The sequence below is a fragment of the Neolamprologus multifasciatus genome, chromosome 23, assembly GCF_963576455.1.
Source record: "Neolamprologus multifasciatus chromosome 23, fNeoMul1.2, whole genome shotgun sequence".
In the NCBI taxonomy this organism is placed as follows: domain Eukaryota; kingdom Metazoa; phylum Chordata; class Actinopteri; order Cichliformes; family Cichlidae; genus Neolamprologus; species Neolamprologus multifasciatus.
This window is the reverse complement of record NC_140460.1, coordinates 32,576,782-32,720,960: the sequence shown is the minus strand read 5'-3', so window position 1 is coordinate 32,720,960 and position 144,179 is coordinate 32,576,782. Positions and strand designations below refer to the sequence as shown.

At 39.9% G+C, this 144,179-nt stretch overlaps 5 protein-coding genes across 10 annotated transcripts; 2 read left to right on the top strand and 3 right to left on the bottom strand.

Annotated features, from left to right (window-relative positions):
- Positions 1 to 52,437: 52,437 nt before the first annotated feature.
- cfap221 (cilia and flagella associated protein 221) lies at positions 52,438 to 82,124 on the bottom strand. Of its 4 annotated transcripts, XM_085150850.1 has the most exons (25): positions 81,987 to 82,124; positions 81,497 to 81,697; positions 81,256 to 81,356; positions 79,801 to 79,887; positions 79,582 to 79,677; positions 79,111 to 79,211; positions 78,812 to 78,915; positions 72,843 to 73,002; positions 70,951 to 71,080; positions 70,398 to 70,518; positions 70,144 to 70,255; positions 69,972 to 70,059; positions 67,502 to 67,591; positions 66,592 to 66,687; positions 64,381 to 64,468; positions 64,051 to 64,142; positions 63,559 to 63,639; positions 62,250 to 62,357; positions 61,991 to 62,161; positions 61,829 to 61,914; positions 61,682 to 61,760; positions 60,793 to 60,893; positions 58,206 to 58,301; positions 57,985 to 58,092; positions 52,438 to 56,750 (listed from the first exon to the last, which is right to left on the bottom strand). In XM_085150850.1, the coding sequence occupies exons 2-25, from the start codon at positions 81,624 to 81,626 to the stop codon at positions 56,609 to 56,611; spliced, it is 2,568 nt and encodes an 855-aa protein (XP_085006976.1). In that variant the 5' UTR covers positions 81,627 to 81,697; positions 81,987 to 82,124; the 3' UTR covers positions 52,438 to 56,608. The 4 variants fall into 4 exon arrangements, with proteins under 4 accessions (XP_085006976.1, XP_085006977.1, XP_085006978.1 ...); XM_085150851.1 differs by lacking the exon at positions 67,502 to 67,591; XM_085150852.1 differs by lacking the exon at positions 52,438 to 56,750 and having other exon boundaries at positions 57,981 to 58,092.
- A 249-nt stretch (positions 82,125 to 82,373) lies between these two features.
- Positions 82,374 to 92,623, top strand: LOC146492033 (secretin receptor-like). Of its 2 annotated transcripts, XM_085150857.1 has the most exons (13): positions 82,378 to 82,674; positions 82,766 to 82,865; positions 83,169 to 83,279; positions 83,830 to 83,936; positions 85,303 to 85,412; positions 85,508 to 85,640; positions 85,998 to 86,151; positions 86,239 to 86,299; positions 86,389 to 86,458; positions 88,757 to 88,848; positions 91,401 to 91,539; positions 91,623 to 91,664; positions 91,747 to 92,621. In XM_085150857.1, the coding sequence occupies exons 1-13, from the start codon at positions 82,606 to 82,608 to the stop codon at positions 91,930 to 91,932; spliced, it is 1,374 nt and encodes a 457-aa protein (XP_085006983.1). In that variant the 5' UTR covers positions 82,378 to 82,605; the 3' UTR covers positions 91,933 to 92,621. The 2 variants fall into 2 exon arrangements, with proteins under 2 accessions (XP_085006982.1, XP_085006983.1); XM_085150856.1 differs by having other exon boundaries at positions 82,374 to 82,674; positions 85,998 to 86,299; positions 91,747 to 92,623.
- An 818-nt stretch (positions 92,624 to 93,441) lies between these two features.
- Positions 93,442 to 97,985, bottom strand: LOC146492032 (acyl-CoA-binding protein-like). Its single transcript, XM_085150859.1, has 4 exons — positions 97,876 to 97,985; positions 97,458 to 97,575; positions 93,995 to 94,057; positions 93,442 to 93,896 (listed from the first exon to the last, which is right to left on the bottom strand). The coding sequence occupies exons 1-4, from the start codon at positions 97,879 to 97,881 to the stop codon at positions 93,823 to 93,825; spliced, it is 261 nt and encodes an 86-aa protein (XP_085006985.1). The 5' UTR covers positions 97,882 to 97,985; the 3' UTR covers positions 93,442 to 93,822.
- Positions 97,986 to 98,602: 617 nt separating this feature from the next.
- LOC146492031 (metalloreductase STEAP3-like) lies at positions 98,603 to 109,821 on the bottom strand. Of its 2 annotated transcripts, none has more exons than XM_085150854.1 (6): positions 109,728 to 109,821; positions 108,371 to 108,598; positions 105,910 to 106,176; positions 105,268 to 105,795; positions 104,257 to 104,421; positions 98,603 to 101,339 (listed from the first exon to the last, which is right to left on the bottom strand). In XM_085150854.1, the coding sequence occupies exons 2-6, from the start codon at positions 108,590 to 108,592 to the stop codon at positions 101,052 to 101,054; spliced, it is 1,470 nt and encodes a 489-aa protein (XP_085006980.1). In that variant the 5' UTR covers positions 108,593 to 108,598; positions 109,728 to 109,821; the 3' UTR covers positions 98,603 to 101,051. The 2 variants fall into 2 exon arrangements, with proteins under 2 accessions (XP_085006980.1, XP_085006981.1); XM_085150855.1 differs by having other exon boundaries at positions 98,604 to 101,339; positions 108,371 to 108,632; positions 109,728 to 109,814.
- Positions 109,822 to 121,272: 11,451 nt separating this feature from the next.
- Positions 121,273 to 125,221, top strand: LOC146492030 (complement C1q-like protein 2). The gene is made up of 2 exons (XM_085150858.1): positions 121,273 to 122,330; positions 122,904 to 125,221. Exons 1-2 carry the CDS (start codon positions 121,731 to 121,733, stop codon positions 123,081 to 123,083), a joined length of 780 nt encoding a protein of 259 aa, XP_085006984.1. The 5' UTR covers positions 121,273 to 121,730; the 3' UTR covers positions 123,084 to 125,221.
- Positions 125,222 to 144,179: the final 18,958 nt, after the last annotated feature.

Genomic DNA, 144,179 nt, shown 5'->3' with positions numbered 1-144,179 from the left:
GGGAGCACACTCAACCCTCATCCCCAGAAAACAGAAGTTAACCCCAGGCAAGGCAGCGTGATGCATCCCGAGACAACAGGACTGGGATATCTACACAACTGTGTGAGTCAATTACCTTCAAAAAGTTTATCAATTCACTTGAACCAAAATTACGAACACCCGGTGCTGCAAGAGTTAATAGTCTCATTGGGGCCAAGATATACATTTTATAGTTGCCTGGTATCAATGGTTGTTCATCTGCCTTTATTTATTTATTTAAAGAACCCATAGGTGGGAATGTGAGTTGTTTGTGCATGTTAGCCCTGCAACAGACAGGCGACCTGTCCAGGGTGCAGGGTATGGTAGCTGGAATAGCAACATACCCAAGGATAAGCAGAAGAGAATGACTGATATGATGAAACTGGGATTTTGTTACACTTAATTATTGCAAACACAACTAAAACTATAACTGAAACTAATCAAAACTAAACTGAAACTAAGGATTTTCAAAAAAATAAAAACTAAACTAAACTAGCAAACAATTGGTAAAAACTAATTAAAATGATATAAAATTGAAAATCTGAAGTCAAAACTAAATAAAAATAAAAACTAATGAAAATTGCAAAACTATTAAAACCCTGGTCTCAACTACATTCTCCCAATGTTTTTCAGGGTTCATGTGTGAAAAAAGCTTCCACAGAGATACCTATATTGTGGGTGGGATGCAGAGAGAAAAGTGGGGTTAAAGCGAGAAGCCGGGCAAACCGGAGGGAGCTAGAGCTAACAGAAATAGAGCAGATGAGAGTGGAAAGAATGGTCCAAGCGGGAGATAAGGGAGGAGGAGGAAGAGTGGGAGGGAGGCAGGGTGGGTGAGAGATGGAGAGAGAAGGAAGGACAGAATGAGAGATAAGGACTGGCAGTTAACAGGGGGCTGATGTGGATAGCTTGGGGAAAAGGATGTCTAAACACAGCAGCTCCCCTGCTTCGGGGAATTATTTCCAAAAAACCTCATCTATCCTTCAAAAGGTAGCAATGGGAGAGAAAAAAATGGGGGTACAAAAAAGTGACAGTTTCTTTTTTCAAAATACATTCAGCAAGCAATAAACGACTTTCAGGCACGGTTTTTTTCCCCACTTCATGCAATTTCAGATCCAGTCACTGAAAGATAAAAGATACTATCCTTGTAGCTGTTTGTCACAGAAGTTGACAGATTAATGCACTCGAGCCATCTTGATTACCTCTTTAACCCAGCGGGAACCCATTTGTGAAGACCTGACATGAAAAAGGTTTCTGTGCTTGTAATTATTGGGAATTTGCACATAAAGTAGCCTAAACCAAAAGGAAAAAAGGTGAAAACAGAAGAAGATATTTCAAGAATTAAAAAAACAAACAAACAAAAAAACAAACATACAAAAGAGCCTTGATAATTAATGGAAAATAATCAAATCTTGCGCTTTACTGGGGTGGAAAAATGTGAAAAATCAGAATTAGAGAAAAACAATAGGGAATAAATAAGATCAGAGGGTCGAAGCACTCAGAAGGAAAAGAGGTGCTTTTCCCTTAGATGTCTTATAATTGCTTTTTAAATTCAATTTGACTCATTGCCTGTGGGACCTGCAAAGGTAGAGCACTACTGTGTCTTGATCTTTTTACTGTTTTCTGGTGTGGGACTGATTGGTGAACTCGTGGAACAAGCATAAAAGTTTTCTATACTTTTTAGGGTAGCTTGAACATTTAAAGAAACAAAGAGCTCATTTCAACTTTACACTTCTTCTTCTAGTTTCCCCCTTTAGGGGGCACCACAGTGGTTCTTTTGCCTCGATCTCATCCTATCCTTAGCATTCTTCTCTGTCACACCGACCCTCCTGCCTGGAGGGTAGTTTTATTTACACAGTGCCAAATCACAACAACAGTCACCACAAGGTACCTTACAACCCTACAATAATACATAAAGATTAAAACCCAACAATCATATGACCCCCTATGAGTAAGTGATAGTGGGAAGGGAAAACTCCCTTTATATCCACTATCCACTACATCCACTATCCCTCTACTGCACATGTCCAAACCTCCTCAGCCGTTCCTTGCCAACTCTGTCTCCAACCTGCATCAGCTGAACCTGAGCTGATGTCGTTATTTCTAATCTTGTCTATCCTGGTCACTGCCAGTGAAAATCTTAATATCTTCAACTATCCAGTTCCATATCTGACTCGTGTCTTCTTGTCAGTTCCACCATCTCTGAACCATACATCACAGCAGGTCTCACTACCATATTGTAAATCTTCCCTTTCACTCTTGCTTAGGGATGGGTATCGTTTCGGTTTTATCCGATACCGGTGCCAAACCAGTACTTTTGAAACGGTGCCGGTGCTTAAACGGTGCTCAAACCGGTGCTTAAAGAATGGAGAACACAAAATTGGTTCAAAAACCTCTCATGTTTAGCTGTTTTTTTGTAAAAAGATAACAATGTTAGCCTTTTCTGCAGCTATGGGGCACATATGGTATCACTCTTGGCTGGAAGCAGTGCTTAAACAATGGAAAAAACACAAACTTTGTCCAAAAACCTCTCATGTTTAACCGTTTTCCACTTTTTCTTTGGTCATTTTAGCTTTTTTGGCCAGGGTGAAGGGAGTATCTGCCATCAAACAAGAAGACAGCCGCATGTAACTACGACGGTGTTTGCTAGTTCACCTTACATGCATTAATGTAATAACGTGGTTAGCCTACTCAACGTAAATTACACACGAACAACATGAAGCTACTCACGCAGAGAAGAACGGCTGCTGCTGCCATCATCATCCGTCATCATTTCTGCTACACTAGCAGGGCTCCGGGTCCGATAACAGGCACCACACCCGCAGTAGATGTGCACGGTGTGAGGTCTCGCAGCAAGCTATCAAATACAGCGCATTTGTTTCATCGGATTTGAGGTGTTACCTCCTTTGACAGTGTCACAGTATCAGCTTAAAGCACTTGTTGCAGGTTGCTGAGTTTGCATATTTTGCTGTGAAGTACAGCCAGACTTTTGACCGCTTCGCCTTGGGCATTTTTAATCTGTAGCTCTGCTCTAAAAGAACGTACGTACCTGGACCCACCTACTATCCTCGGAAACGTAAAATGATTGGCTAGAATCTAAAGTGTATCACAGCTCAGGAAAAAAAAGCATAGAAATGTGCGCTGCTTTTCGGTCTGGTTACCACCGTTTATGTCAGAACCAGTGCCATCATGGCACCGGACACCGGTACCCATCCCTACTCTTGCTGCTATCATTCAGTCTTAAATCACCCCTGATACTCATCTCCACCCTGCTTGTACTCTCTTCTTCACCTCTCTTCTCTATTGTCCATTGTTTTGGATGGTTGACCCCATGTATTTAAACTGTACTACTTCTACATCTACTCCCTGTAGCATCACCATTACATCTGTCTCCCTCTTATTCACAGACATCTATTCTGTCTTGCTTCTACAGATTTTCATTCCTCTTCCCCACAGAGTATACATCCACCTCTCCAGGCTCCTTGAACCCATCTGTCACTCCTACCACACAGCTCACCACTGTCTCGCTGTCCACACGCATATACTGCACAGCCCTCACTGCCATTTCCTCATGCAGTACAACAGTTTCTTCCTTTGGAGAGTATCATATGCTTTCTCTAGATCCACAAAACACAGTTAAACTCATTCTAACCTTCTCTGTACTTCTCCATCAACACTCTCATGGCTCTCTAGCCTTAATCACCCTAAGCTGCTGCACATCCTTTCCATTTCAACCTTTGCCTAGCTAATCAATCAACCTTCTCCATTTATCCAGACTTGGGACAGCAACTAGGAGTGCACTGACTTGTACACTAACTTGTAGCCCTCCAGTGACTGGGTTCACTAATGTCAATACACTGTGTTAATATGTCTCTGTTCTTATGTTTTTTTAAATCTTTAATAGAAAATATTTTTTAAAAATTAGAAAAGAGGCACGAAATTTTAAACCCCGGGGGAGCCCATGGGGCGGACAAGAGAAACACCCTTCATAGCTCGTCCTCCAGAAGACACTTCCCTGCTGATCCAAGCAGAGTGGGGTAGAGCATGAAAAAAATAAATAAATAACTTCCCACAACAAATGTTAGGGAAATAGAAAAATAAAAAATATATATGCAAACAAACATAGAGAGAGAGAGAGAGAGAGAGAGAGAGAGTATTGTTTTATGGTAAAAGTATAAATGTTGGTTGGGCTATATTAGGAGCAAAATTGGTGTTGGTTTCACTGGCGAACCCTTAAAAGTACTTTAAAAGATAAGCCTCTGTTAGCTCGCTAGCACTAGCATTGGTCCATACCAATGTAATGACAGTTATGAGCGTACCATCAAAGGTACTAAATTGCCATTACAGACTCACATGCTGTTCTCTCTCGCTTTCAGACATGTCTGGGCTTATGGGGTTGTGTGTGCTAGGGAATAATAAAGCATGGCTATATCAATGAGTACACTTTTATATCATGTAAAAGTTATATTGGTATTATCACAACAACAAGATATAGTGCAGGCCCTGTGTGAAGCACCCACTGAAAAGATCAAGGCATGAAAGTGTGGGCTAGTGAGGCACTGCTATAGCTTACCTGTTTCGGCGGGCAAACATTGTGCCAAAAGGCAGACCATCCCACTGTTTTCTGTTGTCCTCTCAACTATGAAGCCTAAAAGATCATTAAGATATGGCTCACTATTACTGCACTATTAATAGCGCCGTAATATTTAACCAGAAAAGTAAATTTAGTAAGTCAATTTATTTCTAAAATAAATACCCCATCAAGCTGTGGCAACATCTACGCATTTCACAGTCATGTCAATCTCTATTATTCCAAAACTGACAGTTATGTCAGCTTTAAGACTGGTCAGATCTGTCTTAGTCAGGACACTCTTTGTAGTTGTATCCACAAGCAAACACCCAGTCCACTGATTAAACCAGCTGACAGAAGTACCCAGTTAAGACTCGAGTTAAGAGAACAGCAGTTTAGACAGGAGTATTTATCATGCAGAGGTGCAATCAGGCTTAGTGTCTAAGTCGCACTGATACAAAAAAGAAGATAATTAGTGGGAAAGCCTGTTGTGTGTGTTTACACATGTGTCTGTCTGCTGGTTGTGGGCTTGTCAGACTGAAAGACAGTGTGTGTCAACAGCACAGCACACCATATCACCAGTGTGTCATTATTCCTTTGCAAGCATTGTCTGCCTGTTCGGTTATCTTCCCTTTGAGTGGAATCGCCTCTGCATCCATCTGCAGTTTCACAAATCACGCATTTTACATTTGGATGGAGAGAGGGATTACAACAGCAGCTGGATTAGCGGTGGAAAAAAGCATGAGTCAAGCCCCGACAGGAAACAGGCACATGTATTGTGGCTGTGCAGCTCTGTGCTGTGCAATCTGGTGAATTGAAACCGACGTTTGAGAAATTGGAACCTCTGCCTGCTCCGAGGACTGATGCCGAAAGTTGACACTTTTACTGCAGATGTTTCTACCTGTGTGAGAAATAACTTAACACCACGCAGGAACAAAATGAACTAGAAAACAACGGGAGCTCACAAGCACCAAACAGTGCCCTTAAAATCATTAAAGGGCTATTCCAGCAACTGAAAACCATGCTCCCATTGAGATACAGCAAAGGCTAAGACTGCCATAATTATTCACAAATCAAGGATAATGCGATTCCAATGAGGCAATGCACTACCTAAGTTTTTGTTACACCCAAGGTGGATGCAGGAGAATATTATCAGTGTTTCAAGGTTACATAAGATCCTACAAAGCTGAAAAACCTGGAGAAAATGTGTATGGCTTCCAGCTCACTGGGGCACTGCTGTGGCAGGGGAAAAGCTTTATAATACAGGAGATATTTTGTTCAGACTTTAAACTTTGAAAACTACAGAGCAACAGAAACATTACACAGTTATTGGGTTGGATAATACTGTGAATGACATGTAAACTTACAGTTATGTAAATTTTTTAAAAATTGTGTGACGGGGATATCTACAACCACAAATCTGGATTAATCTGAGTTACCCGTCTGCCGCTCCAGTTCTTTCTTTCTTTCTTTCTTACCTCTGAGAGAGGTACCATTGTAAATTGGCTATGATGTACAATAACAAAGGGCATGACTGTTGTTATATTGCAAAATTTTTGTTTCTATTTTGGATCTTTTGGCTCAAATGTTCCCAAAATGCAATCAATACAGAGAGTATACTAATTTAACCATTAACCCTAATCCTATGTTCTTTTCATGTTCTCTTAAACCCCTTAAAATATATGTAAAACTATTTTATTGCCATAATCTCCCATCTTGTGGTAGTTTGAAGGAAACCTAATATTCTTCTTTCCATCTCCATAGATTTATTCTTGGACTTTTAACCTGACTCACAGCTAATAATAATCCCTAATTAACTATTCTTGGGCTTGCTGCAGCGCCCAGAGGCATGCACTACAAAGCAGGATTTCAACTTATTCAGATAACGTTGGGTTGACCAAGTGTACATCGCTATAGTAACTTATGCTGTTAGCCTAACCCGCCCCAGAGCATGTTAGGTTCCGGATTAGAGATCCAGAGATATGGTCTAAGGAGAAAGAAAAGCGTCTGGACTTCTTTAAGTTGCTTGAAGACGTTTCACCTCCCATCCGAGAAGCTTCTTCAGTTCCAAGGGTCAAATGGTGGAAAGTCCCAGATTTAAACCCAGTAGGAGTTTTCCCCCTGATGATCCTCTACCTAATCACATGAGCCAAGGTGTGAAAATGGGTGTGGATCACAATCAGACAGGGTTTTGGGTGAGCTCATTGTGAAACCTGGCCCCGCCCTATCATGTGATTTCCTGAGGTCAGATGGCCCAGGGTGTGAGTGGGCGTTAAGGCGTCTGGGAAGGGATCTCAAAACTGGATTATAGATGGCAGACAGTTGGTGTCGTAAACCACTGCCTCTGTTCAAAGATGGTCGCTCACAGTGGACATAAATGGCTTCTTTCACTCCTCTTTCAAACCATCTGTCCTAAGTCCAAAATGTGAACATTGGCATCCTCGAAAGAGTGTCCTTTATCCTTAAGATGCAGATGGACAGCTGAGTTTTCTCCCGTGGAGGTGGCTCTTCTATGTTGTGCCATGCGCTTGTGAAGTGGCTGTTTGGTCTCTCCAATGTAGAGGTCTGGGCATTCCTCGCTGCACTGTACAGCATACACCACATTGTTAAGTTTGTGTTTTGGAGTTTTGTCTTTCGGGTGAACCAGTTTCTGTCTGAGTGTGTTGCTGGGTCTGAAATGCACTGGGATGTCATGCTTGGAGAAAACCCTCCTGAGTTTCTCTGATACACCGGCTACATAGGGGATGGCAATGTTGTTGCGTCTGTCTTTCTTATTCTCCCTCGCTGGTGTCTGATCTTCTTTTCTGTGCCTCTTTGCTGACTTTATAAACGCCCAATTAGGATAACCACATGTTTTGAGTGCTTCCTTTACATGTGTGTGTTCCTTCTTTTTCCCTTCAGGCTTAGAGGAAACATGTTCTGCCCGGTGGTGTAGGGTCCTAATTACTCCAAGTTTGTGTTCCAGAGGGTGATGGGAGTCAAACAGGAGGTACTGGTCCGTGTGTGTGGGCTTCCGGTAAACTTCAATGTTGAGGTTGCCATTCTCTTCAATGTGCACGGCGCAGTCCAGGAAAGGCAAACAGTTATCCTTTGTGTCTTCCCTGGTGAACTTGATGTTTTTATCCACAGCGTTAATGTGAGCAGTGAAGGATTCCACTTCTTTTGATTTTGACCCAGGTGTCGTCTACATATCTGTACCAGTGGCTGGGTACTCTTCCTTTGAAAGAGCCAAGAGCCTTCCTTTCCACTTCCTCCATGTAAAGGTTGGCTACAATAGGTGACACGGGGGAGCCCATGGCACAGCCATGTTTTTGTCTGTAGAAACCCTCGTTGTATTTGAAATATGTAGTGGTGAGGCAGAGGTCTAACAGTGTGCAAATCTGATCGGGTGTGAAGTTGGTCCTGTCTTCCAAGGAGCTGTCTTCTTGTAGTCGTTTTCTGACAGTCTCCACGGCCTCCGTGGTGGGTATGCAAGTGAAGAGAGAGACTACATCAAAGGACACCATGGTTTCATCTGGATCCAGGGTAAGTTTCTGGACATTGTCGGTGAAGTCGGTGGAGTTCTTGATGTGATGTGGGGTGTTCCCCACAAGAGGTGCTAGGATGGTAGCAAGGTGTTTCGAAATGTTGTAAGTGGCTGAGTTTATGCTACTGACAATAGGTCTGAGTGGGACACCTTTTTTGTGGATCTTAGGAAGTCCATAAATGCAGGGTATGGCATCCCCTGGGTAAAGGCGGTGATATGTAAGGTGGTCAATGATTTTGTCCTTTTCAAGGTCTTGAAGGCAAGCTATGAAACTGTTGCCTACTGACCAATCACATTTCTGAAAATTAGCATCACCATTCAGGAAAGATCCTTCAGAACGGAGTTTGCCAACAGCATTCACATTTCCCTGATGATCAATAAGACATTTTTTAGAGGCAACCTTATAATTTTTTTTCCTGTTGGTTGCCAAAATTTCGCAGCAGTTTTACTCTTTCATAAGATTAATATATGATCTTAAAAAATGGCACCTACTTGTACTTATTGACTTTACATCCAATTTACATGGTGACTAATTTTAAATCATTTTTTATATTTAACTTACTTTATTTAAAAAAAAATTGATTAGAATACTCACTTAAAATCCATCAGATGTGTGTAATCCTTTCATATTTTTCTAAATCAGCTACACTGATCTTTGTGATTGGTCAGATGTTTTCAGCTCCACCCCTTTGATGACTCAATTATACCTACATCAGAAACCTTGGATTAACTTTGTGAGCTGATAACCGGCTTCATAGTACTAGACTTGTACACAAGGCATCAAAGAGGCAGTATAAGCATTACCTATACATACACGAACCACAGCCTAACATGCATATCCACCACTATGACAGAAAATCCTCCTGATAGTGTTTTAAGGGTGGATCTTTTCTTAAATCTGTATAAAAATTGATGCTGGCGAGCAATCAGAATGTGAAAAAGTAATCTATTAACAGATGGATGCACATTTGCCACATTTATGGCTGGCATCTGCTACTATATATGTTGTATATATAGTGGATGATGAAATTTTACTTCAGCAGCCACTCACACCAAAACCTGAGGCAGTTTTAAACCGCTTTTCATTCACGTTTCCTTCACTCCTCTCGTATCTGTTAACCTGTCATGTTTTAGCAGTTCCTTCTGTCCTCTCTGCATTCTTGTTGTTTTCATTGTATTCTCCTGGTAGTCCGGCTTAATTCGATCATGCTTGACAAGTGTAAAGGAAATCATTTCAGGGGGGAACGACATGACGCTGGAGCTGCAGACATAAAAAGTGGGGATTGTACATCTTTATTTTGAGCAATTGAGAAAAAAAGGTTTCCCTACTGCCCATCTTCCCCCTTTTTTTCTTTTTTTAAGGCCGAATTAGAAGAGTGGTGAGCTGCGTGATGTTGCTCCCTCATGTAAACTAGTTTAAATAAATCATGTCCCTTCTGAAAGGCTCTGAGCTATTTCCCAGGCTTCAGCTGGGCCCAGAAAAGAAGGCTTTCTAATTCTCTTTCTTGCCCCGTCTGTCTGTCTTTCTCCCGATATATGGATCTATCAAAGGCATTTATCTGCCTCCACATCAAGTCATTATTGCTGTTCAATGCCTCACAGCAGAGACAAAAGTATGGGATAATTCCTCCGCCCCCTCCTTACTTTTCTGTCTCTTTTGCCCATCTCTGTTTACTCTCCCAGCGGAGGGAAAGAAAAAAAGAGAAGGTAATCCTTCAGCAGAGCACCAGCAAACAAGCTGCCCAAAACATCACAGAAACCAAGCTGATAGAGTGGCCTGCGAAATAAAGTCAAAGGCAGCTTATTAGCCGAGGCTGACTAGAGGACAGTTTTTATGTTGCTTTTGAAAGTTTCATAACAGACACTCAAGTCTGCTGTGTTAAAAGATGTTGTAGAACTAGTTAAAACACGCCAGCTTTCAGACCACAGATCCACAAATGATTGCCTAAGTTGCGTGTCTATAACTGGAACTCTGTAAAAGGTTTACAGCAGCAGAGTACAAGTTAAAAGAACAGTTTGACATTTTGGGAAACACGCAAATTTGCTTTTTTTCTTGGCAGCAGTTAGACGAGATGAGAACAGCAGTCTGTTGTTCAATAAAAAAGCTAAAGCCAGCAGGTGGTTAGCTTAGCTGAGCATTTATGAATCTCAGCTCTGACAGCTCTCTCAAAGTCCATAGCTGAAAACAGCACCCTCAGCACAGACTCTTTGTTTTTTCCGCTATACAGCACTGTCATTTCAAAATGGTTCAGCTTTTGGATAAACCAATCAAAATAACAGCAAGGCGGGATTTATGATATTCACGCTGTGAATGATGCTGGTAGAGAAACTGTGGATAGAGCCAACTAAGGAGAGGTGTTCCACCTCCTGTTATTCCAGCTGCATGCAAACTGGATGCAATACAGCCAGGGGTGCAACAGAGGGCAATCCAGAGTGTCAGAAAGCTAAAGAGGTGCAAATTTATTTATTTATTTTACAAATAGCAGCACGGTGGCACAGTGGTTAGCACTGTTGCTGCACAGCAAGAAGGTCCTGAGTCAGGCCAGGGTCTTTCTGTGTGGAGTTTGCATGTTCTCCCCATGTTTGCGTGGGTTCCCTCTGGGTACTCCGGCTTCCTCCCACCGTCCAAAGACATGCAGTTTGTGGGGATAGGTTAATTGATTAATCCAAATTGTCCATAGGTGTGAATGAGTGTGAATGAGAGCGTGAATGGTTGTCTGTCTATGTGTGACTGGCGACCTGTCCAGGGTGTACCCTGCCTCTCGCCCTATGACAGCTGGGATAGGCTCCAGCGCCCCCCACGACCCTGAAAAGGATAAGCGGAAGCGAATGGATGGATGGGTATTTTGCAAATACAGTAACGATAATAAAATAAATATCAAGTCTTGTTAAATGAAAAAATAACAAAACCCAAAATCATAGTTAGCCTTAGATGCTAATGCATGCTGAATAATCAGTTAACTATTACGACTGAACGCTCTCCCCTGATGGCGCTCATTACCAAACAGTAACTGTATGTTAGAAGCAGAGTTAAACAACAGAATCTTCCATGTGTGCTGTGGTGGTAGAAGGTGACTAATTATTGTTTACTGGATTATCGTAGAGTCTTTATTGTACAATATGAAGAGCCTTGTGGCAACTGCTGTAGTGATGTGACACTTTATAATTTAATATGAATTGAATTGACTGCTGTGAATAATTTGTAAGAAAAAATGGTTGTTACATAAATTTAAACATAACATTGCTCCTTTATAACAGGTGGGTTCACCACATTTGGTACATTTGTGGTACACATGTACCAAATGTTCTGTTTATCCGGACTTGGAACTGACACTAGTTTAGGTCTCCTGAGGCTGGGTTTGTGTCTCCTCCTGGTCTCAAACTAAAGATCTTTAGTGTATAAGGTGACTGTGTTAACCAACATACCATAGATGTCAAAGTAAAGCTGAGTGACCTTAAATTATTTTAACACATGTACATCCCAGACTTTTAGATGCCTCGCTAAATAAGAAGAACTCCTTCCCTCTGTCTGAAAAGAATGATAGCATTGTTTGCATATTGGATTTTTTTGTACTGATACTCCTGTGCCCGACTCTTACTGCCTTACCTATCAATCGGTGGGGGTTGAGCTTTTGCAGAAGCAGCACATTTTTGCTATCGAAAGGTGTTGTAAATATCAGTTCTGGTGACATTCCTAATGTGTTTACACACCCTAAAGAAGCCGGGTAGAAAACACAGGCTGCCTCTGTCCAGAATTACCAAGAATTACCTGTGTGCTTATCCTAACAGAACTGAACTTTGACAACTTAAGGCCTATATTAGGAAATGTCCATCTAAAGAGGTTTCCAAATGTAGTCAATAGCAGCTGAATGGCCAGAACTAATTTGAGCTTTCCTACTAAGTCTTCCAAAACTAATAATGAATATTCCAGGATATCTTCTGGGTTGCTTTTAGTTTAGTAAAATAATTACTTACTAGAAACTCTGAAAGTGCACATGTCCTACTTTAATTGCTAATAGTGCTCTACATTAATAGGTGTGAAGCCAAATACTAAGTGGCTTCCACTTGTGGATAATGGCAGTGTGGTAGTGGTATGGGTTATAGTCCCACCTGGTTGGTCAATCAGTCAATTCTATTTCATCAAGTAAAGTCAACTCTGCCTGACATAACTGTAATGAATGCTGGTTGGAGGGGCTCCCTGTGGGGTTTTTTGTCTTCTCAGTGCTGCTGATTATTGATCAAGTTATTGAAATATGCCACTATAAAAGCTCTTAAAGTCTACAAAATCTATAAATGTAAAATCTATAATTCATCATTAATGTTACAATACATATAATATATTGTTTTAAGATATTTAGGATATTTTACATATTTATGTCATTCAAAATATCACATCTAACAAAATTGTTGTAAATTTGTAACAGTACTGATCTGGTAAATTTACTACTATGCTGTAAAGACCTTCCTTCATTAAAATATTAAACCATGTGCTTAGTGCTATGTGTGTCTGTGCTGATGTTGTTCAACAGGATTAGGTGATGACAGTTAATGCAAGACCTGCTTGTATGAATATATAAACATAATGAAAATTCGTAAATGTGTTATGTAATCACAATAAAGAAAAAGGAAGTTGTATTTTCACGATAAATTATTGTTTTATTAACCATAACAAAGACTTGTGGGTGGTGTGGGGTTTGCTAGTATTATTTAATATTTAAAATATATAAATATACTTAAAATGATGCATTGAGAACATTGTTTTTAACACAAAATTGACCAATCAAATTTTGGTGGTGGCCAGGGCCTCCACAAGCCCCCTTTAGATCCAACCTTGTAACAACCTCATCTTCCCATTCAAATGGTAACCTCCGGCACGCAAAGACCCAACAGAGAAGCTTCAAAATAAGGCCTGACGACCAAGTAGAAGACTGAAACAATGTTAGGAGTGTGTCAGAGCAAATTATATAACTTAAAATGATAATAACTTTTGACTAATAGACAGAGGTTTCATTGTCATGTAGATATTGCCATCTAATATGGGCTGGTTTTAACAGTAACCCTGACTACAATTGATCCCATGTGTTACTACAGAAAGTCAGGAAGTGCATAAAAGAGGCTCATTTTAGGAAGCAATGGAGGAGTACAGTAGATTATATTCAGGGAGCTGATGGGTTTCTAATGTCCGATGCCCTGTCTTCACACACACACAGAGCACCAATCTAGGCTGTTCTTGCTGTGGACTCCAATTTTGTGTCTCTATCAACCGTCTTGAAAGAATGTCGGGTACAATGTGTAGTGTATCAGCAAGTACACTATGTTCCTGATCTGGAAGAATAGCAAAGAGACCTTACTATACTCTGTCAGTGTACACATAAATGTATGTGTATGTGTGTCCAAGACTATAAAAAGAATAAATGAAATAGGGGACTATCAATAGCGCTGAAACTGCCAGAACACGAGCAGAAAACAGTCTTCCCTTTGTTGTGTTTGCGATTAAGAAGTAAAGTTAGGACAGCAGCCATGTACATGCACACACATGTGGATGTATTTTTGGATTTAATGAGGCAGTGTGATTGTGAGTGTCATCAGGAGTGAGTGAGGTTAGAAGAGCAGGTGTTAATTGCTTATTTTCTGAAGGGTTGAGCCGAAGAGTGTGATTTTTGCCAAGCACCGCCTGTCTTACTTGAGTGCAACATGCTTTAATTGCTCATTCTTTTTGGCAGGAGCAAACATGCAAATCCAAACAAAAAGCCATTTGGAAACCTTTGTAATGTGGTGCTATGACTGGGAGGACTCCATGTTTTTGTCATATGCTGCTTTGGTACTTGGGGAAAAGTAAAGGCCAATTAATTTAGTTTGCAGTGTGCGTCCGCTCGGCTTAGCCTGTCTTTGTATTTTTCCAGAACTGACCGAGAATATTTAAAAAGACGCCGCTTTGAATTTTATAGAGTCTGAGTTCTGTTTCTTATTTACTCATTTTTAGCTAAGAATGCTTAAGATACGAATCTTGTCAAGTAGTAACAGAACACTGACATTTAAGGGTTAATGTTTCTGGTGAAACTGTTTCCAATATTTAATATAAATTTAGCAGCTGTTGTGTTGCATGGCCATGTTCTTAGTACCATACAACACATGAGGCAGAGGCTGCAGAGGCAAAATGTAAAAGATTCAATGAGCCAGTGTCAAAACTTCAAATACGTTCAAATAAATAAGTCGGGACAGTGTGTAACTGTGAATAAAGACAGAATGCAGTGATTTACAAATCTCTACAAGGCCATGCTGTTGTAATATATGCAGTGTTTAGCATGGTCTTGCTTAAATATGTAAGGCTGAAAAAGATCATCTGGAGCGTATGTTGCTCTAAAACCTGTGTAAACCTTTTAGCACTAATGGTCCCTTTTAACATGTGAAAGCTGCCAATTCCAGCTTTGCACTTTGCCTCAGTCCATGTTTAAAAGTTTTGAGTTTTATGTTCATGTATAGCTTCTGTTTTGCGTGATTGAAGTTTAACCACTATTTGCGGATGGCGTGGCAAACTGGTATCATGCCTGTTTTTAAAGCAGTGCCACCGGAGGGCGGGAAGTTTGCCCTTGTCCGTTGCGCACAGAGATTCCTTCACATTTATTAATATTTTGATGTGACTGCAGATGATAAAAATACTCAGACTTTCATGTTAAGGAACATTATTCTAAAATTGTTCCATAATTTATAGCCACCTTTTTTGTTTATTTTGTTGCTGGGTTTTATTTTGCAGGTAGCACCTTGGTAGCATTGGTAGATTGGTAGCAGCAAAGCACAATGCTTCATAGCGGCGTGGTTGGATTTAGGTATTGAGTATTGCACATGGAGAGCTGTACAGACTCCAGTTTGTGCATGTGTGGTGTTTTTCACATGGGTACATTCACTGCTGTTGTATAATGTAGAGTCTGACAGCAGCTGGAAGGAAAGACCTTTGAAATTTCTCTTTTGCACACTGAAGGATTTCATTTTGCTATTTCATGAAAATAAAATGGTAAAAAGTCTCAGTATAAACATGTGATATGTTTGATTTGTTCTCCGTTGTGAAGAAAACATGAGTTTATGACATCTGCAAGTCATCACAGTCTGCTTTTATTTATTTTCCACAGCATCCCAACATTTTCTGAATTTTCTGTTGGATTACTTCACAGTCTGACAAAGACTGAGGGAATATTCAGAAGGAAGGGAAGGATCATAATCAGACAGCAGTATGTGCATGTATAGGAGCTGCTGTTGCATCATCCAGACTCATATCCCAATTAACTCACATACCTGAGAATAAAACATAGAAGTCACCAGCTTTTATGATACTGCACAATGCTAAGCAAACAGCATGTACAGACTGATTCCTGGCACCATAACTAAGAGTTAGGTAAAACCAGAGGGAGCACAGGAGGCAGTGAGAAGGTAAAAACATTAAAAGGATGAGAGAAAACGTGATGTAATAACAAAGATTGCTTTCATATCACTCATTTTGATTTGAGCTACTGTTAATAAAACCCCCACTAATGTGCAGCTTTCACGTTTGCAATAAAAGCTTTTCATTTCACTGATGTCTATCTCTACGCACTGATATAAAACAATAATGACAGAGGCTATATCTAGTTCATAAAAGCTTCTGCGGTGAGTGTTAAAAGCTCTCTGCGACTGGACTGGTTTGTTTTTGTTATTTGTTTCCCCCCCTAGGATGGTACTCGAGTTTACAGGAAGTGATGCATTTTACATTTACAGGTTTTCAGAAATAAATAAAGAAGAGAATTAAATGGAAGGGCAACATCAATAGACAAAAAGTGGCCATTTGTTTCAGGTTCACATGAATTTTTATCTTTTACCTCTTTGCGTTCATTTCTCCATGTTTGTATACTATTTTACAGAGGTCTGAGCTCCAACAATGGCCCTACAACGATCGTGTTTCCCCACCTTAACCATCTGTGGAGTCATGTGCCCGCGGGCTGAAGTGCTGAGTAAATAACGGCTGAATAAAAGAGGCTGCCGAGCTGCCGATGATGTGCTTGCCCGCTTCATGCTAGGATTGCATCATGAAAAACATCAGCTGTTGCATTCCACTCGCCCACCACATTCCGCCAGCCGCCACGAGCTGCTGATCTGTAGCCGGAGAACAACACTGAAAAGACAGATTGCAGCCATCACTTACGCACAGAGCCTCGCTTCTGCAGAAACGAATCCCTCTAAAGTTGACGCTGCGCAGACAGCACTGGACTGTGCAACCCTGAAAGTGTGCCAAAGTATAAAAAAAGCATAGATGTCCAAAAGGAGAGTAAATAAACCTCCTTGTTGGCAACCAGGAAATAATCTTCCCAAATAAACCACTCTATTAAAGAGCAATTGAATGGACATGGACGACATTTACAATCACAATAAATGTTCTCTTCTTGGGCAACAAAAGTAATGGGGTACATATAAAGTGCCAAGCATGCTATAAACACAAAGGCTTGCTTTTAAGTCCACTTAAAGATACAGTAAGTGAGTAGGTGCCACTGAATGCTCTAAACAATAATGTGTTATTGAAAATACAAGGCAGTAAACAGCGGGGGACTCGATTTGTCATCTCCAGAACATCTGTGTGGAAATAAATATAGTGTTCGCAGACAGTGCTGTGTGAGAAAACACTAACCCCGGCAATGACATGGTGCCAGTGCACAGACCAGTCGCTCTGCTTTTTCTTTTTCTTTCTCTCTCCCCGAGAACGATGGACACGTATTGTCAGTTCTTGTCAAAAAATAGCACGAGGCCTGTTTCACTCCGGCCACCAGAGAGCCAAGGAGTGGGATGCCATTTCTCAGCTCATTACAGAGCTACAGTCTGCCTTATTGGTGTCACAAAGCAACACCTTGGGAGAGCTCACACCAAAATACCATCCTCCTCTCCGAGTACATGCATTCATTTCAATGTTATATTTATCCAGAAAGTTTGGTAGTTACTTTTCTGTTGCAACAGAAATTCGGCAGAATGCCGGTGACCTCGACGACCGTGATCACGGCTTTCATGGACGCGGTTGTCGAGATAAAACCGAGGGTCGCTCACTCCGTGATGGTGGTAGAGCCGTTTCAATGGATTCATCAGATAAAAGGCAGCACTTGTGCGTTCAGTATTTATGTTTGTATTCAGAGGAGGAAAACCAATTATGTCTGCTCGCTTCTAACTAGCTGCACCAGAGTTCAGGGTTCAGCTCAATTATGTGAGTGTTATTAACTAGTGAGTTACAGTACTGGGCAAAAGTGTCGAGCCTCCCCTCATTTCTTTGTATTTTGCTTGGAAAATGGGAAATTTACCAATCAGGCATAACACTCTGACCACTGACAGGTGAAGTGAATAACACTGATTATCTCTTCATCATGGCACCTGTTAGTGGATGGGATGCATTAAGGAGCAAGTGAACATTTTGTTCTCAAAGCTGACATTTTAGAAGCAGGAAACATGGGCAAATGTAAGGACTAAGACAGCATTTTGATGGCTAGATGACTGAGCATCAGAGCATCTTCAAAACTGCAGCTGCTGTGGGGTGTTCCTGGTGAGCAAGGATGTGCGCTTTTCCAAGGAAGGAAAACTGGTGAACCAGTGACAGGGTCATGGATGGCTAAGGGTCACTGATCGATGTGGGGACCAAAGGCTGGCCTGTGTATTCCAATCAAGCAAACAGGCTAGAATACACAGAGCATTATAGTTTGTTGCGTATGTGGCTCCCTATCTGCAGACCAGCCACAAGGCCCATGCTGACCCCCATCCACCATTGGATGGGGGTCAGGTGTTCCATTATCTGAGGAACACCTGACACCAGGATGCACTATTGGAAGATATCAAGCCAGTGGGGGCAGTGTAATACTTTGGGCAATGCTCCACTGGGAAACCTTGAGTCTTGACATCTATGTGGATGTTGCAGAACAATTCTGAGGTGTTGACATGACCTTCAATTCCTCTCAATCGATTCAAGCATCTATAAGAAGTCCAATCCATGGAGGCCCCACCTCACAACTTACAGGACTTAAAGGATTGGTAAGCTCCTGGTGCAGATACCACCGCATACCTTTAGGAGCTTAGTGGAGTTTTAGACTCTGCAGCAAAAGGAGGACCAAGATAATATTGGGCAGGTGATCATAATGTTATGCCTGATCGGTGTAGGCGTAGCAATTAATTGAAATTTGCAAACACACATAGAAATACAATATGAAAGGCAAACGCAGAGTTTTTACAATTCTAACTTGAGAAATGACTTGAAAGTCAAGATTTGGTTCTCCAACACAGTCTGAACTGTCTTTGGACAGGCTCTTCTTTGGATGTTTGCTGCCTTTTGTACTGATCTCTGTCAAGGTGATCCCACACTGCTTCAGGGTTGGGGCCCAATCCATGACTGTGTGTTTTTCTGTCCTGGTATGCTTTTACTGTATTGGCAGGAAAGCATACTTGTAGATGAATTTAATGAAACTAAAGGGCTACATGTATTTCTTAGGTCATGTGTTAAGTCTTTGCTAGACTTCTTCCTATTTCTTAATGGCACAGCTCTTAGATGCTTTTCATCTGCTTCTTCTTTTGTCTTCCGCTTGTCCATTTTCCATAATTTTTTTAAGGTCACACTGTTTTCAGGTGATAGGACTGTTCAAATCATGTACTGTTTTAATAGACTCAACTAAAGAAATTGGAAGATATTGTGTTTTGCAGCAGGCCGCTAGTAAAAAAAAAACAAAAAACAAGCGCCTAAAGCTGCAATTAATTATTGGTTCTTTGCCAATTTGTCTGTTATGTACAGACACAACTTTGGTTCATCCCTTGAGTTAGATACTCTTTTGTATCACTGAATGCTGCATAGGTCAATCTTAAGTGGTTGAGCAAACAAAAAAGAAAAAAAAAATCTTAAAATGGTCAGATGAAAGCAGCAACAGTCAGGGTATCTCCATCACCACCACCCCGGTATTCTGCCCCACCCATATAATGAGGCAAGACCACTCCACCCTCCCCCACAATGGAAAGAAGAAAATGTGTTAAATATTGCCTACTTTCATGTCTTTCCACAAATGCTCAGATCTCAGATTTTCCAATTTGTTAAACACAACCTATCATCCTCATTTTCCAGCTCCTCAGTTGTATTTTTGTCCATAAGTGGAGGGGTTTCCAGCATTTTAGGTTTTTTTTCTTTGTTTCTCTCCACTGAGACTGGTCCATAATGAAATTTGCAGCGAGTTCAAAAGCAGAGGTGTGTGCTCACGCAGAGCTCTCCGACATCAAAAATCAACTTTTAAGTATTTTTCTATTTTCAGGCTATTTCTCTCTCATATCCCATCTATTACATAACATTTGTAAGGTCTGTCAAAATGCAGTCATTAATGTGGCTCAGGCTGATCTCAGTGTCTAAAGCTCGCTGCACCCTGATGTTAGTTACATGTTGCTGGTGTGTTTATGCCCACAGCTAGCTGTGTGTGACACTTTCTTTTGATTTTGATATTAATGTAAATAGTTCATATTTGATACCTTTATGAGCAGATGGTAAATAATGGTCTCTGGTCTGCTGTACGTCTGTTATACACTGATTCCATGTTAAATGGCAAAATTGCTTTTATTAGGGAACTTCTACCTAAAAAACCATATTTATATGGATTTGAAAAATCCCTGCAGCTGCTCAATTTAATATTTGTATACATGAATTCTTTGCCAGTATTTTTTTTACTGTTATTTTTTCAAGTCAAACCGAGAACATTGAGTTTATGGCAATTAATTTTGCAGCCAGCATGTGACATACACCCACAGTCTCTAAGGTCTCAGTGGGTCTCTGAAAAGCATGACAAGCACTGGCACCATAAAGGTGCACTGGGTTTGTGCAGTCTCCCGTTTGTTTAACATGCGCAGAGTTGTGAATGAATGTAGTTAGAATACAGTTGAATGAGTCATTTTAACATTAACAACATGCTGTGATCTGCGGATAGAGCATGAGATACGGGGGTGAGAGGTATCATATGAGCAGCGTGTGGTAGGCAATGTGTATTTTTGCTGTCGATGTTGGCTCGATCTAAGCCATGCATTTTATATGGTGTCAGTGTGTACTGTGTGTATCTATGTGTATGACTCATAGGCTGTATATTGAAACATTTCTCTGTAGTCATCGATTGCTTTTCGACTCTAGATTTTGAAGCTAGCAGCTAAAAGGTAAGGCTAGCAAGTTTGGTAATAACATCATATTCACACACTGTAAACTATATGACTATACTAGACACAGAAAAACTGAGGGATAAACTTAGCGGATGTACCAACCAACAGAACACATTACACAAGTTAGCTAGTGTGTGCACAGCAAGTGTGTGCAGGTTTTAAGCTAACATTATGTCAGGTAATGTTAGCCTTGAATGTCTGAAGAATCACACTTCCCCTCTAATAAATACTTTGATTACATTCTCACGTTGGATGAGAGTTTAATTCACTAAGGGTCTGACAATGTTAGACCCACTTCAGAAAAAGTTTCTCTAACTCCAGTTAACAAAGGCTAACAGCAGCAAAAAAACATCAGCGCTTACCGACAGTATTGGTATCATTATCGCTGTCATCCAACATAAGTGATCGCGATCGTGAACTGACTCATTGATCGGCATCGGATGTCTTACACTAAGTTTTACAGGCTCTTTCAGAGTAAATAACTGTGGACTGGGATTTCCTTCACTCACCAGATAAAGAGCATTTGAGATGACTTGGGGGTGAAAACATATGTGTGTGTGTGTGTGTGTGTGTGTATATATATATATATATATATATGTGTGTGTATCTATCTATCTATCTATATATATATATAATATATATATATATATATATATATATATATATATATAATATATATATATATATATATATATATATATATATGATTTCTTTTTTTATTCCTGAAAAACACTTTAGTAGAAGCACATTGGCCAGCTGTGGCTGTTGTGTGGTATAGAGGGTTAAAGTCATCTTTATACGCCGAGACCAAAAAAGTGATTTGGGCCTCTGGGGATAGGCTGCACCCACCACACAGAACAATTATGTGGTGAGTTCATTTTTTAACCTTTCCAATATGATTCAACCTTGTGGCAGCTTCAACTGAATGGAGGCACTTGTAGCCATCGACTAGGTCTTTCCTCCAGAGCTATAGCAACATCTAGGGGGTTCTGTGGGGCTATATATAAATGTACGATATATTGGTTATGCATGTTTTCCTACATAATTTGTCAATTTAAAGATGTTAAATATCTCATTAAAATATAATATTTTTATAAAGCAGAATAACAAATACTGTAGCTGGGAAGTGGCTCAGAAGAAAGGCAGATTTATCCCACCTCTGCTGTTATTTACTGGTAAAGCTGACACATAAAGACTGTACCTGCAGGGGCTTTCCTCTCTACCATAACACCCACTTGTTCATCTGATAGCAAGCATACACAAAACACAAACACCATCTAAATCAGCAGCTATGCACTTGCTGTTATTTAAATAAGATTTATAAAATAAATAGGCTGATGATAAGAACATCAACACTGACCACTGACCACTTAATATTCATGGGCAAAGCACCGGTACTTTATCACCGAATAACAGCAGGCTAATGTGCACAGTGGGCATTTAGGGCTACTATGCAGTGAACCTAATGCTACTATGCTAAAAGCATTACTTTAAAAACAAAATTATATTGTGTATATTCAGATATTATTGTCTGGCTCTCCTGGGCACTCATCAGATGTGCAGTAGGTGAAGTTGTCCTTTGGAGACTGTGATGATTTGATACAGTAGGTTTTTATATTTGTGGTGGGTTCACTTAGAAGTCTAATGTATTCCTCTGCTATGTGGTCCAGTTTATTTCAGTATGTTTTTAGGAAAAATGGGAAAGGTGTCCCAAGCAGCAGGTCTGAGAGAGGGTGGGACTTAGACAGCACTTTCATATTTCATCTGTCAACAAAGCAAAATAGAAATAAATGGGTAGGTTGCACTACAGCCATTTTTTTCTGTTGTGTCACATTGTTAACACATACACATATACAGTATCCTTGCAAAAGAAAGTTAGCAAGTCTCTTAGTTCAGGCCTGCAAACTGCTCCAATACCAACCTGAACATTGTCAACCTAATTGTGCCAGATTTTGGACTAATTCGCCAAATTGTTGAGGAACTATTTCACAAAAATCGCCTTCATTCATGTGGTAGCTTTGCAGGTAAAGTGAGGGATTGCCAAAATTAGGTTGCATTCTCTTTGGGTAATAACTGTCTGGGAAAGAAATTATATGTCCGTCCATTTAACTAGAAAACTATGCTGATACAACAAAAGGTTAGTAGGACAAATTTTCCCCAGAAATTTACTCCAGCTTCTCCCAGAGAGGAGGGGGGTGGTCGCAGATGCCAAAAGGCCATCTGGAAGATCCAGCAGCATGTCCAAGATCAGTGTGCAGAGAGCAAAGGGAGGTCCAGTCCAGTGCAGTGCAGCATATACACTGTTGCAGCTGCTCCCCAATATGAGTTGGACCGAAGACAGCTGAACTACTGCCGACTTAGAGGTGTTGATCCACATCGCTTTCAGCCAGCAAAGTGCTCCAGCCCACATCAGCAAAATACAGTTCACTGAAGCAAAAAGGACGGTGTCATCGGCAAAGAGCACCTGTATGTCACAGATTTGAACCCACTCCACATCCTACCAGCACCTCAGAATCAAATGCTGCAAAAAGAAAACACAACCCCCCCCCCCCTCCCCCCACAAAGTGACTCTGTTGACTGCTCTTGCCTGCACGCCAAGGATACACAATGCTCACTTGGAGCATAGAAGGACAAAATGGCTTGCACCAGCAATGCTGGCAGTCTATACTCCCACAGGATGTGTCAGGCTGTACTGTCAAAACCTTTTCCAGATACACAAAAGCACATGTAGACATAGCAACAACTCAGTGAGCCCTATCATTTAAGCAGGACAGAATCTATGAAGGTGTAAGGCAAATATAAAAAAGAATTACCTCCAACTGTTTTCTTTTTGTTGTTCTCCCAGTACGGCACTGATCAAGTAAAATGTATCTGGCAGAGGATCGCTTCCTGTTTGCTCTACGAGAGAGATGGAAAACAAAAATCAACTGGTGATATATCACAGCAGCAACTGCACACATATCATTTTAACTGGCCCCTCCATGACTCTTAAGCATACAGAGGTGGCAACATAGGCTGTGAAGTTAGATTTTTATTATGTGGAAGAAGGTGTGCACGTGTGCGCGCGTGTGTGTGTGTGTGTGAGAGAGAGAGAGGAAAGCAGGGAAAATCAATATTTCATCTTATCAGGTGTTTATCTGAAGGTCCGTGCAGTAAATATCATGATGGATTGTTAGAGATGTGCTGGAACAGTGCGCATAACACTAACAGGTCAAGGAGTTTCTCACACACAGAAGAGCGAAAAAGGAGGATCATCAAATAATCTGTTCTTTCCTTTCCTCTGAGAGATATGGAGCAAATACACAACCACAATTAATAATAGTATGGTGCTAGTTAACCTCAAGTCTTCTCCGATTAGCAGCTGTATCCTTCATCCCTTGTCTCTGTGCGTGTGTGTGTGCACATGTGCTGGGATCACACACAAAGGCAGCAGCATAACTGACAGTAATGATCATATATTACTACAAGCTGTTTATGCTTTTATAGCATGTGCATTACAGGTGAAAGGAACCCTCTGCATGCATTTACGTTCCAGATATGGAGAGTTGCCTCAGACTGCCGGGGAGGGTTAAAATTTATTCTAGCTGAGCCCAGTGTGTTCAGATCTCTCGCACATTCACACTTGGTCTACATGCATTTACAGTCCCCTACATGCAGCTCATGTATTTATATTTTAAATAACTCTTTGAAATACAACCTAACTTGCAAAATTCTAGTTCAGTATTTTTTCCCTTTTGGACAAATATTTAATTAAAATGTTTGTAGTTTCAGCCTTGTTAAATGTTTCAGAAGAACAGCTTTTTACTTGACCATAGTCTCTTGAAATGTTACACAGATGATGTTTTTTTCTTCGGAGAGGATCAGTTTGTATTTTATTTGAGTTTGTAACATTTTTGTGCTGTAATTTTGCAGGACTGCACTTGATTTAAGCTGTGAATTTTCTTGATATTAAAACAAGAAAAAAAGTTGGTGTCCGTTCTTCCTCCCTTTATACTAAGCCCACAAATCGCAACACACTTCTTCATGCTTAAAATTTCCGTGATATCCTGATTAAGAAAAGCATGCTTACTAGATTAAAAAGAATATGTGAAGATCCAGGAGTACAGAATGAAAGCAAAATAGAAATATTTGCTGAATTCAGATTGGCTTGGGTTTGCAGCAAATGAAGTTGACCTAAAACACTTGTAGGTTCTACAAAGTGACTCATCTTTACAGGAGACATTCAGAGACTGGCCTATGATAACTTTCAACAGGGAAAGACATTTAAGGGACAGGTTGGTTAAACCGTGTCAGCACTCTGAAATGATAAATACTATAAACTTACTTCTTAAAGGCTACTTCAAATGTGGTGCCTGTGTGTTTATTCCAACTTTTCTTGTTCCCTGTATCTACTATTTTTGTTGTTTGCTGGATTTCTCTGCATTGTATGTGCAACGCACTTTGTTTAGACCTAAATCTGAATTACACTTTCTTTATTTTTACTATCTCTCTGTCAGCTTCAGTTTTGTGTCCCTACGAATTTCGACCTTAACACTAAACAAACACACTGCTGGAGTTTTCACAATAACAACACATACCATCATGTCTGCAGGTGCATTGTTTGCTATATGTGCCATCTTAGTTAGCATGCAGCCTTTGTACAGACTCACAGAAATGTCACGAATACGATGTGAGGGTGGTAGAAGAAAAGTACTACTGCATGTAATTCCAGTTTCTAACCTAAAAGCATGAATGTCTCAACCAAATGGCATCCATCCAGTTTCTTTCACTTACCCAGTTCAGAGTCACAATCTTATCCCAGCTGCCATAAGATGAGAGGTGGGGTACACCCCCACACCCACTGAAAAAAACCTTTTGATTTTGAGGTAGTCTACCCAATAGTTATTGAGATATTCACATCCTGACCTAAGTGGCAGACACATGTAAATATCAGTAAGGTTTATTACGCTGACCAGGCCGAATCTACAGTAAATTTTGCCATCATCGCTTCAAAAATTTCAGCAACTTTAACACAAGAAGCAGAAAAAAATGATAAAAAAAACTAAAATTACACAGCCACTGTTCCACAGAACAACTACATAAAGTGATAATACACTAATAACATGTAATGTATATATGAAAATTACGATGAACCACACGACAACCAGTAAATCTTTATAAGCAGTCCCGCAATAGAGCATGGCTTGGGAGAACTTGTGACTTGATAACTGCTTGCCTCAAGCCCTGGGTTGGAAAAGAAAGGCTGGGCAGGTTGAGTAAAGGCATAACTGTCTGTGCAGTTTTAACAACGTCCAGTGAAAAGTCTGTGAAAAAGACAAAACACTGATGAAACGTAGTTCTAACTGAATAATATACAATTACACTGCATGTCTACGGCATGAGAACACAGAAGAGACAGAAAGTTGTTCAGGCATTTCCAGTTTTTGCAGGCAAGTGGTTAGTAATTGAGCACAGCTTCCAGTTATGATTGTGTGAAAGTGTGAAAATCCTGCCTGAAGTACTAAAGAGCACATCAACAACAACGTGTTGATGAGACGCTGATGATGTCTCTTCTCTGTCACTTCCATGCTTCTCCTGTGTTTTTCACATGTAGGTCTTTGGTGACAGAAAACTGGGAAGATTTTCCAAGAAATCTGAAAAGATTTACTTTGATTTTTTTACATGTTAAAAGAACCGGGAATATATTGAAGTTAAACACACAGAAGCACTGATACTGTATCTGACAGCGAAGCCTTTCGTAGAAAGCCAAGAAGTAATCTGTGTCTGAGATTAAAACTGTGCAATGGGCCTTAATCCTTCCTGGAGCGCACACATCCACGCTGATGAAGCCCGGCAGCATAAATCACACTTCCTGTACGCAGCTTGAAAATTGAAAGCATTCCACTTATTTAAAAGGTGGCTGTCATCCTGCAGCCACAGTCAGCAGAGCTTTTATCTGCAATCAGGAGTCCAAGCTGAGTAAAAACACAACTGGCAGCCATATTTAGCATACTGGTACAACGGTGAGCATGCTCAGTTACATTTTGCATATTTATCTCTTTAATTTCCACGACAGTCTGCATGCAGGACAAAATTCACTCTAAAATCTCGTTTCTCTGCCCCTTTTTCCATCTTTGAACAACAGGACATGGAGAACTTCACTCAGTCTGTCCTTTTCTACATTAAGTGCTGTGTTCATCAGAACCTGTGCGACAGTTCTCTGTACAGCACTGCCTCCGTCACAACCTCCGTCGGGTGCAGAGAGGCGTCCAAGCCCTCACCAGCTAGAAAGGCCGGAGTCCGGGGCTGGGCGCTCAGGTATGTACCAGCTCACTCCCGGTGGCTACTTGGCGGGGCCTGGCGCCTGTTGCTCGGTCAGGCCTCTTCCGGGGCGCGGGTGGCCCTCGGGGCCCTCGGGCCTCTGTGCCTGGGGCTCGGTTCACTCTGGCACAGCTGGCTGCCGGCAGAGCCGGCGGGCACGCCGGTGCAGCCCCCTCTAGCTTCTGCCCGGTGGCTACTGGGTGACCCCTCGTCTGGGGATCCTCAGCCCTTCCCATGAAGGTGGCACGGATGCCCCTCCGGTGGTCCTCCTTGGGCTCTTGCACCTGGGGCCTCTGGATGTCTGGGGTCTGGATCTCCTCCATGCCTGCTTCATGCCCTGGGGGACGGGGCTATGGCTCTCTACATCCTCTAGCAGACCATTACATGGGGAAACCATTTGAATACAAGCGCGCCGATCCACACAGGTGTGCACATGGGTGTTCACTGTTCGTAGACTTAAATCACACCTTTCTTGGCTGCTACTTCAAAGCACATTGTGCGCTGTCTGTCCTGCGTGCTGCACAACAACATTCAATATTTAGTATTTACTGCTGTTTACACTTAGCTAGATTAATGCGATGGTGTTGTGTTTAGTATGTTGCTTTGGTTTTTTTTTTGCTTGTTTTCTATTCTTTTTCTCTCAACAGGTGATCCCAGAGATATTTTTTTCCCCCTTTCTCACTGTCCCTCTCCCCTTCTGTTTTTCTTTTCCTTCCTCTTTCCTTCTCCCTTTCCTATCTCTCACTCATGTCTGTCCCGTCTGTAACAACTGAAAATAAAATACAATAAATAATAAAAACAAAGGTCGATCAAATGGACCAATACGGCAATGCCATGATGATCCATTTGGCAAAATAAATCCATTGGGTATCCTTGTTGGTCTTCAGACAACAATTCTGACGGCTAAAGAACCAAATGGGACAGGCAAAAAAAATAAAATAAAATAAAATAAATTTTAAAAAAAATAGAAAGGCCGGAGTCCTCCAACGCCTGACAGCAGCCTCAAACTCGCAGAGGAGTTCAACACCTATTTTGCTCAGTTTGAGACCACCCATGGTTGGGCTCATCTCTGATGGAGATGAGACAGCGTACAGGGCGGAGGTAGAGAAATTGTCCCGCTGGTTTTCAGAAAATAACCTGAAGCTGAACGTCATTAAAACAAAAGAACTCATAATGAACTTCAGCAGGCACAGACAGGTCCACTCCCCTTTCTTTATAAATGGATAACAGGTGGAATCTGACTCTATTCAGACCAAGTCTCTTTGCACTACTTCCAAGCATTTTGTTCTCTAATTTGTGCCTTTCTCTTATTTTTGTATACATTTCTGTTGTTTTGTATTTATTCCTGGTGTCTACTATTTATATTTTATCCCCACAATTTGTTGTAAATGTACAATGAGAATAAAGATCTATTCTATTCTATTCTGTTCTATTCTTTATTCCCTTCAACATGTTGTCTTTCTTGACCTTTTCACGACTTCTCTTGCTGCACCTTTAGCACGTGCGCCTCCAGTGAAATGCACCATTAAGTGTGTTGCTTCACAAGATTGAACTCCCCATCATCACCTGACTCCACAGATTAGACAATAGTGAAATTGAGTGCCAGGGTCTAATCAAGTTGTAGGCAGGGCTTGGCTCGTTTGTAGCTGAGTGACGTTCGCCTCGGGTCAGGGAGATGGAGCTCTTGAGTAACACCCACTGTATCATTAAATAGATCAGAAGAGCCCTGAGTGCAGAATGGGATTTAAAACAAAGCGGACGGGGAATAAATGTATGGTTACAACCTGGATATAAAAGCATAATTGCAAAAATATTTGTATCATTTTATGCAAAAATCCTAATTTCTATTGTACAGTGGTGAAAAAATCACCGTAAATTACATATAACCATGACTGACTTTGTCAAAGTACTTTAAAAAAAATCTGTTTGCATCTGAATGATTGCAGCCAGTACCTTCTGATGGGCTGTAAATCATTATTAGGGTGAGGTTACCAAATACCGCTGACTTTTACTTACCAAAACCATCAGTGTTACAGTCTATACCTCACCCACTGTTCTCCTTTTCCTGTTAGCCAATTATACTCTTGTCAGCCTCGTTAACAGTTTGGATTTTTATCACATATCTTCAGAATTCATTCTCACCACACTCAGCTGCAGTTTTGTGTCTAGGGTGCAGTCATTCAGGTGTTATACCTTCTCATCACTTTTGGCACAACGGGGAAAGATTTTCTCAAGCTTACTTTTGAAAAAACAAATGAAATATCTGAGTGTGTCAAGCTGAGTGTGATTCTTTATTTGGCATGATACAGTATACTCTCAGTAAGAACAGACCCTAAGCTGTTAATGTATTTTTAATGTCTAACTGCAATGGGTGAACAAAGCGTAATGGCAGCCTATCCAGTTATTGGGATTTCGTTTAAAGCTGCATATGTCTTATAGGGGCACTGCAAAAACACTGAGTTGCCAGTTTTTATGAATAATGTCCATCTCTGTTATGTTATTAATTCTTACTGAAAAAAAGAGGAATTTGCCTTTTTACTTCTGACACTATACGGTAAAGACCCTACAATAATAGAGAAAAAAAACCCAATTAAAATTACATAAAGATACATAAATGTAGTACTAGAAGAGGGGATAACAAATCAGGTCTTTAGAGGAAACAAAGAAATAACCATACTGTAAGTACTGTGTAATTTCTTGGTAATTTAGTGAAAAAACAAACAAACAATATTTCCCAATCTTACATCATAAGTACACTGTACTTTTTGGGATATGGACCATATTAACCCAAATTATGACACAAATTATACTGTAAGTAATTTTAACTAGTTTTAAGTAGTTTATAATTACCGGGGAATTTTGTGAATGAACAATATTTCCAACTCTTACTTCGTCTGTACTTCTGCACTTTTCTGGATACTGGCCGTATTATGGAGTCACTTGCTTTTTTATGTCTTTTTAAGGTGTCTGTTCAGGTGCAGATTTGTTACTGGTGAAATCTACACCTATAACTGATGCTATCTTATCTTGCAAGCTTGAACTATCACAGGACATAAGTGACTTGTGGTTTAGTGCATTCTTGCTGTCTGTTGATCCCACAGTGTAAACAGAGATGTTGTAAATATTGCTTGCAAAAGACTTAAACTCAACATGCTGCACGATTTACTACATACCTGTATGTAGTAAGTTAGCTTGGGTCAAGTTGGCAGCTACATATAATCTGTTTGTGATCATATCTGGGATAAAGCATTGACAATTGCACATTTGTTGCCATCTACATACATAGAAATTGACATTAATTACATCTAGAGTCCAGGCAGAACCTCAAAGAGTTGACACTGAAATTCTTCCACATACAATGACGTTGTTGCTATAGGATGGCATTTAACTGCAAAGTGACATAAATGCTTAGTAACTTTGGTTTTATATAGAAATATAAATAGAATACATCCATTTGAGTGGCAGCTGAGTCTAGTCTCCTACTGCAAAGAAATGCATTTTAGATGAGTTGCACCCACTGGTGCAGACTGACACATGGCATTTTCACATCTATAGTTTCTTTACTCTGGTTGCTCTGAGTTTGTAAAGCTTTTCCCCATCATTTGGTTTGTTTTCACACACAGAAAAATCCAAGTAAACCCTAAGTGAACCAAAATGCTTCACTACAAAGTAGTTTGTTTGGAACCGTAACGAAACCATCTCCTCCAAAAAAGGGGCTCGGTGCGGTTAGTTTGGTGCACACTGGAGTGTATTTGCTGTGTTTACACCTGCACAAACGAAGCGCACCAAGGGGGGAAATAAACCAGGGTTTAATTTACACACAGGTGTGATAACAGCCTTAGATGGATTGCAGCGTCTTGTTATCTGTGTGTATTTAAATTAAATTAGATGGCCTTCGTCTGCGAACCTTTGCCAAGCTGTCTGAGAGTGATTGCATTCACTCTGAGTCAGACCATGATTATTTGAAGACGGGTTGAGGGAGTTGTGTGGACATTTCAGTGTTTTTCTGTAACGCTACCAATCTCCGACTTGTAACCCCATGTAATGTTTGTGTCCTGTGTGTAAGGTCGGGGGGGGTCCCATTTCGCTGCAGGGCAACCTGTGTGTGACAAATAAAGCTTTCATTCATTCATTTGTACATTATGGAATAATCCTGTAGACCAGCGTTTCCCAACCTTTTGGAGCCACGGCACATATTTCACATTCGAAAAATCACACGGCCCACCCACCACCAAACAAAAATATCACAAAAAGCATATTGATAATTTGGCTCGGTTTGTCCCCAGTATACCTTTTTTGCTTTCTTCTGACCACTAATCATGCTAGGGCCTTCATCTGGGTCGTTTCACTGCATGTAGCTATAATAATAGCTATGCAACTATTATGTAATTTCTTATTTATCTTCTTCTGTTTTATTGGCAGTTGGCAACCCATTTAATTAAAGCAGGTAGTTGTACTGCCCCGTAGTGGAAGAGAATGCAATTGTTCTGCCCGTTACTCACGCCGATCGCTTAGAGTACCAATCAGGTGCAACCAGATAATCTTCCACAGCACACCTGATCATTTCTCACGGCACAGTGGTTGGGAAACAGTGATATAGACTAATAGGAAAATCGCATGATTTTAAAAAAATAAATAAATAAAAATAAAAATCTCCCATATGTGCTCTGCTTGCAGTGAATTAACTAGTTTGTATATTGTCACTTATCCCGTATGTTGATGACACCCAGCTGTACTCATCAGTCAATCTAAGTCAAACAACTAAGTCAACTGTTTTTGTGTCTTACAGATATACAAAAAAAGGCAACAACAGGCAGAATTATTGTTGTTGGATGCTATAGGCTATCTTTAGGTAATTAAACTATATCATTTGCATATTTTATAACTGTCTTGAATTGTTATAGACCTTTTCTAGGCTGGCAGAACATCAACATTCTATATTATCCATTTTAATTTAGTTTATTCATACTGACCTTCATATGATTGAATCTGCACTTATTTCATTCTCTCTGGCTAATGTCTTTGGTTTCTTCTCAGCTCTCTGAATTGAAGAATAATTGCTAAACACTTTGGTTTATTATATTGCTTTGTCCTTCATCCCGTCAGCTCATTATCGTTCTCAATTATTAAATATTTTTTAAATTGTTTTATGAAGATTTCTTGATTATTACTGATCATGGAAGCAAATATTTCTGCCAAGATGTAATGGATACTGAGCCAGAAAGGCTGTGATGTGACAGCATACTGTAAGTTAAATCCTGCAGCCCAGGAGAGGGAGGCTGCTAGCTAGACCTGATGGCCTGATGGTATCTTAACATGACAGCTCACAGGCATAATTGGCCTTGGTGATGAAATCAGTCGTGAGACTATTAGTTGTCTTTCACAGAGGATACCTCAGAGGCACAGTTTTTTTTCCCCACACATTAATGTCAAATTTGAGATATAATCAAAATGTTGCCTTGCTTATTCTAAGAAAGGGTCTAATACAGTATTTTATGGCACTTTTTAGAAACCCAATCCCCAAAAGCTGGATTTTTAGTGAATCTCATAAATCCACATTTTCACAATAGACCATAAAAGTCTTACAATTTTACACTGAAAAACATTAGTCTCATTTTTTCCCAATATTTGTTGTTGGGGTTTTTTGACAGTGCATGAAACTCTGCATAGCTTTACTTCTCTCAGGTGGCCTCTCAAAGATATTTTTATTTTATTATTATTATTTTTTAATTTTATTCATATTACTGACCTGCTGCCAATTAACTTCATTAGTTCCAAACTGTTCCTCCATATGTTTCTTTTAGTATCACTTACTTTTCTAGCCTTTTGGTGCCCCTGTCCTAACTTTTCTGAAACATGTCGCTGCCATGAAATGAGCTAATATTTTTCTCACAGTGATACATTTTCTTGTATCAAACATTTGATACCTTTTGTGAATACCGTGGGTTTACTGTACTCACTGTATTTTGTTTTTATTTTATATAGTCTCCCAACTTTATTGGAGTTAGGGTTGTAGGCGAACAATTACTTTAAAAAATGTAGTAAATAATTAAATTCTGTTGAATAATTCAGTACGTGACATATGGCAGCACAGTTATGTGCCAGAGTCTCATTTGCTGCTTTCAGTTTTAGATTTCCAAGTAAGTAAATTTTTAGTGATGTTGTGTGGGAGCACAGCCATACAAGACTAACACGTCTGTACAAATAAAACATTAAACCTCAAATTCTGACTATGTGCCCTCCTCTGGACCCACACAGCTCGCACACCTTTCATTTTGTGAAAGCAGACAGCCAAACAATTACACAGAAGGACATTACCAACAATTTGTGTTCTCATTAACTCTGATTTGTGGCAGTTTTGATTGCTGGAAGTGTTTTTTCATTACTGAGGTACATTAATTAAATTGGTTTGCATACGAAAAAATAGATTTAGGAAATGTGAGTTTATTAAAAAAAAAATTATTAAAAAAAAGTATTCTGGAGGTCATGCTGATTATTTGACACCAGAGAGCATGAGTCTCTAATGACTTCCCAACCAGTTTCTGCCTGATTAAAATCAAAACCCTGAAACTGTTCTCTCGCAGGTAGAATGTAGTTACAAAAAAGCCCCGAGGTTCTCTGAATGCACTGTGATCTCTGATTACGGCAGGATGCCTGGTGCATAGCAGGATCTGGATATTTGGCAGTGGTTAAACTAAATACTCGAAAAATGGAAAAGAGAGGAATGGAGCCAAACAGAAAAAAAAAATCCCTGAAATAATCATTTTAACAGCAGGCACGCAACCAAGATGCCTGAGCTGACAAAGGTTTATCTTTCACGTGATTTTAAGGTTCACTGGTCGCAGTGACAATACTCACTGCAGGAGACTGACCTCGTGTATTCGCGATGATCATCAGCGAATGGTACATGACATTAATAGCTGCCTGTTTTCAACAGGTTGGTGGAACATATTGCCATTACAATATTAATGAATGTATGCTACGCTGTGTAATCTTCATTGACATTCTGTGCATTTCTCACATTGTATATGTGTGCTTTAGTGGACCACATAAGTCATATTAGCAGTGGGAGATTAATTTAACCAAAAACAGAGAAAACAAAGAAAATGAAATGCTAATTTTGTCGGGGTCTCTGGGTCGTGGACTCGGGGCTTTGTGTTCTTCTAGAGTTTTTTGTGATTCATGTTAGTTTAAAAGATCTCTTGTGTTTTTCTGGCTCCTTGTATTAATGCGATGAGTGGATTTCCTAGAGCATTTATTATTTCCTTTTGTAGTTTGTTTTTTGGTCTTTTGGGTTTTGTATAATTGAATTATCATCATTTGTGGTCCATGTCTGTTTCCTAGTCATCTAGGGCTCTGTCTCTGTGGTTTTCTGTCTCTCTATTAATTGTGTCAAGTCAGTCTTGTCTCCTCTGTCAGTCAAGTCTTTGTGTTTGTTTACATGCATCAAGTGTGTATGTCTTGAGTCTTTCTATCTTTGTGATTATGTTTCCTGTCTTACTTTCATAGTCTCTCACCCCATTTTTTTTCACCAGTTTTGCTTCCCTTGGTTCATTAGTTGGATTCTGTTCAGCTGTGTTCTCCAGCTGTCTCCACTTTGCTCACTTTGTGCAGCCCAACTAAATCTATCTACGTCAGATGAACAACATCAGATCTGTTATGACTTTAAGAATTAAGAAAAAAAAATAGCAAAGACCTGGCACAGGATCTGCAAGATGCATCTGGACCTGACGTTTAACTCCTACTGAGTCCTCATTAGAAGTGGACCCAGAAGAAGGATGGTGGTCAAGAAGCCATTATCGACTATGTAAAATGAAAATGAGTGGCAGCAGGTCTTATGGAATGATGAATCCAAAGTTCCAAAAATTCCAAAGAATTTTTTTGTTTAAAGTCAGGTCAGTGCAACAGTGTCTACAGTGTAAAACACACTGAAGGCTCTGTCATGGTTTAAGACTGTATTTCAGCCGGTTGTGTTGAGGAGCTTGAAAAGATTAATGAAATTCTGAACACAGAATAGTACCATCAGATTTTGATCCACCAGGGAATGCCATCTGGAAAGTGTCTGGAAATAACATGATTTACAGCGTGACAATCATCACAAACACACAGCTGAACACTATCACTCATGGCCCCCCTAAAGCCCAGACCTACACATTATTGTTTGTGTGACTTCCAAGAAGCCTGGAGATCTATTTCTACTTAAAGGAATTACAAGAGATCTCATTCTGTGTTGAAGAATAAAATATTGACTTTCAAGCTCACTAGAATTGTGCAAAAAATACTGTGTTTTCCTGTATGTTTTCACATTTCAAATAAATGGCTGCACCTATTTTGCATTCCCTTAGCAAAATACAATGAAAGGGCTTGAAAGGCTTGATACTTTTGCAAAGCACTTTATTTTCCTGTGCTTGTTTGCCAAAGCTCTGTAAACTTGGATTGTTTTAACAGTGTCATAACTACATTGCTGTTATCATGATTTATTTTTCTCTTGTGAATTGGTCCACCAGAGCACAAGTCCATTAGTTTAGCAATAACAGCTTCTTTTTTTTTTTTTTACAGATTAGCACTTGGGAATAAATCAGTAGCTTTACAAAGATTCCCAAACATCACTGTGTGTGTATGTACAGTAGTAGGCAGCAGTCACTGCAATGGAAACCTGAGGTGCATTTTGTTGTTTTGATTGTTTTTGTTGTATAATTAATGATTCTAGAAAGTAAAAATCACAATGATTTACTGGTCATTAAAATGTGTTCAGAATTTACAAATTGATGATGATTTAGCTCATAAATCATGACACACTGCTCTCCCCTGCACAAGCTGCCTTTATAGGTTAAAATGTTGGCTTTGTTATCGGTATCAGCACTTTGGTATTTACTTCAATATCAAAATATGCAGTATCGCGACACACTTTTAGAAACAGAGAACAACTTTTAGGCAAAAAAAAAAGGGAAAAAATGAGAACAGCTCAGTCAAATAGCCTCAAACAACAGATGGGCTGACACGCAGATTTCATGACTTATTAGTGGGATGAAATGTCTCTCTTTATTTTACTTTGGTTGAAAATTTGATGAGAGTCATCTGCTTATGTCGAGAAACGTAATCAATCTTGTCAACATGGACTCTCTCAGCAGCTGCTAGGAGCAGCAACATCTGGCAGCAACAGCATACATTTGCACTGTTATACCACTGCTACATGCAGCGCTTCTACATATGTAAGTACTTGGAAGCAGCATTGTTCTCTGCCCAGTAGTGCAACAAGAGAACAGGACAAAATAGCAAACAACAGGACGACACAGATGATTAACTGAATCCTGAAAGGAGAGACTAAAATGCGGCTGGTCTCATGCAAATGCTGTTCAAATGTCTGAAACACAAACAGAGGTGAAATACGGAGGTGAGTGAATGTTACACTTAGTTAATTAAAAGGATTCTACGTGGTATCCCCCAGGCAGTGCTATTTAAGTAGTTATGAGTTGTGACCTACCGGGACAAACAGACCGAGACAGTTGCTTCATGTTCTATAATTGGAGGGCTGTCACAAAGTAAGTACAATTACTATTTTTTTCTCAAAGCTCAGAATCAGCTTGAAAAAAGCCAAGCTTAAACGACTGACTCCTCTGTTTTCTCTCATCTTCTCGTTTTGACTAGGTCTCCCTGAAAGCAAGCCTAGACTCAACAGAATGACCTCACCAAAGAGAAGAAAAAGGTTTCTCAAAAAAAAAGAAAAGAAAGAAAAGTGAAGTTCTCCCAGCAAGTGTTGTACTGCTGCAAACAAATACTCGCTGGGGACTGCACTGGCTGCAATGGGCTTTTCTAGCTCAGTAATTGGATAGATAGCTCGGAGCCCGTAAAGCTTACTTCACTGTGTTTGTGCTGTGGTTACTAAGCTAATTAGCGGTAAACAAGCAGCTGGTAACCACCTTTCTGATTCTCTCATGTTGGTCTGTGTCTTACATAAACAACAGCTTCCATTACAGCGCTCATGCATTGGTAACTGCTGTTGAAAGCGGCACTCCTCCCGAGGCTCTTCAGCAGGGCAATCTGAGTACTTAAGTGACGTGATTCTCTTGTGCATCATTCTGAGCATGTCTGACTATACGAGTTATATGGTGGAACATAGTACACAGACAACTTCTTTTACTGTTGTTGGCTTTTAATTCTATGAGCTTCAGCGATGTTAGGACCACTTAGCGTTTCTAATTATCTTACACCACAATGGAACTGAAAGCAGAGCTTTCACGCCAGTGTGATGAGAGACGGGTGTTCCCTTTTTTTCCCAGCCTCCTGGTCTATTGAAAGGATTAAACCATCCAGTGGTGCAGGGTTTGTCCCGAGAATGGCAGGTTCATGTCTCCAATTAAGCCGATTAAAAGTAGTTATCAAGGATGTTACAGAAACATGACAGTGAAATTGGTCCATTGAGGAATGTCCTGGAACTAATTAGTACTCATGCCTTCAGAAAAGCTGTCTTAAACTGTGATTATTTCTATTATTATTATGAATATTGTTTTTGTTTAACTTCTGGTAACATTTAATGATAACGGTCACTAATAAACTTTAATGTTACTGTTAAATGAATTGATATTCTTTACATTCTATTAACCATTAATTGTGTGATATCTGGTGCTTGAATGATATGGTATTGTCTCACAGCTGATATGAGAGATCAGCTGTGAGAACCAGGCTTCTCTAATGCGATGGGGGTAGTGGAGACAAGACAAAACCACATGCTGTAGTCATTATTAATAACTAATACAAAGTAAAAAGAGGTGAGTGAAGAAGAAATGCTGCATCATGGGAAACCCCCAGCAGCCTAGGTCTATTGCACCGTACCTAAGGGAGGGTTCAGGGTCACCTTATCGGCTCTAATTATATGCTTTATCAAAAAGGAAGCGGGTAACATTTTATATACTAAATAATATGTTTTTGTAAGAAGTACCAAATGTTGGCTTTTTGTATTAAAGACTTCACGGCAGATCAGCAAGGCCATTCTTATTCCCAGGAATCAGCTACTGCTGTTTAGTCAAAGCCAGCAGTATGCTCCCACAGTGATCCGTCATTAAAATGCCTGTGGAGAAGACACACTCCCACAGCCGTGCCTCCAGTCCAGCTTGTGTTGCAGAGCCAGGTTACAAAAATCAGGAGCTGAAGTCAAGGGCACTACTCCACGGTGGCAGTGATGTCATTGTTGGCACACATCAACACTTGCAAGGACTCTGATGATGATGATGAGCTTAAGCTGTCTGTCAGAGCTTGATGCACATCTTACAGCAGTAACATCTCACTCTGAATTTGTTGTATTTTAACCCAATCTGTCATCTTTTCCTAAAGCTAAAACTAAACAGTAAGTGATACAGGGCACCATCCAACGTTAACCATGTGTGTGATTCAGGGTTGCTGGGAGGGGCTGGAGCCTGTCCCAGCTATCACAAGGTGAAGATGCCAGCATATGTTTTAATACAGAAGTATGAGGCTGAGAGCCATTGATCCAAAACCTCAGTAAAATAGAATTTAAACTGGTTTCCATTGATATACTGCAAAAGAACTCAAGAAGTGACAGATATCTGGATATATTAAATTTTCTATCAGAGACTAAATAATCAAATATTAGTTGTTTTGGGTTTTGTTTTTGTTTTTCCTATTAGGGGATGTAATTTATAGCGTAGTGGTTTACATGTTTGACTAATAAGTAAAAGATTCCAGGTTTGAGCTTGGAAGGAGACATAGCCCAAGAGGGTTGTACCGGAAGACCATCTGGTGTAAACACCAGCTAAATCAACTATGTGGTGACCCCACTGTGAATAAAAGCCTTTCAACACCGGACGCATAAAACTCGTGCAAATACCAATCATGGAACAGTGGCCCTTATTTTTTCATACCAAGCTCAGGTTTTGCTATTTTTCAGACCCCAAGGAGCTAAGTTTGCTGTGCCAGAGACGTAAGAAGCGAAAAACAGCTTCTTCTTGACTCATATCTGCCCTGGATGAGATGCACTCATGAATTTGACTGGCCTTGTCAAATTGTGGACTTTGACAAGGCCAGTCACGAGGCTCTGCTCATCCAAGGGGAAATCCTCAGACTCTAACACCTAGGCATGTCCTGCCACATCCATTACTGTGGTGCCATCTACACTGACCCTGGAAACGTTCAGTGTTGCACAAATCTGTGGAAACAGGGACTGAACCTGTGACAGAGTGAGCTGGACCCCATTAGCCCCATTGATGAGTTAAACTGATAACCAACTGCTTTAATCCCCGATTCCTCCATTATGGTTTACAAGCATTTCCACCTTTTGCTCTCAAATGATTCAAAGTCAACACACATTTCAGTTCATTTCATTTCATTCTTGTATAATCTTTTCTATTTTTCTGCTTTATTGACTTTGTCTGATTCTTTGCACAATTAATTTTTTCCCATGTGAATTTACATGTTTGTTTTATTTCTTTTGATAGATTGTATCAGAACAGCTCCACGTTTTCATGATCAACACATTATAATACACAGGGATAATGAATCCCGATCCTTATACTGGTCAGCTAGATTTTTTTAAAGAAAAGAAAATACCCTGCAGGCTTTCATACTGACATCTTAGACAAGCTGCACAGCAGATCCCGTTTTCCTTTGACTGGCTGTTTACTGAAGTCTGAACAGAGAAGTTTCTGCTGACACCACGGTGCTTTGAAAGCTCTGCAAAGTGTCCACTTGCAAACTGGAGATAACCGAGACATTTTAAGTCAACTTTAACCATCTGGTAAAAAGCACTTTGTAAACTTTGCTTTCAAAAGTACTGCATAAACACAGTTTCTTACTGAAGTAGTTTATGCTAGAACTGTGGTATTCTCAGTTTTGAATGGCTGTATTTGCCAAGTGAAAGCAGTTAACGGTCTCAGGGGCATAACAGCCAGCTATATTTACAAAAACCGGCAATTTTGCAGGAGTGCAGATACATACTGTATGATGCACAGAGAACAAACAAGGCGCCGCTCCACAGCCCACAAGCAACGGGGATTTGGGTCTTGACCTCGACATGTTGTACAGCTTCAGCTTGAAGAGTACATTCAGCTAAAAATGGCTCGAAATTATGTCTTCGTTAAATGATTTTTGATAAATATTCACAACGGGGATCAAGGATGAGAGGCAGAATGTTAAATGTTCAGAAATATTAAATGAACTGAATAAAATGAACCACAAATTCTACTTCCTTGAATACTGTTGGACTTGCAGTGACCTCTGTTCGTTCTTGACATTTTTTCTTTTCCAGCGCGAGGTGAGGCCTGCACGTTCCTCCTCAAAAATTGGTTGTTTTCCAGCTTGTTTTGTCCCAAACATCAAAAAGAAACATTTATGTTTCCCTTCGCTGAAATGTCAGGGGGATTTATGAGGTCCCCGTTTTGTGTTGGTGGCCTATTTAATGCTACAGTGCACACCCCTCAGTATGTGAAATGAAAGCGTGTCTCTTTATGTAGCCGGTCATATTAAGTGCCTATCAAACTGACAAATATACCAAGTTTAAATTCTTGGCTTGACCAACTTTTGAAATGCACTTCCAGATATGGGTAAGATGTTAATTTCACACACTGAATTAGGCCCACTAAAGAAGAAGAATAGATAAAGTGATATAAATGTTTCAAGAAGTGGGGATGCAGACCTCACCTGTGTGACAGAAGTACTTCTGGGGACTGCAGCGCCACACAGTGGACATGACTGCCTACAATTACACCTTCATCAAGTTAGTATTTTCAAGCACAACTGTAAAGTTCTACAGTAAGAGGTAAGATTGTGCCCTAAATCTAGTAACTGGTTGTGCCACCCTTGGCAGCAACAACTTAAATCAAGCAACTGCGATGAGTCTTTCACATCGTGAAAGAATTGTTTTAATCCAGCAACACTGGAAGGTTTTCAAGCACGAACAGTCCGTTTAAGGCCATGGCAAAGCATCTCCATCTAATTTAATTCTGGACTTTTACAAGGCCAGTTACGACCCTTCTTTTTGTTTCATTTTTCCATCATTCAGGGGTGGACTTGCTTCTGTCTTTTGCCTCATTGTCCTGCTGCATAACCCTAGTGCTCTTGAGCAGAAAAACTGATGCTCAGACATTCTCCTTTAGGATTTTCTGGTAGAAGCAGAATTCATGGTTACATCAGTTATTGGAAGTCATCCATGACCTGAAGTGGCAAAGTAGCCCAGACCATCACACTACCACCACTGTGGTTGACTGTTGGTATAAAGCTGCATGCTACCTAATTTTACACCAGACTCAAACCTTCCAAAAAGTTCAGTCTATTGTGGAAGCCTGTTTTCCACCAATATAAAAAAATAAAAGTATCTATAACTTAAAATTTTTCAAGTTATTAACTTGAAATTTTGAGAAAACTAATTCGAAATTTTGAGTTAGCTCTGCCAATCAGTAATCTACGTGAAGGACGTCATTTTCTTGTTACCCGGAAGGATATAGTGCAGAGGAAAGCACACTCAATTGGCACTTTCGAGAGTGCATTTACTCATAGTAATGCCATGTGATTCAGCTAATAACAGAAGGATTTCATCATTTGTGAAGCCACGCTGAAAATACTCAGCAATTTGTGTATCCATGACTGGCTGTAATACTGGTAGCTTAGCTGTAGCATTTGTAGCTGAGGGCTTCAGCTTCCAGGTAACTAGGAAATGATGTAATTCACGCAAATTGGCAGCGCTAACTCGAAATTTTGAGAAAAGTAACACGAAATTTTGAGTTGATGAGTCAAAATTTCGAGTCATGGAAACTTTTTTTTTTTTTTTAGTGGTGGAAACGGGCTTCCATACTCTATAGACAGTTATTTTCCATAAAGTCTTCTTGATCAGCAAGAAGTTGGCAAACATGAGGTGAGACTTTGTTTCTTTTTGGCTAGCAATGAACTCAATGAACTCACAGACTCTGTCACTGGATATATTGGAAAGTGCATGGATGATATCATCACAAAAACCACTGTCCGCATATATCCAAATCAGAAACCCTGGGTAAATAAAGACGTTCGCGCCAAGCTAAAAGTGCGGACCTCTGCCTTTAACTCCGGGGATGCTGATGCTTATAAAGCAGCCAGGTATGACCTCCGAAAGTCCATAAAAAAGGCCAGAAAGGACTACAGGGACAAAATGGAGTCCAGCTACCACAGCTTTGACACCAGGCGACTGTGGAATGGACTGCGCTGCATCACTGACTACAAGAAGGTCAACACAGTCAGTGTTCAGCCCACTGCATCTCTCGCAGACGAGCTCAACAACTTCCATGCTCGTTTTGATGCAGACAACAGAGAGCAGATCCTCTACCCTCAGGAGGACAGTGAGGCTGCAACTTTAACTCTGAGAACAGAAGATGTGAGATGGACCTTTAAAAAGGTAAATCCTCACAAAGCTCCAGGACCAGACGGCATCCCAGGCCGGCTACTCAGAGTGTGTGCAGACGAGCTGGCAGAGGTGTTCACCAACATCTTCAACCTCTCCCTGAGGCAGTCAGTGGTCCCCACGGCCCTCAAAGCATCCACCATCATTCCCGTTCCCAAAAAAATCAGTGGTCTCCTGTCTGAATGACTACCGTCCTGTTGCACTGACATCCGTCATCATGAAGTGCCTGGAGCGGCTGGTCAAAGGTCACATCTGCTCCTCCCTCCCTGACACATTGGACCCTCTTCAGTTTGCCTATCGGACAAACAGAGCCACAGAGGATGCCATCGCCCTGGCAACGCACACCACCCTCACTCACATGGAAAAAGGGAATACATATGCAAGGATGCTCTTCATCGACTACAGCTCTGCATTTAACACCATCATCCCCTCGAAACTTGCCACGAAGCTCATCGACCTTGGGCTGGGAACACCAATCTGCAGATGGATTCTAAACTTCCTCACAAACAGGCCCCAGATGGTGAGAGTTGGTAAGCACACCTCCTCATCACTCATCTTAAACACAGGTACACCACAGGGTTGTGTGCTTAGCCCCCTTCTATATTCCCTGTTCACACACGACTGTGTTGCTAAACACGAGTCCAACACCATCATCAAGTTTGCTGATGACACAACCATCATAGGCCTCATCACAGGCAATGATGAGACGGCCTATAGAGAGGAGGTGATGGCGCTGTACGAGTGGTGTCTGGAAAATAACCTGACTCTCAACATCAGCAAAACTAGAGAGATGATAGTGGACTACCGGAAACGACCAGTCAGAGAACACCAGCCCATCCACATCAACGGTGTCAAGGTCGAAAGGGTCAGCAGCTTCAAGTTCCTTGGAGTCAACATCACCGAGGACTTCTCCTGGACCCTTCACACAGACACTGCTATCAGGAAAGCTCGCCAGCGGCTTTACTTCCTGAGGAGGCTGAGGAAGTTTAGCATGAACGGCAACATCACCTCAAATTTTTACAGGTGTGCAATTGAGAGCTTGCTGACGAGCTGCATCACAGTTTGGTACGGAAGCTGCTCTGCCAGCAGCCGTAAATCACTACAGAGGGTGGTGAAGGCAGCAGAGCACATCACTGGCACGAGGCTTCCTGCCATTCAGGACATTTACCTCCAGCGATGCCTCCGTAAAGCACACAGCATCATCAAGGACCACAGCCACCCAGCACATCAGCTGTTCTCCTTGTTACCATCTGGCAGACGTTACAGGAGTCTGTCTGCTCGGACTACAAGACTTAAAAACAGTTTTTACCACCAAGCCGTACGACACCTCAACCACAACACTTAAACACACACAACACAGCACTCAGAAGCTACCCTGCAGCTTCACAAGTACTCTGTTTAATCTGCACTGGTCACTTCACTTTATTGTCATTGATATTTATATTTAAAGTGCAATACTGTAATTTTCTGCTGCTCATTCCTGTGCAATATCCCATCTGCCCTCCCGTCATATTTCTTTTCAAGATTTTCTTATTTAATCACTAGTGTACATATATTTATATTTATAGATACATATATTTAGTCATCTTTTCTCTTTTACCATGTCTCTCTAATATTTAGCTCCTTACTATTTTTATATTTTTATATTTTATTTTATTATATTTTACTATATTTTCTGTACTGTATCATGCTGCTGAGTGACTGCTGCTCGTCAAACACATTTCATTGCAATGTTGACCCTGTGCTAACTTGCATATGACAAATAAAACTTGAAACTTGAACAATGGTTTTAATATTAGAACTCTCCCATGGATTACATTTTTACCCAGAGTGTTTTTTATTGTTGAATAATGAACTGACTGTAGCTCAGGTGGTTGGAGATTTGATCCCTGGCTGCTCCAGCCTGCATGCCAAATATCCTTGGGCAACATATTAATACCAAAATGCTTTCTGATGCACCCATAGGTGTGTCAATGTATGTGAATGTTGGATGGAACGCATCTAGAAAAAAGTGAATGAATGGGTGAATGAGGCAAGTTGTATAAAATGCTTTGAGTGTTTATGTAGGTATGTATAAAAGAGCCAGGCTTATACAAGTGAGGTCTGCAGGTCTTTAGATGTTATTCTGGGTTCTCATGTGACCTCCTGGATGAGTCGTTGATGCACTCTTGGAGTAATTTCGGTAGGCCTGCCACAAACTTTTTTCTCCATTTGTGAATAATGGCTCTCACTGCAGTTCACTGGAGTCATTAGAAATGGCTTTGTTGATCTTTCGAGGCTGATAAATGTCAGTGACTTTGTTTCTCAGCTCTTTCTTTAGATCTTGGGATGATGTGTTGAGATGAGTGTATTTAAGTGACTTCTTGATTCAGCAGGCCTGGAAGTAATCAAGCCTCGGTGTGAAACTTAACTCAGCTTTTTTTTCCCAAAAATTGTGGTTAATCACAGCAACTTCATAATTTCACAAGGAGAGGCTTTTTCACACAAAACCAGGTAACCTTGGACAGCTCTTTTCCCTTAAATTATTTATTTATTATTATTTATTAAAAATTATTATTGAAAGCATTTTGTATTTACTCAGGCTCTTCCAGTATTCAACATTGTTTGACTATCTGATACATGTAAGCATGACAAATATGCTCTGAATGCTTACAGAGCCCTGGACCAAGACTGAGAGGAGACACTGAATCAGAAGCTGCTGTACCCTGATTACACCAAAGCTACTTTCAGCTGCTTCCCTATTCACACGATTTTGCTGGATGCCCTTCGTGACACGCGGTGAGCCCATGGGAACAAATAAGGGAACAGTTGAAAGCACCCCCTGTTGGCAGGGATAGCTCAGTAGGTAGAGTGGTGGCCCCATGATTGGAAAGTCAGGGGTTCAATTCCCCTGAACAGCTACCCTGAGGTACCCCTGAGCAAGGTACCGTCCCTGCACACTGCTGCCCACTGCTTCACTGAGTGAATGGGTTAAATGCAGAGAGGAATTTCCCCATGGGGATCAATAAAGTACACTTTCTTTCTTTCTTTCTTGTAAAACTACAGCAGCGTCATTTTTCCTATATGTGGACGAGGCACAAGTAGTTCATGCACAAGTACACTGACCAAAAAACGAAAATGACACGAGCTTGTTAAAAATCATATACCCAAATTACTTTTAGTCTTTTTTTCTGAGAATCCGGAGAGATAATCCCTGTGTGATATCTGCTTTTTGCTCTTCCTATTTGGACACCTACCATTTGATCATATCTTCCTTCAAATGCCTTCTTCTTGCAAAGCCTAAAGAACTAGTGATGGGATTTCCGGCTCTTTTTAGAGATCCGGCTCTTTCGGCTCGGCTCACTAAAAAGAGCCGGCTCTTTCGGCTCCGAACCGGCTCTTCAGGTTGTTTTGTTGCTTTAATTATTTAATCATTAACAATAATATAAAATTATGCAGAAAAGGAATTACTAATGTTAAAAAAAGTGGTTGTTTATATATGGCCCCTAGAGACAAAGCACGTACAAACTGTAAAGCATATACAAACTCCAAAAAGCATGTACAAACTCCAAAACACATTTCTAGCATGAACTGAACTTCCAAAACAGAGCTACCCAGATCACTTAAATTACACAATTGAAAGCATATGTGTATTGTTTGTGTATTTATAGACAAGCACTCATATTTATTCAAATAATTTAAAAAAAAATTCATTTACCTGTTACTACCACACACCAAATCCGGTTGTTGATACTTCCTGGCTTGTGTAGCCACTAGGTAACAAAAGCTCAACACTGCGCCCTAGCATCCTGGAGCACTTCTGTTGTCTTTTGTACGTGATTCTGAGTTTGTACGTGCTTCGAGTTTTTACGTGTTTTGGAGTTTGTACATGCTTCGGGGTTTGTAAGTGCGTCTGAGTTTTTACGCGTTTTGGAGTTTGTACGTGCTTTGTCTCTAAGGTCCACCATAAATATACTTTATTTATTCACTCCACATAAAATGTAATAAATAAATCATATAATACAAAGAACAACTATTTACATTTCAAACTTTTAACTATTTAAATTTTCAGCTTTTTCCTTTTAAACAAATTTAACGTGAAACAACACAAAACACTGCAAACCACAACACAATTAAATATAAATTAAAATATTAAAACAAAAAGAAGATGCACATTCTCTGTCATATGGGCCTGCATGATTTCTGAATCCTTTATCATCTGCAACTGAAAATAGTGGATGATTACTATACCTTTCTAATGTGACGTTGTTGTCCCTCGCTCTCTTTCTCTCTGGCTCTGATCCTGTGCTACTGCGAGTGTAACTAACGCCCCTCCCCCCTCTGCCGGTACAGGCCGCGCGCGAGTTTAGCGGAAAAAAGGGCGAGAGAGAGGGTGAGAGAAAGAAAAAAAAACAAAAAACCTCACGGCTCCCAATAAGGAGCCGGCTCGCGTCGTTCACTTCAAAGAGTCGGCTCTAAGAGCCATTTCGTTCGCGAACGACCCATCACTATAAAGAACTCCCCCTCAAAATCCGAATTTCAGGTTCTCAGAATGAACTCCATCCATCAGCTTTCTAAATAATGCTTTTATTAAAGCTGCACTGGTCCACCCAAGCTTGCTTGTTTTAATTGAGTCCGTTTTTTCAGGGACCTGAATTAAACATTGGATGGACATCTAGAAGTATAACCAGAGGATCTATTCCATCTCTCTCTCTGGGATACGAGCAGCATTTTAATGTGCAAGCAGAGGAAAATATTCCCCTATCAGAGGTGAAGATTTGCTAATGTGACAAATCCATTGTGGATATGGAACTTACCGGCACTGACCTGTTTCAGCTCAAATTCAGCCAGCTAAAGCTCTGGGCCCATATTCACAAAGCTTCACAATACTAAGTCCTGATCCTAGTGACGAAACTCTAAAAAATTCCTTAGAATTTTCTAAGAATCTCCCATTAGAGATATGAATGATAAAGCATCTTAGAGTTTCTAAGGTAAAGAAATGTTAGGAGTGGGGAAGAGGTATTTTAAGAGGCTTAAGATTTTCTTTAGCAGAGGAGAAAATGGCCGTGTACTGCTGTATTGATATAATGATATTAAAGGAGAACCACAGTGTCTACTCATGTAAAAAAACATTCCACCTTAAAAGTATAGTATTGTGTAAAAGTCTTGAGCCTCCCTTAATTCTTTATATTTTAAAGGAAACTGGATAAATGTTTGTGGCGATGTATTGAAATGTGTAAACATACATGGAAATACAGTATCAGCATCTTCTTTTTTCATCCTCTCCCTTCAGGGGTCACCACAGAGGATCAGAGGTCCAGGATATTTGCTCTTCCTCTTCTGCACATGTCCAAATCATCTCAACCTGAGCTGTCCTCCGATATACTCATTTTCAATCCTCTTCATTCTGGTCACTTCCACTGAAAATGTTTGCATCCTCAGCTCTGTCACCTCCAGCTTGGTCTCCTGTCTTTTTGTCAGTGGCATCATTTTCAAACCATACATCATAGCAGATCTCACTTTTGTCTTGTAAACCTTTTCTTTCACTCTTGGTGCTATGTTTCTATCACATATCACCCCGATACTCATCTCCACCCTGTCTGTAGTCTCTTTTTCACCTCTCTTGTGCACTTTCTGTTGCTTTGGATAGTTGACCCAAGACATTTAAGTTCATCTATCTTCACCACCTCTACTCTTTGCATCTTCATCTTTCCACCTGTTGTACTTTGTCTTGTATCTACTAACTTTCATTCTGCTTCTCTCTAGAGCATACCTCCGTCTCTCTAGGCTCTGATCCGTACTCTCTCCACAGATCACAATGTCATCTCCAGACATCATAACAGGAAAGAACTCTCCACAGCATGTCTTTTATCCTGTCTTCCTTCTCTCACCCCAACCGGTCGCAGAAGATGGCCCCGCCCCTCCCTCAGCCTGGTTCTGCTGGAGGTTTCTTCCTGTTAAAAGGGAGTTTTTCCTTCCCACTGTCACCAAAGTGCTTGCTCATAGGGGGTCATATGATTGTTGGGTTTTTCTCTGTAAGTATTATTCTGGGGTCTACCTTACAATATAAATCGCCTTGAGGTGACTGCTGTTGTGATTTGGCGCTGTTTAAATAAAATTGAATTGAATATCACCATGGGTTAGGGTGATATGGGGTGTTTCTAATTTTAGAGATATTGTGCAAATACAAGAAAGCAGTCCTACATGTTTGTTTAATATGCACATAAAAGCACATTTCCTGGTCATAAATGATTCCAAGATTCCTCACAGTGTTACTCTAGGCTAAGGTAATGCCACTCAGAGTAAGTATATGGTTAGATACCATGTTTCTAAGATTTTTAGGGCCAAGTATAGTAATCACGGTGGGGACGGGCGTGGTCTGCAGTGACATGCAGTGAAGGCGGACGCACTTGCACAGCATCCTCAATCACGCCCGCCATGTTAAAACACAGGGAATCATTTACAATATTTCTCGACTGTCCCAAAACCCAGATTCCCTGCATGGCACCGCAGACCATGCCCCACCACACACGGTTTTATCTGAATCTAGAAGCAGGAAATCAGAGATCATTCTTTCAGTTTAACTAATTGGTGTGTGCCATAGATAGAGCTGGGCCTCAACTGCAATGAAGATTTATGCTATGCCTAAGGGAAGCATGTATAATGTAAATAGAACTGGTTTTACCTGGAAAGGGTTACCAGACAATCGGAGCCCTGATTGTTCCCTAGAGACCAGGCATCTTCAGGGACATCCATGCAGGCATCAGTTTGCTTGTCTGCATCTAACTGGCAGCCACTTCAATGATGCAACTAAAAGTTGAAAAAACGATCTCTTATCCAGTTGCAGTAACTTTAAAAGTTATGTGTAGCTGCTTTGAAAAGTGAGAAGTAATTGTTTAACAAACTGCAGACTGATAGCAGCGGAAACAGTGCAACCACACCACTCAGAGATGACTCAGAGAATCCAGCAGCAATTTTGCATTGCTTGAGGCTGTGTCAGGGGTTGCAGACCAGTGACATTTCAAAACACAACGTATTAACACTGCCAACACAAGTGAGTCAGTGATAAAGGTTATTTAGAGAAAATTCGCTCTTGTTAAGGTAGAGAATGTGCATTAATCAAAACTGAGCCACTGCAGAAGAAAGAAGTCATTTATTTTGCAGTGGAAGTTCTGATATTGTTGAGTAAGACAAAAGGGCTCATAAAGCTTCCGTACATTCGACAAAAAGTACATAAATGACATTTAAAGGAAAGGTAATTATGCCCACTGATGAGACAGCAGAACGTCATTCACATTTCTGTCATTTCCTTCAATAAATAATAATTTTAGATTAAGTGCGTCAAACGTGGAAAACACTGCTGCTCCGCATAGCTCACTTAAGAGATGATTCATAATTTTCGCAAGAATATGAATAAAAGCTGCTGGCTATAGAGAGATGACAGGTCTGGCATTTAAAAATAAATAAATAAATAAATGCTTTTTGCACCACAATGATAAGTGTGCAAGCAAGGAAGACTCCAATTTTAAAAATCACACAGCACTCTGGCTCAAAGTTACGATCCTGAGATTCTAGCTTTTTAGAATAAGAATAGAATAGAATAATCCTTCAATTGTCCCACAAAGGGAAATTTGGTTGTAACAGCAGCCAGAAAGACACATATTCAACAAACAGGACACAGGACACAGAACAGAAACATACACAATTTCTTCTTACATATTTACATTAAGGACAATGGTTACTATAAACAGAGTACTGTACAGTTATTAAATTAAATAAAATTAACTACAGTTAATTTCCCAGGCATGACAAAAATCACCCCAGGTTTGGAGAATGGAAAATGTGAGCAGCAATTTAAATTGAGCAACCAATCGATACAATGAAAGCACCCAATCTGTAGCACTTTTTTCTTTTTCAGATCGCATAGAACCAATTTTAACAAAAGTAGAAGTAGTTCAATCACAGTTTAAGGTCCCACTTTGGCTTTTCTTGATCTTCCATTTCTCTATACATTGACCCAGCAATAGCAGCAAATAATTATCAGGATGTCCAAAAAACTCACTGAAAAGCCTTCAGCTAATCCAAAATGCTGCAGCAAGAGTACTGACAGGGACTAGAAAGAGAGAGCATATTTCTCCTGTTTTGGCTTCCCTTCATTGGCTTCCTGTTAAATCCAGAATTGAATTCAAAATCCTGCTCCTCACATACAAGGTCTTAAATAATCAGGCCCCATCTTATCTTAATGACCTTGTAGTACCATATCACCCTATTAGAGCACTTCGCTCTCGCTCTGCAGGCCTACTTGTTGTTCCTAGAGTATTTAAAAGTAGAATGGGAGGGAGAGCCTTCAGTTTTCAGGCCCCTCTTCTGTGGAACCAGCTTCCAGTTTGGATTCGGGAGACAGACACTATCTCTACTTTTAAGATTAGGCTTAAAACTTTCCTTTTTGCTAAAGCATATAGTTAGGGCTGGACCAGGTGACCCTGAATCCTCCCTTAGTTATGCTGCAATAGACGTAGGCTGCCGGGGGATTCCCATGATGCATTGAGTTTTTCCTTTCCAGTCACTTTTCTCACTCACTATGTATTAACAGACCTCTCTGTATTGAATCATATCTGTTATTAACCTCTGTCTCTCTTCCACAGCATGTCTTTTATCCTGTCTTCCTTCTCTCACCCCAACCGGTCGCAGCAGATGGCCGCCCCTCCCTGAGCCTGGTTCTGCCGGAGGTTTCTTCCTGTTAAAAGGGAGTTTTTCCTTCCCACTGTCGCCAAAGTGCTTGCTCATAGGGGGTCATATGATTGTTGGGCTTTTCTCTGTATCTATGAAGCGCCTTGAGGCGACATTTGTTGTGATTTGGCGCTATATAAATAAAATTGAATTGAATTGAATTGAATAATTCCTTAACCCATCAATTTTAAAGGAGTCATCCAAATCTGGCTCCATTTTCTAGTCAAAAGTCATGAAGCTGGCTTTTTGGGAAAATAGATAGCATCTGTCGTCTAAAAAACTAAGATTGATCATCGTGGTTATTTCAGGCCCTAAATATTGGCTATAAAATGTACAATATTCACAATAAGCAATGGCTTCGATCTGTGGTTGGATATTCTTTTGGAATAAACTGCATTCTTTCTGCTTTTTATCTATTTTGTTTGAAAAATCAAACTTTATCTTTGTTACAGAACTTTGACAGAATTCAGCCTCTCTTTTGCTACATGTATGTCTATTGTTTGTTTTTGGTATTCGAATATGAAATCACTGAACCAAAAGATGAACCATTTGGTAACCATGGTTTTTAAAAAAGACATTATTTAAAAAAGAAAACAGCATCAAACAACACTGAGCCGGTAGAAAGAATGAATTGTCATTTGGAAAAAAAAGTGCAAATATGATCAAATGTCAGGCTCTCTATGTACCACTAAAGGTAAATGGAACTCTAGTTTTGCTCTGATGTAAAAGCAGCAATAACTGTATGACCACAAATTACCTGTTGTTAGTTTTTCCATTGGAAGCCTGCTTCAGAGGGCAACTCAGAGACATGCCGTGTTTTGCCAGCTTGGCTGTTCCTCCCACTTAAATGCACTCAATTTTGACAGAGGTAGAAGTACAACATCCCTTAATTTAGACAGACCTTTCAGTGACTTCACTCAGCAAATTGTTCAGGGCATCTTGCCACTGCCACTGCCATTAAAGCTCTCTGTCATCAAGGACAAGACATGGAGTGATATTAGCAGGAGCCTGAGTTTATGTTCAGAAATAGTCAGTGAAGATGTCGCAGCAAGTTGTTTATGTCAGAAAAACAGCTGACATAGCATTAACAAAATTTTGTTTCTAATTTGTTATCTCTGGCTCACAGTCTGTCAGACAAAGTGACCTGACCATCCTCCACATTTTTAGCACTGCCTTCTGCCTCCTGTTCTCTCTAGTTGAAGACACGGACATGAATGAAGTCATTTCCATTCAAAGTCAGAAACAATTATAAAATAAGCTTTAGTCTGCATTCAAATAGACTTCAGTTAGGGCTTTATATACAGCACTGTGTAAAAGTCTTGAGTCACCCCTCATTCCTTTCTATTGTACTTCCAAGGAGACGGACTTCCTTGTAATTTATTTTTAAAGTGGTCTTGAACAGTAGTTCTTCAGGGTTTCCGGACGCTTTTTCATTGGCTTCTTTTTCACTCATTTTCAGTCCTGTCGTTTGTACCTGGCGACTTTCAAATGTTTTTTTGTTTATTAAGCCACTTTCCTGACTACATATAACGGACAACTAAGCAAAGAAGCAGTTGTACGTGATATTTTCGGCACTTGCTAGCCAAACACAAAATTTGTTCCCTTTCTTTTTTTTTTTTTTTGCCTGTCCCATTTGGTTCTTTAGCCGTCAGAATTGTTGTCTGAAGACCAACAAGGATACCCAATGGATTTATTTTGCCAAATGGATCATCATGGTATTGCCGTATTGGTCCATTTGATCGACCTTTGTTTTTATTATTTATTTTATTTTATTTTCAGTTGTTACAGACGGGACAGACATGAGTGAGGGATAGGAAAGGAAGAAAGAAAGAGGAAGGAAAAGAAAAACAGAAGGGGAGAGGGACAGTGAGAAAGGGGGAAAAAAATATCTCTGGGATCACCTGTTGAGAGAAAAAGAATAGAAAACACGCAAAAAACAACAAAGCAACATACTAAACACAACACCATCGCATTAATCTAGCTAAGTGTAAACAGCAGTAAATACTAAATATTGAATGTTGTTGTGCAGCACGCAGGACAGACAGCGCACAATGTGCTTTGAAGTAGCAGCCAAGAAAGGTGTGATTTAAGTCTACGAACAGTGAACACCCGTGTGCACACCTGTGTGGATCGGTGCGCTTGTATTCAAATGGTTTCCCCATGTAATGGTCTGCTAGAGGATGTAGAGAGCCATAGCCCTGTCCCCCAGGGCATGAAGCAGGCATGGAGGAGATCCAGGCCCCAGACATCCAGAGGCCCCAGAGTGCGAGAGCCCAAGGAGGACCACCGGAGGGGCATCCGTGCCACCTTCATGGGAAGGGCTGAGGATCCCCAGACGAGGGGTCACCCAGTAGCCACCGGGCAGAAGCTAGAGGGGGCTGCACCGGCATGCTGCCGGCTCTGCCGGCAGCCAGCTGTGCCAGAGTGAACCGAGCCGCAGGCACAGAGGCCGGAGGCCCGAGGGCCCCCCGCGCCCCGGAAGAGGCCTGACCGAGCAACAGGCGCCAGGCCCCGCCAAGTAGCCACCAGGAGTGAGCTGGTACATACCTGAGCGCCCAGTCCTGGACACCAAGAACCACCAATGCACCGACCCCTGAGGGCATCAGTCACCGGCAGGGAGTGTGGTGAGGGGGGATAGGCCTCCACACTTTGGAGGGCCTGGGAGTTCCCAGAGAGGTGGAGTCTAAGACCCGACCTGACATATAGACACAAACAAACAGGCACACACAGACACAGACATGCATTCCCACCCTCATGCACACATATACAAACACTCAGCACTCACCCAACGTAGGGATAAACGTAAATGGACATGTACACACAATCACACTCCCCAAACATACTCTATACCCCGGGTCCAGGTACCCTCGCCCCCAGAGGGGGAAACGGCACCCAGTTCCCTTTCTTTTTAATCTGAAAAAAGTCCAAAGATAACTCAGTTTGACAGGCATAAAAAAGTACCCTCAAAGAAGTATTGACTAAAAACTTGCCATATCTCAGCATGGTGTTTTTGGATTTTGAGGATATTGGACAAATGGTGGACCTGACATAGGACACGAGAGATGCACTACTCACTGAAGTCTCAGAAGTAGTCTCAGCGGAAGGGTGGCTGTCAAGAATCCAATCTTAAGGGAGAGATTTAACTAAATATAAGAAAAATGACAAATGTTTGGTTCAGGTCATCATTAGTATGTATGAGTGTTCATGTAAGCAGTACAACAGTGAGTGCTGCAAAAACACAGTGGAGGCTCTGTCGTGGTTTGGGGCTGCGTTTCAGCCAATGATGTTCTTGGTAAAACTGATGGAATTATGATTGCAACAAAGGACCCAGCATACAATACCATCTGGAAAGTGCTTGATAATGATGTCATTTTTCAGCATGATAATGATGCAAATACATTGCCAGTGCAGTGAAAGCATAGCTGGATAGAAAAACACACAATGGAAGACTATGAGTCATGGACTGGCCTCCCCAGACCCCAACGTCAACACTGTTGAAGCAGTGTGTGATCATCATGATAGAGAACAGAACAAAAAGCAGAAACATCCAAAGAAAAGCTTTGAATGCCTTTCAGCTACTTAAAGAAATTCCAAGAAAGCTTGCCTATCTGAGTTTAGGCTGTGTTAGAATAAATAATAACAAATAGAATAAAGGTGGTCATACCAGACTTGTACAAACTATTTTTGCGTGTGTGGAGATTTGACCAGGTTGGACTAGATTAGAAATGAGAGGGACAGTTCATGTTGGGTGGTTAAAACAAAGTTAGGAAGGCAAGGCTGAGATGGCTTGGGCATGTGGGATAGTGAATACACTGAACAAAGGATGTTGAATATGGAGCTTCCAGGCAGGAGGGAAAGAGGAGGCTCTTGGTGGAGGTTCATGGATGTAGTAAAGGAGGAAGATGGAGGCCCTTACCTGCTGTGAGAGCAGCTGAAAGAAGAAGACTGTACTTCCGTGAGTTTGCACACATTTCAATAAACGACCCATGTCGTCTTTTCCAAGAAAAATACAAAGAAATGAGGTGTGACTCGAGATTCTTTTGCACACTACAGTATGAGGTAAAATAAATATTGCACAGCTCAGGTCCTCAAAGACATTCCAAGCAACACACTAGGACTGTTCAGCTTTTCACAGAAGCTGCTGGGGTTGCCCTGTCAAAGAATTTGAGGGAGAATGTTGTATCTCTGAGGAGCCACTACTCTGAGGCAAAAACCCAGCACAATTTCTCACCTAAGTGTTGGCAAATCACTCAGTGAAACGTGTCAGGTGAAAAGCCTCCACAAGAACAAGAGCAGCTACAAGTATGCACAAATGAAGGGGAATGTTCTAGAAACCAGAGAACAAGGCTGTTGCTGCAGGTTGTAAACTGTGATTGATGGAGTTACAGAGAGAGGGAGATTCTACCCCCGAAAGGACCTCTTGCTTTGATTCTGTCCTCTTTGGGAGATTGTAGGGGATGATCGGGTCATCGTGACCAGCGTGTCAGTGGGGTGAAGCTGTTTTCTTACAACAGGGTGCTGCACAAATTGAGCTTGCTGAAGCTAAAGAGTTCCCGTTTTCACTGTTGAGTCTTTGAGTGTTTTGTCCTATTTTTCAATTGGAATGGAGACACGAATAAAAGCACCTGTATTCACGGGGTGAAAGCTTTAGTGTAGCGTGAGCCATAAAAGGCGCCGTGGTAGATGTGTTTTCTGTGGAATTGGTAGATGCAGACTGCTGGGTGAAAGATTGATACAAACTGTAATATGTTGGTGTACTGCAACTCCTTCTTTCCTACTCGCAGACACACACATCATGATGCCTGTTACTATTATTATGCTGTCTATTACGTATTTCATTTGAGACAGCAATGACATGCATTTAATCTGTGGCTATAGGCTTCTTTTGAGGCAGACTGCTCATATCTCAGTTTAAGCTATAGAGTGAAATAGGACTATAATAACACGAGTGATAATAATTCACTTAATCTCTGAGTGGAATTCTCCTTTTTAAGCTGAGGCGAAATCAGGACCACGCTTCACTGTCACCTCAATGCATTCTGACAGTGAAGGATCATGGCTAAGGGCTTTAGTACACTGCACCCAACCCCATGTCAAAAAAATCTGACCCTTTTTTTTTGCATGTCTGTAAAACAAGTTCATATACTGCACTTCTACTGTATTTCTCTACAGCAGAGTCATTACAAGCGAGCATACTCACTGAAGGACAAATAAATGTGGAGACCCTTGTAACACTCATAGAGTTGGAGCTCCCTCTAGGGGTCGGAGAACACGTATGAACTGGACTCCAACCCAGTGAGTTCACAGCCAGTCAGCTGTTTTGGTAACTAATTACTGACCTAAGCATCTATTCTTTAAGAGCCACAAAAATATAAATGTTGAACTGATGTTCCTAATAAATACAGAAATAATATCTCTTCTTCAGGTAGCTACACATCAGACAAATAGCTGACTCTAATCAGTGCATGCTGAATCTAAATGTCATGTTACAGTAGGAACATGGAAAATACACAGAGTCAGAGTCAGTGGTCAAACATCAAGCATTATATGTTGCTGGATAACATAAGAAGATTTAATTGTAATAAACTTTTACGAAAGAATTAAAATATAAAATGCAGAACGATCATATTTCATTTAATGTAGGTAATGGTGTGTAAAATGCAGCCATGCTTATATATGAATCTGAGTAGGTGGAGGGATAACAAATTTTCAGGCTTTGTAAAAGCACAGTAGGGGAGCTCACTGGTAATTTTGAGTGGGTAGAAAGGAGGCTTATGAGTGGGTGGGAAAGTAACCAGGTTTTATTTCAAAGACATGTCAGGGCCAACAAAGGAGTGTGTTGTATGAGTGAGTAGGATGGGTATAATGCTTATCTGTAGTCTTGCAGTGGTGTTTACTCATGTGAGTGTATAGGATGTGTGTGCACTGGCTACGGCTTTTCACGGTCTTCTTCAGGTAAATGAGAAGTTCTGTCAGTGACTCCAAGTTGCTTCAGTCTAGTCATCACTCTTTTTCCCATCTGGTTAAACTCAGACCTGTAGGTCGCCTCAATGTGATGCTGCCTCTGGTGCCTGGGACAGAACAATTTAACTTTACAGATGGAAGAAGAGCAGCTGTAGTAGCGAGTACAACACGTATCGTTCCTAATTTCTCAACGACAATTTAGAAAAAACCTTCAAAATGATAAGAAATGATAAAAACTAAATTAAAGCTTAAAAAACAAAACCATATCAGCTTTTCAAATGTGAGTAGTTAGCAATTATATCACGTCCATTTTGCACTGAGTAAATCTGTAAAAAGATTTACAAAAGGAGAGATAGCACGAATAAATCCATTATAAGACTGAGGCAAATGGTACTGAGCAAATTGTTAAATTTCTTTTACAACTGGTGAAACCCAAAAAAGAAAACCCATACGGTTTCTAGCACACGCTAATAAGTTTCCAAAATAGGATTTTTTTAAAAGTCCATCTACAGGTGTTAAAATGTTTAATATTGTAATGTTTAAACAACTCAAGCATTACTATTCATTTTAATTGTATGATAAAAAAAAAAGCTGTTCACTAGTAGGTTGGCTTTTGTTTATATTTGCTATTTTCAGATCATCAAATATCAGTATCGCTACTGGGCTAATCCTATTCCTATATTAGTTGGGCCCTACTCAGTAGTATTAACAGTATCATTATTACCTCATTAATCATCACTATTTAAATATATACATATATATATATATATATATATATATATATATATATATATATATATATATATATATATATATATATATATATATATATATTTAATTTAATGTGTTTATGTTTTTCATAAAATCCTGAAAACCTAAACAAATATTTTTTGGCCTCTAAATTCAATTTTGAGAAATGGCGCTATCAGCATAGACCAGTGATGTAAGAACATATTTGCTACAATATATTACATCTAATGTGATTATAAGCTGAATAGATTAAAGATCAGTTTCATTGCTATGACAACACTTAAAAAAAACTCCCAGCTCCCAGGAAGCTTTTGCTGGAACAAACTTTAGGTACACGAACTGATTCAATCCATTGACTTAATGGTTGGTATATCCTGACAACTTCCCCTCTTCAAACTAAACATGTGTTTTGTCTTTTCCAAAATATCTATGTGTGTGCAAAGGAGCATTCATCCCTTTTATTGCTTGTGAAGGGCTTCCTTCATGTAAACATCCATTCATCATGCCATAAACTATCTCTTGAATCTCTTCCAGACTGTATGTATGAGTAATCTTTTAGCTTTGCTGCATGCTCACAATCCCTACACTTACACGGTTGTCTTTCCTGCGTCGAGGTTGCTAATGGAGACGAGAACTTCTCCACACAAGAATTCTGCTCTGATCATCTCGGGTGTCAGTTGGACTCCTGAGCCTTCACACCTGCATGAGGTTACACACAAACAGTGAAATAATCAAAGGAGCACTTTCCCATGAGACCCATAAAAAAAAGAAGCTCCCAGCACAAAGATCAATATAGTGCCTCATCTACTTACAGTGTGTCCATTAGCGGGGCCACATCATCATCAGGGAGGTTGGCGAGAGGAGAAGCTGCGGTGAGTGGAAGTATCTCTGTGTTGTAGTTGACAGGTCTATACAGGAAACACACACATACAGCGCTTTTTCCCCTGAAGAGCTGGACCACCGTGCATCAGATGAACTGAGATCATTTTCAGATAGCTCCTCAGTCTCACTGAGATGAAAGGAGTGCTTAAGGTGGTTTCATATCTCAGTTCAAACATGTTTGATAAAGGTGCTCCTTAGTGAAAGCTGAAACCACTTAGGGGCAAAAAAAAAAAAACACTGATAAGCCAAATGTCAGTGATACCACAGAATAACCAGGGATTCCTTAAAAATATTAAAGAGCAACTTTGTAATGATGGGGCAAAGGATGTACAAATAAAGACTCTGTGACCTGGCCTGGGTTGCATTTATGTTTTTGTGAAATACGATTTTGGTTAAAGATTAGCAAACCAAGGCTAGTTAGATAGCCTTTTTAGCTAGATGTAAAATGTGTTACATCTAGTACTAAATGCATATAAATATATGATTAGTACTACATATTTACACCCAGTAGTTGTGGACTGTATCTGCATTTTTTGTGTTACTATTACTGTTCATGTTACATATGTTAACATTAGCGAGCGTAGGATAATTAGCTAACTGTAATGTGTGTTAACCTGGCACTTACTCTGTGTAAATACTTAATACTACACTTTGTAAGAGGTAGTTACTCTCATGCATTATTGGTTTTGGTTCTTAAAAAGCTCTGTACCCACACCACTGTCCTTTTGATAATTTAAAATCATGTTACAACTCATGGCTCTGTCAACTTTGCTCTCACCAGTTATTGTGGCCACTCACAAGCTACCTGCAGACTCTGTGGCTGTAGCCAGTGATAGGAAAGACTGACAGGAATGCTGACATAAAGCTTTCTGTTACACGAATAAAGAATTATATATCTACACTTATCAGGTAGGTCAGTACTGATAAGTATGAAGCTAATATTTTCCCTTGGCTCTGATTGCGCAGCACAAGGCAGGTGAGGAAAAAAAGGAAAGCAGGCAGAAAGGTAAAAAGACAGAGTTGCAGCAGAGATTCAAACCCACACATTCCCAAATGCACCACATGAACTGTGGTTGCCCAGATTATGCAGGCATCTTGTCAAACAAAGACTTGAGATGACTTCGGATCACTTGAGGAGTGCTGCTTCATTAGCTTTCCAATGTTCACTTTGGTACTTAAATTGGTTTTAAACAAGAAACTCTATCATGCTAGACAAATTACAATGCACATGGCGGTATAGGCTTGAGAAAGGTCAGACACACAGAGTGTTTTGCACACCTGATTGGTATCAGTTATGACAGGGTGCAGACAGAAGCACACAGCCCACCACAAATAGAACAGGACAGCCCAATGCTGTGTTCACTAATACACTACATGAAAAATATCATCATTTATTCACTGCCCATTTAGACTGAGAATTGAATAAATCATTATTTTGCAGCGTGAGGGAAGCCTCCATACTGTATGACCTAGATTCCACGCGCACACAGATATACATAGCAAAGGAGAAAACATTTAGAATCAGAAGAAGCTTTCTATCTTTACAGATAGACACTCAGATTTTACCTCAAAATAAGTAAAAATAATGGATAATCGCAGCTGTAAAAACCCCTAAGTCTGGCTATTTACACTAGAGCTAAGTGAAAAAGAAGATTTGAGTGGGGCTTTTCTTCCCACCAGCGTTTAGAACCTCTGATTTGATCAAAACACTATTCTCAACTATCTGGTTAAATGGACAGTTTTAAAATAACAGCACTTTGTTTTACAAAGCTGGAAATGGTGCCCAGCATTTTAACTCCAAAATCAGAAGTGCTTCAAGTCCTACATACTGTACAACCATCTTCTCCAACTCTTTGCGTGTAAAAGGAACTCCGTTATCTTGATTACAAGTGGAGAGTTTGACATCCTGCATCCTGGCAGGAGCTGGAAGCTGTGTGGATGTGACATGACATATTTATTTTGGAAGATAGTGAGAAGTCGTGTTTCTGGAATACTGAGATGATAGAGTGAGTCCCAAACTGCAGAAAGAGGATAATATCCGAGAAGGTAACTATTAACTACCAATATGAGTCTGTGGCTTATGTAACTTGTCTTTTTTTATATATTGATGTAGTTTGTGAAAACGCTGTCTTTCAAGTGGTCTGGCAGCGAGAGGGTCAAAAGTTCAAATTCTTTCACATAGGAAATGGACAAGAGCCACTTTCTCTGTCTCTGTCCTCTGTAAACAAGTACCATAAACAAACTTATGAACCGACACTGTTCTAGTTGGACACTCTTATTGAGAACATGAGAACCTTCTCTTTAACTTTTGGGTATCTGCTCTTGGTATGAAGTCATTTTTTGCCGCCTAGTTTAGCAGATAAGAAGAAAATGTGACCCGACACATCTCATAAACAGTGATGTAGTGGAAAAGTTCAGCTGCAGGTTTTGATTCACTCGTGTCAGCGGCCAGATTGAACTCTTCTCAACACACAGCTCACGTTGGAAAGCAAAGAGGACAAAATATTTCTGACCAACCTGCGTGGAGCACAGTCACTGGTGAGAGCGGGCTGGTTTGAAAGACTTTTCAAGGTGATAGAATCCAAATTTTTCCACTTCATAACCCCAGGGATCACTTCCTGTTATAAATCATGAAAAAAAGAAACATTTCGGTCAGGACCACTATAGTCAGAAGATGATTGATTTTCCCATTTGCAGTAATTTATTTTTGGTGGCATGGCTCTGTGCTGGGACCTCTCCGCCCCCCAGTGTGCATATGTGTAAAGCCAGAGGTGGAGAGAGCAGGAGCCAGGCGCAGTACACAGCAGATCAGGCATCACTGACAGCAGATATGATATTGATTAGGTCAGATCCAGCGTGACAGTAGGAGCTGTGTTGTAGATGGGTTGCAAAGTGGCTTGCAGATTTACAGCAACTGTTGCTCATGGCTACAGCAGCTTAAACAGTGTTGCCTACGTAAAACCTCCACTTGGATGAGTAGAAGGATGGGTAAGAGCTGAGTCATCAGCTGATTTGGTGGGATCACACTGAGCTACACTGGACATGTCAATTTTCAGACAGAAAACGGGAGCTATTTTTGATAGATCAACTACAAGTGAAAAGCACTTTCTATGTTTTGTGGGATGCTATGGCTCAGTAGGGAAAGCAGTGCATCTACTAATTGGAAGGTTGGTGGTTTGATCCCTAGCTGCTCCATTCTGCATGCAAACATATCTTTGGGCAAGATACTTTTCTACTTAGACATAGAAAATAGTGGTTTGTGAATGAGACATGGTGTATAAAGCTCTATATGTAAGAACAAGTTTATTTAACATGCTTTACCAAAAATCTCCGAAGACATGTTCTATATGGGACACAAAAATTATCTGAAAGAAACTCATGAACTGCACAATGAGGGGGAAATTACCTTGCATTTGAGAAACTTCTTCTGAGTGTGTGGCGTTTGGGTCCTTATGCTACACAATGTGCTCTCAGGGACCGTATACCTGAAAGCAGAATGAGCTGTTTGACGTTTCATAGAAATAAATTGATCATAGAGGTGAGAATAACTTACCTGGGCAGAGGGCAGAGATGAAACTCCAAATCACTCTCCAAATATTTAGGGGGTGTTTTAAAGGTCTGAAGTCCCGGAGCTGGGTTCTGAAACATAATAATAATAACATTCATCGTAAATGGAAAAGCACCTCTATTTTGCACCTGATTAATACTGCCTTACAAAGATTCTCAGTGGGTTTGCTGGAAAAGGTCTGAGCAGATTTTCAGGGGCGCAGAAAGAGAGACTGGAATCATCCTTTGTTTCTGCATCTTTGTCTTGTTCATCATGCTGCTCTCCCGCTGTGGTGTCCTCTGTCATGGGAAAATGAGCTCTGTTGGGTACCAGCTTGTCCTAAAAAAAGGAGAAATTTTAAAGCAAATAAGTGGATAAATACATAGCTGATATATTATAAATAAACATGTGTGTGGTGCTTAGTTACCGGAGCTCCAGTACGCAGTGGCCTGGCCAAAGTCATGGGAATATAAGAGTTAAATGCTTCCCAAGCTGACACAGCCTGGTAGCCCATAAGCTTATAGTGCAGAGGGACCTGCATAATATCAACAGAAAGCATGGTTACAACATAACATCAACAAGGACGAGGAGTCCCTATGACCCCATTATTACCATCACAATCCATTTAGAGGACCTGTCTCTCTATAGCCATCTTAGTTAATGAAGCATTTTGTCAATGAACTCTAATCTCAGCGGTTATTAAGACAAAATAGATGTAAAATTTGCTCCAAAATATGGTTTCCGCTGGAAATCATATTTCTATCACTACCTTGGTCGATGCTTTTATTATTTTAATTTTATGACGCTACAGTGGTTGTTAATCCACTCTAGCTTCAAAAGTCAAACACTCAAAGGATGAGATTTTTTATAAGGTAAGCAGAATGTGACCCAGATAACATAAAATGTAGTTTTTTCCACTGTCACATTTTGTGTTAACAGTACTCGTCACCTGTGTCAGAGGAAGTGCATTATTTTGAAGCGTGGTACAAGCTACTCTAGGTGAGTACTTGTCTTTTATTAAGTGGTCTTAATCAACAGTTCTTTGGGCTTTTTGAAGATCTTTCTGAATTTTTCTTTGGAAACTGGCTGCTTTTTCACTTGTTTTCAGTACAATCCCTGTACCCGACCATTTTCAGAGCAATGTTTTTGGTTTGCTCGTTAACACTTGAAGAAATATTCTTAGAAAGCTCAGACTTTGCTGAAGACTACAGGTATTCATATTACATGTATTTACATTTTAATTTATGTTTGCGTGTTTCAATAAATTGTTGCACTTATTTCCCATTTTTCTAGCAAACAAATAAGACTTTTGCACTTTATGCACTTTACATGTCCACTTCACTATAAAATAGTACAACAACAATAAAAATAATTATAGGTCAAAATTTTACATTCATAATTCTAGGAGTATTCAGAAAAATATATCCCAGTTTGAAAAGTAAAGCACTGTTTTACAGGCAAATGCTCTCATACATGAAAGTATTAAGAGTAATTTGACACTTGGCACTTTGTACGTGGCATTTGGCATCGCTAACGGTGGTGAAGGTGAAAATTAGGTGTCTCAGCCCTCCACAGGGTCACCAAACACATTTGTTCAAAAGCTAGAAAGGTTAGAAAGAGCTCCAGTTTAATCTATATACACGGTCTATACTGGTTTATGGTTATATTACCACTTATCAACACCGCTGCTGGGTGAAATTTGTTGATCTGAAAGTGCTGTGTATGTAAATAACTACCTGTAGCTTGAATAAAGGAATGTGCGATGTCACAGTCACATCAAGAGTATCCACAGGTAGTTCAGGCAAATTAATGTTAGCCTAGAAATATGAAGGAGACAGAATGGCATTATTTGTTCCAGTGAACACAGAGGCTACCCCATCTCTCTCTCTCTCTCTCTCTGCGGGGCATGTAGGAAATGAAAGATTTAATCAAAGTACGGGAAAGTGAGCTTCCTCATTGATTTCCACGGTTTGATCAAGGACGTCTTTCACAGGAAATAATGGATGAAAATTGTTTCGAGTGCAGGACACTAGCTAGCACCCACTTGTCAGTGGTTTCTTGTCTTTTGGGTGTCATCTCCCAGTTAGGTTGAAAGGTAAACTGATTCAAAATAAATTACCACGCACTTTTTGGTAGTGATTACATTAATTTACACAACAATGGACAAGAACAGTTCAAAATCTGTGTTAAGTCTTTATTTTCCACTACCAGGTGTGCATGGTACTCACCAGGGGGTCATCTTCAGTAGAGAAAAAGGGGGATGAAGATGGAAAGACTTTGTCTGCAGACACTTTTAGGTCGCATGTCTTTTCTTTGTCAGCTAAAGCAAACGTGAGGAGGTGACATGTAAAAAAAGAATAAATAAAAGTTAATTTCTCCAGACTTGTTGCAATTTTCAGTGTTCACATTCAAAACTCTGTTCCAGACACTTGCATATGTGTTATGAGCCTCATAATCATTTCATTTTTTCCTCAAGGAATAAATTCAATAAAGCGTGCCTTACTGCCATCGGATAATGAGATTATTTCTGAATGAGGAGATCATAGGATAATGAAAACCTTTCTGTGCCAAGGGCAGGTTCTTCATACTGTCTGCCAGTTTCTTCAAAGAAGCCAGTCTCTGGTTCATGCGACGTCGAATCACAACCTGGAAGGGAGAGACGAGGGTGGTGCAGGGTGCTACTGCTTTGCTAAAGCTTCTCACTCACACTTGTGATTTCAGGAGACATGTCAGACAGAGATTTCAGGTTCACTCCAATTCTAATTATTTTTTGACATTTAAGTCCTTTGGTTTTTCTCTTATTTAATAATGAGCCCTGGAGGGGGAGCATTGGGAAGAGGACAAAGAAGGAGCAGTGGGTACATTGGAGGAGATAATTATTTGACTCCCTGCTGAATTTGTAAGTATCAACAGTTCCAACAAATGAACCTGATTTTGGTAGTTTCATTTTAATGGGGAGTGACAGAATACCAACAAAAGTCCAGAAAAAACACATTAAAAGTCAGAAATTGAATTAACTGTCAATATAGTCGTGGCCAAAGGTTTTCAGAATGACACAAATATTGGTTTTGAGAAAGTTTCCTGCTTCAGTTTTTATGATGGCAATTTTCATATACTCCAGAATGTTATGAAGAGTGATCAGATGAATTGCAAAGTCCTTCCCTGCCATGAAAAGGAACTTAATCCCAAAAAACCCATTTCCACTGCATTTCATCGCTGCCATAAAAGGACCTGCTGAGATCATTTCAATAATCTTCTCGTTAACACAGGTGAAAATGTTGACGAGCACAAGGCTGGAGATTATTATGTCGTGGTGACTGAGTTAGAATAGCAGACTGGAATCGTTAAAATGAGGGTGATGCTTGAAATCATTGTTCTTCCTGTTAACCATGGTTACCTGCAAGAAAACACGTGCAGCCATCATTGCGCTGCATAAAAAGGGCTTCACAGGCAAGGATGTTGTTGCTACTAAGATTTCAGCTACATCAACCATTTATCGGATCATCAAGATAGAGGTTCAATTGCTGTGAAGAAGGCATCAGGGTGCTCAAGAGAGTCCAGAAAGGGCCAGAACGGTCTCCTAAAGATGATTCAGTTGTGGGATCGAAGCTTGCTCAGGAATGGCAGCAGGCAGGTTTGAGTGCATCTGCAAACACAGTGAGGTGAAGACTTTTGGAAGATGACCAGGGTTCAAGAAGGGCAGCAAAGAAGCCACTTCTTTCCCAAAAAAATATTAGGGACAGACTGATATTCTGCAAAAGGTACAGTGAGTGGACTGCTGAGGACCAGGGTAAAGTCATTTTCTCTGATGAAGCCCCTTTTCGATTGTTTGGAAAAGGATTGTCCAGAGAAGAAAAGGTGAGCGCTACCATCAGTCCTGTCTCATGCCAACAGTAAAGCATCCTGAGACCATTCATGTGGGGTGCTGCTGCTAATCCAAAAGAGTGGACTCAATCACAATTTTGCCAAAGAACACAGCCATGAATAAAGAATGGCACCAAAATATCCTCCAACAGCAGCTTCTTTCAACCATCCAAGAACATTTTGTTGAAGAACAGCATGACGGAGCACCATGCCATAAGGTCAAAGTGATGACTTGGGGAACAAAACATTGAAATCTTGGGTCCAGGGCCAGGAAACTCCCCAGGCCTTAATCAGATTGAGAACTTGTGGTCAATCCTCAAGAGGCAGGTGGACAAACAAAAACCCTCTAATTGTGACAAACTCCAAGCACTGATTATGAAAGAATGGGTTGCCATCAGTCAGGATTTGGCCCAGAAACTGAACGATGGCCCTTGGATTGTTCTTCCAGCATGACGACCCAAAACATACCACCAAGTCAGCATAGCAGTAGCTAAAGAAGAACATCAGGGTCATAGTGTGGACAAGCCAGTCTCACACTAACCTTCCAAAATTCATAAATTATACAAGAACATATAGTACACAGAGTAGTACAGCGTATCAAATGTATGTATCCCCATAGAGACACACTTTGTGTCTTTTGTTATTGTTTTGATTGAGAGTTCTCTAGGCCAGAATTCAATACTACATTTCTTTACTTTTACTGTAACGCACCTCACACAGGAAAACTGACTATACTGTAAAGAAGATACATTTGAGCTACACATAGCTAAACAAAAGGGACAGGCGCTGGTGTAACAGCCCTCCCCTGAGGGATGTGTATGTGAACGATGCATTGAGCAAATGCTCATGGATGTGTGTACTTGCTCATGTACCTCAGAGACTTTGCAGTATATGGATGACTGTACCTTGCAAGCTGCCTGCTGGAACAGTCTGAGGACTCTTCGTCTCAGCTCCCACTGAAAAGTGGTGTAAAACTGGAAAGCCGGGGCTCCCTCAGGGGCCTGGAACAGGTTAGAAACACATTCATTGTTAAATCTCACTTGCTCGTGTTCGACAGTTAACTGCACATTTAGTGTACATAAAAAAAAGCATAAAGTTAAATTTTATTAGGCCTCTGCTAGGAGTATTTAAATGACAAAAAAAAGTGGAATACTAATAAGTCAATATTAGATTGGATTAAACTGGAAATGAGCTATGAGCAACTGATTTTTTTTCTTTTGTTCGTGAAACTGCTCTTGTACAAAGAATAAAAGATCTTCTTGTACTTGGTAGAAGCATATCCACACATTCACCAAGACAGAATATACTTAGTATTAATTAAAGATCATCATGCAGCAGTCTTTCAATTCAGCGACTTAAACTTCAGATTTTGCTGTGGAGGCACATTGTGCTGCCTGAGACTTTACTGAGTCGTGTTGAAAAAGTTCCAGAAGTTCACCCACATATGGTAGAGCAGGTCAGCTACTAACCGGAAGGTTGTTGGTTCGATCCCAGGCTTCACCAGTCTGCATGCCAAATATCCTTGGGCAAGATACTAACCCCATGTTGCTCTACGATATGTTCATCGGAGTGTGAATGTGTATGAATGTTAGACAATAAGCACTAAACAGTTTAGAAAAAGTGCTTGTGTGAATGGGTGTGATTGGGTGAATGAATTAGTTGTGTAAAGCGCTTTGAGTGCTCAGAGTAGAAAAGCGCTATAAAAGAACCAGTCCATTTACCATTTAGCATAAGGAAAAACCATGCCGGCGCCTATTCCCATCAAGGTCAGCTCCTTGTGGGGATCTTAGCATAAAAACAAAGTTAAGGACATACCTGTCCTACTTCACAAAGCACTCGTCTTGAAAACATTTTAGGTGGTCCAGCAGCAAAGGTTTCTTCTTGCTCTACAGCTCCCCTTTTCACCTATAAAACAGTCAATTAGTGTACAGTAAAAGATCGTATGAATCCACCCCCCTCCCCAAAAAATTTGATGCCATTTCAAATATAAATAAAATACATAATGCAATCATTTGCAAATCATTCACAAATTCTTTTGTTTTCTTTTGTGTTCACAGCAACACTTTAAGTGGTTCGGAAAATAAAAGAAAAACTGGTCCAGTTTTGGAAACTTCTTTTGTGCTCTTTGGAGTATTTCATAAAACTCCAAATGTTTAGTGGAAGCTCTGGACAGCAATCGGGCCAATTTTGAACTCGGACGTGGAAAATTTGGCTTGGTTTTTCTGAAACAAGCAGGGCTTAATTCACTATGACACGACGTGGATGGCAGCATAGGTTAATGCTGCATGGTCCTCTTAAGCCAGCTAACTTGGCGCATGTGAAAAACTAATTTCAAAAGAACTGCAATTTGACTGTGTCCATCCTAAACGAGGTGGGAAGTCCAGTGAAGTTGGCAGAGTTTGAGTTTGTATTTGTGAACTGTGTTCACTGTCAGTGAAGGTGCTCCTCTTCATAATCATGTCTATTTATAATGCTGTCTCAAGGCATGTAGATTAAAGCCATTTAATATTGGTTAATGATATTATGTAGCGTAGATGACAAAATTAAAAAAAAAAAAATCTATGCAATCTCAGTACAACTTTGCAATGAGACATTATTCCTAATTGTTGCACTATTTGATCACACCCACTCTCTGTTACAGTGGTGAAAAATCCAGCCTCTCTGAGATGCTCAGTGAACAGCTGTGAATACTTTCTGTGAATAAGGCTTTAAATGATTTGCAATTTGACTGGAATAAAAAGGAATAAAAATATATTTTATCTATTTTTGGAAAAACCCTTTAGAGCTGTGGCAGTGATAGCTGTTGCAGGGCCACTGGAAAACAAACATTCCAACATCTATATCCTCTGTAAGGAAAACTTGGAACCTCTTTGGCTAAAGAGGAAAAAAAGGTTGATGGCTTAATTCTCAGAATCGTAAACTTAACCATCACAGCCTGGCTGAGGAAAAAATAACGTTGCAAAAATTAATGTTGCAAAGCTATAAAACTACATAACTCTGAAGCAAATAGACAAACAGATTTCTTTGGCCTCCAGTCAAGACTCAACAGAGGGCCCACATTAGATGATGACAGGTGACAGTATAATAAAAACAACAGAGTTCCCATAAAATCACAAAGTGTGGTGATACAAGGCTGTAAAACAGAATGAGTATGGCAGAGGACACTTTGTGTGTTTGTGTGCGTGTGTGTATTTGCATTATAAAGTGTGCAGGTGGAAAGGAGATGGGGGAGGAAGTGCTGTTAAGTGTCTGTGAGAGATCTGATAACTATTCAAACAACCTTTCTGAGGACATAGAGAGACTCATATTTCAAAACTGACATTAGTTTGGCTGACTCTGCACTATTTCCATGGCGACTTAATAAAAATCAATCATACAGCCAAGAGGGTTTTTGTAAAGGGTCAAAAACCCACTGTGGATCCAATAATTCTACATCTGAATAAGGTAACGTTAACGGTATGACTATGGAACGCATTGATGAGCTATCAGCACATTTGAGTATGTCACCAAGGTCTTACATGAAAACAGAAAAAATGTGTTCTACTAAAACCAATACCTTGACCAAGAAGAGAGAACTTGGTGAATCAAAATTACCCTGCAAGATAGTACTGTCCCACTAGGACTCATTTCCATCCTCCCAAGGTCTGTGTCCTCCTGTGTCCTGCATATTTTTTTTCTTTCAATATGTTATTATATTCACTATGTATGGTAGGAATTACATGTACATGCTGGTGTGTTGGTGTGATGGAAAGAACTTGGCTTTATTATGGGGATATCTGAAAATCTATACCCAGCACTATGTAGTTCACCGCTTACAGCCTCCCATGAATTATGTACCGCCATCATCAAGCCCATGGGGCAAAGACTCGGTAGCTTCTATGATCCTGTGAGTTGGGCTCCCATCAGTTATTTCAGCAAGAAATATTTTTCATGCATTAAAACTCCATTTAATGGAAGGTCAAACGTTTATCAGTAAGGGCTGTAGATATAAAGAACCTTCCAGTTTACACAGTGTATATAAAGTTAAGAAATCAAAGATGGTCAGATAAGGAATGATTAAATACACTTTCTGAATTCTTTATAAAGTTTTTTTTTAATCTTCCCTCTACAATGCAGACACAGCAAACTGTCACCATCTCCAAAACCTCTCAGAAAACACAGGAAGAGAACTCAAACAACTCTGATTCTCTCAGGGATTCTCTGTGTATTAGCCAAGCCCTCTGGTTTCAATGAGTATCAATGAGCACAGTGTTTCTTTACATCCACACGAGCTGAAATAACTTACCATATATTCATGCAGAGCAATTTCTCTCTCCTCCAGTATCTGTCTTGTTGCATGCTCTGACATGGGGTCCATACCCAGATGGACTTGCCTGAGTCAAAGGGGGTGCATAAAGTAAACACATCTATTAAACATTCAGTAACTTTGGTTGAGTTTTATATTTAATCAAACCTACCATTTGAGGTGATTTGTTTGCTCCTCCTTCGTGTCTTGTTGAACCTTTTTCATGAACAGGGCTTCTTTTATCTGCTTATTTTGCTGTGCTATCATGCTGCCAGAGGACATGGCTGAAGTGAAGGTTGCACCAACAGAAAAGAGACATGCATGCATGTAATTCAACAAAAACTGAACAGAGGTGATTGATTTGATAAGGCAATAATGTTGACACGCATATCAGCGTCAAGAGTAGAAACACTTGGTTGCATCTACCTTGCTTCAAGTCTTTAGAGCTGAGTTTATTAGAGTCTTTGATCAGCATCTTTGCCACCCCTGCAGGAGTACAGACATCTACTGGCAATTTAAACTTCACATTAGTTGGATCCCTGATTGCCTATAGGACAGGAAAAAGAGTAGCATTAGTTAAGAAAAATCATAAAGTCAAGATGCCATCCCAGAAAATCAGCTAATCTTAATCCCATCTGATGCCCTTCTAAACATCCTAACTCTGCAAACCACTTTGCAACCCACCTCCAACCCATGTGTTTCCTATTCAAGCTCTGTCTGTCTTATCATATTTGCTCTTATTGATGCCTGGTGTGTCTATGCTAGGGTCTTGCTACTACTTGCTACTGAGTTCCCAAAACAGAGGTACTGCAGATACAGTTTTACAGAAAAGATCATTTTTATGTAAAAAAAACAAAAACAAAAAACTATTAAAATATTTCATTGCTTTTGAGTCAGGGAAATTAACCTGTCGAAATATAACTAAACGGGATTATGAAAGTTTAGTGAGTTAATCAGTCAGACCATCGGTTGACCATACCTTTGACTTGTCAGCCTCCTTATTTGCCCTGTATTTGGATTTACTTCGATGAAGCACTAGGGTAGAAGGTGAGGCTCCTTTATGTTTCACAGTCACTGCATTTTCATAACTGAACTTTTTTTCCAGTTCACTAACAGAAAGATGGAAGGGGAAAAAAGTGAAAAAAATTATATATATTAGTATACCAAAACTGATTCAATACTTGCTAATTAGCTCACTGCTAAAGTAAGCACAACTTACATTTTTGTAATAATCTCACACTAAAAGGTCACCCCTAGTAAAAGAGAACGATTTCAAATTAAGCAGAAAATGAGCTGTGTTTAACACAGTAATGGTGTTATTGTTGAAATAATTAGCTGAAATAGTGAAAAAATTTCAGATCATTTTTTGAAATAATTAACAAAACAAAAAACATGGAAAAGTGTTGAAATAGTAACGAATTGGCTAAAACTGAAACTGTTTAAAACAGTGGATAAATGGTTAGCTAAAGGCAATCTATAAACTGCTAAAATGGCTAATTAGTAGATAGAAAAGCAAACTTTGCAAACCTAGCTCAAAGTAGTGGATGAAACATTGAAGTTGTTGTTTGGATCATTTCTAAACAGATGGGTTTCAATCAGAAGAAGCTAGCTGTCAAGATATCCCTTTACAAATGTTCCAGAAGAACAGAAGTTATTTCAGCAGAGTAGGAATGGCTCTAAACTCTGAGTATTTATAAAATGATATATGAGCAGAGAGAGAATACACGGTGTCAGGGTGGCTGGGAGTCGGGGCCTAATAATTATAATTAAAAACAGTTAATTCAAAATGGCTATTAAATTAGCAATCAGTCCAAGACAGAGAACTAGCCAACTACAGCTTTAAATCACAGTTGAGTTGACTCTGCAACCTTTGGCTAAAAAGGAGTTAACAAGAGTTGAACATTCGGTCACAAAGAAGCACTAGATTTATTACCAAGCATCATATCAGACTGCATTAGACTGATGACGTTCTACAACACAGAAGCAAAATCACTCAAGTCACTGTTTGTATTATGAGGAGCCTCTATGTCAGAGAAGTCAGGCAGAGGACACAGTAACAAGCACATGTCAGACATTGGTTCGAGCTTGATAAACATTGGCTCTAGCATATATTCCTTAATCTTTCCATTGTATATCTATCATCTTTTATTTGGTTCCACCGTGAGGAACAACAAACAGAGGGAGAGTGTTTTATATGCTAAACATCCATTGGGAGCTGTATCCATCCTTATATCACTGCAGCAGCTACCAAGCTATTTTCATGAATTATTAACTTTTGGCCAAGATAACACCAGACAGCACAGGGGATGGAGTCAGGAGCTACTGCTGTGTGATGGATAGCACCCTCTTTCTCATGGGAACCAAATTAATATCAGCTGAAAAACCTCTGATCTGCACATGTGCCCATTTTCTCTGAACCCAGTTAGTAATTGTCCCCAGATATTTTGGGGGATGTTTTCACTCCCATGTGATTCAGCGGTAAACTTACTCCCACAAGCTGAGAACTGTTTTTTTTACCATAAAACAGCAAACTTCACCAAGCTATCATTCAGGATGCCGGATGCTCGTGAAAACAATAAAGCACTGGTGGAAAGACTGAAATTTGTTACGTAGTGTACATTGATAGCATGAATGAGATCCCAGTGTTTTTGAATTTGAGGTTGTACTTAGGCTGAGGATTTCACAGCTGTTATGAGCAAAAGCACATGATAGGACAGTACGACAGCAACTGAGAGTAATAGAGTAAAACATGACTGTGAAAGGAACAAAACACCAACAGCTAAGTAAAACTGACATTTTGATTAGTAAATTGCTCATCTGTAAAAACATTCTAACACAACACTGTATTTCTAGTCAGTTGTGAAATTTTACCTGAGAGCTATGTGCGGTGCACTGCTCCCAGTGATGGTACACAGGTAAGGCTTGGTGTTGAACTGTGAAATGACCAGCTGAAAGGTGATTTGAGAAGTCTCAAACTGGAGTGGACAAAAGGTCACAGTTATCTTTGCCTCACCTTTGGCTGGTATCACACCTGGAAGAGGGAGAAAACAAATATTAATAATGGAGCTATGTGTTTGGCTAACCTAGGTCAGTGATTTGCAACCACAGGTGACTGCATTAAGGCTTTCTACTGCAGAAAGCCAGCTACATAACATTAGACAGGTCTTACAAACAAAATAAGTGAACTTAACACTTGCACTTGTTGATTTTTTAGCTAAGAGCACTGGACAGTTAAATTATTTTTTTAAAGTGTTTCCATAACTTTCTGAATAAATAGTTAAAATTTGAATCTTCTTCTTTCAGCTGCTTCTCTCGGGGCTCGCCATAGCAGATCATCTGCCTCCATCTCACCCTGTCCTCGCGTTCTTCTTCACTACGTCCACAATCTTCGCTGTGGTCTTCCTCTTTTCCTCCTGCTTTGTTGTTCCATGTTCAGTATCTTTTGTCCACTATCCGCACATGTCCAAACCATCTGAGTCTGAGTCAACTGTGTCTCCAAAATACGCTCAACCTTAGCTGTCCCTCTCGTGCTCTCGTTTCTTTTCCTGTCCAGTCTGGTCACTCCCAGTGAAAATCTTTCATGAAACATCTTTAACTCTGCCACCTCCAGTTCACCCTCTTGCCTCAGTGCTACCTTCTCTAAATCACACATCACAGCAGGTCTCACAACCAACTTGTAAATCTCTCCTTTTACTCTTGCTGTTAATAACCCCCAATATGTGTCTCCACCCACTCCACCAAGCCTGCACTCTCTTCTTTATCTCTCTTGTGCGCTTGCTTGGATGACTGACCCCAGATATTTAAACTACATTCACGATACCTCTGATCTCTGCAGGTTCACTGTTACACCTGTCTCCATCTTATTCCCACACATCTAGACTGTCTTGCTTCTAATGACTTTCATTCCTCTTCTCTCCAGAGCATACCTCGATCTCTCCAGGTTCTCTTCCACCTGCTCCCTTCTCTCACTAAAGATCAGAATGTTGTATACAAACATCTTAGTTCACGAAGACTCCTGCCTGACCTCATCTGTCAATCTGTCCATCACTACTGCAAACAAGAAGGAGCTCAGAGCTGATCCCTGATGAAATCCCACCTTGAGCCCAAATAGGGTGTAATGTGTTACAAAGGTTCTTCAGTTATCTGCCCACCGGATGGATAGAAAGAAAAAAAAAACAATCAAACAAACATGCATTTTCTCTTCCTACGCACTTGCACTACAATCAGCTGATTTCAGTTCGTGTGCCGGAGGAGGAAAATAACGACGTCGTCTCTAGCGTGGATATGGGCATTACTTTTCTATTGGACAAAAGGACAGGTGCAAGATAGAATCAAACTTTAGGCTGGTTTTCAGCTTGCTTTGTACTTTCAGTTTTGTTTTCATATTATGTGTTTCAGGTCATTTTACAGAGTAACGAGCAGCATAACAAATGACCTTCTCCGGTAAGTAATAAAGTACCATACTGCATTACTTTTAAGAAGAGCCATATGTTCATTTATTTGAGTAACGACCAACACTGCTCCCCGCGCACCTCACCGCGGCTGTTTATTTTCTTCATCTCCCTGACTATCCCACTTTTTCTTTGCCCACCCCTTCCTCTGAATACTTTCCTGAAATAGTAAAAATTTGAATATAAAGTAAAAAAGGGAAAAATATTTCTAAAATATATGTAAAAATATTCAATTCAGTTTCAGTTCAGGTTTCTTTATATAGCTCCAAATCACAATATTAGTTACTTCAAGATGACAAGGCAAAACCCTGACAATCAAAGACTCCCTATGAGCAAGCACTTGATGAGAGTGGGTTGGAAAATAACCCTTTTAACAGGAAGAAACCTCTAGCAGAATCAGGCTCATGGAGGGGCAGCATTCTGGTGGGGGGTGAGGGGAAGAAAAAGAGCATAGGGAGACAGGACAAAACACAGACTAAGGGGGAGTGATGGCTAAAATTTAGTGACGTGCTGCAGTGGTATATAAACATGTGGGATGTCAAAGGAGGTGAGTGGAAAATAAATGCTCAGTGGATCACACAAAGTCCCACAGGCAGTGCGAGTCCATAGCAGTACATGTAAGGATGGGTTCCAGTTACCCTGATCCAGCCCTAACTATCAGCTTTATCAAAAAAAGAACATTTTGAGTCTAATCTTAAAAGAAACAAGAGTGTGTGTGAATGTGAGGGGCAGGATTCCAACAAGGATGCAATAAAGTGAAGCCAACACAGGACAAATATTGTCTCGTTGGTGACAAATATAGTGACAAACATGGTCTTCTCTGCTTTTCAGGGAGCTTTTACAATAAACTGACAATAATAATAGTCCAGTAGTTTTTTAGGATCACTGGACTGAGAGTTAAAAATTTATGAATAAACAATCCATCATAAGGGATTAAATTATGAATTAAGGTTATTGTATTATGTATTATTATTGTTGTTAATTAGCAGTGAAAACAATAAATGACTTTAAAAGTTCTGAATAAACAATCAATACTAAGCTAACTACAGTTCCAGTCACATCACTTAATCAACTTTCATTTGTGTCACTGCTAACACCTGCGCTGACCTACTATTTAATGTCACAGTGATTGCAGTGCATTACCATCCATGCTACCATCAGTTCAAATGAACATTCTGAAACATAATGAATGTGTCTGACTGACTACTGGGCTGATCAAAGAAGGCTTCGGTAATGACTTTACTATAAAAGAATAACAAATGACCAAAAAGATACTGTTGTGTTATACTACAAATGCTGAGCTCTGTTGAGAAGTGGACCTGTTTCTTGCGTAAACATAAAGGAGAAAATACACAAAGGTATTTCCAAAATGAGAAACTCATTTGTTTCTCTCAGCTGCGATTCAGATCCAAGTGCTTTTTCACCCTGTGTTATGAAGCTTCCCAGACCATGAATGCTGATCATTCTGAGCATGTGGAAGAAGAACAAATCTTTCAAGTCCTGCAGTGACTTACTGCATGCACAACGTTGGGCTGAGGTTTTGAGGAAGTGCAGGACACTTGCTTTTTTCTGCTGAGGCTTATCCTTAATCTATTAGGCTAAATATGATACTGTAATTCCCTACACTTTTATTTCCTGGTAAAACTCACACATTTACCGCTGTTCATTAATTAGGGACACTTTTCACAGGGCAATGTAGAAAAAATCTAACAAAAGAAATATTTACATAGTTCATTCTCATGTTATTTACACAAAACCATGTTTGATAAATTATCCAGAAGAAACCCACATTATGTGTTGCATCCACAAGAGGAGAAAAATTAAACAAAAGCCAGCCTAGTTCTACATTTATTTCAGTATGAACGTCTCTTTGAAAAGTCTACCATTATTATCAAAATGGTGAATATCTGAAGCCTAGTTGAACTCATCTAGGATACAGAATTATGGAACTTTGAATCTTCAATGTTTGTTTGAGACAAGCTGCAAGTGTTAGCCTAGCTAATGTGATTTATAATCATACTGTTACCTGTAACTTTTATTTGTACCTTTAACCGTGTTCATTTTTGATTGTTTTTTATCATTATTGTTTACATTTGTTTTCATAAATGTAAAAAAACGTATCACAGCCACAGAAACCGCCATACGGATTAATAAATTATCACAGACAGAAGCAGAGAAAATCAGGATTAAAGTCTCAGCCACCCTCTCCAGTGCCAAAGTCCCTCCATCTAACCTCACAATACAAGAAAAGAAGGCCGTCGCTTCCCTGAGCAAAGACCACAACATCACTATATTACCAGCTGATAAAGGAAGGTGCACCGTGGTCCTAAACACAACGGATTACCACACAAAGATCACTACTCTCCTCAGTGACAACGATACCTACGAAGCCCTAAAGCGAGACCCCACAAGCAGCTAAGAAAGAAAGTTATAGCTTGCCTTCAAGACCTTGAAAAGGACAAAATCTTGTGGGGAACACCCCACATCACATCAAGAACTCCACCGACTTCACCGACAATGTCCAGAAACTTACCCTGGATCCAGATGAAACCATGGTGTCCTTTCATGTAGTCTCTCTCTTCAGTTGCATACCCACAACGGAGGTAGTGGAGACTGTCAGAAAACGACTACAAGAAGACAGCTCCTTGGAGGACAGGACCAACTTCACATCCGATCAGATTTGCACACTGTTAGACCTCTGCCTCACCACTACATATTTCAAATACAACGAGGGTTTCTACAGACAAAAACATGGCTGTGCCATGGGCTCCCCCGTGTCACCTATTGTAGCCAACCTTTACATGGAGGAAGTGGAAAGGAAGGCTCTTGGCTCTTTTAAAGGGAGAGTACCCAGCCACTGGTACAGATATGTAGACGACACCTGGGTCAAAATCAAAACACAAGAAGTGGAATCCTTCACTGCTCACATTAACGCTGTGGATAAAAACATCAAGTTCACCAGGGAAGACACAAAGGACGACTGTTTGCCTTTCCTGGACTGCGCCGTGCACATTGAAGAGAACGGCAACCTCAACATTGAAGTTTACCGGAAGCCCACACACACGGACCAGTACCTCCTGTTTGACTCCCATCACCCTCTGGAACACAAACTTGGAGTAATTAGGACCCTACACCACCGGGCAGAACATGTTCCCTCTAAGCCTGAAGGGAAAAAGAAGGAACACACACGTAAAGGAAGCACTCAAAACATGTGGTTATCCTAATTGGGCATTTTTAAAGTCAGCAAAGAGGCACAGAAAAGAAGATCAGACACCAGCGAGGGAGGATAAGAAGGACAGACGCAACAACATTGTCATCCCCTATGTAGCCGGTGTATCAGAGAAACTCAGGAGGGTTTTCTCCAAGCATGACATCCCAGTGCATTTCAGACCCAGCAACACACTCAGACAGAAACTGGTTCACCCAAAAGACAAAACTCCAAAACACAAACTTAACAACATGCTGTACAGTGCAGCGAGGAATGCCCAGACCTCTACATTGGAGAGACCAAACAGCCACTTCACAAGCGCATGGCACAACATAGAAGAGCCACCTCCACGGGAGAAGACTCAGCAGTCCATCTGCATCTTAAGGACAAAGGACACTCTTTCGAGGATGCCAATGTTCACATTTTGGACAGAGAGGACAGATGGTTTGAAAGAGGAGTGAAAGAAACCATTTATGTCCACTGTGAGCGACCATCTTTGAACAGAGGCGGTGGTTTACGACACCAACTCTCTGCCATCTATAATCCAGTTTTGAGATCCCTTCCCAGACGCCTTAACGCCCACTCACACCCTGGGCCATCTGACCTCAGGAAATCACATGATAGGGTGGGGCCAGGTTTCACAATGAACTCACCCGAAACTCTGGCTGATTGTGACCCACACCCGTTTTCACACCTTGGCTCATGTGATTAGGTAGAGGATCATCAGGGGGTCCTTTGTCCCTCTTTGGGGGGAAACTCCCACTAGGTTTAAATCTGGGACTCTCCAGCATCTGACCCTCAGAACTGAAGAAGCTTCTCAGATGAGAGGTGAAATGTCTTCAAGCAACTTAAAGAAGTCCAGATGCTTTTCTTTCCAAGCTCCTTAGACAACTGTCATTTGGTTTTCCATCTTTCACTGGGACTGATAACTTCACAAGTCTGGCTTGATTTTCTTCTGAAGGCTCACTTGAGTTACCTGCAACTCCTCAGCTAGAGCTATAAAGTTGGGAAACTTTATAGCTTTTTTTTTTTGCTTCTTCTGTGCCCAAGATGTGGTGCTTTACAGCCCATCAGTAATCGTTCAATAGATTAGACCGCTTATATGTTCTAATCTGAACATTCAGATTTTTGTATTGTTAAAAAACCCAGTCAACAACAGAAAACATTCAGTGAATGGTTACCTGTGAGGGGGTGGATGGAGAAGGACTCATGGGGCTGAATAATATGCACTTGAAACTCAAAGCCAATGGGACAGCTACATCTCAGAGGAATAGCATGGCAAACACTAGCGACAAGGAAAGAAAGACAGAGATGATATTATTTTTTTATGACTTGACATCAATGGGTGAATGAAATCATGGCTGGCTGCATGGAAGAATACAAGGAGACAGGCAAGACCTCAGGCAAGACCTCAGGCAGATATGAGGTCAAAATAAACCAGTCCATCATAGAGACTAACATGAAGCACACACACACACACCTTTGTCCGAGTGCTACAGCTGGTAGGTCGATATGAGTAGGGATGTGCAGGTCATCGATGACAGGGTAAGCATGAACTGGAATTAACAGGTTATCTTCCCCCTGAGAAAGGGTGTAGGCAGGTTGAATGAACAAAATCAAGAGAAAACATAAGGAAGAGGATATGAAGTGTGAAAGAAGCACAGAAAAAAAAAGAAAACAGTTCTCAGAGTAAAGATCGAGGTAGATAAGTTAAAGCAGGGAGTAAATCCTGCTTGTTTAAATGTTTGCTAAACTCCATAAGTAAGATGCATGTTACACCAGCTAGCTCCTGCAGGGAGTCACAGTGTAAATTCTGCGAAAATCAACTTCTCTTTAATGCCTTGGGTGGAACGATTTAAGCACAAAACAAACAGCATTAGCACACTGCAGCTGACTCCCTGCCAAACAGTAACAGAGTGCCACAATGGCACAGAAACTGTTGGAACCTAACCTTACAGTGAACTCGAATGCAGTCATAGAAGTAACGCCACTCATCAGGACAGAATCCGACCTTCAGCGTGTAGGCGAGGCCTGGGATGAGTCGATACTGGAAGGAAAACAGATGGAACAAGACTGAATCATCAGAAACAACACTGATTGCACTCATGGCCAAGTGGAGTTATAATCTTATATTCAGGTCAGCAATTTGGAACGATGAAAAAAAAAATACCTTTTTGGTATAAGTTGTTTGGAAGTACTTGGTTTGGGTGGGAATTACATGAATATTCATAACTTCAGATGAGATGTTGATTAATTTCTGATGGAGAGGAAGAGGAGAGGAAAAAAATCATTCATTCCACCTAAAATGTGCACTTGAGAAAGCCATTTCCATAATCCTGGTGCTTACAGTGCTCAACCATGCTCACAGGGTGTAAAATCAGTCCCCCATTCACTTTAAATTACCCTAATGGAAACCAAATGAGAGGACTTGATGATGCAATAGGATTCTTTAAATTATTTTAATGTTTTGTAAAGAAAATACAAATTGAATCTGTTTGTGTTTGAAGTTATTGTTTCTTTAAAATGCAATCAAGGACAAAATGTCTGTAATCAAAAAGAAACTTTAGAGCAAAAGTACTGACGATGTTTTAAAAATGTTTTATTTGTGGAAAAAAGTTGATTCAAATCCAATGATTTAATTAGATGCTATATATTTTGTTTCGTAATCAAAATCAAATCTAATGTTTTTGTTTTCAAACCAAAAATATTTGTCTGTGAATCCAAAAACGTTTTGTTTGCACAAGTTTTCCTTTGAAATAAAAACTTTATTAGCAAACAAAATGTTTTTGAATGAGTTGGTTTTATTAGAAACCAAACCTTCCAAGTTTTTGTTTTCAAATAAAACATTTTTGTCTCTGAATTAAAAAAAATTGTTAATGAATGCAAATCTGTTGTTTACAAATCCAAAGGTTATGTTTGCCAAAAATGTTTGTGTGTGAATCCAAAAGTTTAACTAGAAACCCCAGAATTGTTTTTGTAGTCTAAAGTTTTGTTTTTGCTTGTGGATCCAATTAATTCAAACATTTTCCTTCAGCTGCTAGACGTATTTTGGCCTATTTAAATATAACAGACTGTCAAACAAATACAGTCTGCATTCATTTGGACGCAACATGCTCGCTGCTACTGAAACTGGTAATGATAAATCTCATATACTTCATATATTTCATTGTAGGTCCCCACTCATGATTCACATTATAATAACAGTCTTATTTTAGCTACAGTAAAACATTTGTGTTTGACTGCATAATAAGACACAAAGCAACTCCACATCTCCGGCGGGTGCCAAAACTGAGGTCTGGTTAGTGCTGACTGCAAAATTCAACAAAAACAACCAGAGGCCTTGACCCAACACCATCTCTATTGTCTGCCTGACACAGCTGTGGTAATTCTCCACAGAGGAGATCTGAGCACTATCTTCTCCATCATATCTATATAGTGTCTTCACAACCATTAATATTAAGCTACCTGCTCAAATGAGGTGTCACATGTCACATTTATCAAGTACATTCCTATTACAATAACTCCAAAATAAAGAGACAAAAACCACATAACACCTGCCCTGTGATTTAGCTACATTATTTGCTTTTTGGAAAGTAGTAAGAGAAAACAGCAGGACTTTCCTTACCAGGATTTTTACATAATCCTTGCCGAGCTCAAAGCCACTGAAGTGAAGCTCAGAGGGCTCTGCTTGGATCAGGCTGTTGCTTTTCAGGTTAGCATAGATTTCTACAAGAAATACATAAATAAATAAACAGAAATCTCAACCTAAGTTGTCATTGTAAAATCAAGTACTTAGTATCACTGCTTCCAGAAAACTGCAATTATGAATTCTATCGAGGATTTCAGAGGTCATGGTTAATATGTACTTGACTCCAGCAGATGATTGGGGATGTTGCCTCTGCTCTGGGTCGCCTCCACCAGCTGGCTCAGAGGTAGAGATGCCCTCCTCCTCAGGGGCTCTGAGAGCCTCTGTGCCCCAGACAGAGCCACCTCCATCCTGGCAAACGATGAGCCCTTGCTCCTCACGAGAGGGACGACAGACGGTCGGAGGACAGTCACTGCGACATCTGAAGGCATCATCAGAGGAAGGGTTATGAAAGAAAGACGGCGATTATTTTTCTCTTTTCTTTTTTTATGTAAGGAAAATAGAGTTAATTTAATAAAGTCACTTTCTGTTAGACTCATTAACGCATTCACTATAAAACTGAGAAATTACAAACTCACGTGCGATGCTAGGAATGCTAAAAATTGCAAATAACCCATGTACTGTTGACTATTAATATGAATAATTCGAAATAACTTTAAAAGCTTCATATAAATAGTTTTGTTAAAGCCTCTTAAAAAAACAGGACTTACTTATGTAACAGACGGGCGGGTGCGTTTATTTATTCAAATACAGCAGTCGTGTTTCGTGTATTTTCGTGACACGGGTATTTCGCTTCAACACCTTACTGCTGTTGTCAAACGCGGCCGTTGCCGTGGTGACCACCAAACTCTGAAGGGGTGGGACAAATATCCTGATTCGTCGGCTGTCTGTGTTGTTAGATCACGTCAATAATCCGATGTTAGGCGGGAAGCTAAACATTTTACTTTCAAAATAAAAGTCAAGCTTCAAGCTTACGTGCTGTTATTTGTTTGAATACGTTTACTACACAGTAAATCAATATATATATAATAATTAAAACTTAGATTTTCTATGGATATGTTGCTAAATATATTTGCAGATGTCCTATTACTACGTTTAACAGTAAATAAATGAACACTTTGAAAGTCGTGAAGGACGTTTTCATTGTATTAGCGCGACCTTGATAAAAGCCCCTATCACACTGTCCTGAGGCATACCCTGCGTGATTATCAAGCCAAAGAGGCGCATGTTTGATTTTCCGACTTCACGCATTTGCTGTATAGCAGCCATGCTAATTTTTCATTCTAATCATATATACACCCTGGGATTTGGACGCAAGTACACATTTTAATGGAGAAAATCAAAGTTTTTGACCTAATGATAAAACTTGGATTTATTTGGGTTTTACTTTTCCCACAGGTGAGAAAAAAGAGGCATGCTTGTTTAGTTTTTTTTTTTTTTAATCTATGATAAATCAGCAGAGCCCGATGTAATCTTTCCTTAAAAACAGGCAAAATCGTCACCAGTCTGTCATCCTAATGTTCGCCTTATGAGAGAGGAAGAAAAGTGCATGAAAGATTTGCTACTTTCAACATCATACAAAACAGCTGGTAAGTCAATACGGTTTCTAAATAGTCTCTTTCCGCTCTGTCGTGACATGTCAAGGACAGGTGCTTGGTGGAAAGTGCCATGAGGGAATACTAGTCATATCTGAAATTAATGAGATTTTTAAACTTTTTTTTTTTTTTAACTTAACGGTATTTTATCGACACCTGCTGGTTACATAACATACTGCAACAAATATTAATTCTGAAGTGGATCGTGTTTCACATTTTAAAATGTGGCTCCATTGTTTGTATGGAAACAAAACCTACTATAAAATTGAAATATATATTTGTTTTTGATCTACTAAGAAAACAACAGCGTACACTGCAAGGGAATGTGGGACGACTTGAACTGCTGGCCACCGGCTTTTCTTGGGGAAACTGTTTCACAACCTTGTCCAGAGTTTTTTAATTCAGGAGGTACTATGCAAACACACACACACACCAGCACTCACTTGCACCTATTATTTATACTACATTGCACCTGTTAAATATTTGCCAGTAACCTAATTTGTTTTCATAAGGAAATTAAACACCTACTCCCTCTCAGGGTCTCTATCCAAACACTACGCCATAAAATACATGTGTACATAGGACACCGGGTAACATTTTAGTGGTAGGTTTACTCTGGGAGATAACTTTGATAAATTTTGAAGTGCCTGAAGAGGAAAATAAAAGGTTCTGCATGTCTTTTGGTAGATTATACAATAAACACAGATGTCAGGTTCTTTTTTTTTCTTTCTTTGTACACACAGGTTCCCAAAGTAGCATACATATATGTATATATGTATGCTACTTTGGGAATATATATATATATATATATATATATATATATATATATATATATGCAAACTGCACTGCAATTTTTATATATATATATATATATATATATATATATATATATATATAAATTGCAGTGCAGTTTGCACACCAAGACAAAACTCAAGTGTTATTTTATTGCTTTTTACAGGTAAAGTGCATCGCAACTGCACAAACAATGGCTGGACAGACCTGCTCATTCCACACGAAGATGCTTGTGGCTACTCTTTCAATGAAAGTCTCTTATTTCTTGGAGAGGTTGGTGTTTAGATAGATAGATAGATAGATAGATAGATAGATAGATAGATAGATAGATAGATGTCATCAAACTGTCAGATGTCAGAAACAGGCTCAGGTCTGAAGGGAAAAAACAGTGCCTCATGGGAACTCTTCTAAAAGCCAATGCTTATCTCACTTGCTAAGTGATGATATAAACAGCTCTGCTTCCAGACCCACGCATTTACTGCTTTGGATGAGGCTCCTGTCATTTTAATCTTCTTCAGAGCTTTTGTTCTTTGTTTTGAAATAGACACATGGCCGTAACATTTTTCAGTGTCATTTTCTACACTTTTATGAGCATGAGGGCCACAACTTTAATGGAGACCATGCACAAACATTAACGACTAAGCTCGTGTTGTGGATAGAGTTATGCAGGTATTCTCATGACTAAGGTGATACCCATTTTTAGTGTCTTCTTCCTGATATATGATTGTGTTTGTCTTTGCTAACCACTGAACCTAACCTAGCTGCTCCTGTGGTAATATGCTGATATGTCTAAAGCTAGCTCATGATAGCAGGCCATTGTCAATGCCAACTAGCCCAAATGAACTGACCCTTAAAACAGTACTTAGTTTTACTTTTCCATTTTGCTTATGTTCAAAGTCACAGCATTGCTGTACATTTTTGGTTTATTTAGAAATGCTAGCTACAGTATATTCTAGCTAGCTAATTTACTGCTAACTTCTAATTCTGCTCAAACTTGTAAATCTGCCTTTTCATGGATCATGATATTATGTCTTTTTGTTTTTGTATTTTAAACCACTGAACGCTGATTTATTAATTATTCAAGCATAAAAAAAGCCACCTAACTCAAGGGATAAACTAGTTTTGTGTCTACACATAACTAATAACTTAACTAAAATTGTATCTTTAGACACTTTGTTACTGTCTGTCACAGAAGCACATCATTTATTCCCACTTTGAGTGTTAAATCTATGAAAAAAGGCTGGAGCATCGGACAAACAAAAGTACCTACAGTAGATGAACAGTATCCGACCACTTAAAGAAATTACAAGAAAGCTTGCCTAAGAGAGTTCAGGCTCTTTTGAAGAATAATGGCGGTCATATCAAATTTTGACTTTCAAGCTCGCTAGAATCGTATAATTAGTTTTTGCCTTGCATACTGCATTTCCGTGCATTGTAGTACATTTCAATAAATCACTGTGGTTATTTCCATTTAACTAGCCAAATATAAAGACATGAACCTTTGCACAGAATACATGCAGTTAAATAAGACAAATTATCAGTGTATTCTTAGTTTCCGTCATTATATTATATCATACTGCATTCTCATATCCTGCTGCTTAGGAAAATAATTGAATACCGTTGTCTATTCTTGATTCAGTCCTCAGACAGCCACTTGTATTTCTCCTATGTGAAGACAATGTACACAGTTGGATACACAATTTCCCTCATCTCTCTCATCATTGCCATCATCATATTCTGTGTGTTTAGGTGAGCAACATCTTGGCCTGAATAACTGTCAACCCTGTGCTTAAAGATGATGAATAGTTCCTAACCTCGAATTGTCCGTGTTTATATTTCTTCAGGAAACTTCATTGTACCAGGAACTACATTCACATTCAACTGTTCATTTCCTTCAGCCTGAGAGCCATCTTTATCTTCATCCGAGATGCTCTGCTCTTTACAGATGAAGAGATTTATCACTGTGACTACTATCCGGTAGCGATGGACCAGCGATTGTTTGATGAAACCCAAGTTCTGAGGCTTAATAGGATTAAAACTGTGTTACTGTTTTGTCATTTCTTCTCAGTTAAACTTATCCAAGAAGTTCTTGGCTTATCTTAGCTTATCATAAATGTTGGCAGTAAAGGCAAAAGAAAGAATGTGGTAATATGCTCTTTTGGCAGCGAGTAGAAATCTTCAGGAGTTAATTTGGTACTGAGGTTGTGATGTAAACTGCACGGACTCACTGAATTCTAGCAAAAATAGTTTTGTTCTAGAACTAAAACTATTTTTGATAACTTGGAATAACAATAAGCCTAACTCAAGTTCTTTTGTGTAATTGTGGTGGGGCAGGCGCCGTGTAAGGTCGTGCTGATGTTTTCCAACTACTCCATCCTTGCAAACTACAGCTGGCTGCTGGTGGAGGGCCACTTCCTATACACCCTTGTTAACCACTCCTTCTTCTCCCTGAAGAAACATCTGGCCTGGTACATCGTCCTCAGCTGGGGTGGGAAGAGCCATCTTCACCTTGTGGTGTCTCCTTTCCTAAAACTCAACCTCAGATCTATAATCACTGATTTATTTCATCACACAGGTTTGCCACTCATTGTGATCATGTCCTGGGGGTGTGCAAAATATTTTTATGAAGATGAAGGGTAAGGTCTGTTTCTCTCAGCCTTGCAGTTATGATATTTTCATGTCATGTATTATTATTTGACAGTTTTTTCTCATTCTCTTTTCAAAGATGTTGGGAAACCAGGAGGCATGAATGGATTTGGTGGATACTTCGAGTGCCAGTTCTTCTAACTATATCTGTAAAACTTTGGTTTTCTGTTGTACTTACATTTCACACATGAAGTGAAAATGTCTGCCATTTTGAATATGTGACAGTCATGGTGATGGTCTGTAACCATTGGCAACCACCAGTCATGAGGGAAAAATGAGTGCTCTTATTTACAGTTGGCAAAAGTACAGATATTCTTTGCATAAGTAGAAGTAAAGATAGTAAAAGTACTGACTCAACTTCTTTACTCAAGTAAAAGTGAAAAAGTACAGCCTCTGAAATGTACTTAAAGTAAAATTAGCTCTCTAAAGGACAATTCTACCATCTATTTTTAGGCAAAGGTAACTATATGCTATATTACTATTATATTGCCTCCACACCTAAACAGAAAAAAACAGTCAAGGGTTACAGTGAGATTCAGCAAGTGTTGGGAACCCTAAGATCTGCTGTAGTGGCTCAGTGTAAAGAAAAGACAAAAATGTCTAATGTGAGCTCCCGTAGATTTTCTTTGCGTACAGGCTGGGATCAGCTGACCTGCTGGTCACTCTTTATACTCTTAACCTCCATACCTGGTGACAGTTTGCCTTCTAAGTAAAATGTTCACCTTCCAAGATGTACTGGCTGGCATAACTTGTAATTTGAAGGCAAATATTCGCCATTTCTCACACTTGTATGTGAGAAGTAAGATTTTAAAGTTTATCCTGGCTTCTATGGGCAACCAGTGAAGCTGCTGAAGAACTGGGGTAATATGAGCTCTTGACGGAGAACGAGTTATGACCGGAGCTGCAGAATTTTGAAGAAGTTGGAGTTTATAAAGGGACCTTTTAGGGAGACCAAATAAGAGGGAATTGCAGTAATCAATGCGGGACGTAATAAGACTATGGACAAGGATGGCAGCAGCATGGGGAGTAAGGAAGGGGCGGAGTCGGTTAATATTACGTAAGTGGAAGCATGCAGACCGGGTTATGTAATTAATGTGAGGCTGGAATGAGAGAGTATTATCAAGTATGACACCCAAACTCTTAAGCTGGGGGGAGGGAAGGGTGGGAGAACGTTCAATGTTAATGGAAAAACTGTGGGATTTGAATAAGATAGAGGCTGTACCAACAAGTAAAACTTCTGTTTTGTTACTGTTTAGTTTAAGAAAATTGGAGGAGAACCAGGATCTAATCTCAATGAGACAGTTTGAGATGGAGGTAGGTGGGAGGGTTGAATTGGGTTTAGAAGAAATGTAGAGCTGGGTGTCATCGGCATAACAGTGAAAATGTATATTATATTTCTGGAATATATGACCAAGAGGGAGCATGTAAATAATGAATAAAAGAGGCCCTAATATTGAACCCTGGGGCACACCAGCAGAAACAGGATGGAGACTTGAAGAATGGTATTTAAATTGGATAAACTGAGTGCGGTCTGGACTTTTTGCAGCGATCTCATATAGAAAACTATTCAGCGCGTATATAAAACAGTTCCGCGTCTCCAAACCATAGTAAAGGGACCTCTGGCTAATATGTCGGGTTCCGTGTCAGGCTCATAGCCAAAAACTAGCTTTACTTTGTTGTCTCGGTCAACTTTGCAAGCGAGAGACAGAGAGAGGCGTTGAAAGGCTGCTCCAATGGAACTTATTGTTTCAGAGAAAAACACGAACACTGTGTACAGTCGAATCTTAATAGCTTACTTACAACTGGGTTACACTGCCCATAAGGTTCCATTCTTTAGGGCTATGCCTGTAACACTGCCTTCATATTAAATGATTTTTTGAACAATAATTTTTAAAATTATTTCAGCATGTCATTATGCGGGCCGCAGGTAGAGGTGACATGGATCGAGACATAGGCATTAGAGCTTCTTAATGTGTGTTTTGTTTGGGTTTCCAAAGGCGTGGAATTACCAAAAATAGAGAGGGCATAGCCTAACATATGAAACCGGAAAAGACCGCTGTGTAATCCATTTATTTCAACAAAGTAACTGTATTCTGAATACCACCTTTTTAAACAGTAACTGTAATGGAATACAGTTACTCATATTTTCTATTTTAAATACGTAATGGCGGTACATGTATTCCATTACTGCCCAACACTGGTGGCAACAAAAGCAATTACTGGGAGTGTTTTTGGAGTAGCACCTTCTTAGAATCCAATTTCACCCAGCGAGAACCCACAACCTCCATGAACCACTGCCACCCAGTTGGAAAATACGCATTTTTCTCTAGAAATCATTGATTGTATCATGTCCAATATGGCGGACAACTCTGACGCAAAGTCTACTTGAGAAGGGACTAGAAGCACAGAAGGAGAAACAATCATTTGCACTGCTTTTATCATTTCAGATGAACCTCATCTTTTTCATGGGGATTTTGAGGATACTGGTGAGCAAACTCAGAATGCCAGATGCACAGAGAAACGAATTAAGCCAGTATAAGTGAGTAGTGCATACAGGGTAATGTTTGCTGTTATACTTCTATGATATACTCATACTGATGGACCTATACTTATACCAATATGTTCACCTAAAGGTAAATTTGTAAACTCATTCAAAAAAAAATGAGTTTAAAACCCTAAAACCTATACCTGTCAATAGAATGTGATAAAACAACGGTTTCATTGTGTTGAAGAGTTATCAGCTGAAGTTTAACTAGAGCTCAGTCACACTGCTCTGTGACATAACATGCAGCAAGTCAATGCAAACTCTATTCAGCCAGGCAAGTGAGGGATGTCAAACTCATTTTTCATGGTTTAACCTGTGAAACTCCCTGTTCTGTCAGTGCAAAGAACTTTACTTACACGTTTAAATCCTGAAATATTTCAATATAAGAAAAAGAAGTGTGTCTGCATGCTTTATGTGCTTTGCAAACAAAAGAAATCTGCCAGCAGTTCTTTGGGCTTAAAATGTAAGGAATAAATATGTAAAATTACAGAAAACTTTCTGGCAGCTCATTGGCCACAAAGACTGCCCTGTAATTATAAAAGTGGAAGTTTTTGTTAATTCACAGAAAATGCTTTTTTTAAACTGTGGACCCATTGTAAAAAAACATGTTATGTCTGTTACGTAATCATGTTGGTGTATAACGGATGACGATGGGAGGAGGTCTTTATCAGTCATCATCAAAAAATACAGTTAAAAGTCTAAAGTTGTATGCCTTCCATCATATTTTTCAAAGCTGTCCAGCAGACCTGATTGGAGTCTTTGCCAGGCTGTTTCTGGCCCCAGGCCTTATGTTTGACACCCTTGATGTAGATTAACATATTCAGCATAATAAGTCCCCTTAAGGTGTCTGGGGTTTAAAAAATATATCATTCTGAATATACATCAGTAAAAAAAAACAACAGTAAAAAAAAATATATATATATATATATATATATATATATATATATATATATATATATATGTATATATGTATATATATATATATGTATATATATATATATGTATATATATATATATATATATATATATATGTATATATATATATATATATATATATATATGTATATATTATATATATATATGTATATATTATATATATATATATGTATATATTATATATATATATATATATATATATATATATATATATATATATATATATATATATATATATATATATGTATATATATATATATATATATATATATATATATATATATGTATATATATATATATATATATATATATATGTATATATATATATATATATATATATGTATATATATATATATATGTATATATATATATATATATATATATGTATATATATATATATATATATATATATATATGTATATATGTATATATGTATATATATATATATATATATATATATATATATGTATATATATATATATATATATATGTATATATTATATATATATATATATATGTATATATTATATATATATATATATATATATGTATATATTATATATATATATATATATGTATATATTATATATATATATATATGTATATATTATATATATATATATATGTATATATTATATATATATATATATATGTATATATTATATATATATATATATATGTATATATTATATATATATATATATGTATATATTATATATATATATATATATATATATATATATATATATATATATATATATATATATATATATATATATATGAGCTGTCCAGTGGGCAGGACTGGAGTCTTTGCTTGGCCAATTTTAGCCCCCTGGGACTTATGTTTCATACATCTAAGAGACTCTTAAATGTGATTCCTCCTGAGGAATAGGGGTAGGGCTAAAAAGAAAAAAGTTACACAGTAATGCACATCCAAAAACATTTCCATAGACTTAACAATGAAACTGCTGCCCCCTGTTAAAAACTTTGAGTGTTCCAGTTTGTGGAGGGTCGTTACAAAAAGTACCTTTAAGGCTAATCACACAGTGCTCTATGAGCAAGTGCTTGGCGAAATTGGGAAGAAAAACTCCCTTTTAACAGGAAGAAACTGCCAGCAGAACTAGGCACAGGGAGCGGCAGCCATCTGCCATCATCTGGGGGTGAGGGGAGGAAGAGAGGACACAGACAAACTGTGGAGTAGAGATGCAGCACCAGCCCTTCCCCTCATTGTTCTCGTGTTTCAGCACAACAACGCCCATCTCCACGCTGCCAGAGCAAAGTACGCCTTTCTGGATCAGGACTCAGAGCACATTCAGACACTTCCTTAGCTAGCAATTAGTCCTGGTATGTTTGCTACTGAACATGAGCCTGGGACAGGCTGGGTCAATGTCCCAGAGGCAGCCACAACCAATGACCAGCCGGACACTGAACTCAATCCCACAAGAACAGATCCAGACACTTGTGTAGTCCAAACACAGATGGGTGACTGTATCCAGGGAAACCTATAGCATGTAGTACATATTTTGACTAGTAAAAAGTTAGTTTTTAATAGTTTTAATAGGTTGTTTTTACTGTCACATAAACAAAAATGCTGATTTCTCCTCACCCAGGAGGCTGATCAAATCCACGTTTTTTCTGGTGGCTCTGTTTGGCGTGCATTACATCTTGTTCGTGTTCTTGCCCGTTGAAGTCAGCAGCTCTATGTTTAAGATCTGGACCTTTGTAGAGCTGGCTCTGTCATCCACTCAGGTAAACCAGGTGACACCCTGACCATTTCACTCAATTCAATGACAAATGTAACCACATGATCAGCTGACTTTTCTCTCTTGAAGGGCTTTGTGGTCGCTGTCCTCTACTGCTTTGTGAACGGAGAGGTGAGAGGTCTTCCCCTTTTACAATAAACAGATTCAAAGGAAAGTTTGGAACGTGCAGACCAACGTGCATGTGTGTACTCAGGTGCAGCATGAATTTCTAAGGCGGTGGAGGAGATGGAGGCTGACTCAGCACCTGCCCACCAGACGCAGCCAGCGTCACGGCTCCATCAGCCACAGCGGGACCCCTCACACCCAGGTGTCCCTGCTGCCCTGCTCTCCAGGCAGCCTGTCGACAAGTGGGCTCCCTGTGGACACCTTGGAGATGTGACTCAAGCTGGGATCAGCTCATTTTCTCGCTCGTCTCATCCATAGCATGACGGACTCTCACTTAGTGTTGACAGTCGACAGCTTGGCTGCTTAAAACAGTATCGGACGCTTTGTTTGGAGATTTAAAGTACTGACAGGAAGATTTTAGGAGTCGGTGAACAAAAAGCTACTTTCTCTAATCACTTTCTGCAAAATGTAGCTACCCTCTGTTACCCTGGCAACCTGTCCAGGGTGTACGTTTAATAAGCTCTTTTTTTTTTTTAATGGATGTAACATTGTAACTAAGCTTTAATTTTACTAGTGGGTGTGTTGAAATGTTTTCTTTTATGTTTTTTATTTTTTATTGTCCTACCCCCCATTTCCTTATACAGGTTTTGCCTCTTGCAAGGTGACAGTGCTAAATCAGTGTTTGCTCCTAATGACTCGCCTGGTTAAATAAAGCTTACATCAGCTCAGTCCCAGAGTTATTATGTTTTAGCATTTAGTTTTACTTCGTTTTGACTTTTTTCAATTTGCTTTCAGTTCATTTCCAGATTGGATTTTTATTGCATGACTCCACATCCACACCCTGATCAGACAACTTGTGGTACAATTTTCTACCAAACCAACAGATGATAAAACTAAGGCTATTTCCCCCCAGTAGTTTTGATTTCAGTGCTCCAAGTTCAAAAATATTTCAAGTTCACTTTACATTGTTAAAAAAATAAAATTTACAGTTTTATTTTACTTAACTCAAAGGCTTTTAATTCCTATTTTTAGTTCAGGTTTAGTTAACTATAATAACTTTGATCACAACACCATCTTGTGGCACAGAGTGAGTATTACACAAGAGTGCAACATACTGTTGATTGACCACGATTCGATAAGGAATGAATGTGAGGAAGCATTTAGATGTCAAAAAAGTGCCTGTATGAATGTGTGTGAGTGGATGAATGACATGTTGTATGAAGGTCTTTAAGCAGAAAGCAGTATATAAGAGCAAGTCCATTTACCATGTTGATTGCTGTAGTTATTTTAGTAACATTTTGATCAATTTCTTAAAGATAGGAAATTAGAAACAGGGAATTGTCAAAACCGAGTTAAAGGCATCCTGATTTTGTCATTAGCATAGCTGAAGCTCCTGAGGAGTATGTCCTGCAGCTCCCATAACAGCACTCAGCGCCATCTTTTCAAATACACAGCCTGGATTTTAAAAAAACAAGTTTTTTAAACTAATTCAGTTTGATGACCACGCTGACATTGTAGTATGTTTTATTCTATGGAGCAGAAGTGGCACCTCAGGCCGCTGCTTTAGCCACACATCTACTGCCCTCAACCACACAAGAGCGCTTCCTTCTTGCCCTCTGACTCAAGACGTCAGCTGAGATTAAGCACCACCACCCGTGATGTGTTCCAGAGCTGAAGGAAGCTCGGGGTGAGATTGTTAGACGAAGCCAGACTGAACACAGATCAGCCATCTGTGGCAAACATGCAAGGCTGATGGCGAGGAAAGAGTTTCCCGAAGACAACAGAAACAAATTTTTATTCTTATTTTTTATATTATTTAATAGTCTTTATTTTTCAGACATTTTACAAAACACTTATTTGCTGTCTCGATAGGATGCAAGAAGCCCAATACTGCATTCATGTCTATCCTCAGTATGAAGCTACAACTAGCTGGTTTAGTTTAGCATGAAGTGGTACCGGGGGGGGGGGGGGGGGGGGGGGTCTCCAAAAAGGATGGTTTACGTGCATTTAACCACAGCCCGCTCACTGGTTCAGTAGAACTCATAAAACAGAAACCAGAGCACTTCCAGTCCCATTTTGTTGTTAACACGAACAAATAAGGTTCCAGTAAGGATGGCTTATCTCTTTCAACCATCTGAATGCACACAATGATGAAACACACTCTCTAGTTTCCGCATTTCTCCTTGAGTTCCTCCACCACAGCAACATATTTGGCCATTGCTTCCTCTTTGGACAGACCTGTCGATCAGGAAACAGACACAAAGGAGAAAGTAGTTTGTTACTATGAAAAATGTGACATTGCTGAGATTTGTTTTCAAAGGCTTCATATTTCTGACCTTTCCTTGCATTCCATGCATCCCACTTTGCTTTTCCTGTAAAGTCAAGGAACCCTGGACGCTCTGTGAAAATAAAAGTAACTGTGAGTTAGTCACATTTTTTTGATGCTTTAATAATAAAAGTGATATATGGAAATAAATTGCAGAGGCTCCACAATTCAATTCAATTCAGTTTCATGTGTATATATATATATATATATATATATATATATATATATATATATATATATATAAATCCCCACTCGCCCCTGTGGGCGGTCAATCCTTTAAGCTCGGGTCCTCTACCAGAGGCCTGGGAGCTTGAGGGTCCTGCGCAGTATCTTAGCTGTTACTAGGACTGCGCTCTTCTGGACAGAGATCTCTGATGTTGGAGCCACTCGCCTGGCTTGGGAGTCACTGCACCTGGTGCTCCGATTACCACGGGGACCACCGTCACCTTCACCCTACACATCGTCTCGAGCTCTTCTCTGAGCCCTTGGTATTTGTCGAGCTTCTCATGTTCCTTCTTCCTGATGTTGCTGTCATTCGTAACCACTACATCGATCACTACGGCCGTTGTCGTGCCAAAGTAGGTATCCCCAAAAGAATTTGTTTCCCCTGTGCTGGGAGCACGCAGGAAGTACTGATGTTTTCATTTTGTGAAAAAGTGAAATTAGTATTGTTACATTACCATTCAGTTTGAGGGTTACAACAGAAAATTATATATTTATTGCTCATGGGGTATCAGATGGGATTATTTTAACAAACCATTAACATTTTGGCTGATAACTATTTTTATTCTCCTGTAACTTTACTATATAAAGAGCTAAATCCTCCAAAGTTTCAGGAGTAATGCGTCATAATAAAAAGTTTTTGTGAACTAAAAATCAGCAATGTGGGATACTGTTTGTCCGTGATTTACACATGGGGAACAAATTGTGGCAGGATCAGCCTGATATTATTTGTATCCCACTATAACTTTGTTGTATAAAGAGCTAACATCTCAAAAATGTCAGGAGTAGTTAGTCATTATAAGAAGTGTTTGTAAACTAAAAATCAACAATGTGGGATGCTGTTTGTCCGTGATTTGGACAGTCCAGCGTGTGCTCCCGATGCAGGGGAAACAAATTCTGTCGGGGATACCTAGTTTGGCGCAACACCTGGCATGCCTTCATATTTATCTGTCTCGCTCATATCTGCGGTTGGCTCGCTTAGCATAGGGGGTCTAGCCTTACTCTCAGAAAAATTATGGTTCTTAAATGGTTCTTTAAAGAACCATCATACGTCAAAGAACCTTTTTATTTTGTAGATGGTTCTTTAGCTATTACAAACGGTTCTTTAAAGAACAAAAGGTTTCTTTATCCTTAGCTATCTAAGTTTAATGGTGTAAAATGGCATAAATATTTATTCACTATAATGAGGGTGTGAATCACACTGTGTGTTTTGTTTGTGTGCATGTGTGTGCGAAGGGGGAGGGCGGGTTACCTGGCAATTGCCCTTTAAGAGCAGATGGTAGGAAACTGAATATTCAAATAAAAGTTAGAAATACTTGCTTAAAAATATACTGGTGGCAGGGGTGGGGGCCAAAGCCTAAAGACCCTACCCTCCCACCCTCCCACACCCCTAACACCGCAAACCCATTGATCACAAATTATGTGGTGATAGAATATGGAATTTATTATTAAGATGTTTATGAATATGGTGAGTTAACAAACAGTAGACACAATACACACATTCAAATACTGTACTTTAGTTTAAAATTTTAATAAAGTATTACTATTTTCTGCTTCAAGGTATTACTTTTGAGATTATTATACATATTAGAAAATATAGCATAATGATAATACTAGTTATTGTAAACTTTACAAACCACCCAGCACTATGTAAAGTCTAATTATAAAATACAAGTAAATAACAATTGCACAACAGAATGTCAATGTAATGAACACACTGTTCATTACCAACACACATACTTGGTTTTGACAAAGCACACTGCTTAGGTAAATGATCTGAGTATTTGTTCATTACTGAGCAATTTGTTAATATGTGTTTCAAGCCAAACAACAGGTTTTATATATATATGTGTGTGTGTGTGTGTGTGTGTGTGTGTGTGTGTGTGTGTGTGTGTGTCTTTATGAGCAAGAAAAGCTCTAAAACTTATTTTTAAAAACTACAGTTTAAAGTCTAAAAATTTATGCCCTTGATCATATTTGCCTATTTTCCAGTAGGCAGTGTTGGGGAGTAACGGAATACATGTACCGCCGTTACGTATTTAAAATACAAAATATGAGTAACTGTATTCTGTTACAGTTACCGTTTAAAAAGGTGGTATTTAGAATACAGTTACTTTGTTGAAATAAATGGATTACACGGCGGTACTTCCCTGTTTCATATTGTGGCGGGTCAGGACTGTTTGGGTTTTGTTTGACAGCTACGTTCTGTTGTTCTAGGCAGCAGCGTTACGGTTGCCATGGTTACAGGGTGACGCTCTCTCTCTCTGCATGTTTCCTGGGTGAGAGAGGCCTTTTTGTTGTTGTTGTGCTAAGCTAATAGGGAGAATGCTACCGGTATAGCGCTAAAGAATGTAGCATCATAGGCAGTGTAGTCCGTGCTGCAGGGAGAATGGACTGCTGTACCCGTTATGTGTCTGTGAGAGAGGGAGGGAGAAAAAGTAAAAGTACGAGCTGTCATCGAGCAAAAACGGGAGCTGGAAGCATGTAAATATAATAATAACCACTGCAGCCAAGAAGAGTGCCTGACGAGCCCAGTTGTAAGTAAGCTATTAAGACTCGACTGTACACTGTGTTCCTGTTTTCCTCCAAACAATAACTTTCGTTGGAGCAGCCTTTCAACGCCTCTCTCTGTCTCTCGCTAGCAAAGTTGACCCAGACAACAAAGTAAAGCTAGTTTTCGGCTATGAGCCTGACACGAACCCGACGTATTAGCCAGAGGTCCCTTTACTACGGTTCGGAGCCGCGGACCATCAGTAACAGTAATAAATCACAGCAATAGTACATTCATGTAGTTGTAAACAGCATGATAATATATTAAGTAATCCAAAGTATTCAGAATATGTTACTCTCATTGAGTAACGTAACGGAATACGTTACAGAATACATTTTGGGGCATGTATTCTGTAATCTGTAATGGAATACATTTTAAAAGTAACCTTCCCAACACTGCCAGTAGGCCATATTATAGTCTTCACCGGGCCAATTCTGGCCCCGGGCCCTATGTTTGACAACAAAGGTGGAGATTAAAATAATCAGCATAATAAGTCCTTTAAGGTATCAGGGGTTTAAAAATATATATATCGTTTGAGATATACATCAGAAGTTAAAAAAAAACTTGTGGGAACTTATTCAGCAAATCACGCAGGACTCGTCAAACCTGATTTTTCTCACCCGTCTCCGCTTTTGCACATGCACAGGCAGTTAGTGGCTCCATATGTCAAACACACACACGCCACAGTCACGCTACTCACCTGTGTTAATATCACCGACTGTAGCTTGCTTATATAAGCCGTACAGATCGCCCATTTCTTGCTGGTTCGGTTTCTGCTTCAGAACCTTCACCTCCTCTACCGCTTTGTCAAAGGCCTCCTGGTTAGGACAAGTCACAGCATATCCTCAGATCATATCCACTCGCCCATCTTCACTATCACCTGAATGCTCTTCTCAGTGCTTATAACCAGGAACGAGTTTAAACTTAACACCTCGTTACAACTACAAGAACCTGTCGAGCTAAACGGTCTGGTTCCTGCCTCCCCCACCAAAAAATCCTCTTTCCAGTCCCTGTGATTTATACGTAAGTCAACATTACAGAGAAATCACTTAGAAACAATGTTAATATTTTAGATAAGATTCCAGGAAAGTTTTAAATACTAAAGAGGTCATACTTACAGTCATGACTGCAGTGGGGCACACCTTTGCTCCTGTTCAAAGGCCTGCTCGTCCAACTCGCTGCAGTTGTGTCAGCTGTGCTGTGATTTGCTGAGAGAAAGGAAGTGGGAGGGTTTATGGGATTTCTTGGGAGGGGGTGCGGAGGGGGGGTTGGTATTGATTGGATACCAAGTAAATACAGTCACTGTTGCCAGTGCCGATACCAATTCCGATACTTTTAACCTATAAAGGCAGTTTACAGTCATGATTTATGAGACTGATCGTCATCAATTTGCTAATTCTAGACACATTTTAATGACCACTAGATCACTGTGATTTTTACTTTCATCAATAACTAGTTGGTAAAACACACCTTTAAGCTTATCATGTGTTTTGAAACTTGGTGACCTGGAATGTAAACATATCTGTCACTGATGCACTAAAGTAGACAATTAAAACAAAGTATTGATTGTCATTTCATAGTGTGTGTTTGAGGCGTGTATTTTTAATTTCCATAACCAATTTTTTTTAACAGATATCAGTGGACAACATGCTGATCTTGAAGCATAGAAACAAAATATCAATCAGATACTAATATCAGTGTCAGTATCAATACTTGTACTGATACTTATAATTGGATCGATCTATCCACATCTACTCTCCAGTATGAATCTGTGAGATATTTTACACCCACTATAGCAAACCTATATATGTTATATATATTATACTTATAAACGTTTCTGCAAAAGATCTAATCGTTACATGTCAAGGGAGTGGTTTTTGTGTGACAGTAGAAAAAGTCACCACAAGAGGGCAGCACGCACATATTAATCTATGTGCGCTTCTTCCAGTCAGTCCTGCTGAACAGAGCTGTTGTGGTGGTCCACCTTCATCAGCAGGAAATGTGGATTTAAAGGCATATTTTAGTTATGATAATAACTAAAATATCATATAAACACACATAGAAACTCAGTACCTGGCCACTTTATTAGGTACAGTTTGCTGTTGCATGGTTAGACTCCCTGTTGCCATCAGCACTGGCTTGATTCTTTGTGGCACATAATCAACAAGGAGCTGAAAATATTACTCTGTCAGCAGGTTGTTCATGATGTGACTCTCTCTTTCCACTACATCCCAAATATCCTCTACTGGACTGGGATCTGTTGACTGAGGAGGCCATGAAGTCGGGGGAAAAAATCCAAAGGACAAGTCTTGCAAGACAATAGAAAAAGTCACCACAAGATGGCAGCAAGCACAAAATGACATATTCGGCTGTGTGTGTGTGTGTGTGTGTGTGTGTGTGTGCGTGTGTGCAGATTTGGTGGCATTAAGTGTAATATTTAAAACATGAAGATGATTTATTTAAATCCAGAAGCTAATCTAATCTGAAGAACTCCAAAAACGACGACAAACACCAGAGATGTGAAAGCACGCTCTGTCATAGAAAACTTTATTCCATGTTTTATAAATTAACACTTGAAATTCAATTCAATTCAATTCAATTTTATTTATATAGCGCCAAATCACAACAAAAGTCGCCTCAAGGCGCTTCATAGATACAGAGAAAAACCCAACAATCATATGACCCCCTATGAGCAAGCACTTTGGCGACAGTGGGAAGGAAAAACTCCCTTTTAACAGGAAGAAACCTCCATCCAAATCATCATGTTGTCACGACGACAAACACAGACTTAACACATCCAGCATATAAATGAAAATCTCTGGCAAGAGCAGAAAAATGAGAGTGCACATAGGGCTGATGTACAAAGGTGTTGTTTTGGGAGTTTTTTTAATGAAGAAAAAGTGTTTAAGTTGGTTGAAGAGTCAAAACTTCCTTTTTAATCCGTTTTTATTTTTCCGCTCCGCCTTCTCCATATGACAGATCATTTAGAACATGTGAAAGACTTCTTCATTTTGTGCCACGCTTCCTAACAGAGCATTACACCTGAAATTGCATTTGTTTCTACATGCAGATATATCCACTTAAAATGAATCTGAGTTTTCAAACTATTTTCAGTTTGGTGTGTAACAAGTATTAATGTCACACGATGCTTGGTTACATTTAAACTATGGCCTCTTACCTTACCCAATATAAGCTAGCTGTACCTTAGTTTAGTGTCAGGACTGTCACCTGACATGAAGTAAGCGTAAATAAATAATTTCTTATTTAGATTTATCCAACTCCAGTTGGATAAACAGTAAAACAGTGAATGACAGTAAAATATTGTAATACAGCTTCTTAACTGAAATATTACTGCCTGTGTTGGTGTTTACTTCATCAGAGTGGGAGAAAAAAAAAGCAGCAGAAACATCTGACATTTTACATCAGAATAAGTCAGAGGCCGTGGTGAGATTCCCCTGAGCGAGATGGCAGCAGCAGACGTGCATCTCGCTGGCCTGGATGCTGCATCTACGTGCATCGATCTGGAAAATGAGCAGTTAGCACCTCTAGGTTACGACAAGGCAGGCGGCTTATCCGTTTGAGAAAATGGCTTAATTCAAACATACGCACTCGTGTCAAATATTGTGAAAAATAGTGATTATGATGATATTCAGTGTTTAAATATTATAGTTTAATATTTTACTGTTGCAGTGTTTCTCTGTAAAGGAGAGGATTCAAAACATAGTGTCAACTCTGGGAAGGAGTTTTTCTTTAAGATATGCCTTTCCCAAAAACAAATTGTTTTAACACAGTGCTGATCACTGTCAAGGGAAGAAAAGGAGAAATTAGAAAAGAAAACCTTCAAATGACTTCAAATAGAAACAGATCTGTACAACACAAAATGCTCCTAGAGAAGAATGCAGACAGCGTGAGGAAAGCCAAGCGCACTTCTGATGCTCATAGTAAACCTCATTTAAGCTCGACTATCAGCTGTAAGGTTACAGAGGCTGTTTTGATTGCACAAATACTGCTCTTCAGTTTTGGATCAACAGAAAAGAAAGAGATCGATAAAACACTTTAAACGTTAACTAAGTAGTCTAACTACCAATGCATCGAGCAGTAAAGGTGGCACCACCGCTCTAAAAATCTCAAAGAGTCTTCCAGCTAATTGTTGAAGAGGATCCTCTCTGAACCGCCTCAAAAGGCCAGAGATGATCCTCCAAAGTGCTCAAAGAGTGTATAAATCTTTTATCCTCTATGTGCTTTATATTCATGAGTCTGGGTTTTCCATGCACGCTGCTGAAAACGGTGCTTCTCACACATTGCTGACATTCTCCAGCCCGTTGCGGCAGTCGTCGTCTGGCAGGATGAAGCGGATGTGCCGGCTCTTCTCCCAGCCGCGGCGGATCTGCCCGAGCCGGTGGCCCACGCAGGGCAGGAAGAGGGCCACGCGGCCCAGCAGCACCGCGAGGGGGAGAATGAGGACCAGGAGGAAGGTGGGAGGCATGTAGAAGTGGTACTGGGCCGAGAGGAAGGCGCGGTTCCAGCCGAAGATGAGGGTATGGAGGGTAGCCATGGATAAGGCGCAGTAGCCGAGTGTGGACTGCAGGAGGCAGAATAAAGGGGATAATACCTTTAATAAAATCTTACAACACTGATTGCATTTTTTTACCTTCCTTGTGTTGACAATTAAAAAAAATGCAATATTAAAATCGCTGTTTCCATCATAGATTTAAAAATTAGCAACATTTTAGTTAGCACACTTTTTAATCGAACTCTACTGGTTCTACTGGAAGTTTCTTCCTGTCAAAGGGGAATTTTTCCTCCCCAATGTTGCCAACTGCTTGCTTATATGGTGGTCGTCTGGCTGTTGGTGTTTTCTCTCTGTTATTGCAGGTCTTTACCTTACTTAATATAAAGCGCCTTGAAGCAAATGTTGTGATTTGGTGCTATATAAATAAACTTAAATTGAACATTTGCGTATAACTTTTAAAGGTATATACTGTATATACCTTTCAGCATTCATGGTGCCTTTACAGACGTCCAAGCTGCCAATCAAATAGGCACTGAAACACTGCCGTACCATCAGTCATGCAGGCTTTTGAACCAAGTGCTGATAAAAAGCCGGGTAGTTCTGCTTTGTATAAAAGAGCTTAGGTCCTTAGACAGCAGCAGCATTTCTGAATCATGTTAACATACGAGTTCCTCTTTGTTTGACAGAGCTTTCAAGTGTTTCTGAGCTCATGCATTCATTTCAATGACAGACACGTGTCTGTTTTATTGCAGTGCCTCCCAAGGGCCAAAGGATCACAGGCATTAATAAATGATTTGTCCCTCACATACAGAGACTCTGTAGATGATCAGATATTCAAGGAATTCATAAATTTATGTTAAGGGATATTATTCTAAATTATTCTTGTTCCACAATTCGTAGATGCAGTTTCTTCGCAGATTAATGACACTCTGCCAACCTTTACTTCTAATAAGCTGTTTTTAGTCGCACTCATGTTGATGACCTGTTGCCAGTGAACCTAATTAGTTGCAAAAAACATAATAGATCTATTGAGGCTGAAACTTTTTACAAGGGATATCCCTGAAATTTAAATATAATTCAATTCAAAAGCAAATACGTAAAAGAAAAAGAGTGGTGGGATGGTCGGCGACAAAGACTCATGTAGCAGTAAGGGTTAGCCTGAGACTAGAGGCTGTTTTTGACCGTAAAACTCATCGTGCAAGGGCAGACGGGAGGGTGGGGGGTCGTTAGAGAGCCAAAGGCGGCTGCAGGTTTCTGCTATGAATCCTTCCACAGGTTCACCAACAGAAACAGTGCTCTCCAAGTGCTCCTGTAGTCAGCACAGCTCGAGGCGAATTAAACACCAAGTGAGTTGCAATGGCAAGAGATGAATAATTTTCTATTTATATCATGTGACATCCTGCAAACTTCAAAGTTTGCTTGAGTTTATCCTCACTGCTGAAAGCAATGACAAATTTATTGAAATATGCATAAATTCAGTGCTTAAACACACATACTAAAAATTAAACCATAAAAAACACATTATTTTTAAACCCAGAACATTTTTTTTGCATTTGTGTCACCTAAAACAGTGATTCCCAAAGTGTGGCCAGCTCTGGTGGACTGTAACGGTACTGCAGGCAAGCCACATTAATAACAAACAGTCCCGATCAAAAGATGTTTTCAATAAATTGCATGCTAAAAAATATGTTTTGTCTCACTCCCATTTCTTCTAGTTGCATGTTGAAGCTCTACTTGGAACTTTGTTGAGATTCAACCTGGCAAAATATGATTTTTTGCCATTTTTCAAGTGCTCTTAAATTTTTGATTGGGACTGAAAGTCGAAATTCCTTACGCATAGGTTTATTTGTTTGTTTTTTTGTTTTATTTGAAAAAGAACACAGTGCAAAATTAACATAAAGGCTGCCATGATGCATTGTAACACTGTTATCTTACAGCTAATTTGCATCTGCAATCCCTTGGCAGGTTACATATTTACATACATTTATTTATTAAAAAAGGGAATTTAAACTGGTAATAGGAGGTGGTTAGCCTGAGATATTACTCATTACTATGACCTAAATTTACTGCTCTTATATTGAAGTTAGTGTCCCAGTGACAGGTGGGTCACACATTGGGCTTAACAATTTGCATATGCCTGGGTAACAGCAGCAACTTATAAATAGACTGGTTTACATATAGCATTTTTCTGCTCTACCCGAGTACTCAGTATACTTTACATCTAAAGCACCTAAAATATTAGCCAGCTGAGAACTGATAAAGCAACTCAATGCCACCACAATTGACTATATAATCTATATAAATGAAACAGCTAGATCACTCAAAGATTCCTTAATTGTCCGAGAGCGCCCACACTGAAGCAGAAACTAAAAAAAGACCCCAAAAACAGTTGCTAGCTCTGACAGTGTTTATGCATTTAAAAAAAAGGAGAGAGAGAAAAAAAAACACACAAAAACAAAAAAATTGTGCACCCATGCTGTTGACAACAAGTCCAGAAGTGCTTTCATCGCACAAACTGTTGACATGTGACTAATCTGAAGGCCACCGAATTAAAGGAAGATGAAATGGGAAAAGTGGCACAAGCAGACTTCACGTCCTGGAAAACTGGAGGCCATTGGGAGGGGGGGAGGGGGTAAGGAGAGGAGAGGAGAGGAGGAAGTGTGTACAAACTGAGTCACAACCCTCCTAACGGCTTTGTCACAGCACAAGTTTAACAGCAAATCTGGGGCAGCTGCGGGACTGCAAACACTAAGAGTCAGTGTTTGTATATGTGTCTTACTGCCACACATTCACTATGTGGTGTAAGAGACAAAGCGTGCATCTGTCTGCACATCAGAGTGACGCCTGTCTGTTCGTATGCGTGCGACTCAAACGTCCTGCCTGTCTCCAACGTCTTTGACCATCATCCTACAAGCACGCAGAACAAAAACATTTGACAGCACATGCTAGCATGAAGTATCTGGCTGAAGTATGTGTGGGTGCGTACCTGAACGAAGGTGAACTCCCTCCAGTTGATAGTGCTGGCCACTGAGGGCAGCGAGGTGACAGCCAGCAGAGAGAGCAGCCCGAGAGCCATGATGCCCACGGACAGGTACAGCTCCATCCTCCAAACTTCCTCCCCAACCCACGAATCTGGGTGGCCAGCATTCACCTGCGTAACAAGCAACATTGATAGACATGCAGTCAATGAAAGGGTAACAGCAACATATTCAAGAGCATGACAAAAATGTGAAACTGACAACTGCCTTTTCAGATCCTTTAACTCTCAAGTGCTAAAGAAGTGTTGAAGAAAAGCACTTAAAAAGACGGTACAAACATCCTTCAACCATGTTCTGATTGCTGATGTTGCATAGTTTGTCCATCAGGGGGCGCTTTGTAACTTCCCCATTTGCCACAAACAGAGCAACCAGCCTACCTGGGCAGATAATAACCGAGTAACCAATGACTATCTGTTATTATAAATAAATAAGGATGTTCATGAATGTTTCGTGTGTTAGAGCCCTGACTTTAGTCCAGGAGATGAAGCTTAAGGTTACGAGGAAGATTGCATCTTATTAAGATGCAGATGGTGTCACTTTTGCATTTTCATTTCTTTGGTGAAGAGGACTCCTCGTCCAACAATAAAACGTAGGCCTGATGTAAGATGCAGACACAAATTTAGATGTCCCCTCTTCAGCACAAAAACGCCTATGCGTTCCCTTCTCCTCTGCCTTGGGCATATTTGGCTAGAGACTAGCACAAAGGGAGACGTCCTTCCTGGTCATTGTATTCAAATGTGATGGGGGAACATTGTTGCTTCCACAAACCGCACACCCACTGCTATGTATTTTAACAAATTAAATATAAGTTTACCAGAATATATGCGTTTGTTGGAAAATTTAATTACAGACTATGTATATTTATTCTGTATATATATGTATATTATATTTATTCTGTCCTGTTTGTTAGACTCATGGAACATCTGAACCGACACCTCTCTTCTTCTTCTTCATCTAACCTGTTCATAGGCCTTGTTGATCAGCTGGAAGCGGGCGGACTTCCTCATGGGAAGACACAGACTATAAATCGCATGTAGAACTGCACACAGGAAGCTGCACAGCCCAAACTGCTTCCTCTGGATCAACCAATGGTCCAGCCAGTTAGGAAAGCGGTTGTACTTGGTGCCCCACCACAGCTGGAGGAAGGTGGCAATCAAACCGGGCAGGTAGACCAGTGATAACATCACCAAGGCGACACATGGGAAAGTGACATTCACAATCTCAATGGGCAACTTGTATAAATTGTTCTTCTTCGCCATCACGTAGGGATGCAAGACATCACGGACGGAGTTATACAGGTAGAAGAAGACAAAGAGGGCCAGAGCGCAGATGATGGGGGTGCGCCAAGATGGAAACAGATACAGCGGGAGGTTTTCGATCTCTAGTGAAGAGGAGAGGAGGCCCATGTCAACAGGGATGAAGCCCATCCTGCGGCAAAGCTGCATCACAGAGCTCTTGGCATTTTGATCGTCACTGCAGAGGAAAACCTGGAGAAAAAGACGACATGTTTAGAGGCTAGAAACCGATTTCATTTGAAACCACATATACCACCAGACCTCCATGAATGCGAATAGTCTTAGAGTGGTGATGACGTCCCCTACCTGTCGGCTCCCATCCCGTGGTCCTGCCTGTAGCGTCCAGGCTGATATGGTATTAAACCCCTTGACCACACAACTCTCAGGAAATAGATCAGCCAGCTGTTGGGCATTGGAAGGCCCTTCTTGCTTGATTTGCAAACCGTTGCTGACATCCACGAGAGTCTTTCCAGCTAGTGCTGGCTTCAGGTGGACCAATGTAGAGTGGTGCTCAGGGTACACGGCAACAAAGAGCAAGTCTGCTTGGTTTGCAGCCTCCATCTGCGAGGTCACCTGATGGACAAAGACAGAAATGTTCACGCTCGATATAGATATCAAAACTTTCCCTTATATTTAGCTTATTTCATTAGTTGATTTCCTCGTATTGTTAAATACAGCCTGGTCAAATATTAGTAAAACGTAGCATAGCATAGACCTCTGCTTACAGTATTTACACTAAGCATCTCCTTGACCCTAATACATACTTGGCTCTAAAAACACACGTCTGAACGTGACAGATAAATTGTATGTTTGAATTAAAACCCTGTAGCTCACCGCTGTCAGTCTCAGTTAAATGCACAGTTCCCATTAACCACAAACTATGTTTACTGAAAACAACCATGAAAGAGAACAAAAAAAAAAAAAAAAACCTCCAAAAAGCTTTTTTGGGATTATTTGAATTTCAAACTCAAATAAGACAGGAAGTCCTCTCTTGCAGCTTCCAAATGAATAAACAGGCAGTAATAACATATGCTATTACAGTTCTGTTTAAAACTCTTCAAGACAGACCTTCTTGTAGTTATTAAAAGCAGTCTTAAGCAAGAGTTCTCCAGATTTTCTGAATGTCTATCAAATCCTTTCTTTGGACACTGGTTTGACAAAATCGATGACGTTATGAATTTAAAGAAGTTTAAAAAGCATCTGAATGGCAACAACTTCATTTGCCAGCAATGATCCCAAACACAGTGCTAAAGAATGCTTGAAAAGAGGAACATACAATTGAACACTATCAGTCATGGTCTCGTGTCACGGTTTGGGTGAGACATGAGACCATGGCTAAATGGATCTACTGTAATTTTAGTCAGTGCTGTTTTTGGCAGTGCAACAATAACGTCTATGACAATCATGGAGTGTCCTCCCCAGACCTCAACATTATTGAAGCAGTGTGGGATCACCTTGACGCCAGCGAACAGATGAAAAGGTAGCCAACATCCAAAGAAGAGCTTTGAAAGTCCTTAAAGAAGGCGATTTAAAGAAATGACAAGAAAGCTGCAGGGTTGTTTTTTGTTTTGTTTGTTTGTTTGTTTGGTTTTTTTTTGGGGGGGGGGGGGGTAGCATTACTAGGATGAATGTATGTGTGTGGTTTTTAACTGTGCTTTGACCATGTATTAAACACTCCATGTGGCAAAGGAGCATATCATTACATACACGTCTTACTTAAATTCCCAACTGCTATTTCTGACCCTATATTCACACATGAGCTTTTAAGGCAACGTTAAAGGTTATTCAGCTGTTACACATTTCATCACATGGCTTAACTCCAAAGAAGAATTGACCCTTAGATTTTTTTGTCCCCTGTGGCTTCGAGGTGCCTATACTGAGCTGAAAGCACACTGGTAAAAGGCTCCACACTGGTGACAGTAGTGGAAGTGGATCTAGTCAGATAGTGTGTGAGACCTAACATTGACATGAGACCATAACTCGAGCCATCTTACGGATTTTAGTCAGCAGTTTTTTGGCAGAGCAACAATAAAGTTTACAACATAGCCCAACTCTAACTTCCAGGTCCTATAAAAGACAGGTTGATTACTGAGCATGAATTCTAGGAGGCACTAACACTAAATGAGCAAAACAAATGATAAGGGGATATTGGACCTTGGTGCAGCCTTTCATCTCAATTTAAGCCAACCTTTTTCTGATTGGCTGCCCTTCACTAACAGAAGGGTTTTAACAGCAGCTGAGTGGGGCTTTCTGCGCTGACTACCAGAGTCACTCACACCCCATAAGAGTAAAGACAACTGTGTTAAACTGAGCCTTGAGAGAAGACTTAAATTGAAGCTGTTGGCTGAGAGGGGTTACTTGAACGCATTTGATATAAGCCACTGTAAGCATGTGAAAAACATAACAATAGCACTCTCTGTTCCTCATCCATATTTGTATGCCTGTGGTGAAGAAACCTTAAAAAATTATTCAAGCTGCAGATGGGAACTTAATCAGGGGCTGACAAGAAGCCATCTTGTGGTGCAAATGTATTGTGGCACAGGCTGATGGATTGACTGCTGTATGCTCCTCCCATACTGCCTCTCATCTTCTCTCAATCAGCTGAGATTATCTAGTAGCTATGTTTATGAGGTAAAGCAACAACATCCATTATCACTGCTGGGGGAAAAGTCAAAGGAATGTATAATTACCACCAGAGGGACGGAAACAAAAACACCAATTACACTGTGAGTGTGAACGTGAGTGTCAGTGTCGCTGCATATGTCACCTCCGCCTCTTCGGGGAACAGAGCCGCGGAGCGCGCGGGGGTTCGGCTGCCCACCACAACCTGATAGCCAGAGGCCACCAGCCTTCTGGCCAGAGAGCGGGAGAAGTCGCCGGTGCCCAGGATGCCAATCAACAGGGTGCTGGGCTTCAGCATGGAGGCTTCAAGGTGTCTGGAGCCCCCAGCTCTTTCTCGGATTAAAGGCCTCGCCATATCATCAGGCATAGTGCACTGACAAACCAGCAGAGAGAGCAGCAGATGAGACCTAAAACAAACACGAATCTTAATAACAGAGTTACAACAGGTTGAATTTAACAGTAGCTTTCTAGCTGCACCTTTGCAGAGCACACATGTCTAATACCCATTATCTGTGAATCTCAGCTGGCATGTCCTAGATCCACAACTCTGCACTATCAAAGCAAAGTTACTGTCCAATAATAGCGTAAATGGATGTTATGGCAGCCCAAATATAGCAACTGCGAATTTTGCTGCTACTACTGGACACGCTGACTAAAGAAATTACATTGAAAACAAAACAAAACAAACACACACATTTAACCCAGGAGGCTCAGTGTTGCCAACTTAGCGACTTTGTCGCTATATTTAGCGAGTTTTCAGACCCCCTAGCGATTTTTTTTAGAAAAAAAAGTCGCTAAAAAAAAAAGACGTGAAAGACATTACAAAAATAATAATTGCTAAAAGAAATTTAATTTGTAGTTCTAAATAAATTCTAAATGCATTTAGGACGTTTTTTGCTTACTTTGTCTCGTCCACGATGTTATTTCTCTCTCCAGCAGCGTAGGTTACAATTACATTAGCATGACCAATTATGCAAATTATGTGATGACGTCAGTTAGCGACTTCTAGCGACTTTTAGGACAACCAATAGCGATTTTCCTTACTGAGGAGTTGGCAACACTGAGGAGGCTTTCAGTTGAATTGTTTCAACTTTACTGAAACACGTTTGGCGCGTTTGATGGGATTATCACACGCGGAAGGATTCGAGAAAAATATGAAAACACACTTTGAAGCACTTTAATAATCATTTAATGATCACAGTGATACATGCCGAATTTATTTTAAAAAGCCAATACTTCACAGGCTGTCTCGGTTAATGTTGTAACTTTTGCTAAAAGTGGTTCGGAGAACGATAAGAACTTAAACAGACTGAAATCCACACAGACTCTGGCATGAAAACGGAAAAGAGGATAGAAAGCTACTTTGCTTGATGCCCTTGAGTCAACTCGGGGAAACTTCGTCTCCGAAGAAAGTTACACAAGACAACGCAGGAAAAACGAAGACGAGTATTTTGGTAAAATTAAAGCTTGTCTGACATAATACGTCGTCTGTGAATACTTACAGGCACACTGTTTACTCGCGTGTAGGTGTTCAGGCTCCACGCTTCCACAGAGCTTTCTGTAAACTGGAGCCTTTCTTCCTGATAAGATGACGCGGGCGATAAAGCCACGCCCCCACGTGTGTAAGCGAGATAAAGCAGCGTAACGGGCTCCATGATATTTATTACGCGTGTGATTTCTGCACTTAAAGGGGCGGGTTAACACCACAGTAAGCATGAGCACTGCACACAGTAAAGACAAAGTGGCTGTTACTCCATTTCCATAATTAAGAGGAAAAGTTATGCGTTTTTCTCTTAATTATGACGTTTGAGAAATGAAAAGTTTATCATCCTTAACAGGGGGTGTGTGCATGGGCTGGCACTACCCCCACTGGAATTCTTCTGGTGCCCCCAGATTACTGCTATGGGGTCTTTAAGTGATGATGCGATGAATCCGGCTCCCGGGCACAAACTACTTTGCATTTAATAAGACTGAGAACCTTCACAGACATAATAAGGCTGTTGTGTTTTTAACATGTTTTAGTGCTTGTATCTTGTTATACTTAATCTTAACAAGCCCCTAAAACAAATCAAAAACAAAATCGGCCTCTCTCGGTTTTTATTACCACTATTCATCTTAAAGCTCAATTTTTAAAACCTTACGATGTAACTGCAGCTCATCCCATGAAGCAGTATATTAATGACTAACCTCATATTGTGGATGGATTATCTCAGTTGTTCTCCCGACTGAAGTTTGGTCCATGTATAGCATCCTGCCATGCGATTATATTTGCCCCTAACCTTCGGGAACCCTCACATTAACTTTTATCAAGTGGAAGAAGGTTAGCGTTCATCCTCCAGCTTCAGTGTTTGTTATGCTAACATAGCTGTGTCGCTGGCGTTCACGTAGCACATCATTATAAACCAGCTAGCCAAACTTCAGTAACCTTACAAACGTCACTGCTGTTTACTTTCGTGTCTTCATTTATGTCAGAAGTGATAGCAGAGCTGTACGTCTTAATTTGTTTTCGAAATTTCTCAGTCAGAGTATGCTATATTATATTTAGATGGAAACTAGCGAGCTAACTTCCTGCTAACTTTTAACTCCGTTATATTTCATAAATTTGGTTTTCATGGATGAATGGATGTTAAACTTAATTGTTACACCTGGTAGAGCAGCCGCACTGATCATTTTATTATAGATTAAAGAATTTAGACAGTTTTTAACTCTCAGTGATGCCGCAGTGATCATGTGACTTAGGGACCTGCAGCGGAGTTTGGGCCCAGACACGGCTAATGACGTCAGACTTAATCACCAGACAGGGCTACAGCGCTGCAAATCTTAACATTACTTTAGATTAGGGGTGTCAAATGTAAAATCAGCCCAGCAAGGACGCCAAGCTGGCCCACTAAATGGCTTAGGAATATATAAAGGAGAGCATGGACTTTGGACTTTTAACTGCATATAACTGTAATTTCATAAGTTTAAAATGTATTTTATTTACAGCATTCTCCACTGATATAGACCTCTGTCATTGCCGTTGCTATTCATACTACAACAACTAATCATGTAAGAGATAAACAACTAAATGACAGAAAACTTCCTGTTTTTTCACTATCAACTGTAAAACATTTACGTCACGCTGAAATTGCAGGTTTTTTCTTATTATTTTTAATTTGGCTTTAAATGAGGATTTAAATAAATTTAGACTGACAGAAAGGGGACTTTCACTGGTTTGGCCCACTAAAGAACAAAATGTGACCCATGATGTAAAATCGTTTTGACATCCCTGCTTTAGATAGTTTAAGCACATTTTGGTGCTGAAGAAATGAGTATTGTTACGTTACTTAAGTTGGATAATGATTTTTATTTCATGAAAAGCTCTTAATACCTGGTTTGTTACATTGCAAAACAGGTAATTACTATAAACAGTGTTTAAACTCATGTGCAATACCAGTTTTCACATAATACATTTAGGGGCAGGGTTGCACATGAGCCAAGGAAATGGAGTGGCCAGCCAAAAGTGCATTTCTTTTTGTGCCATATATGCAATTATGTTCATAGGTTTATTGACAATGATACATTTTTGTATTTTATTGTCTGCACACCACTACAGTGGATTGTAAATCAAGCAATCATGATGTGATTTAAGTGCAGACTTAAATTCAATTCAGGGATTTAGCAAGAGTATTACTTTACCTCCTTGTGAATTACATTAATGTTTACTTACAGTGCCCAATTAGCTGAACTTGCATTTGGTAGCTGTTCACTGTAACTCTCAACTTGAGTTCCAAATAAATATCAACGCCACACATACATACACATCCTCCTATCAGAAATGGCAAAATTCAAAGAGTGGCCAAATCATCAGGCTGTTCAATTTAATTGAATTTTGTTTATATAGCACCAACTCACAGCATCAGTCACTTTTGTATTGTAAAAAAAAACAGGACGAAACCTAAATCAATAGGCGTAGAAGATCAAAGCAGAGATTTGCTTACATGGTTAAGAAAAACGTCTTCGCATCGTTGAAGATAACAAACTTGTGGAGGTAATTTTGTCACTGTCAAAATCTACACTCAATCAATGCTTCAAGAATGGAACTATAGAGGGTTCATAGCACGGTGCAAATCACCGGTACACTCAGAAACAGGAAGGCCAGATAAGATTTTAAAAACATCTAAAAGAGCCAACCAGGTTCTGGAAAAATGATGGAATGATGGGATCAGAAAACAGTCTTTCACAGTAAAAGTGCATGATGGAAACATGCTGCCAAAGCAATCCAACATTGTTAAGGGCAAATAAATTGGATATTCCTCAGTGTCCAAATCAGACACCTGATCTCCATCCAATAGAACATGCTGTTCAATTATTAAAAACAAAACTGAATTCAGACCAACAAACAAGCAGCAGCTGAAGGAGGCTGAAGTGAAGGCCCAGCAGAGCATCTCAAGGGCGGAAACACAGCATTTGGTCTTGTTCATGACTTCTGCGCGTCAGGCATTCAATTGACTGCAAAGGGTTTTCATCCAAGCATTAAAACAGTCCTCATATTAGTTTGTTCAATTCATTTGGAAATGGGGGATGATTATGTAACCGCAGTAAGGTTGTACTGGATTATGTGGAGCTTCAGGGAAAGAAACAAAAAAAGATACGACAGTGAATCATCAGGATAAATAACAGTAGAAGACATGCTGGGGGGAGAATATAACTAAAGAGCTGCTCTGGACCACTGTGACATGTTACATAGTTTGCTGAGGCAGATAAGATTTAAACAACTCCCAGTTCAACAGTTCCCATTATCTGGGCCCCACTTCCTGAGCCAGTTACGGCAAATGAGCAGGCAGAGTATAACACAGTGATTATACTTCAGTGATTTCCCAGCGTTTCATTTTGTGCCATTATTAGCTCAAAATTCGATTCTGTACAGTTTAGTGTTAATCAGTTAATACCCCGACAAGTTGTCCAACTTAACAATCATATTGGTTGGTGCGTCCATGCCCAGATTTCCACTCTGTTTTATTAGGTCGGCCGTGTGACAGACTGGAAACCAGTCCAGGGTCTACCTCGCCCTTCATTCTATGACAGGTGGGCACCTAAACTAAAGGTTAGAAACAGATCATAGTTTGGGTTAAAATAGCTTTTTTCAACATTAAAGCATTAGAAATGTCACTTTTCTAGAATACCAGGGTGTAAAGTCCTCTCCCAACTCAAGGTGAAGACAACAGCACACATTATGAGGGGTTGTTTCCTGGGTGAGGACAGTTTATAATGTCTGACATTTAAGCTGTAGATTGTAGATCATTGTAAACAACTAAACATTAACAGCACACAGCTGAACAGCACCACGGAAAACACTATAAACACTGCCCTGGTGACTACATGCTAGTCTTGTTGAACGCTATGTTAGGAATATAATGCAGGGGTACGCTTTGAGCACATGGTATGCTCAGTTTCAAGTCTGCTGACTGCTCTTCGTGTTCATTTACAAAACACAGAGAAGCCAACGGCGACAACGCTCAGCTTGAATCTTCGCAGCTAATGTGTGGCGACACAACAGCCTCGGCTATCCTTTATATACAGTCTATGTTCCAGCCTTACAGAAATGCTACTGTAGCTGTGGACTCAATTATAAAAATAATTTTAGAGACTCATCCCAAACTGCCAGGTCTGCCTGATGAAGGAGTAGTAACAGTATATTAGATAGTGGCGCCTCACATTTTCCCTATTGCTATAAAATCGGAGTATTTGATACACTGGCCTTGGGATTAGAAGAGAAAAGCAAAAGCAAATCTGTGTTTAAAAGCTGCCTGACCGCAGGACACGCACTGTCAACATGACTTCATCATGTCTGCCTTTGCCACTTGCAAAAGGTTGAATCCCCGCGGCTCGCTGTGCTGCATCAGTGCCACCACACACAAACACACAGTCTTTCTCCCTCACCCTCACTCAGCTATGGCCTCTAGTTTGTTTATATCTTTAATATACAAGTATATGATGTTGAGATTTCATGAATATGTATCGATTACTGGTGAATGCAGGGTATTCTGATCCAGTAGACTGTTTACACATTTGTTAAAGGAAAAAATAGTACTCTTTTTATGGATTCTAATATTAAAAATTATATCAAGTGCTACGAATTGCCTTGTCTATGTGGCTAAGTGAATGAAAGCAAAGCAAAATTCATCATGAGTCAAACGGGCTTGGATGGGAGATATTGTGGCAGGCGACAAAAGGCAAGGTCACAAAAAGTTTGCCTGCAGGTGGACAGGTACAGCGATGCAATGTTAACATCTGACAGGACCTCAGTGTCAAAGTGCTGCAGGCAGGAAGGCGCTTCTATCAGAGCCATCAGGGGCAGAGGTGTCTCTAGTGCCCTTCACCGGGGATTGGGGTCACACGTTGAGACAGGAGCTGATGTTGCAGTTCTCCTCGCTGTCCTGTTGTGGTTCAGTTACAGGTTTCTCATGCACATTTGCAGTAACACGCTGCAACATTTTACTCTCAGTAAATACACCTTTTGGCTAACTAAAGCTTCGGACACGGCGTTAGCAGTTTTCTGACTTCCTTTTTTAATGCCGTAATAAAAACACAATATCTAATAGAGCTTTAAAAGTAATGCTTTACTGTAATCTGATTACTTTTTTCAAGTCCCCCGTAAGGGATTACTATTGCAAAATATGTAATTAGATTACTGCGACTTTCCCGTAACCACACTGCTTTACTGCGTTACTAAACCGTGATTTTGTTTGTGAGAGTGTCTCATGACAATGACGTACGAGCGTGCGACGTCCATGGTAACAGATGTGTGCAGATCAACAATGGATAATATGAAGTGCGGGAGAGAGTACGACCATGCAGCATTTAAAGCGTGGACGTACTGACATTACTTTGACTTTGATTACGTAAAAAGTGCTAAAAACATTAGTGTTGGCTGTACACTCGACGTGAGAAGAAAACTTCTTTCTACAGCGAAAAATTAAACTTCAAATCTGAGCAAGCATCGAGCACGCTGCCACGGGAATGTGAAATTCACAGAGAAACCCCCGGATCCCCCCACTGACATAACCGCTGTGGCACCGGGCAAACCTCCACGTGCCCCACTCCTGCTAAACAGGTGGCAATAGATTTAAGAGTGACAGGACTCAGTGATGCTGAATCTTTGATTCTATTTTTTTTTTTATCTGTTTTACTTGTAAACACAAAAACTTATTTTATTGTATATGCTGCAATATGCAGAAAATAGGTTTAGTATAACTAAGTGAGTAACATGTATTTATATAGCACTTTTTAAGACAGGAAGCTATTACAAAGCACTTCACATGGGAATATAAAAGCATATCAAACAAAACAATAAAACTATACAAAGGAAGTATAAAAACATCAAATAAAACAACATATTACACGTGATCATTACTCAAATGCCTGTCTAAACAGATGTGTTTTAAGCTGTTTTTTAAAAGAAGCCACAGAGTCGATGGTGCATAGTGGGAAGTTAAACTCCCCCACTACGCAAAGTACTGGAGCTAGGGTTTGAAAAGTGCGATCCCCCTTCGTTTTCAAACGGGTCTGTGCAATAGTCAGAAGACCACTATCAGTGGATCTACTCTTTGGAGAGTAGGTTTGAAGAAGCTCAGTGACATAGGTGTGGCCTCACCTTGTAAAGACATAAATGTAAAAGTAAGGATTTTAAACTGATATCTCTACCAAAAGAGAATTTATTACTGTGGGTTAAAAGCCTTGCTGCTGCATTTTGGACCACTTGAAGACAATTTAAGGAAGCAATAGACAGACAGGAAAAGATTGCGTTACAATAGTCTAACAGGGAGGAGATGAAGGCATGGACAAGCATCTCCAGTTCACCTTTGGAGACAATAGTCCTAAGTTTACCAATATTTCTCCAATGAAAAAAAGCAGCAGGGGTCACAGACCTGATTTGAGCATCAAAAGACAGAGAGAGGAAATAATTTTGAAACTGCTAATGATACGGCCTAAAGGAAGAATACATAGTGAAAATAACAAGAGACTTCAAAACCGATCCTTGTGGGACTCCACATGACAATTTAGCTACATCTGACCGGAAGTTTCCAGCTGAAGCTAAAAGTGTTCTATCCGCCAGAAATGGGGTGAACCACGTTTAAATGTTAAGTCAAAGACTGTTGGATATAATTTAATTTTTGCTTCGTGCAATGTGCATAAAGTTAAAAGATTAAAACTAATAATACAAGTTTTAAAAAGACACTTTTTCATTTGATTCAATTTTATATGACGGATTACGCAGGAAAAACGGAATTTGGTTGAAAGGTCTATTTCTTTATTACATATTCAGGTTGTGTATCATGTTTTTAAAAGGACCTAACTAATAATGTAACGAGTTACTTTTGAAAATAAGTAGTCAGTAAAGCAATGGGATTACTTTCTTGGAGAAGTAATCAGTAATTAGTAACTAAACACTATTTTCATGTGACTTAACCAACACTGTTCAGCACACAACAATGTCATTATAATTCAAGGGAGTTAGTTTATGTGAATCACTAATAAGACCAAGCTGGAAAATAAAATGCCAAACACTGTAATTCCTCTGATGGCCACTGGAGGCAGGCTACAAAAGTGAGTCAAACAGACCCCCATGTTAAAATGCCCAACTTACCCAGCGACAGACTTAGGAAGCTTGTGTGAGATGTGTTTAGAAGCCCAGGGTAATTGATTCTGATTTTTTAAAAATATATTTTTGGTAACAAAGCCATTAACTTATGATAAGTCTTTAAGATAAGGGCGTGGCAGGTGTGACAGGTGGAATGGCTGTTAGCTAGCTGGACGTCTATTAATTAGGCTCTGAAATGAATCTTTAGACATTGTTTGTGCTGCTGGTTCCTTCTGTATTTTTAATGGAATCATCTGACACATATGCTGCTTTGTGGTATAACCACTGCCACCCCTACCCCCCAAAACAAACAAACAAACAAGTGAAAAAAAACAATAAAAAGCAATAAAGTTTGTGCTTCTTCAAAAAAAACAGCAACTCCTTTCCAGGTTTTTGGACTTATTCCTGCAGCACTCTGTATGCAGATTTCCCTTTGAAACCACGGGAGTTATCCCCTGCTGGCCCTTAGAAAGAAGGCAGGACTTTATTTAGTTGTTTCCATCTTTTATATACAGTCTATGATCAAAAATAAAACAGATTATAAACACCGTGTTCTACAGTTTTGTAGAGGTTTAGCAATTCAACAAAATTACTGAGTATAGAATTGCCTTTGTAGGAAAATAGAGACCAAATTAAAAGTATTAAAAACTGTGCTGAACTGATTTAAATATAAGATATAAAATTATGCTCTTAATACTTGTGTATTTACATGTGTTTTTTTTTTTTTAACTTATGGTAAATTGTATACGTGGTAAACAAAGATGTCAGAACCTACAAGTCAGCTCTTTCTATCTTACACATATTTTGTCATTCATATTACTCATTTATAAGATTTCCATTTGAGTATGACAACTAGGTGAATATTCCATGTAGAGACGTAGATGTCAGTCTAACCCTGAACAGATCTCTGAAGATGTCATAGATGCATTTCCAGTTATGAGAAGATTACTTCTTTATTTGCGTGTGTTTCATTACCTAAGCTGATCTCTCAGAGTGACCACAGGTTTTGCTTTGTTGAAATTTCTGTATGGTATTATATTAGTTTACTGTCTTCCCTGATTACACCCAATTTAGACAGGAACCTAATAATGCGTCGCCTCCTTCGTCTCAATGTATGGCTCATGTGCGCGACACAGCTGTGCTCTAACATGATTAGAAGCATGGCAGCGCTGCAGGGCAGTATATTCTCAGAAGCCGCAGTGCCTAATGTGGACAGTGTGTCCTGCATGGCTCACCATGGCCTGAGGATACAGTTCACTGTACTAATCCTGGGTAAAGGTCATTTCTGCAGTCGGGGATCACATTGTGCTCTGTGCGCCTTCATGCATACTTATTTTAAGAGTTTTCTTTTTCTATTAATTACTTCCTGTTTCCTTTCAGTTAGAGGAAAACACAAAATTTCAGCTTTGCCAGGACAGTCACGTCCACAAATTTTAACCCCAATTTCATTTATGATTTCACCTTCAGATAAGAAAAACCCAGCCGGACCAATGTTCGGGGGAGTCGGAGATGAGCTGAGCACAAGCTGGAATTGCTTGGAGGGGGAGGCAGCACAAGGGTTTCGGCTAAGCCTCGCCTTCAGCCTCTGAAGATTTCTCCACATTGCCTTGAGCTTTAAAGCCTCTGTCGTGGATGAGAGGCCCGTGCTCCAATTCCAGGTGCTTAGCTCCGCTGACCTGCTGTTTTGAAGTGTTTCAGGGCCTGAGCTTGAAAAGGAAATCAATAGATGCTTTTTATTTTCAGTGAGCATGGGTCCTCTTTATTGAGTCTCTCAAAAGCTTGCAAGTCTTAACAAACAACCAGTGAATGGCATTAACAATAGTCTTATTTCCACTGACGAGCTCATAAAGCACATAGTAAGCGGAGGCCAGCAGCCTCAGCGGGGAGATATTAAGAGAGGCTGTCGAGGCATTTAAGACAAATCTGTATGCAATAGAGTAATGATTGCCCATGCACGTCAAGAATTTTAATTTGCCAGACAATCGAAATCTAAATTCAAGGCCCGTGGTGCTCGATGTGAAGCAAGACATCAAATGTGTCCCTGCAGCCACGGGGAGCTTATTGCTGAAGGTGTCGACAGCAGTTAGACATCTCTGGTCCACATCCTGCATATATTAGCTGACCCCCCTACCACCACCCCGCACCACCCTGCTTTCTGTGCTCCACTTCCTGTGTGTGTGTGTGTGTGTGTGTGTGTGTGTGTGTGTGTGTGTGTGTGTGTGTGTGTGTCTGTGTGTGTGTAAAGTGACCGATGCAAACATGATGTCAGTCACATGACGTCACCATTGCAAACCTGCCCTCAGCCATCTGATGTGACTTTGAAAGATCTCCTCGTGAGTCAAATATTTGGTCATGAGTTTAGCTGCTCTTCATTAAATTTGACTTTAGTCTAAAAAAAACAAAACAACAACAACAAATATATAAATAAATAAGAAGTAACGTGCGTCTTTAATGCATTTGACTACAGAGTAATTAACTACTTCATGTATTTATGATGATTAGTGCAAAATCCAGCATCTGTGCAGACAGACTGCATGAAGCCAAAGTGAGTAAAAAAACAAAACATTTTTAAAAGCTGACGGATCAGGAGGAGACAATTCAAGCCCCCAAACTTTCCACTAATTTGTCTCAACAGAAGAATAAATCTATTTTATAAAACCTCATTTCCATCAAGGGAATGAATGAATACATTTTCCCCTGTAATTTATTCCGCCTACATAAAGAAAATTTGTAAACAAATATGCAGTCATGTGGCTTTTTAAGGCGGTGTATGTACGCATGGATTGAAGCAGTCCGCTACAAGACTGCGAGATGTAAACACTGCCAGTCATTGACATTTTGAATAACATCTGTGCAAACTTTATATGGCTGGTCCTTTTTGTCAGGTCACTGAAAACTAAATAGAGCATTTCCTGTTACGCCTGCAGAAATGAAAGCTCTTTTAAACTGTATCCGATGTTGGTGATATTATTATTTGAAAGTTTAAAAAAAAATGAAGAGAATCAAAACCGCCTATTAAGACCTCCTTCTGCTGTAAACATGACTATCACTAGACATGAAGTTTTCATTTCTTTGTTGATAGAAGGGGTTCAAAAAGTCTAAAAGAAGCATTTTAGATCTAAATTCTAAGGGGTTTGATTTCAGTAAAATGCCTTAAAATAATGAATTAAATGAAATTTCCCCGTCTTACATGGTAAGTATGCTGTACTTTTTGGGGCTCGGGCTATATTATATTGTGGATTGATCTTTCTTCTTTACATCTTTCTTTAATATTCATTATGTTGAAGTGTATGACAGATGTTCTCATATTCAACTGTCCTTTTATTTGACCATATTTTATTTGTGATCACGACTGTTATTATTTACTTACACAATCATTTTATCTCCTTTCCTTTAAATAACTGATGTTATGCAATACTTAAAATGACTCATGAACCACCTAAAATTACTGACGCGTTACTTAAAAATGCTTTTAGACTGCTTGAATTGACTTACATTGTAATTATTTCTTTGTTTCCTGTATAGACCTGACTTGTTACCCTACCTTTAAGTATTTGTAGGTTAATATAATTATACTGTAAATTCATATAAATACTAAAACTGAGAGAAATTACACCCTCAGTCAAGAGGCCATATTATAAAGTGTTATAATATATAACTCTGGGAATAATAGGCAAAAAAATGGACCAAATCACTTTGAGCTTTCGTGCTTTAGATCAATAATTAGCAAAAGAGCTTCTAGTGCATATTATTTAACACATTTTATAGTCATATTTCCAATGATGCAATGACTCAGGTCCTTTCTTATGTTTGCCACAACCTTTTTTTTTTAAACATTGACAGACAGATTTTTTCATTGTGTCGTTGGGATCGAGAAAACAAGTAGTGAAGTGAAGTAACAATTACAGCACACCCCTCTGTACTGTAGCTGAGGTAGCAGTGTAATATAAAGATAAAGTAATGGAGATAACGCGATGTTACTTTTGTAAAAAACATAAACAAAAAACAAACAAACAAAAAACAGGAGAGTACTGTACAGAAACACTCTGTTAAAAGTCCAAGTAATGCATTTCATTTTCCCAGGGTAATATTCAGTGTGTAAGGACGTCGGTCTGACACTAATTCAACTAAGTGAATTACTGCTCGGTGGCTTATTAACATGGATTATTTACTGATTAGATTCAGTTCAGATTTATCTATCATATACGTGGCGTCAAATCAGTACAACAGTGGCCTCGTGGTGCTTTGACCCTACTGTACTTGCTGTATTCGACATTTAGTGTAATACATCTGCAAAGTTAAAAGTAACGCTCCAGCAAATATTTATTTCGACCACTGAAAGTAATCACTTCTGAACTTTAAGTACAATTACACACCACGTGACCTTCAGTGAGTTGCGCGCCTTAACTTCTTGACGCGTCTTAACGGCGCAGTGCAGCCTCGTGGTTCTCACTCGCATCACTAAGCGCTGTAAACATCGTTTGCATCGCTCAGTTTTCTTCTCTAATCTCGATATTACTCGTTCATCGGTCGGTAGAAAAGAGTTTTAATTTGAAGGCCACATCCTCTGTCTTCCGGTCTCATCCTTTCTAACTCTGACAGCTGGAGGCATCTGTCCGCGCGCACCCAGCCAGACAAGACGCGCACCCTCTCTCCGGTCATATCCGCTGCCCACGGGCTAGAAGACTCCAATTAGAAAAGCAGGAGCGAGTTACGCGCACTTACTGAACTTCACCTGTTTTGGTTTTTCTCTTCTTGAATCCCCACTCTGTCCTCTGTCACGATTCCTCCCCAGAGCCGCTCCTCGGGTTTTTTATCTTCCATTGGTCCCCGAACGGCGCGGAGGAAGTGGTCCGTGGTGTTTCTGGTGACCGCCGTCGCGATGGTTTTGTTAGTTCTCGCCATCGCTGTCCCATTACTGCTGATCCGCACCTCTAAAACCACCGCTCATTACTATGAGATGATGGGCACCTGCCGGATGGTTTGCGACCCGTACAGTCCCAAACCGGGAGGCGCCACGGCCATGGAGGTGATCCAGAACCTGAACGGGGCAGCTCCGCTGCCGCCGATGGCGCAAGGGAGCCGCGGGGAGCCAGGGCGACCGGGTAAACCTGGACCCAGGGGCCCGCCGGGCGAACCGGGACCCCCTGGTCCCAGGGGCCCACCGGGAGAGCGCGGCGACGTAAAACTATCCTTCCCTGCGCTGACCGGAGGTGCCGGGGGTGACAACGGCGAGACAGAGGTAGCCAACGCCACTGCAAGCGGTTTCAGGATCGCTTTCTACGTCGGTCTGAAAAATCCGCACGAAGGATATGAGGTGTTAAAGTTTGACGACGTGATTACAAACTTGGGGAACCACTACGATCCGAGCACCGGGAAGTTCACCTGCCATGTGTCCGGGATCTATTTCTTCACTTATCATGTGCTGATGCGAGGAGGAGACGGGACGAGCATGTGGGCCGACCTGTGCAAGAACGGGCAGGTAGGGGGGTAGCTTCAGACGGGAAAAGCGGGAGCACTAACAGTTTATAAAGTAAATTCATAACTATTCAAGTTTATGTAGATATACATAAAATGGCTTTTTTCCTCGTGCCGAAATACATATTTTACGCACCAAAAGCGCACACGGAGGTACAGGACTCCAAACGAATTGTGGAAGCAGATATATCTTTAATGTTTTTAGCATAACACCAGCGGTATTTCTAGTTCTCTATAAGCCTGTCTGTGCGCTCTGTTTGACGGTAGCACTCATGCGTAAATCCCATTTAGATGAGACAGCTTCAGTTGGATGTGGGGTCAGACAGGAGGGTTGACATCATTAGTTCAGGGTTCAGTTCAGACTTAGGGCCAGATTTTGCTCTATTCTATTTTCCTCCACGTTTTTTTTAACCTGACGTCCCTTTAACCTCACACTTGGTAGCTAAAAGTTGGAATCTATCCATTTTACGCACCACTGCTGCTTCCCTTTGCCTCTCAGGTATATGTGAACTTTTCTGCTTAGTCCTATTTCAGTGTTCGTTACAGGAACTCTTTCTCTCTCTTTCTCTTTAACCAGGTTCGAGCCAGTGCCATAGCTCAGGATGCAGACCAGAACTATGACTACGCCAGCAACAGTGCTGTACTGCATTTGGACTCTGGAGATGAGGTCTACGTCAAGCTCGACGGCGGCAAAGCTCATGGAGGAAATAATAACAAATACAGCACCTTCTCTGGCTTTATCTTATACCCCGACTAATCACGCTGCAGCACATCCTTGGACAGTCACTGAATATAGTTTACAGTAAAGAATATGATCAACTTGGTTTCTGTTCTTTTGAATAGGTGCAACATTAGTGGCTTTATCTGCAACCTGTTGTTCTGTTACTTCAGTCAAAGATCCTTTTTGTATATTTATTTGAACTTAAGTTCACCTGGAGGTTGCTGTCATTAGTGCGTGTGTGATACCTTAGTGTGAAGAAACAAATGCTCCAGATAATTTAGAGCATCCCTGGGAGAAAATATTACCTGAGCTCCTTTCTGAAATGCTATGGAGGCAACAGGTCTGAAGACGTAAAGCTAACAACTGGATGCTTACAGGCTGAGAGGGTCTTCTGAAGCCACATGTGTGTTAAAAGTATGCAGTATTTCGAAGACAATATGAAGAAATCAAGATGCAGACTGAATGTCAGATAAGCAGTTTTCAGAGTATAAATTAGCCAGTAATGTTTGCCCTTGTGGCTGTCAATAGCAGCAGTGAAAACATTCATGGCAAAATCAATCCATTCAGTGAGTTCTGACCTTTCAGGGAGCTGGAGGGGGAAAAGAAGGAAGCTGTTGTCGTTTTATTGTACTGTCCAGCTTTATTTAACTTCCTCTAATAGATTATGAGCAAAACTCAAAAATCATAGTTTGTGCAAAGTTAAAGGGGATATCTCATGTTAATTTCCAGTTCCATATTTTAGTCTTGCATTCAAGTAGAGTAGATTTGCATGAGTCACAGTTAAAAGCAATTCTTATTTATTAAATATTGGGCCTTAATGCAGCCTCTCAGTTCATCCTCTGTTTGAAAAAACTCACTTTACCTACTTTCCAACTCCCCTTAAGACACCTTTCTTCTGGTTTGTGTGCCTGTGATGGTCATATTAGGAACATCCTTTCTGTAGGATATCATACCAATCCAAGAATAGAGCAAACTGGCAGAAATAAAGCATTTAGAGCAATCTGAAGTCCAAAGTCTAAATTTTGGCTAACTTGAACAAGTTTTGCACACTTACAACAAAAAAGTTATTTTATTGACTGAGCTTTCCCACTAGCTAGCTATAGCTATCAGTTAGCACGCTCAGAAGTTTCTAAATATACTTTCCCCAAATTCATTAAAATTCTTTGTTGAATAAAATTATGCATAACCACAAGGGAATATTACGTCCATAAAAGGCAAAGAGCCCAGATGAAATATAATATATATGCTAACACATCCCTGGCTAGCTAGCATAACTGTAGCTAGCCCACCAGATAAAACAGTTTACCCATACTTCTGTTCATGTAGGTCTAAGGGCTTGTGAGTAGTTTCGACAAGTTTCTAAAAACGGTTCCACCAAACCAGGTGCTTGGTTTGGTGGAACTGACATACTGACACACTGTTATTTCCTTCTGTCCTTATTTCTTTTCCCCCATTGCTAACAATCAAGCACATCACCACCAGTATGCGTGGGTAATTGGAGCAACAACTTAAAAGTAAGGTGTATATTTTTTTTCATATCCATCTTTAAACAATAATAAGGCATCAATATCCATGACAAAACTTTTTTTTTCTTGGTGTATTAAACCATCGCGTTAACATTGGCTTTCAAATGTGGTTTCAGTATAAGTGATGGAGGAACTAAATACAAAGTGTAAAGCAAAACGTCATGTTCAGGAGTTGTATACCTGTTTGTGCTTTAATTTTCCATTCAAGAGTAGCACAGAAAGATGTTAAAGAGACAGACGAATGAAGTGTGGTACTAAAAGAGTGCAAATTTTGGAGATGTTGCGATTGTGTGGCTATGGAACGCTGCCACGGACGTATCCAATAATGTTTAGCTGGGACAGGAGGAAATGTTAAAGTCATTTCTTTATTCATATGAGCATTGTTTTAAGATAGTCTTGAAAAAAAATATTAATCCTCAAAATGGGACTGCAGTACATTTAACTCTTCAGTCAGTGGAAACTGCCAGAGCTTAAAGACATGGAAGACATTCACTGTGATAAGGAAATCTGTGGTAATCTGAATAGTGTCCAGCATCTTACAAAGTAACTAATCACCACACGTGAAAGATACACATGGATGTCTCACGTCCTTACTGAATCTGTTCTGTTCTCCTCTCACTGACATCAATAAATACTGTTTGACAAAAAGTTTGGTTTGTCTGAGTATCTGTGACCGAGCGAATCCTGGTGAGGACAAGCACATTTCAAAATGCAGATGCAGAAGGGTGAGGGGAGAATGTAAATCTAAGGAAAATGCAGATGGAATTTGTGTTGAGTTGTTTCATGGCAAACGTAGGTGGAATTGTCATCTGTCTTCTAACGACTTTTGGCGTTTCCGGTTCAATTTTTCACCACAGCTCTGAAATCTTTCTGCATACGTTTTGTTTCACACTGGTCTCAAAAACCGTCGCCTGCCTGAATGCATTGCATTGCACTGTAGCCTATAAAGCAGCCTCTCTACAATGTGTCCCTCGGGTTCCAGGTGCCTCTCTAAATGTCCTTTGCTCTGCTGTGGCTTGGAGACATTTTTAGTCAGTGAGCTTGGACACAGGAAGTCTGCTCTCTGGCGTTTTCTACTGCAAACCACTGAAGCTGTAATTATTCAGAAAGGTTACAGTGAGTTCTTTGCATTTTACCACATTAGTCATATTTTGTTTTCTATTTTGGCGAGCTGAAATGATCAATAATTCTTATTTTCATATTCAGAATATATTTGAATAAATAATATCAGTCATGAACTTGGACACAGATGTTGGTACTGGCATTTTTAAATTTGTTTTTGACATTTTCTTAACCATCTATCGAAATTAGGATCATGGGTGTCTTTGACATTCACAGACTATATAATGACCAGATGACATGTACCCATGACATGTACCCTCACTACATTTGAATATATCTTTTTGCAGAAGAGATTTTCTCTGTATAATACTGAGCAAAAAATTATCACTTCTGTAGCTTACATGCTTTTATTTTGAAGGGCACAAAGCTGGTATTGTGGTTATTAAATACTACAGGAATGAGTCTTAAATCCCAGAAATTAGTTAGTATTTTGCATTTCTGGTTTCCTCTTCTCAATCTACTTTTAATATGTCAGTAAACTATGATGTATTTCAGACTACAAACGTTGTTGGTGACATCATCGTGTCAAACCAGCTCAGCTTTAAGCTTTGAAAAAGTGGCAACCTTAGGGGCCGAAAAATGATGCCATGATGAAAGCGGCAATGTCTACAGCCTGGTACAAAGAAAAAAAAGCAAACAAAATAAACAACAGTGGCGTTCCATCTAGGGCAACATTCACTTGCAAGTGAAAAGATCACTTTTGTATCCCATCAAATGTCTCCTATCGCCTGTTTGCATCCAGCTTAAATTACTACCTTTTGGAATCACAAATGGCTGTTGTCTGGGGAAGCTAGCTTTACTACGAGCCATTGAAATCTTTAGGTTTTGCCATTTTATTTGCAAATTCACATCATGGATAAACCTGATGGAAGACTGACAGGGGACAGGACAAGACAAGGTTCTATTTTCACACTTCATTGTTTTTCTATTTGATACTATATTTTTTCTCAGCTTATTAATAAGCACTTTTGTATTTTGTGTTTTGGTCAACATGTGGTTGTCACAGGTAACAATGCAGGAACTCCAGCAACACTTAAGGGAAGAGGAACAACTTTATTGACTGACCAACGGCTTCTCCTTGTGGCCTTAATCAGGGTCATCAATGAAGGCCACAGGTTGTCACAGGTAAGTCACTACAAAAATATGATTTTACAGAATATGTTACATTACTGATTTAGCACAATGTAAAATATTTGATAGCTCAGTCTTAAATATCTGCAGTAGTCATTTTAATCCATATAACATTGACTGAGAACATTTTTCACGGAGTTATCTTTTTAGTAGCGTTTTTGTGCGTGCGTGTCATTCTGTCTGCAAACACGATCATTGGAAAAGGTTTGAATGGAACTAAAGTTTCTGCTAAAACTTTGTTGGGGAGCAGAGGGAGGTCATGTTAAAAATACATTAAAATTTGGTTTATATCCACCAAGATCTTTAAGGTCAACTTAATGATTTATAGGCTGAAAATTGACAAAATGCTTATAAATTAGAAATTATGACTCTTACAAGTGTGGTATCTGTTGGCAGCATATAGAAAGTACCATATAAAGATTTAAAATGTCAAACCACATTTGACCTCTGACCTCGCTTTCAAGGTCAATAGAGTGATCTGAAGTTCAAAATTATATAGCTCTATGTAATGATATATAGAGCTCTTTATTAAAGTTCTGTTTGTTACTGCCATTGTTTGTATTTTCAGCATATATACATATAGCAAATTATATATGAGGATTCTAAATATCATTTTACTTTCTACCTCTGACCTTTTTAAGTTTAAATAAAATTTCTTTTTTCTTTAAAAGTATGCCTTTGTATTTAGAAAGGACATATAGGAAATTATGCAGATATATGAGGACTGTAAATAACATGATACTTAAACTATGAGTTCACTTTTACATTTCACATCTGCCTTTCTTCCAACCCAAAATGTGTTATTTCTTTAAAGAAAGTATTATCAGAAGAAAGAGCTGCCAACATGATTTGAAAAATACTTAGTATAATATTATATGAGGTCAAGTTATTCATGGTCAGTTTACAAAAAACAGTTTTTTATGTACATATAGTACACATGTAACATTCATTGAATTTTTTGGAATATTTGTTTACATTTTTCGTAACAAAGTTAGTTGGTAACATTTTTCGTAACAAACTAACAAACTAACAAAAATTGTTACAATGTAAATGTAACAACAAAAAAAATGTTGTTGAATTTTTTGTTATAATCTAGCTTTGTACCAAAAATGTAAACAAATGTTACAAAAAATTAAATGAATGTTACATGTGTACTATATATACATAAAATAATAATAATAACATTAGCGTTTATTTCTTAAGCTTCAGATCTATATCTACATCTACACTGCTTTAATTTGTAGACATGATCTTTCTGAACAGAACATTTAAGCATCAAAAATAGTATTTTCTACTTTTATTTTCTGCAATAATCCACAAACATTATGGAAAAACCCAACTGATGTTCAGCCAAGGGAACTGGGGCAATGCTAATTTCCAATTTAACCTCCAAAGAAACACCCCTGCGGAAGCCTGTTGAGAGATCGGCAAATCTCCATATTGGTTACTTGTATAAACTATGGTAAGCATGAATAACCGCCTTGAAGACTTCATGAAGCCGTCAGTTACATTCTCAGATCTAAATCTTGGAAGCTGGTGGTTTCATTTTTGATCAGTTTGCCCTGAGATGTGCAAATGCTTAGCCAGATCCAAACATTGCTGTAAACATCTATTAAGATGATGGCTGTTTTGTGTGTATTTTCCATCCCCCCCCCCCCCCCCCCCCCGACTCCATCCCCTTCAGGGACACCAGCTGTTTACACACCACTCCTGTCACTTTAAATGGAAATCATGGGAAACAAATATTAGCATGTCTGGTTAGATAAACCTCTATTAAGGTGTTGGCTTATTTTCCTGCACATAAACCAGCTCTATCCTCCTCGGAGGTGATGTTTTAGAAACTGCTCAAAGAAAAGAGCATGTGAAAGCAGACACCACAGTATGGTTTGGGCTTATTAATAAAAATCTCTTAGATTTGATCAAAATGCGTGACGTTAGAGTATTTGTTTGAGATGAACGCTGCTCAGAGAGGTTTAGAGACATTAACTGGAGCAATGATGTCACCACTAGGGCTCTTTTAAACTGCTTAAAGATCAAAGCGTGATGGCCTTGGAAAGGCTTGCAGCCCCCACTGCAGACACATTTAGGATGAAAAGTGGAGCTGCTGACACCAACTGAGACATCAACAGTGTCACTAACTGCCTGACGGATGCCCCCCACACATACAGACACGCACACAGACACGCACACACACACACAAATAATATATATATATATATATTTTTTTTATATATATATAAATATATATATAAAACAACACGATAGATGATCAGGCTGTTGCTTCCCCCTACTCTGCCTGACAGTGAGGGATTGCTGACTGACAGGTGGAGTAGTGAAATTCTCTGATGGATGAGATAAGTGGGGCAAGGCCTCACACACACACTGTGTTTGGGGGAATTCAGCCTGACAGGCAGCTGAGCAACAGGCATCACTGAAGTAATGATAGCGTGTGTCGCCAGGCGGCTGAGCTGTGTGTTTTTAGTGTTGCCACCTTTATTAACTAAGATCAGTTTAATTGATTTTTGAATCTCACAATAGAGCCTGCAGTGCAAAACACATAGCAGCCTGCTACCCGAACGCGTGTTGCGGGAACAAAAAGCAGTCTCCTTTCAGCTGATTTCGTCTGATTGCCGAACTCGGCGTGAAATATTGCGGCAGACAAGGCAGCCAATCATTGGGACATTTTTAAAACCTTTCCTCATTCGTTCGCTCCACTGCTTCTCTCCCTACAATGATTGATCCATGTTCACGCCTGAGATGCAAATGGCAGTGTGGCATGAGTGAAATATAAAGACAGGGACATCTAAAGAGACCCCCCAGAGAGGGATGACGCTGAGAGTTTTCACTCTGATTGACACTTTAAAACCTTCTGCTTATCTTCCTCTTTTGTTTATCGCATAAGTCTTACTCAAGATGGTGTGCTTGCAATCTGCACAGCTGGGAGAGATGACGAGGCTCACTGGAAAAGCAAACAAAGGAGGTTAAAGTGAAGAGTCGTCACATTAAAGATGGAACTGTGGAGTCAGTGCAGAGCACATGGGGGAAAAAATGAAAGAAGATTGCGCCTTGTGTATTAAATATTACTTCATCATTTGTTCAAACAATGCTCTGAACCTGGATGAAGAGTTCTGGAGAGAGAAAAAAGCCAAGGATTGTAATCTTTAAACTTTTTAAATTAAATGTGGTTTCTGTAGAATTAGCAAGTTTAAAACCCGCTAAAATGAACTTAAACTATTAACAAAAAGTGAAGGAAAAAAATCAGTGGTATTATCGGTAAAATATCTATTTATTGTGTTGGAGAGACAATGACTGCATTTGATTCAGGTTTAATTATGTAGCACCAAATTACAACAAGCACCACCTCAGAATGTAAGTTAAAGACCCTACCAGGAAGCACGGGGGGAAAACACTCCCTTTTAACAGGAAGAAAGCTGAAGGATCTGTCTCCCATTCTACTTTTATAAACTCTAGAAACCAAAAGTATGCCTGCCTGATCATTCTAGTTATACCAGGAAGTCAGGTGTTACCGATTTGTTGCTTTCTTTTACAGAGGAGACAGTAACCAGAAAGAAATCTACTGTAAAGAAATTTTTCATCCAGCGCTGTGTAATTCATTATCGTAAACTTTAGTGTTATGAAAAAATGGTCAGACAAAAGAGGATCCAAACTGTGATAAAACTATTTTGAGTTAAATTTTGTTAAATTTAATATTTGGGTCTACTAAAAACATTAAATAAAACATTAAATGCAATGTTGATGTTGTCATTTCCAACGTCTACATAAATGTTAAAATCACACTATAATAATTGTTATCAGAACTGAGCTCTAAGTCAGATCAAAAGTCTCAGCTATTCAGTAGAAACTCTAAATAAGTGCCAGCTTCTTGTGTTTTCCCGTTAAGGTGTACGAGGCTCAGAGTCAGAGTTTCGAATGAATTCAAACTCTGTCTGGGTCTTTGGTTGATTGATAATCCAGAGTGAAACATTGCTGCCACTCCTCCTGAGCCTGTGCTTCGGGGATTCTGACAGGTAATATGACTCAGGGGTGTGATTCATTTAAACTAAAGTATTCATCCTGCTGCCGCCAGGTTTCTGTGAGGCAATATAAATCAATATTTTGATCAATTATTAAATCATATACTGACAGGGACTTAGAGGTGAGCGACCTAAAGGTTAATAGTCCACATTTAATTGTTGTTCTGCTGTGCAGTTGAAACAGTTACGTTTGTCTTTCTTTGTGGTTTTTTTCTGGTTATTTTTAGTTGGTTTGAGCGCAGACACGATTACTGGAAGGTTGGGGTTCCAAGACCTTCAACACACGGAGAACTTGTTTAAGAAGTTCAGACTGTTGATGTTGGAAATCATGACCTCTGGCATTTTGCTGGCTAATTGCAAAAGTTGAGCAGCAGGAAAGCAAAAGGTTTTTTCCATCTTTGTCCTGCTATTCCAAAAGATGGAGTCTGGTGGGATCCACTGTGACTCAAACTGAAAGTAGTGAGTCCAATGTAGCCTGCAGTCAGAACATCATTACAACATAATTTCAAACATACAAAGATGATATCAGTACCAGTATGTGTACAGTCTCCTCTAATAACTTATATGTCACAGTGTGCAGAAGCAGACTGTTGCTATGTCCCAATTCAGGGGTCGCATCCTTCGAAGGCAGCATTTGCAGTCTGATTACGTCACATCCAGGCGACTAAGGCTTTCCCTGTCATGGTCCTGGGTCGTTGACCCAGTGTTTTGTGTTTCACTTTGGTGTCATCTTATGTTTTGTGTTAATTCTTATTTTGTATTAGTCCCTAGGGTTTGGTTCTTGTGTTCAGTGTTTTAGTGTTCTCCCTCCTGTGCTCTGTTCGTGTCCCTGAGTTTGTGTTGTAAAACAGTCTGTGAGTTTCCTGTTTTACTTTGAAGGTCTGTGTCTCGTTGTGTTTAATTAGGTTCAGCCGTGTTCCCCTCTGGTGTGTCATTTCCTCATTTCCTTGTGTGTATTTGTAGTGTGTGCCTGCCTGTGTTCCCCGTCGGTTCGTCTGTGTTGTTTGGTCATCTCCGTGTCTGTCTGCTCCACATTCTGCTCTCCATTTCCAGCTCCTCATCACCCAGGTAACCTTCTTATGTTTTCCCCTGCATGTGACTTCGTGAGTTATGGTTTCGGGTTTTGTTTAATATTAGTTTTCCCCAGTTTAGGTTTAGTTTTTCCCTCGCCTTTGTTATTCATTGTGCACTGTAAATAAACTTGCTCGCATCACCGCCGCTATCTGCAACTTGGGTCCTCCTTCACTTCACCACACGACTGCTGCCCCAGCCGTGACAGTCCCAATTCGAAGGCTGCTCCAAATGCGTCCTTCATTTCCCCGTGGCCCAACCTATCCCAGAATTCATAGCGCAGCCCAGCCAATTCCAGTTTCCAACAACGGCGGAGGCTACTTAGTTTTAATATTACTCTTATTACTCTTTCTGGGTCACAAAATAAACTTTTAAGATATTTGTAGCTGTGTAAACTTCAAATATCTGCTCGGTTTATCAAGACATCACATATTTGCAAAAGTGCTCCGACGTTTTTGGAGACGTCTGTTACCAATAGCTCGACAGCTAACCGGGGCTCCAGGCTCCAGGCTTCCAGCTGGTGCAAACTCCCGGCACATCGTTTTCAAACCTTTCGTTACTCAGGTTAAACATGATATATGAGTCACTTAGATAACTTAAAAATGTTATTATTTGGCTTTTTTCAGTGTTTTATTTGTTCCTGAGTAAATCGATTTGGCTGATTAAAGTTATAGTTTTTTACACAGCTTTATTAAACTCCGAGACAGCTGGTGACGCAAATCTGAAGGCTAGACCAGCAGTCCCCAACCCCTGGGCCACGCACCGGTAGCGGTCCGTGAGTCATTTGGTACTGGGCCGCAGGAGTTGAGGCTCAGGTATGAAATTTATGGTTTTCAGGGTTTGTATCGTTAACTCGGTTTCCCTGGGTCTTTTCCCGTATTGTAGTTGTGTTTCTTATTTTGAAGGAAATATTTACGCGTTATGATATCGACCAGAGAGCATTAAGAGGCAGAGAGGAGGATGGTACTCTCAATATTGTTGGTGCATTTCAGGAGGACGCTGCTAATAAAGTTACAGAATCACACCGTGAATTCGGGTTTATTATTATATTTACAAAACACCACAGTTTTTGTCTTGGTCATATCATTTTGTAGACTTAAAACAGGGTTGAAGACACAAAGAGAATCTAAGAAACAACGAACCACAACAGCAAGCTAGGCATAATCGAAATGAACTTAAACCTAAAGAACTTAAACATAAACCATATAAACATCAAATTATATTAAAACTCAAAACGCTGGGTCAAATGACCCAGGATCATGACAATAAATTTGTTATCCCAAAAAGTCCTCAATTCTAGAGACTGGTTGGTGAGTAAAACCTGTATATATTTGCTAGTATCTAGTAAAAACTGTTTATTCCCTGACTGCTTGGTGAGCGGTCCCTGGGTAAAATTGGTCACAAAGAGGTGCTGCACCTCTTATTGCTTTGTACACAGATTGGCACGGTCACCTGTAGTTTGCATGGAGGATGCAAACTATTCTGCAACCACTTGTTGTTCTGGGCTGTAGCGAAACTTGAGAGAGAGGAACGCAAAACTGGAAAGGGAGACTGTTCACCTTCAAAGTAAAAGTTGTGCCTTACTGCTGAAACCAATATGTTTCAAAAGGAGTAACTTTTACTGTGAAAACAAATATTTTCTGTTTCCAGTTTGCATCACACTCAGTTTCACAAGCACTTCATGAGTAGTTGTTGACTGTTTGCTGACAAGATGCAAGCAACTTCCTGCAACCGCTTGTTGCAACCAGGAGAGTCTAGGCTTGGGCAGGTGGGACTTTGAGCAGTTGATTACACAGCAGCTTCTAGTAACCACTCAGGGAATATTCATTTTTCTCTGACTACATGTGGTTGCCAACCAGTTTCTAGGCCAGTGTGACAGGGGCCAAACATCTAATCCATTCATATTTATATCATGCTAGTTCTTTGCTTGTACTGAATACTCAAGATACTTTGTATGCAGCGGTTTATTTGTCATTTGAAGTACACAAAGACAAACTTTGATGATCATGTCATCAGGGGAAATTTGGGGTTCAATTTCTTGTCCAAAGACACTTCGCAGCAGAAGAGCCAAGTATCAAACTCCCAACCTGTATGGCTTCATAGGTTCTGCATAGGCAGTCAGGCAGCGAATAGTGCCAGGAGTGCCCGCAGATGTGGCTGAACAGCACTACTGTACCTTGTTATATTCAATGTCGAAGAATCCAGGCTTCTATGGGAGACTTCTGCATGGTCAAACGTGTATGATATGAGACAGTTAATGGGCTTTATCATGAGAGTTCTGTTCTATCTGCTACTTTAAATTTATTACATTAAAAATTTCAGATTATATTAGAGATAAATTTTATCTGCATCACCATCACATATGAGGCACAGCTATACATTTAACAATCCAACAATGTATAAATGAGATGGAGTGAGTCCAAACACCACAACACAGAGATACAGATTTAGCTCCAGTGGAATTTATGCTCAGGATTACAGCTCATATGCTGGATAATGATTCGGCCAAATAGTGACTCACTTCATCTGTCAGCGTGCACTCCGAAAAATCTACTCTACAGTTTAATCGGCCAAATGAGGGGAAGCAGAAGGAAAAAGAAAGCAAGGGAAAGACAAAGCCATGAGCGGGTAAAAAAATAAGAGTGAGGATTTTTCTGTCATGGAACTTCATTTTTTTTTTATAGAGCATAAAGGCAAATAAAGAAAACATCTGCAGCCCTCCAGGGGGTGTAAACTCAGGGTTAAGCTTATTTGGCGAATGGACGCATTGCATCATGAATACGTCCACGTGTGTTAATCCGTTGCTGTAACTGCCTCGCTCTAAAATATGTCGGTGACCTGATGCATTCTGTTTATTCTGTTTTTGCTCCTTTTCATGTGGCAGTTGTTTACCTCTGGGACTTTCACGGATCATATCTGTGTCCAAGGGCGTAGATTTGGTTTTGGCATTGGTGGGGACGGATGATTCAACCACCGAACTCTGCCCTGTTTCTTTTTTTTTTTCCTTTTGTTTTTGCTTCTTAATAAAAAGAGGAGAAATATACTTGCCTACATATGCTATTCTACAGGCTTTTAAACCATTTAAAATCACAATTCATAGTTTTATATGTGAATTATATAATGTTAAATTACTATTAAACAAATGACTGACTAAGTATTTCAGGCTTTAGTTTATTTCAGCCATATTTCATATAAATCAGGTATCATACAAAAATAAAAATAGCTTCAAATACAGTCATGACAATAAAAGAATATGACTTAAGGACTTAACATCATTACTTCAGTTATAGTACGCCAACATCTCTGATACATTAGCACTAAGGGAACACTGAATGATCTGGTGGTTTTTGTCCATAAAACTACTCATCTAAGATTACCACAAAGTAAAAGATCTCTCAGCAAAATTATGCAACATTTTAGGCACACAATTGCCCCGATCAAGTCAGTGAGCTGAGATTTTCTATTCTAAACATGAACTGCTGTTACAGCTACTGGTGTCCCACACAACAACTCAATGTCCACTATGTGAAGGAGCCAAACACATGCCTGCTCCTCTCGTTAACTGAGATAAACTGCTGGCATATTTGTTTTACATCTATACTGTCCAGTCTCTCCTGGTGGACATGGCATACAGCAGCATTGTTTAATCTCATTTGAGTCATTGTTGACCTTAGCCATCTTTTTAGTCCTCTGAGAGCAGCCTCAGTACATGCGTTTTATCCTCAGATTACAATTATTATTGTGTGCTTGATGTGCCTCACCTTTGGCCCTGGCTCTTCCCCTCTGACTACACTAGGACATATTGTCACCTGATAAAATAACACATTGATTTGTGCCATATAAAAAGTGAGACATGTCAATTCAGATTCTTTGTCAAATATACACTAATGAAACAATTTACATCAGCAGCCTAACAACTGTTATGATAATAAATACTAGTTAATCTATAGCACCAAATCATCAGTCAGTCACCTGTGACTCGCCTCTTCACCTCTGTCTGAGCTACAACATGGCAGAGCCGCCTCTGTCACCTGATGAATAACAGTGAGACATTCCAAATACATGCAGTCACACATGTGCTTCAAATACAGTCATGAACCAACAAGTCATCATCCAATATCACCTGTGATCGTGTGTCACCATTACTCTCTGAGCTTTGTGCTGGTTCTTCTGTCACCTGACAAATAGGACATACATGACAATAAGAATAAAATGTGGAGCAGCTTCAGTGTTTCTGTCAATTTGTGCAGATCTTGACTCATCAGTAATGTTTGTAGGGTGAGTGCATTTTTAAAACAATTTGTGCAAACTGCACTACAAGGTGGATATTTGCAAAATCATGACTACCTCATAACATTTTGTCTCAAAAATTAACCCTATGAATATGTCAGTACCATTAGGATGAAATTATTGTGTCACCAACATTTTAATGTTAGACATATAATTTTAACAGCCTCTGTAAACTAATATCCTGGCTCGCTGCCGTTTTCTTTGACAGTTTCAATCAAAATTAGAAATGCTACTCTGGGAGACTGAGAGAACTAATAGTGCTGCATGTTGTGCAGTTAGTTTCCAAAACACGTTATTCATGGGTACATACAATTTTAGACTGATGTGGGCCAAAGCCTAGCATAGCCTGTAGCGTTATTATGGACAGGTTTTATGAGTGAACTTGACTTTAAGTGACTTACAGGTTTCTTTGAAAAATACTTTCTTATATCCAGGTTCTTTTTGCTGCCATCCTCCTCTCCTCCTCGCAGCGCAGGCTTGCCGCCAGTGGCGGTCCTAGCCTGTTTGGCGCCCTGGGCGAACACTCCCTCTGGCGCCCCCCCCCCCCCCCCCCCCCCACACACACACACACACAAAACATATTAAGGATTGTACATTAACATAAAACTGTTGTACACACACACACACATATGAAGAGAGAGAGAGAGTATGCATAGTATGCAAACGGCTACCAAACAGCCATCATAATTCGTCATACAATGAGAACAGGACAAATCAACAATTGACAATGACTAATTAATATTAAAATCTGTAACATAATGTATTGTTTGGAGTTTAGTCTGTTACTGTTACTATTTTTACCATTTCTTTTTGGAGCAACTGTAACCCACATTATTTCCTTAGGGATTAATAAAGTATTCTGATTGTTTCAGGATGACCTGCCATTATCCTCCTCCTCTTCTTTTCTCTTTTTTCTAAACTGAGGACCTGATGGCTTTGAACTTTTCTTGTCCACCTTCCATTGGTTTTAATTTTGCACTCCAGTATGAACACAAATCCCCCAACTCGAGGATCACCACAACATAACCTAACACACCTACACCTTAGTTCACAGATTTACTTTGTCTAGGGTTTATTTCTGAGATTTCACACAACCCAGGATTCAAATCATGAATACATAATGGGCTTGGATTTACAACATTATGAATGAAATGTGCTCTACTTGGAAGCAGCAGGCCCCCCATCCCCCTTTCGACGGGCTGTGTGTGAGACTTTAAATCATCAAACTGTAAATTTTAAATTTTAAATTGTTATTGATCCCTTTACCCCTGGTCCTAAAGTGTATGTTTATTTTTTTACTCTTCTTATATTTATTGTTTGTTTACTTGCACTGCTGTAACTGGAGCCTCGTCGTCTCGTCTCTCTCTATACTGGACTGTATGTAGCGGAGATGACAATAAAGTTTACTTTGACTTCAGCAGCGAGCAGGCGCACCGAATGTTCTCGCGCTCACTTTTCGTGTATAGAATTTCGAAAAAACATCGGTGCAAATTATAAGTCTGTATCATGATGTCTGGTGTTTTCGTGTTTGTTGTTTTGTTTTTATTTTATTTTGCGAGTTGGTTATTAGATGCTGCTCCAGCCAGCCAGAGAATCCCCCGCCGCCCCGCCCTCTCCTCCCTGTGTCGCAAGCAGCAGGCGCAACTCGCAAACGGAGGGCGCCCCAGCAAATGTACGATAGAAAACCGATCGGTGCCTGTACCATTCCCAATATGCGCTGGCTGACGTCGGGGCAGCATGAGTACGAGCAATTTTTATTTTTTTTTTGCCGATGTAAGGGGTTATTCACAGGCGCCGAGTGCCTGGCCCCAGGCCCCGGCTGTAGCTTTTTTTTTCTGCCGATGCCCGTGATGCCGCCCCCCACCACAATGCCGCCCCGGGCAACTGCCCATGTCGCCTGTATCTAAAACCGCTACTGCTTGCCGCTGCTAAAACTAAACAGAGCTCCCTGAAAGGCTCAGCCAATCACATTGGCCATATTTGTCACATGAGGTAGGACTCTAGAAGAGGACGTAATTTAACTTTTTCTGCACCGCTGGGTGAATGAGACGTTGACAGATCTTTTTTTTTTCTTCTTTCTATCGGGTTTGATTTTCTTTACTCGAATAGATCAAATTATTGGTGGGGACAATTCAATAATCGCTGAATATTGGTGGGGACATGTCCCTTCCGTCCATGCCAAATCTACGCCCTTGTCTGTGTCCTCTAAGCCAGTCAAATAAATTCCATTTTTATACTTCTTATAGCCTTATTGTTGCTGCAGAAACACTTGGAAGGGCAAGAAACAAATTTTCATGTGCTTTTAATTAGAGATGGACCGATCCAATATTACGTATCGGTATCGGTCCGATACTGACCCAAATTACTGGATCGGATATCGGTGAGAAATAAAAAATGTAATCCGATCCATTAAATATCAAAAAAGCACCTCACAAAACTTGCTACACAGCGTAACTCGGCTCATAACCGTAGCACGTTGCAGCAATATGCATCACGTGATAGAGAGGCTGTGTGTATTTGTAGCCTTGCTAGCAAACCAGCATTTCATCTCCGAGGAAGTTATCCCAGAGAGAAGTAAAGCAAGTGTGTAAGTTCATCTCTGAATGTCTGTAAAGCATTCCCGCATTAAGCTTAACAACAGATATTAGGAGCGACTGCCTCGCTCTCTCCTGTTGCTACTTCAATCGTGAAACTGCTTAATGATCAGCTGATCGGCTTTTCTGTCGCGAGTCCGTCTCTCTTCTTCGTTTTTGGCCCACTTCTCACCAGAAAGAGGAAACCAGCGGCTGAACAACAGCAGCACTATTAAGCTTGATAAGCTGTTGTTAGAATTAATATTACTTTGTACACCAGGATCTACGCAGCTGACGGCTGGTAACTGTGCAGGGGCGGATCTAGCAAAGTTTAGCCAGGGGGGCCGATAGGGCATGAACAGGGAAAAGGGGGCACAAAGACATACTTTTCTTTCTTATTCTCATTTAAAATGTCTAGCTTTTAATAAATAATTATCTGACTCTTACACCCAAAGTTTTAATCTGATGTAAAATCTATAGAAGTCCATTACTGTATATAGTAACTGTTAAGTCTAATATACCCTAGTAAGCTATAGTACTTTTTCCTTTGGGAAGATACCATCTGTGCAGTCTGCAATTCTGTTGAAGAAAGATGTTGAATCTATTTAATTATTCTTGAAAAATAATTTATTTCTGTGCATTTTTCCCCCTGCATCAAATTAAATTTGATTACATCGATTAAGCATCATGAGGTGGAGGGTGGTTTGTTTTTTTTTTTTTGCTGGGAGTTTGCAACCCTATTAGTTAGGTTGCTTAATATTTCTGCTAAGTACTCTTTAAAATACCAGAATAGGAAGGATTGAGTAGGTTTAAGTTTATTAGATTGATCAGTGTTGCTGAACTATGAAATATTTTGGGCGCAGTGTATTTTTTACATACAGGTATAACAGAATAGCTTTAGTGTTGTTATTTATTTAAACTTGAGTATAAACTTATACAAAATGCAGCAAGATATTAAAAAAAACGTTTTATTGATTAAAAAACACACTATATCGGATTCATATCGGTATCGGCAGATATCCAAATTTATGATATCGGTATCGGTATCGGACATAAAAAAGTGGTATCGTGCCATCTCTACTTTTAATCTGAAATTCTTAGTTACTTAAAAGGTCTATATATATATATATATATATATATATATATATATATACACAGTGGGGCAAAAAAGTATTTAGTCAGCCACCGATTGTGCAACTTCCCCCACTTAAAATGATGACAGAGGTCAGTAATTTGCACCAGAGGTACACTTCAACTGTGAGAGACAGAATGTGAAAAAAAAATCCATGAATTCACATGGTAGGATTTGTAAAGAATTTATTCGTAAATCAGGGTGGAAAATAAGTATTTGGTCACCTCAAACAAGGAAAATCCCTGGCTCTCACAGACCTGTAACGTCTTCTGTAAGAAGCTTTTCTGTCCCCCACTCGTTACCTGTATGAATGGCACCTGTTTGACCTCATCATCTGTATAAAAGACACCTGTCCACAGCCTCAACCAGTCAGACTCCAAACTCCGCCATGGCCAAGACCAAAGAGCTTTCGAAGGACACCAGGAAAAGAATTGTAGACCTGCACCAGACTGGGAAGAGTGAATCTACAATAGGCAAGCAGCTTGGTGTGAAAAAATCAACTGTGGGAGCAATCATCAGAAAATGGAAGACATACAAGACCACTGATAATCTCCCTCGATCTGGGGCTCCACGCAAGATCTCATCCCGTGGGGTCAAAATGATCATGAGAACGGTGAGCAAAGATCCCAGAACCACACGGGGGGACCTGGTGAATGACCTGCAGAGAGCTGGGACCAAAGTAACAAAGGTCACCATCAGTAACACACTACAACGGCAGGGAATCAAATCCCGCAGTGCCAGACGTGTTCCGCTGCTGAAGCCAGTGCATGTCCAGGCCCGTCTGAAGTTTGCCAGAGAGCACATGGATGATACAGCAGAGGATTGGGAGAATGTCATGTGGTCAGATGAAACCAAAGTAGAACTTTTTGGTATAAACTCAACTCGTCGTGTTTGGAGGAAGAAGAATACTGAGTTGCATCCCAAGAACACCATACCTACTGTGAAGCATGGGGGTGGAAACATCATGCTATGGGGCTGTTTTTCTGCCAAGGGGACAGGACGACTGATCCGTGTTAAGGACAGAATGAATGGGGCCAAGTATCGTGAGATTTTGAGCCAAAACCTCCTTCCATCAGTGAGAACTTTGAAGATGAAACGAGGCTGGGTCTTCCAACATGACAATGATCCAAAACACACCGCCCGGGCAACAAAGGAGTGGCTCCGTAAGAAGCATTTGAAAGTCCTGGAGTGGCCTAGCCAGTCTCCAGACCTCAACCCCATAGAAAATCTGTGGCGGGAGTTGAAAGTCCGTGTTGCTCGGCGACAGCCCCAAAACATCACTGCTCTTGAGAAGATCTGCATGGAGGAATGGGCCAAAATACCAGCTACTGTGTGTGCAAGCCTGGTAAAGACCTATAGTAAACGTTTGACCTCTGTTATTGCCAACAAAGGTTATGTTACAAAGTATTGAGTTGTATTTTTGTTATTGACCAAATACTTATTTTCCACCCTGATTTACGAATAAATTCTTTACAAATCCTACCATGTGAATTCATGGATTTTTTTTCACATTCTGTCTCTCACAGTTGAAGTGTACCTCTGGTGCAAATTACTGACCTCTGTGCAAGTTCCCCCACCTAAAATGATGACAATCGGTGGCTGACTAAATACTTTTTTGCCCCACTGTATATATATATATGATCAGCTAACTTTTATCAACAGTGTGAATATTTAGTGATATTTGTGCTCTGCGGCAATAAACTAAAGATGGTCTCAAAGAAGCGCAACATTTTTAAGATCCTCTATAATAATAATTAGTTACTCAAATATAAGCCTGATCCTAGTTCTAGACTTAAAATCACTCATAAATTTTCATTTCTATCCAGATCTCCAGGTGCTGATTTGTTTTCTATTTCTGTGAAGGCATTTGATTCTTGTACACTGAAATGAAACAGCTCACATGCAGAGGAAATAGCATAACTGTCAGAAAAACACGTCCCTGTCTTGTTCTGCCATAATGAGAGCTAAAGGAGAGTACACAGAAATCAATGCCTCTCTCCAACACACACACCCTCTCTTTCTCCCATCCTGTTAGCCATCATCCACCTCTGCACTCCCAACACCTCCTCCCTGCTTTCTCTCTCACTGATACTGTCATTATTCATGTCCAGCCTCCTCCCTCAGCCCATCGTGACTGACAGCTTTAGAGCCTTCAACCATTCACCTCCTGCCGCTCTAAAGGTCTTAACATGAAGCCAACAGCCTAAATTTCTTGGGCGGGAAAAGCATCTGTTTTTAGCTTCATTAGGATTGGAAATCTTTGGGTTCACCTTAGCTTCTTTGGTGCAAAAGATGATGCAAAATCTGTTAAAGTATAAAGCTTAATTCATATTTCTGCGCTGAGTCTATGTAGTGCCTATATGCAACTTGCTGCCACACTTGCTAGCATTTTAACTTGTGCTTGGTGTTGGTTTCCCTCTTCGAGTTGATTCATTCTCTTTCAGTTAATTTGACAAATGGTGTCAGAAGAAGAATTAGCTAAAAAATTAATTGATGAAAGAGACAGTGCTGAATGAATGAATCAAGTCTTTGGAGTATATCCAGGCTTTGTCAGCGTGATGTGTAGTTACACGTGAAGGGAGGTTCATTAAGATTTGGCTTCCACCAAGGTGAACTTGAAAACTAACAAAACGGCTAATAACTCAAAAACTATGCCAGAAGGTTGAATCTTGTCATCTGGATGTAGTGTTTTCAGTGGGAGAAACATTTCACTCATCCAAGTCGCGACTTTCAGTCAACCGGTGGCAGCAGATGGCCCCTCCCCGAGCCTGGTTCTGCCGGAGGTTTCTTCCTGTTAAAAGGGAGTTTTTCCTTCCCACTGTCGCCAAAGTGCTTGCTCATAGGGGGTCATATAATTGTTGGGTTTTTCTCTGTATGTATTATTGTACACTCTACCTTACAATATAAAGCACTTTGAGGTGACTGTTGCTGTGATTTGGCGCTGTATAAATAAAACTGAATTGAATTTAGTCTCAGCTGACTACAGGTTTCCTCAAACTTATAAATAGTGAATTTGCATGATGACTAAATTAAAATTAAAATATGTCACATTTGACCTTATAGGTCTCTTCGAGGTCAATAGATTGATCTGAAGGTCAAAATGATAATAATGCCATATATAGTAGGGCTGGGCGATATGACCCAAAATTCATATCTCGATATTTTTTACCTGGACGGTGATATAAGATATATATCTCGATTTTTTTTTTTTAAAGCCATAAAGTAAGAACAAAAAGAGAGTTCTTAGTCAAAGCTGTGTCCCAGATGTCACACAGGCACTTTTATTAACATAGAGCATAGATGTACATAAAATTTACTCAAAAAAAAAAAAAGTTATGAGCATTTATTAAATAATAATGCTCCATAAATAAAAGAAAACTATGTTGTTTTTGTGCATAACAAAAAGCTCACAATTGTGCAGTCAAAATGTAAACTAAAAGACGCTGAGCATAGTAACAAAGACAGATTTCACAGCTGCTCTGTTCCCAACTTCTACTGTGTGACTGACAGCATTGAGTTTGAAATCCTCTTCATAACCACGTCTCTTAACAGGTGCCATTTATGGTCCTTATACACAGTAGGGTAATATTACGTTGAAGCAGAGTACGTATCACTCCGCGAGGCTCCTCGGTAGCCGTACTGCACTGACAATCCATCAAGTGGTGCAGCTCCGTAGCTTACCAAAGTCGTACTAAAACATTTTTGACAGATTGCTGAGCGCTGTGTACCACATAAAATCGGTTCGCGGCCATCAATCACAACCAGAATTCATACATAAGGCGCGCTGTCAACTTTTGAGAAAATGAAAGGATTTTAGGCTGTGCAGGGCCTCTGGGCTGCATGGCGTTAGCGTGGTTAGCTCGTTAGCGTGGTTAGCTAGCTAACACGTTGACGGCGTCCAGCCCCACGCACGGGGCGATGCGCGGTAACTCGTTAACGGAGATTTGCCGTGTCCATCTTGTCGCTTGCAGGTGAGGCGATGGGGGAGGAGGGGGAGTTGTGTTCAGTGAAGGAGAGGCGAGGCCGAGTAACGTTGCGTAAAGACAAAAGTGGACGAAAGAGAGGCAAACTTGCGGCTCCACAAGTATAGTTATAACGTAACATAGACTATATCGATATAAAGGATATTGTCACATCTTATATCTCGTATAAAAATATATCGATATTTTTTAAAAACTCGATATATCGCCCAGCTCTAATATATAGCTGTTTTCAGAATGAAGGGAATATGTTGGCATGTGATCCCTTTTGAG

Excerpts from the sequence above, each read along its gene's own strand:
- cfap221 (XM_085150850.1), bottom strand. The coding sequence starts at position 81,626 with ATGGAGGTGGCTCTGTCTGGGGCACAGAGGCTCTCAGAGCCCCTGAGG. Across the intron at positions 73,003-78,811 it reads CTCCATCCACCCCCTCACAG|GTGTGATACCAGCCAAAGGT; the intron begins GTAACCATTCAC and ends TCCCTCTTCCAG. Across the intron at positions 60,894-61,681 it reads AGAAGTTTCTCAAATGCAAG|GAAGTGATCCCTGGGGTTAT; the intron begins GTAATTTCCCCC and ends GATTTATAACAG.
- LOC146492033 (XM_085150856.1), top strand. The coding sequence starts at position 82,606 with ATGGAGAAAATCAAAGTTTTTGACCTAATGATAAAACTTGGATTTATT. Across the intron at positions 86,300-86,388 it reads TATTTTTATGAAGATGAAGG|ATGTTGGGAAACCAGGAGGC; the intron begins GTAAGGTCTGTT and ends CTCTTTTCAAAG. Across the intron at positions 88,849-91,400 it reads AACGAATTAAGCCAGTATAA|GAGGCTGATCAAATCCACGT; the intron begins GTGAGTAGTGCA and ends CTCCTCACCCAG.
- LOC146492032 (XM_085150859.1), bottom strand. Across the intron at positions 94,058-97,457 it reads AGTCGGTGATATTAACACAG|AGCGTCCAGGGTTCCTTGAC; the intron begins GTGAGTAGCGTG and ends TTATTTTCACAG. Across the intron at positions 93,897-93,994 it reads TGCATGGAATGCAAGGAAAG|GTCTGTCCAAAGAGGAAGCA; the intron begins GTCAGAAATATG and ends CCTGATCGACAG.
- LOC146492031 (XM_085150854.1), bottom strand. The coding sequence starts at position 108,592 with ATGCCTGATGATATGGCGAGGCCTTTAATCCGAGAAAGAGCTGGGGGC. Across the intron at positions 106,177-108,370 it reads TGTTCCCCGAAGAGGCGGAG|GTGACCTCGCAGATGGAGGC; the intron begins GTGACATATGCA and ends TTTGTCCATCAG. Across the intron at positions 101,340-104,256 it reads GGGAGTTCACCTTCGTTCAG|TCCACACTCGGCTACTGCGC; the intron begins GTACGCACCCAC and ends TGCCTCCTGCAG.
- LOC146492030 (XM_085150858.1), top strand. The coding sequence starts at position 121,731 with ATGGTTTTGTTAGTTCTCGCCATCGCTGTCCCATTACTGCTGATCCGC. Across the intron at positions 122,331-122,903 it reads ACCTGTGCAAGAACGGGCAG|GTTCGAGCCAGTGCCATAGC; the intron begins GTAGGGGGGTAG and ends CTCTTTAACCAG.